The sequence below is a fragment of the Periplaneta americana genome, chromosome 5 (genome assembly GCF_040183065.1).
Source record: "Periplaneta americana isolate PAMFEO1 chromosome 5, P.americana_PAMFEO1_priV1, whole genome shotgun sequence".
Lineage (NCBI taxonomy): Eukaryota > Metazoa > Arthropoda > Insecta > Blattodea > Blattidae > Periplaneta > Periplaneta americana.
This window is the reverse complement of record NC_091121.1, coordinates 86,747,749-86,863,162: the sequence shown is the minus strand read 5'-3', so window position 1 is coordinate 86,863,162 and position 115,414 is coordinate 86,747,749. Positions and strand designations below refer to the sequence as shown.

General features: G+C 35.4%; 1 protein-coding gene across 3 annotated transcripts; it reads right to left on the bottom strand.

The window, feature by feature from the left end:
• Positions 1–28,333: 28,333 nt before the first annotated feature.
• On the bottom strand, positions 28,334–90,570 carry PolA2 (DNA polymerase alpha subunit B). 3 transcript variants are annotated; one of them, XM_069826191.1, is made up of 10 exons: positions 90,427–90,570; positions 45,501–45,735; positions 42,958–43,015; positions 38,832–38,935; positions 34,377–34,653; positions 31,543–31,801; positions 30,960–31,191; positions 30,572–30,775; positions 29,262–29,448; positions 28,334–28,560 (listed from the first exon to the last, which is right to left on the bottom strand). In XM_069826191.1, the coding sequence occupies exons 2-10, from the start codon at positions 45,677–45,679 to the stop codon at positions 28,429–28,431; spliced, it is 1,632 nt and encodes a 543-aa protein (XP_069682292.1). In that variant the 5' UTR covers positions 45,680–45,735; positions 90,427–90,570; the 3' UTR covers positions 28,334–28,428. The 3 variants fall into 3 exon arrangements, with proteins under 3 accessions (XP_069682292.1, XP_069682293.1, XP_069682291.1); XM_069826192.1 differs by having other exon boundaries at positions 90,423–90,556; XM_069826190.1 differs by lacking the exon at positions 90,427–90,570 and adding an exon at positions 90,200–90,398.
• Positions 90,571–115,414: the final 24,844 nt, after the last annotated feature.

The window sequence follows — 115,414 nt, the reverse complement described above, 5'->3', positions numbered from 1 at the left end:
TGTAATCGAGCATACGCTAAGATAATAATTGAGAATAGAATTAAGGCACAGGATCCAAACATCGCCTACCTTATTGCATAATCCAGTAACGCTTTGCTTCAAATAAATTCAAGTTAACAGCTTTTCCTTATTTCTCAGTTGTAATAATAATATTTTATATTTCAGATATAAATTATATTATAAAATAATATAATACATTATAAAATGAAGTATCGAATTCGTTTAATATTTGTATATAATATAATATAGGTATATGGTTTTACTTCTCGTAAGAGTTTTGTTTTTCCATTTTCAGCGCTATCAAATCATTACATATTTTAATTGTTGTTGGGGTCAACGTCTGAACTCTCATTAAAAAAGGAACTCTAGAGTCTAGACATTACAGTTAATGAATCATTTATTATTTTATGGATCCATTTATTTTATTTGAGTACATAATGTACCTAGATGTATTAATTGTATGTGTTATATTTCCACTGTGTCGACTGCTAGCTGGTGTGATGTCAGCGCCAACTCTAGGGAGAAAGCAGAATCTGACGCTCTAGCTGGCTTGAAGGTCATTGAAATCGGTCCGGCTACATCAAAGGTACCGACGCGGAGTGTCCTTTTTTTTTTTTTTTTTTTTTTTTTTCATAAGTACCAGGTCGAAATTGACCCTTTCCTTTTAAAAGAAGTGTAGGAGATCATATGACAAGTTAGAAATTAAAATATTTCAAGGCACCGTAACTCTACCAATAGCAGAGTGAGCATGTTGATAATATCATGTAAAAGGAACCGGTATAGTCCATTCTTTATAATCCCTATTCGCTGGTGGAACTAAACGCCGCCACACAGGGAAACAAAACACAGGAAAATTCGCTCAGTGTCCATTCTTTATAATCCCTATTCGCTGGTGCTACCCTGAGAGGTTTATCCTCTCATGTCCTACCTAATGAGTATCTCACACGTATAGACAAGTGGCATGGATAAATATATTTCCGTTAATATTTAAACAAGAGAACGAGGCAGATACATAGCTTATACAGTCTTTCGGTGGGACTGAATATATTATTTATCCATTCAAATGGTTTCCAAAGAGTGGGTCGCGAACCCCCACTCAGACAGTCGTGTAAAGAAGTGAGAGGGTTCGAGAGATGATTTACAAAATAAAACAAGAATGCCTTACCGAGGTTGTAGCTAAGACAATTATTGGTGAGGCGAATAAAGAGACAGTAAATACTGTTACTGCTAGTTTTTAAGTACTGGTAAATATTTGCATTCTATTGATAAAATATTATTACAATTTTATTTGTAAGCACCACAAATTCAAGGCAATTTTTGTTTTCTTTTTTGCAAAATGCCATTTGAAGGGTTACATGGGAATAACGATCAAGGTCCACTTTAGAAAGTTTCGAGAAAAACGAATTTTAAAATTTAAGCACTTAATAGTTAGTTATGTGTGTATTTAATAGAATTTGACGTAGTGGAATGTCAAGAACGATGATTTCTTATTACTAGCTAGATCACATGATAGTACTTCCTTTCCACTATAAGATAGCATTATTAACTCAATTTAGATTTTTGATGGACCTTGATCGTTTTTCCCGTGTACCCCTCATTTAGCTTTAACATGTCGTTATTCACTCCGATTTTACAAGTGTGGCTCATAGATATTGCTAATGTCGAGAGGCATAACTCCTCTTAGTGTAAAGTTACCAGGACAGTCCCCGAATTTTGCTTTCCATCCCCAGAATGTCCCCGAATTTAATAATTTGTCCCCACATATCCACAGATTTTTCAATGTCGATTATAATTTTATGGAAATACTATTGAATATCTCAGTGCCTGGGGTATTCATTCGCTAGATAAGATATATGTGGCATGTATATTGTTGAGATCTCCTCCAGAAAGAGGAAAGTTTGAAAAGACAATTCATTATTTTTCTTCAAATGTAGATGACTTGACATGGATGAAATTTCTTACTTGAAGAAACATGTGACTTCAGAAAAAAATAGCAAAATGGAATGAAGCAAATGCTGCTCAAAATGAAGTGAATTTTTTTAAATTTTCTCTGAGAAAATTATTTTTTGTGCGCAACTTCAGAAGCTGACTGAACTGTCTTTGTCTTCCTGGAAGTAATGCTTCAGTGGAGAGAGTTTTTTCTTCAGTGAACATGATGTGGATATCAGAAAATCCAGAATGAGTTTGAAACTGTTTGAGTCATGCTTACCATCTTAACCAACTTCAAAAACGACCTGTTAGGAATTTGCTGCAAAATTGAGGATCCAGAGTATACCTGCTCAAAAAAAAAAATTCACTCTTCTGAAAATACAGTAGTTTAAATAGTATCAGTAGTTAAGTAGAATGAATATTTTTAGAGTTTAAATGGAATGAGTATTTTAATTCTCTAAAATGCGTGTAAACAATATTAGTAGTTTTTTTTCGTATGTTGATATCTGTCCCCAGAAATTGTGAAAAAAAATCTGGCAATCATATTAGTTCGTCAGAGAAACCACTACAGGTGGTGGATCTTACACTTGTAATGAATGATTGAATAAAAGGTAATAATAGAAAATTGTTGGAATGTCAAAACTCGCGTTACCTGGACCACAGGCTTGCTCAACATGTTATAAATTCAGAGTGGTCAACCAGAATTTGAACTTGGGGCCCCCATCTTATAAGCCAAGCTTTCTAGCACTGAGCCATCACGGGGCATTTACCGGTACTCTAAGAAAGTAAATAACGGTACTGATATAACTGAGCTGCTTGGGCAAACATAATGGTAAGTGCCACCATCGTGTATTTTGGGATCTTCGACTACAATTGTTACTTTTGGCAGTTCCTATTATAGACATTGGGTAGAAATTTCGAATCTCCTCAATGGATGGTAGGAAGAGGCAATATGGTAAATACTGGTTGTCACATATAGCAGGAACACAATGGTAAGTGACAAGTGAAATGGCTGCTGCTGCACTTGTGCGTCTTCTGTGATTGTAACCAAATTACATGATTTTGAAGAAGGTGAGAGTATTTTGATTGAAATTCACAACAGCGATGAGGATCCCGAATACATTGCTCATAGTTCTGATGACTCAGAAGTACTAGGTAAATTTGCATTTCGCTAACATAATGATAAATGCATGTAGGCTTACTTATCATTGTGTTTCTGAAATATGTGCATTGGCATGTTATTGCCAAATTTCTTCTTAATTAGGCTTCGGAATTTATCAATTTTAAATATATGATGATTATGATAATAAATAATATTAGTAGCAGTAATAATAATAATGCTTGCCATATATAGATGACTAATGATGGGGAGAAAATAAATGAACACGCAGCTCAAATGATATCAGTGATGAAGAGACAGAAGAAGAGACAAAGAGATCTCGGAAAAGATTAAGGCATTCTTCGCAACGTAAAACGAAGCAAAAGAAGCGTAATATGGGTAACAAAAATATTGTACAGAAAAAATATGGACCAGACAGTATGACATGACAAGGAAGCACTTCTTCCATATAGTTCTACGTAATCTAAAAAGGGCGTTTGTCTTCAGAAAAAAAGACTGTTTACGGATTAGATGTTAACTTCAGATGTATGTCGGTTGAAGGTCACATCAGAAAATCCGTCATATTTATCAGTCACACAGTTTGTAATGATGTCTGCCATGAACTTAATCTCTGAAAACGTGGAAGGCAGAGTTCGGTTCCTGCACTTCAGCTGAATTATGACGGACCCAGACCAGTCGAAAAGAACAAAGTTGCTGACATCTTGTCTCTCCTCGAGTATGTTCCACATATAAATCATAGGTTTCCTGTCACTTATAGCGACAGGTTCGGAAAATGGGTATGTGAGTGATTTAAGTGATGAGTGATAACATTTGTTTCAAATAACGACTAATAACTATTTGGAACTTCACTTATATAATGATGGTATATTACTGTAACAACCTTTTGGCCATTCGGTTACCCAGTCATTCACAGAATATGAGTGGTAAGCACAATAAGCGGGCATCTAATGAATATAACGTGTGAAGAATACCTGTTCAGCTATTGAGGCTTTATGCAAGATGAGAAAAAAGCAACAATTTGGTCAGACGGTAAATTTTTCGGAAAAATATAGGAGAAAATTTTCCTTCTCACATTGGTACATCTACATTTTCAACTTTCATTTCCTAATATTATGTGGCTTTCCCTTGATCCTAACTATCCTTTGTGTAACTCTCTTTGCTCGAAAATTGCAGGCAGAATTTGCTGAATCCTCAATAGAAAAAACTTGCTTTCTTGTTCAACAATCACAGGAGTCTCTATAAAGAGGGCTAACCATCACCCTGTATTTCATGTCTGTTATTTTCCCATTTGTTCGAAATACAAGTCAAATCTACTTTAATTCCCTGTATTTTTTTCCACACTTCTGTTTCCACTGGAAAATAGATCTTGTGAAAATAAACAATCTCATATAACGCATTCATTATCTCATAATTATTACCTGCCCTCTTATCCGCTATCCAGTTCCTTCCTTTTCACCTTTACATCAGAAGAATGCACTGGAATAATAATAATAATAATAATAATAATAATAATAATAATAATAATAATAATAATCTTCTACTTTTTCGAGCAGGTAAATTCATTATTTTTTATGAACTCCTAGTTCCAGATAAATTTGCAAGTTCCTTTTAAAAGTTTATTACTTAATGTCACCTTACTTCTCATTGTAACGTGACATGTATCTGTCATTGTCTTGTTTTAGTAACTACGAGATATACCACAGTGGTGCACCCACTAAGGGGGCTCAAGCCCTCCCTCCCAAATCAAAAAAGGGAGGGAGGAAAGCTTTCTAATGTCTTGACGTGTCTGCATATACCTATTATTGTGGAAAGTGTGTGATCTTTGAAACATTCATTTTTAAATATGTGTAAGTGAATGGACTTATTACAACATACCTTTCTTTAAAAAAAAAAAAAAAAAGCTTGAACTTTCAATAATGTTCGAAGTTCTGTAACTTTTATTTGGAGTGTGTCTGGTAGCTCCAACCATTCCAACTAGCTAATCACATCTCAGCAGTGAGGGAAGTGAGACGGTATGCGATGGTATGGAATACCGCCACTGGTTTCTATGACCAGAAAACATACCGTTAGTGAAAAATGACATACTGTCACTGAAAAAAATGTGATCGTAAAAATTTGTTTATACATTTCTTCACAACAAAGAGTAGGCCTACTATCTGTTTGCTTCGTAAATCTAAACCACAGCCTTCTGGAACTGTATTCAGTGTGTATTTAGATATGCCTATTTGATAAGCTCAACCCCTGGAATGTTTACAATGGTAGTATTTCAAGTATAGAAGGCTGTGGTCTTTAGCTTGTGGTGGCCATTGTTGCCAATTTAGTGACTGTCATTTTTTTGTTGCACTTTTTATTAATAAATAATTAAGTAAGGCACTTTGAAGCTTTAACATTATTTTAAATGATAAGTCTCAAAGGACATTGTGAAATGATCTGTAAATAGCTGAAGTAAATTGAAATTATTTTATTAAGAAATTTAATGTATTGCGTAAGCTTGAAAGATTCGCGTTACTGACTGCACGAAACAATTTATTGTATACATCATTTATGTCTATTTTGTATGCCTTTTTTTAAATCGAGGTATGCCAGAGGAAAATCTTGGGATAGTATACCACCTCTGGTTTTTTACCACTTCCCTCACTGCATCTCAGTGACTGAGACTGTACTTCTCAAACCATCCTCATTTCACGTAAGGATACAGCTATACAGCCTTAAGGTTCTCCTATGATACATTATTATAAATAACCTCTCCAAACCATATTTCTGCGTGCACCACCGATTATCCCAAATACAATATATGTATCAGTAGTGTTTAGTCAACAGTTCGAAGACTGGTTGGAACCTCATAAGTGACACCAATAAGGCATCGTTCATGAGGCAACTAAGCCAGGAGAAAATGGGGTAGGGTGGCCAGTTCTTTTCCCCCTCCATTGCATATGTCGCTGACTAGTAACACAGTCTACTAAACAGACTTCAGATGTACGTAACCAGTGCTTTTTTCTGGCGAAAAGCACCGGAACAGTGTTCCAGCACCTTTTTGTTGTATTTTCCAAAATGGAATCAATAAATGTGTTTAGTATTTTTCTTTGAAATCCGCTTAAGTAATGAAATTGTTGAAGTTGTACGAAAAGAATGTTAAAAATTACAAAATTCCAGTGCACTGGACAGTAATCATCTCTCCATCCGCCATAATGTATTCTACACAGAGTTCCACCATTTTTTCTCCAGAAGAAAAGCACTATATGTAACAATTGTCCTTCCTTTGACACATACCAAGTGAGATGTACTGCCTATTAATAGATGTATCAGCCAGAACCTCAATCAGAGGTTATATCAGGTAAGTAAGGTAAATACAAGATATTTTAATATTTTTATTATAGAACCATAGTGATCTCTGTCAGTTCTGTTTCAAACCAGCCATTGTGACTGTGACTAAATACAAGAGAAGTGACCTTACCTTTTTGAGAATGCAAACTTTCACATTGATTTAGTTGGAGTATTTTATATCTTTGTAGAAGGTAAATATGTCTACTCTTCTTGTATACAATATACTTATTGAAAGTGTCGAGATCTATTACATTTTTGTCGTACTTATTGCAAATGTCGGGATGTATTACCATCGTAAAATCCAAAAACATGCTACTGAAGACATTTACTTCACACATTTTAAAATAGTAAGACAACATGCAGCCACTATTTTTGTGAGAAAAGATTTTGACAGAAAGTTTAAAATAAAAATCTGTATTCAACTTGAAAATGATACATAAAGTAAATATCATAAATTACAATATTTGTATACATTAATAAAAAAATCGAAACATAAAATATAGAGTATTTACAGAACGCATGCTTACACTAAATGTATCACTCCAAAACAAAGCTACCTTGTGGACAAGAATCATATTTTCACTAAGCATAAATAGATAGTAATAGTTAAAATTCTCCTGCCAGCAGCTTTTACTCCATAAAATCCCCAGTCCACTATCAGGAACAAAGTAAACGAAATAAAAATCAAAATGGAAATTGCAGTGGTTCGAAACTTGTCTTCATGAGCAATTTTTTTTTTTCGGAAGATGACCAAATTGTGAAACTTTGATTCAGAGAACACTACCAAAAACTGCACTCTTCACACAGTTCACACCCACCGAGTTGTAAATGTGTTAAATTCACAAATTATTGAAATTTAGGACTATTCAACTTGTGGTTTATGAAATATTGATTAAAAACAAACAAGAAAATCTTTCTGTGAATTATAAATCATAAATAATTTCATATGAAAAGAAAAATAGCAAGTTCTTGTATCAAGTCTACATACTGAAAATAATGTGTACCCTATGTCACAATGTTGTCAAATCTAACAATTTTATATAATTCACACTATAATTTTTTTCACCATAAATCATTTATAACATGTCCTCCATTGTGTGACTTATGAAGACCTATTACATACCATACAATTTTTACTCTCTTTTCTGCTTTGTCCATAAAGGCCTCTGTGTCTCGGTAGACATCTTTCAAAGACCTGTAGCATCAATCGAGATGTTGGGCTATAGAAACATCAGTCAGCAAAGCAGGGAACTTGATAGGGCGAGGCACAATTAGCCGAAAATTTTGCCTGGATTGTAAATCTTAAGTGCCATAAATTTATGACATGGAACTTAGCGTTTTAATTTCCTTTCAAAGAACAACATGCTAGGATTTGTATCGCCACCTACATTTTTAATAATTAATTTAAAGAAAAGACAATATTTCTAAGATGAAAGCCACTATACATTACATTACAATAGTTACAACACTCAATTAAAGCCACTTCCAGCTATAATATACTGTGTAAATGATTTGCTTAAATACTTATTTATAGGAATATGAAATTATACGTATCATCTTAAGTTCTTGTACCATTACACTAAAATATATACAGAGACATGAAAGCGTCTTTTGTAATTATGACGTGAAATGTCTGATTTTCTTGAACATAAATTCGAAAAGAGTTCATGAAGCAAGTTGAAGAACCACTGAAAAACTACTAAAAATGGCACCAACAGACAAAACATAGATATATGACTAGACAATAACAGATTTAGTTTAGTAGGCAACAAAAAACTAGCCATCAAATCTTGGTAAATCTTGTCAAAAAATTATTACTGAACATAAAATTAACATCTTGAAAGGAATGACATACTCATGTCCATCCCATGACAAACATTCTGTTGGCACTTGAATACATGTCACATATTGTTACTCTCATTTAATAATAATTTTAGGATTTTCCAACTAAAAGTATTCTAGAGCACTTACAAGAACATACTTCTTAAGGCACTCCAGTATAAGCTTTATCAGGAAGTCACACTTACATAATTATATGAAAATACAGAGTGTCCATCATATTATACAAAGTGGTACATAAGTAGGTATATAGTAATACAATATAGTTTTATTAAGTACAAATGAGGATTACAATCAATAACGGATCTATCAGGCAATTAAATTGATATCGACTGATGTCATGTAACTACAAGTGGTATGTAATCCTCATTTGTACTTAATAAAACTATACTGTATTACTGTATAACTACTTATGCACCCCCTCCATTAATAAAATAGAGGCTGATTCTACGTAATAAAGTAACTGTTCGCACAACAACATTTTGAAACAGAAGACATGCAGAATTGGTAAGATAATTATACTGAAGCAGTGATATAATAACAAAAATATAAAGCCAAAGTAGACCTTAGGAGAAAAATAATATTACGAAAGAAAGAAGAACTCTGCTAGAACATGTAGGATCAGAGAAACAAAAAGAGCAAAACTATTCTGTATAAGTAAAGGAAGGAAAGAAAGAAATCAGAGGAAAATTACACAACAAAAGAAATAAACATATAAAGAAACATAATTATACTTTATTAAATTCGCATGGCAAGGGAAAAAATTGAGTTGTGTAAATAAAAGGAAGAAGAGATCCTATGTTCTGTGAAAGACGATATGAAATGTGTCATATTTATGAGGCAATCTTTCCCAAAGTTGATTAGCCCACACAAATGTCGCAGTATCTGCCAGATCTCGAACCTCAGATAGGTCTACTAGCAGAACAGCTATGTTACCACTAATCATTGATGAAACAAGATGAAGAACAAACTTACATACATTTAATAAAAAAAAATTGCAACACAAATTATAAACGAAAAATAGTTCAAATTACCAGGTGTTCAATGAATTTCTGGTGTTTTTAAAATTCAATATCAACTCACTAGGAAGCACTTACAATGGAATCATTACATTTATCAATCATTCATTCATCCTATTTCTGAAAGAATGTTTCGTTGGTTTCCAATGACTCCATGTACACTTAACAAAAACTTTTCTGTAATTCTGGTAACTGAATTTCAATTCTGAGGTAGAGGCACCTGTAGGTGGAATTTGGTAAGCAATTATAATAATTAGCAGATAAATTTTCACATCATTCCTACTTTTAGATACCGTACCAAAAGCTAACAACAAGAGTGAGTTAGTGGAAGAAATTCTAGGTGAAAAAACACAAAGATCATTTTGAGAATCAGCTGAGTATCATAAGATTCTTACTCATGTCACAAAATAATGCGACATAGGATGTTCAATTTACTTTCCTCTTAGAGACATCCATTTTTTTTTTTATTCTTATATCTGAAAAATCTATCACTTTCAGCCAGTTTGCAGCCAAGATACTTGAACATAGAGGTAAGCCAAGGTAAGCATGGTAACTATTAGACAATGCAGGAAAATTATGAAAAGATAAAAAACATATACATATGATGTTGATGAACAAGTACTCGTATCTCGGAAGATGTTAATTTTAGGACCCATGTTTATTAGACTTTATTGTCTTGTTTTGATAAATACTACCACCTCTCAAAATACTGAATGCGTTTTTTTAAACATCCTGTATTTAGCTACTTTATTAAATGAATGCGTTGTTTTGCTATGTTTTCAACAGACACTCTGTATTTTATATTATATTATAACGCAATTTCAATATTGTTTTTAACTGTTTTACCCTACTACAAACAATAGCGCATGAGAACAAATTAAGCAATACAGCATTTAGTCCACACCTGTGGAGTAACGGTTAGCATGTCTAGCCGCGAAACCAGGTGGCCCAGGCTCGATTCCCGGTCGGGGCAAGTTACCTGGTTGAGGTTTTTTCCGGGGTTTTCCCTCAACCCAATATGAGCAAATGCTGGGTAACTTTCGGTGTTGGACCCCGGACTCATTTCACCGGCATTATCACCTTCATCTCATTCAGACGCTAAATAACCTAAGCTGTTGATAAAGCGTCGTAAAATAACCTACTAAAATAAAAAAAATACAGCATTTATCTGCTACAATATGTCTTCTTCTATGTGTTTAGTCCATTACTAAGTTAATAGTAATGTAAGAAAAATGACAGGAAGATTAGTTCTCCACTTTGTTATAAACACAATAAAAATTTGCCTGTTCCAGCAGGCATAGCTATTACTAATACACAATTTATTATATGCATTTTTTCATCTGTTCATGAGAATGAACCTAAGAAATTTATCACCCATGTTCACTTAAATACAAACACACTTTACTGCAACCAATTACATTGCCTGTCAGCAAATGAAACATACACATAAACTAAGAGAATGTATCGTAACTTATCACAAAGAAAAAATAAATAAGTAAAAAAATTACTGGACGTATTTTTTAATAGAAGGCTATATCCATTCTAAATGCTTATCAAGATAAGTGTATTGTTACATAATGCAAACATTAATTTCAAACCTCAGTTTGCTAGTAGCATCTATATATTTGATGTATTCCTTACTTTTATTTGTACAGTATAAATAAAAAAACATGAAACCAACACCAGATAATTTCGAAAAGGAACATATATATTTTTTTAATCCAATGGCAGGTACTTGACTTCATGCCATTCACTCAAGTGTCCACATCTGCGAGCAATGAATCAAAGCTGTACCCAGTTCCTTTTGCAGACCATGGGAGGCAAACTACATAGCACCACATGACCACGATGATTAATGGAGCAATTGCGGAATGCCAGTAGTGAAAATGGCAGTATCCCGCGAAAATCTACTACCAAGCAGCACAAATTCCATTTGGGTCCAATGGAATTCCAACTCAGGTTACCAGCATGGAAAGCTGATGTTCTAGTCATTTGGCTAACATTGCATCTCAAAAAGGAATATTTTAAATTCATAAAAATGCATTCCAACATAAAAACCATGTACGTATTCCTGGTACTCTATTTCACTTTAACATATTTCTTAAGTTAAAAAAATGCCTGAATTAGCCCATTACAATAAATGATAAGATAAGTTAATAACTTATGTAAGCCTTTGACATCATCTTTTAATATTGGTGCAACTAGCAATAATTGAAATGTCATGTTCGTTATAACTCATAATCTCATATATCACACTTAACTTATGCGTCAGTTATATCATTCAAATACAACTGGTACAGTTATTTACGTTTAAGTCAAATTTTGTGTTACATATCAAATTAACGAATTAAATTAAATATCTTTTCATGAAATAATGTATAGCATTGGTATCACAAAATACCAGATAAAAAATATCCTAATAAATCTGAATATAGCTACAACATTCTCCGACCATTTGCACATTTAGCTAGCACAATATCCCAACATAAAATAATAGGCCTACTAAGTTATTCTGGATCCTTAACTCAGCAAGTTCGGTCCATTATACAGACTGACCACAATAGGCTTATATTATTAAGTTACATAACTTTTGATTTTAAATATTTTAGTTTTTGAGGAAAACATGATCTTCATGATGAATACAGCTAATTAATAATAAGATCTCTGCTTAACATAAGCTAAGAAAGAACCAGAATGTAAAATGGTCTCTCAAAATGTTATTAGAACATCTGAAAAACTAACAGTACGTAGTTTTGAAAGAACTGCTTTCGATACGTGTAATGTATGCTATTGGCTACAACCTCCTATCTGTATTTATGTAGATATTTTAGCTTAGTATAGCCTATAACAACATACCGTACTAAAAATAAAATAGTAGGGACTGAAATAGAAATTAGGCTATGTTAATCCATTACAGTGTTCTTTCCGTTTTCTTTGGTCCTGATGCTTTATAAGTTCACTTGATCTATTAAGTAGTTTTTCTTCCTTATTGCCAATGTTACAAATGTAGAACCAACCAATAAAGGGAATGACACTTGCTCGAAAATGAGCTCTTGGCTGGGACTTTGTGCATAACAGGAGTATCCAGAAGAACTGCAGATATGGAATACAACCCAGAAGCACCCAAACACTAAATGGAATATCTGCTAAGTGTTGCCACACTAAAGCTGCTGCTATATCTTTCTTCTTATCAGACACTGGATGAAATATTTTGGTATGTTCCAACGTGTACGAACCGTAATGATCTGACAAGTCAAATATGTAATACATGACAATCAGAGTTCCACCAAGATATATAAATAAAAGAAGCCAGGCAAATCTTTGTCTGAAGTTCATTCTAATACGTGGAATCATTACAATATTACTGAGCACTTATTATGCCCCTGTCTCGAAAATAAAGAGACAGAAATAACCACCAACATTTTTTTTTAATTATGATGCTATGTTTTCAGTGGTACTAATAATCATTATAGGTTAACCTGCATATTCACTATACTTCAAATAGTAACGTAATATAATATGTATCGTTGCTGTTACACAAAACTGTGGTATCTAACCAAATTTTCATGAATTTATGCACTTTGAACTTTCAGGTCTCGCGCTGCATTTCTCAGCTGTCTCAAGTACGACTGTAGTGGACATAATAACTATATAAACTTTATTAGCATATTCAATTTTGTTTGCGTTTTTATATTAAATAAATCTTTAATTTAGCTATAATAATATTCACACAACGATACAAGTTGTAGTGTTAGCATTATAAATAATTTTTTTTTGTTATTGTTTTGTCGGATATTACACAAACACTACGGCGCTAAATACAATATGCTCAAGACAGCAGAGAGTCCTCTCGGTTCACGATGCCGAAAAAGTTTATGAGCAGAGCGAGATAGAATAATGCAGATATTGAAGTAAACTATGTTAATTATACAAATTGCGATTATGTAGAAATTACGGAGGTCATGTTCTGTGTAGTCACCATATTGTCGGAATAGAAATAATCATATTCATGACAACGTAGCTTTCTTGAGATATAAGTAACTTGAAAATTATAGTTGAAATGTCGGTACATAAAAAGATGACAAATAAAATACTTCACCTTAAGTTTACTGGCCACCAGAAGAATCCAAAGATGTTGTCAGGAAAGCTGTAGGTAACATTACGTTAATATATCCAGAGTTTTTTAAACAACTTTTCTTACCGGTACCGTAAAATGGGCTAATACCGATCACTTTTAATACATTTTCCTACGTAGTTCATTAGCATTTTCTTTAATATGTGTGTAATAAAGCAATTAATTATCTTCCAATCTTTAAGTACCTGTAGATACATTTTTAATAATTCAACTAATTTTAATTATCATTTTATTTTTAAAAAATCATTGATCGATGTTACCTCATACGATGGGGTAATACCGATCACCTATTTAATTTCCCTCATGATCGCTGTCAAACTGTTGAAGGGGTTTTACCGATCAATAATTTATGTTTTAAAAAAGATTTAAAGAAAAATCAGTGATCAGTGTTAACTGGTAGAATTGGGTAATATTTTAAACTTAGGGCTTACAAAGAACAATGTGCCATGCTATATTTCACCATTTTTTAAGAATACAAATTACAGAATTCATGGAAATCCTATTTTGGCATTACTCCCATATTTGTTTTCTTCCACTGCTCCAACCCATGTCTCTATGCTGCCTTCAGTGGATGAGAGAATGCCACATCAAGTGGCTGACATAAGTGAATTGTATTAGGTGGTAAGAACACATACGGTATCTTATATTGTTTTCTTCACATAGCTTTATTATATTTATGGACAGATAACTAGATAAATTAACGCTGATTGTTACTTTAGGCCCTTGTAATCTCTTTGCATAGGGGAGAAGCATCTTACAAAACCATTTCTCAGAAGTTTCTAGGTCAAACCAGCTGCTTTTATTGCGACCATATTCTGCACCATTAATTCCACCTTCTGTCCAGGTATCATAGGGACGTGTGCTTCTCTACACAGTGAGGTACAGGGCCACCTGCAGCTGCCGCCACCATAACACTAATACTTGTTTTAGAGCTGTCCAAAATTTTTACTGGATGTTTCGAACCTCGCTTAACTATGATCTTACTCTGCCCTAGGTCATCGCAAAAATTAGTTTGTTCGTAGTTTATCAAATTTGAAGGCTGAACTCCATTCAAGGCCTCTTCTAAATTAGGAAAGAATTGATTCATTGTGTCTCTCGTTATGAATGCTCTGGATCGCTTCTGTTTTCATTCATTCTGCTTGAGAGCTCCTTATTCCTAGTTAGGAATCCACGAAACCACTCATTTCCAGGACGATTATTCGTAAATCTTTTCTCCTCTTTTCATTTCCAGCTCAAGTAGTCCTGAACAACATCTCTTACATCCACTTCCTTCAAGGGAAATCTCCGAATGGATAATTTTCCAGTCCTTACTGCCCGAACAGTATTATCCAAGTGAACTGGATTGTATCTACCACATCTCCATGATGATCCCGATTTTTTTTTGTACAGGTCCACCCATGATCGGTGTTACCCTGGAACTTTTCCATTTCCCATATTAAGTGTTTTAATTTCAAGTAAGTATGGTCTAATAATTATTAAACTTACGAATAATATAAGTAACTAATTATACAACACATTTTAACTCTCACCTACGTCACAAACCCTTCCAGTGAAGGAATAGAACTGAAGTTACAGAAGGATATTATAGCAAGCAGAAAACGACTTGGCATCAACAATGGAAAATGAAACTTAATTAATACAGCAGCAAACCTTCACGCAGCTGGTTCATATCAGCCACATTATTAGCTTCGTAAATAACGTATTCTCCGACATACCTCACGATATAATACAACAAGAGCTACAATCTTTTAATGAAAAAGCAAAATGATCGGTATTATAATACTATATCGGAATTACCCCAACTTACGGTACTGCACAAATGGGGGCACCGAAATTACTGGAATGACATCACTTTAAATATTGGATTCATTAGATGAAACACCAGGCTCTGAAAATACAATAATAACGGCAACAATAGATTTTAACTGCATATAACCAGGGTGCGAAGTAAATATTTTGTCCAGGAGGGACATTGAAATGTTAACTGCCAATAAAAGTATTGTCCATAACAATTTGCAATGTTTGCCAGAAATTATAAATTATGTATCTGAAAGGGATAAATGTTGTCCTTGGCAGACATCAGATTCTCCGGGAGGGGACGATCCCCGTTAAAAGAAAATCTAGTACCTATCTTGTTCAACTTGACTTCCAACCCCACCTTTGAAGGTGGAGGGGCTCGAAGGTTTGCACCTCACCCTGAGGCTTATTGTGCTTACCACTCCTGTCCTGTGAATATGTCGGCAAACGACTGCGTTCTTGTATGCTGCACCATACTGCACGTTTACTGTCATTAGTGTGTTGGTTGGGAATTGAAGGCGATAGCCTACTTTCTGACCGCGCCTATTGTTTTACAAAAATCTTATTTCCTTTTCAATGTTCACTTTTGGATATCTCTAGAAGAAACTGGATAAAAGAAGTGATTGGCAATATGCTAACTCTGACTCTGTTTTTCAGTAACTTCCACATATGGATTCGAGAATAGTCATTCTGAGAGATTTTAATGAAACCAAAGGGCGTTTGATACTGTACATCCATACATCCAATTTCACTTACTCATCATCACAGTCACGTGAAATGAAGTTACCACATTTCTACTACAAAATAAATTGCCCATTACCTTCATAAACTTAACTGTCCCAGTCTGTAGTTTGATTCAGTTCATTAAGAACATCAAACTATTGGACTGATTGGATACTATGATGGGGATGCACAATAGATGTTATGTTTTATTTAATGACGCTCGCAACTGCAGAGGTTATATCAGCGTCGCCGGATGTGCCGGAATTTTGTCCCGCAGGAGTTCTTTTACATGCCAGTAAATCTACTGACATGAGCCTGTCGCATTTAAGCACACTTAAATGCCATCGACCTGGCCTGGGATCGAACCCGCAACCTTGGACATAGAAGGCCAGCGCCATACCAACTTGCCAACCAGGTCGACTGCACAATAGATCTTTTAGATTGCGGTGCTAGGGCTGTTATGGCCCTCCCCCTGTTAAATTCAATTCATAAACTTTATATCTACTAATAGCATACCGGTACAGTACGTTTTCGTATTCATGATATTTATATAATACATATTATTTGCTCACCACTGTAAAATAAAGTCCTTGTACCTATATGCCATCACTTTCCCTCACAATACCAACAAACAATCAACTGAATAAGACATTCAGGCAATTAAGCCTGCCGCTATCTTGTGTTCCTATTAGCACTTCAGCCAAACATTTTTCTGAAAGTAAATAAATTGAGAGCATCATAGCTGCTGCCAGTAACAAACTTCAATTCATTATGCGGTGTCAAATAGGAACTTGTATAAATTATGGGAGGCTTGAATTGTGTTAATTTCACTAGTTTATAGTGTTAAGAAAATCAGCTTTTCTTAAACTTTTCCCTTTCAAGACCTCCTTAATGTTTTTAAGGGAGGAATGCAGGGATGTTGCCAGCTTCCAAGCTGGGGGGGGGGGGGGTGGCAGCTGAAAATTTTATAGAGCTTACAAGGAAAGAAGCAGACATAATAAACTAGAAACATTTGTACCGGTATTTAATTAATCTTTATTTTATTAATAGAATAGCAAATACAATATGAAATTATGAAAAATTCACAATATGGAAGAGTTGGAAATAATTAATAATTATTGAAAAAATAATTTTCTTGGGTTCATGGTAAATTTTTCAACTACGGTTTGAATGAAGTAATCATACTTGTCAAACACAAATTTTCTACGTAAGCTACACTCATCATAGCCGGTCAGTTTAAACAGTCCTCTCCCATAGTTCTTCATAGCCATACCTTGATCCTTCGCAGACCGCTGAAAGAGCACTCTACTGTACGGTGGTGCATGGCTGGGCAAGTAGTATCAGCAGAGCCTTTTTCGTTGCCGGAAAGAAAGGTTGTCTCCTTTAAGACTTGTGAGACAACAAGGTATTTTAGTCCTTCACTACTAAATTCCTTGTTCTTCCATATTTTGTACCAAAGTTTCAATTTTGCTTTTAGGTTATAAAATGAACCTACCTTTTCTTTTAATTCATCGATTGTCATGAGTAATATGTGCAAAGGATGTAGATATGTCAATGCAAAGGCAGGTGTGTTCTCAGTAGAAAACTGTAATTCTAAAGAAGGAATAATAGAATCGAGGTACAGAATTATTAAAGATCTTCTCCAGAACGTCGACGGATTTGTTGTTCGATGGTTGCTGTGCTGCTGTTGCTGCCTACCGACAGTCCATGGTATTCAGATCCAGTCTCAATTCCTCGGTGATTTGACTATCTTCTTTTAACACTTCATCGGTGATTTTTACTTCATCCTCGTGATGGTGACTAACCATTTCCATAGTGCGTCGAATGTGCTGCGAGGTTTTGACGACATCCAAGATCTTGGATTGGAGAGCATTCACTACTGGTTCTAACACTGCAAATTACTTCACGATCAAAATGACAGCCATGATGAATGATTTACAAGCCACTGACTGCAGCTGAAAGGCGCTTTTTCTAGTGGAAGCATTTCTTTCAACGGAAAGGGTTTTTAACACCTGCATTATTTGTGCATATGAAGTGCTCCTTAAGCACTCTGTTGCACTTGTGTTTTTCAGACCCTCTGGTCTTGCATAGGCGTAGTAAGTTTGGTATCAATTTTCTTCTCAAGGCCAACTCGCGGAAAAACGTAATAATGTTCTTTATTGTTCCTATAGTATTGCGAATTTCAGGTATTATGTTCATATCATTTACGACCAGATATAGTTTGTGTGAAGAGCAATGAAAGAACAATGTGTTTTGATACTTTTCCCCAATGTTGCTTGGACCCCACCTTCTTTGCCAGACATCGTAGAACAGCCATCAAAACCCAAGCTCACACATTTCTCGGGATCTAGTTCTTCGCTTGTGACAAAATCGTTAATGGTTTTTGCGTCAATTACTTCTAGTTTCAACAAAGCCAACAAATTCCTCTTTGATTTCATCGGCCTCTTTATCGAAATATCGCAACTCTATGGATAACTGCTCCTTTCCGGAAATATCTGTGGTTTCAGTTTATCTTTCTCATGTTCGAACATTGTAGGACACTAGTTACCCAAAAACAACAAAATTCGGATACAAGAAAAGGCAAAACCTTGGAAATTTTGACTAAGTCTGAGATAAGTCCACCGCTGTGGAGTAATGGTTAGCACGTCTGACCGCGAAATGAGCGGGCTTGGGTTCAAATCCTGGTTTTTCCCTCAACCAATTGAGGCAGAATTGCTGGGTAACTTTTGGTATTGGGCCCTCCGACTCATTTTGCCATCATTAATTCACATACCATCATCATTCATACCATAGCCCAGGCTAAGTTCACAGTGCGGTGTGCTGTACTTGTGTAAGCACAATAAGCTTGAGACTTCAGGTCCCTACTCCGAAAAAAAGAAGCCTTAGATAATGCCTCAAGGTCCAAGTAAATTTGCTGTTGTGATGTTCAGACTGACAAGCCACCTGCACAGGATAGGAATTTCTCTTACATCTGCCTATTGCAAATGAAGAGATGAGCATGGAACACGTCAAAAGATGCACAGCATTACTACACAAATACTGGAGGGCAAGATGGCAAATAATTTCGTTGTCGAGTGCCTAGGCATTGTCCCAATGCTAATATTAGCCTATTTATCTTCACGTTTCTCTGTTCCTATAATTTCACCGTAGAGTAATGTAATTTCAAATAAACACATTCTATTTTTATAGTGTTGATCCAGAACTTCCAAGTCCAAAGTCCCTCATTGAACTTGCTGGAGAAATTGCAAACAAATTGCCAAAACCAGATTGTTGGACCTGGACAGTGGATGATGTCGTCAACTGGGTGGAAAAAGCTCTTCAGCTCCCACAGTACACGGTACCTGCTTTTGAAAGACAAGTAATGTAAAGTCAAATCGTCAGAATTCTCCCTCTCCCCCCCCCCCCCACCTCCATGTACCTAGCATGATAAAACAAAAGCTAAAATTCTGTAATAAAAAAGTGAGATATCTAAGTTTAAAATAACCAAGCAAGGTTGGAAGACAACATGAAGCTAAAGATATTCAGCTACTAACTAATTCTGATTGTAAGAGATAATTTTGTAGGCTGAAAGATAACAATTAGGTCCATAATTATTATGTTATAAACATATTTTGAATATTAATTATTACATTATTATCTATCATAAGTGCACTGGTTATGAATTCAATGCGAAATGTTGAATATACAGGGTGTTTCAAAAATACGGGGCATAATTTCAGGTATGTATTTCCCACATGTAGACAATCAAAATAGTTCATTACAACATGTGTCCGGAAATGCTTTATTTCCGAGTTATGGCCTTCACAACATTGAAATTCTTTCCACAGGTCGTTGCCGTCAAAGGAGACATTAAGAGGGCACTCTGACAGTTCATTCCGAGGCGAAGGTTACATTCAGTGTTGTGTAGGCGTTAGACTGTGCGACATGTATTCAAATCAAGAGCTGGCAGAGATACACTTCATGTACGGTAAGGCGGACGGCAATGCTGCGCTGGCTCGTCGTTTGTACCAGGAGAGGTACCCACAGCGACAATGTCCAGATCGGAAGACATTTGTACGTCTCCATTACCGTCTGTGCGAGTATGGAAAATTTAACTCTCCTGGTTTGCGAAGGGGACGACCAAGATCTACAACTCCAGAAGTACAGGAGGAGATTCTGGAGGCTGTGAACATGACTCCTTCTATCAGCACACGAAGGGTAGCGTTGCAAGTCAATGTTCCTCATACGACTGTCTGGAGACTGTTGAAAGAGTATCAATTGTATCCTTATCATTTGCAACGTGTACAGGCCCTGTCACCAGCAGATTACCCTGCACGAGTTAGGTTCTGTCAGTGGTTCTTGCAGCAGTGTGGTGTAAATCTGAACTTTCCTGCCTTAGTATTATTTACAGATGAAGCACAGTTCACACGAGATGGCATAACAAATTTCCACAATCAGCATGTATGGGCGTATGAAAACCCACGTGCAACTGTTCTATCTCATCACCAGGTGCGGTTCTCCTGGAGTTTGGGATCGTGTTCGCAGGTCAATGAGACATCGATGTGAGGTCTGTATTCAAGCAGGAGGTGGACATTTTGAACATCTTCTGTAATGACAACGACCTGCGGAAAGAAAAACGTTCCGGTGAATTTCAATGTTGTGAAGGCCTAACTCGGAAATGAAGCATTTCCGGACACATGTTGTAATGAACTATTTTGATTGTCTACATGTGGGAAATACATACCTGAAATTATGCCCCGTATTTTTTAAACACTCTGTATAGAACAAAGAAATGTTTTACTGCCTCTATATTTTTTTTAGCAAGAAGCATAACATTTTATATGCAATCTAAAAAAAATTGCAGAATTAGTACTGCAATTTAGTTTACACAAGATATTTTATTCTTATAATATGAAACTCGTTAATTTAGAATACCACAGTATAATGTTTGTAATTTTGACTGCAGTAAGTGGAAAAAAAATTGTATTTCTAATCTACGCTTCTTTATTGGTATTTTCATACATACCGGTACTCACAAAGTTTCATTTGAATACTTCACCAAAGAAATCATATTTAGAATGAAAAAAGGCTGGTCCATAGGCACCAACATTGTAGACTATTGTTAGAAGAGACTTTCTATTCAGAATGCTACATACACGTGTGTTTTTAACTCCTTGAATAAGATAGCCATAGTTTTTAAACACAGAATTAGGATGTCGATAAACTAGGACAGGTAGGAGACCATAAATCTTCTAAAAGCTTTTTTGACTTTTGAAATGTTATTGGATAGAAGTAAACTTTTCAGTTTTTTTTCTCTCACTTTGCAAAAAATACTTCCTCTGAACTTAACTTATAGATGCCTCTTGGGATCACGTTCACATATTTAGTAAGTTCTGGAAATGTATTGGCTATTTCCTGATAAGTTTTGCTCACTATTTCAACAATGTAACATCTTGTTCTGAAGAAAATAGGACACATCAACGAAGAACAGGATGTTCCCACATTTTACGCCATGCCTGGGAATTCTATTTCTTAATATTCTGATTGAAGAAGTTACTAACTTACCAACACACAGTAATAATTAATATTATACAATTTTTCAGGAATGCTTTAAAAAGAATCACATTACTGGCAGAAAGCTTCTGAACATTGATGGATCTGCTCTTCCTCAGATGAACATCACAGACTTCAATCATATAAAGGTATAACACTAAAGTTGACCCTGAAAAGAATTTCGATGGGTTTACTGAAATCACTGTATCACTAGAAAACAAGCACAGGATGAGTGTCCAAGATTTAAACTACAAGTGTAGTTTTATAGAGTAGAAATACATTTGGCAAGGATCGCACACAAAGAAATTTTATGCTTCTGAAACTGATCGGGTTCCAGACTTTTATATTATAAAGACTGCACTATGGATCTAAGATTAAAGTTTTCAAAGTTCATCTAATTTGTCCATACATACATTTAGAATTTGAAAAACACGCAGAAAATGTAAATTTATATTAAGAAATATCTGACAAAACACCTCTGCTAATTTAAATAAAGTTACTACTTCGCCAACTTTGTATGTTCCTCTGAGTTAAAATAAGGCGCAATGTAAATTTATTAAATTATTGATGAGTCTACTGCTGTGGGATAACAGTTAGCAGGTCTGACTGTGAAACAAGAGGGCCCAGGTTCAAATCCTGGTTGGAGTTTTCCCTCAACCAAATGAAGCAGAATTGCTGGGTAATTTTCGTCATTGAACCTCACTCAATTCACAATTAATTAATTCACATATCATCATCCATACCATAGCTCAGGTTAAGTTCATGGTACACAGCAGTTCAGCTACAAGCATCATTCATAGAACAGGAGTAGTAAACACAATAAGCCTCAGGCTGCAGTGTAAGTCTTCAGGACCCCCCATCCGCAAAAAGTTATTGATGAATAGTAACTCCAGTTTTCGAAATGCAACGCATTTTACTGTGATACTAGTTCAATATATGTGTTTACAGTCAAAATTTCGTCACAAAGCACATTTCAGCCCTTCAATACTACAAAACTACTACAGCTCCAGGGAAAGTATTTTACATATGAAGAGTACAGGGGGGGGGGGGGGGGAACACAAAGTCGCAATTCTCTTAAGGATATCATCTAATTCAGTATATTACTGCAAAATTTATTGCTGTTCCTAACGAAATCGTAGGAAAAGATGGCTGTATCTGTGGTGTTAATTCCCTTTACTTACTTACAAATGGCTTTTAAGGAACCCACAGGTTCATTGCTGCCCTCACATAAGCCCGCCATCGGTCCCTATCCTGTGCAAGATTAATCCAGTCTCTATCATCATATCCCACCTCCCTCAATTCCATTTTTATATTATCCTCCCATCTACCTCTCGGCCTCCCCAAAGGTCTTTTTCCCTCCGGCCTCACAACTAACACTCTATATGCATTTCTGATTTCACTTATATGTACTACATTCCCTGCCCATCTGAAACGTCTGGATTTAATGTTTCTAATTGTCAGGTGAAGAATACCATGCGTGCAGTTCTGCGTTGTGTAACTTTCTCCATTCTCCTGTAACTTCATTCCTCTCAGCCCCAAATATTTTCCTAAGCAAATCATTTTCGGAGACCTTTAATCTCGGTTGCTTTCTTAAAGTGAGAGTCCAAGTTTCACAACCATAAAGAACAATCGGTAATGTAACTGTTTTATAAATTCTAACTTTCAGATTTTTTCCGCAGCATACTAGATGACAAAAGCTTCTCAACCGAATAATTACAGGCATTTCCCATATTTATTCTGCATTTAATTTCCTCCCAAAGTGTCATTCATATTTGTTACTGTTGCTCCAAGATATTTGAATTTTTCCACCTCTTCAAAGAATAAATCTCCAATTTTTATATTTCCATTTCGTACAATATTCTGGTTATGAGACATAATCATACACTTTGTCTTTTCAGGGTTCACTTCCAAACCTATCGCTTTACTTGCTTCAAACAAACTTTCCGTATTTTCCCTAATCGTTCGTGGATTTTCTGATGTAATCCATTCAATTCCAAATCCTGTTATCCTGAACTTTCTTAATGGCATATTCTAGAGCGAAGTTAAAAAGTAAAGGTGATAGTGCATCTCCTTGCTTTAGCCCGCAGTGAATTGGAAAAGCATCGGATTATTCTTTTTTACCCGTTTTAATTTAAAAAAAACACACACACATAAATCTTGCATTAATATACTGAATTAGATGATGGCATCATTCTTAAGAAAACTATGACTTTGTTTTTCCTGAGTACTCCTATTTACTTACACCACATATAGCCAACTTTCCATAAAATATAAAACTTAGGTGCCACAGCCAGCCTATTTGCTACATTGGTATGGAATGACCCGCATGTGAACGTAAGTCCTCACTGGTGTGAGGATGTACGGCAGATCTACTTGAGATATATGAGAAACAGAACAAAAAGTGAAGGTCAAGCAGGATAAAGTTGTTTGCAGCTATATTAGTCCAAAAGTTACAAGTGTCCCCTTGGTGGTACAAAATGAGCAAGTTACTTTATACAGTGTTTAAGGGGAAGCTCTAGTGAAATAATGACAAAAAAAAATTAAGAAAATTCATTTTTTTTTACGTTCGTAATTAATTATACTTTAACTTACTAGTTTTCATAATATGGTTTCATTTTCCATTTGACAGCCCCTTAAAATAAGTCCCGTGACTTTTATATAAAGGTTGGAACTTTAAGTGGCAACTATTTATTTATTACCAATACAAAAGTGATGTGTGAAACTTCTAGTCCTTCAATGTAGTCACTAACATTGTCAACAACTCACTGCCAGCGATGTGGAAGTCGTAGTATCCCTGTAACAGCGCCTGTTCTATTGATGTTTCTGCTGGAGTGCTCTACTGCCTGCAGAATCTCGGGAACAAACCAGAATCGAATCCTATGAAGTGATTCCTTCAGCTTTCGAATCAAGTCATAAACACAGGGACTTAAGTCTGGAGAATGTGGTGGATTTTTTTTTTTATTTTAAGTTATTTTACGACGCTTTATCAACAGCTTAGGTTATTTTGCATCTGAATGAGATGAAGGTGATAATGCCGGTGAAATGAGTTCGGGGTCCAACACCGAAAGTTACCCAGCATTTGCTCATATTGGATTGAGGGAAAACACCGGAAAAAACCTCAACCAGGTAACTTGCCCCGACCAGGAATCGAACCCGGGCCACCTGGTTTCGCAGCTAGACGTGCTAACAGTTACTCCACAGGCGTGGATGAATGGAAAAGCACTTCCCAACCCTAGTGACAGTACAGTGTGTGCCATATGTGCCCGAGCATTATCCTGCAAAATGATGGGAGGGTTCTGCAAAAAGAGTTACTGCTTCCTTCGCAACGCTGGTCTCAGGTTATGCTAAAAAAAAAAATTTACGGAAATACTGTATATCAACAGTCTGTCTTTGCAGTACAGTATATGTTAGGATAACGCCATCAGTCATACACAAGAATTACCATAACTTTCACATTACTAAGGGTATGATGAACTTTTGTTTTGCATGGTGATCCATAATGACACCACTCATTGGATTGGTGCTTGAGTTAAGGTTCATACGATCTGGCCCATGTCTTGCTGTGTGACCATGGGCACATTGAATTTTCAACCAATTTCGCTATTCCTGTTTTGTGAACATGGCGAAAACACAACAGTTTAGATCGGTAACTCACATAAGACTATCTTCTTGGCACAGCGCACGCATTTTGAGTCAGAAAGATGTCCATTTATTGTGAGGTACACTGGACATAGATTAACATATGGTAGAAATGAGTATATTAATTCAGTCTCATTTCACTTCCACAGCAGTGTTGCCACTATTAAAGTTCCAACCCATGTATTTCACTTATAGTTTTCTGCTCAAGGGCAGGTCTTTCACTGCAAACCCAGCATTCTCCAGTCTTTCCTGATTGCAATGCAAACTGCACTTTCCTATCTTTCACATTTTTAATGAGTGAAACCCAACACATTTCTAGAACACTAAGTTAAATAATGGATGTGAAAGAGCTTACTTCTCTGACAATCTCGAAATCAATTAAGTTTCACAATTCATCTTCATACTAAAAATATTAACGATAAAGTAGAACTGAATGGTTGCTGGTAAAGTATAAGTGCAATTTTTCTTTTTATTCTCCAGAAGATCACAACTGCTATTCGTAACCTCTTCAGAATAGAAATGGTGTTATTCAAACGCAGCATTAGCTTACCAAAATATAAACCTGAAACTTATTACCTACGGTACACGAGCAAAACTGGTCAAGATTATAACTTCTTAACAAGACTCGAAGTGTTCCGAATCCTCAAGATAATAAATGAAGGCAATGAGTCTCAACATTGGAATACAATCTTTCTTCCTCTGCCAGAATGTCCCAAAGTAATAATTGGAATCTCTCGTAAGAAATTCAAAGCAGCAGGAGTTCTGCCAAAAAAAGTGATTAGTATAGAATGTTACACAAAACAGAGCTGGCAAAAATTAAACTGTATTGAATGAGGCAAATCAGTTCCAAAATATAATAGTAACCGTTACCATGCACCTCAATTTGTTTTATTCTGCATGAGCGAAATAGCATACCTAAGTAGGAACAAGAGATGAGAGATACCTTAAGGTAAGTACATGGCTCATCTTCAAAGTTGCATTATGAAACAGATTTGTGGGTAGTCAAAAGTAAAATTCACTGTTGCAGGCACTATTTCATGCATGATGCACATCAACCTGATCACTAGTCACTGTCAACATTTGGAACAGGTCTTTGTGAAAATAGTTGTTTTTAAGGATACATACTTATGGATTCCCATTGTGATGTAAAGGGAAATAAAACACCAGACTTTTTGGCTAAAAAACCAGCATTGAAATCTTAATAACGAACTTCCGTTTTATTCTGGAAAAGTACTAATCAAAAGTAAATTCAGATCTGTCCATAAAACAAAAAAATTCTATGGAGTGAAAGATAAAACCTTGAAAATTTTATTGACTAACTCCGAGATAATTCCTCAAGGGCAATGTATATCTGCTGTTGCTATGTTCAGGTTGATAATAGGTCACGATTGGCAAGCCACCTGCACAGGATAGAAATTTCCTAAACATCCACCTTTATGTTGTGTGATGCAAATGAAGAGACGAACATGGAACACACCAAAAGATACAAAGCATTACTGCAAGATGACAATGTACTGTACAAAAATACTGGAGTGCAAGACAGTATGACTTTATTGTCAAATGCCTAGGCACTGGACCAACAACATACAGTATATGTTCTCCACAAATCCTGCACATACTCCGTGCATTTGTAAGATAGCTGTATTTGTAGACAAATTTCCCCCCCCCCCCATATTTCATATGTATCATCCTGCAAAGAGTAGAAAGTAATACTTGAAATTGAAATATTCTGGAATATTATCAGTGTAAAATATAGAAATAAGATATTTATTGCTGAAAAGCAAAATAAAAATGTATTTCTATAGTAATATGTAAGATGAGCAGATTTATACTTTAAATATTGTAGTATTTGAATTTAACATTAAAAATGTCACTGATTTGATCACATTAAGTTAGTGATAATATTGTACTCATAACTTATTAGAGTAAAACCCCTGTAAAGGCTCTGTTCAAGGGACTGCATGTAAACTGTGTATTAGGCGGGTATACTAATTTTGACATATACAGTATCTATTAGCATTTTTCTTTATTGAAATACATTATTCATTAAAGGTAATACAGTATTACTCCATTATGTAATTACTGTACTATATGTCAAAGACATTTACAATATGTATTGTACTTAATTCTTTTGAAAAAGGTCATTTATAGTTGTTTGCCGTGTGCGTGTTCTCCAAGTCCTCATGTTTACCACATTTCACTTCCTACACTTACATCCTACCGACGCCGCAGCTGCAGTGATTGAGGCGCGATTTTTTTTAGTGTCCTTATTGTCGATGATGGGATTCGTCATGAATCAGAGTTCTTTCTGATTAAGAGTACTGTTTTCATCGTATTTTCATAAGATTTCCAATTTTCCCGACACAGAAAGCGCTTTACGTTTAACACTCATTGTAATCACACTTCAATACACTAAAGGACAAGAAACTGACCAAATATTTCCAGAATTTTACTATGGCAGAGTGAGGAATGTTGTTTGAGAAAGAGGGTTAGCAAAAGGGTAGGGTATTTTAACTGTATAGGCTTTAAGCACACAGGTAAAGAGTCGAATAAGAGAGCATAAGAGGGTGGCATATTGCACAGTATGAAGAATTAAGTGTGCAGGTATAGGGTCGAATACCAGTACTTTTCAGGTTACTGACACCATGAGCTCAATGGCCAAAATGTTCCATTGCTGAAAAATACATCGAAAATACTTCACAAAAATAGCATATTATGAGGGACTAGAGCGCAACATACGGGGTATTTTATAAAGATGTATATGAAATATACAGGGACCGGACAAGAAAAGCATATTACACGGGATAGCATAATAAGTGGGCGTCTTATCGAGGTTTTACTGTATATCACTCGAACTTAAAACACTCAGCACCATAAAATTCTACAGTGCACGCCATTGATGCAGTGAGAGCCAAAATGTGGTCTCACCCTGCCAGTGGAGCAAGAGCAGGCTTGTAAGGGCAAAGTGTGCCTGGGTCTACACAATACCTCTGATGGTAATGCAGTTTGCCATCTTGTACTACCCCTGGTCTAGATCATTACAGACCAAGTGATGTTTGTATGCCTCCCTACTTCCCTTTTCGAATATATTGATTTCAAGTTGGATTTATTTTAATTTTAAAATGCACAGAATACTATTCACATCAGAAAAGAAATTAAAGTAGTCATTGTAGAATATGTTTGCAATGCTTTCTGCCTTAATTTATACCCTTCCTTATACACATTATTCTTCGTACGATGTAAAGGATATGCATTCCAACAACGTTTGCACTTAAGTACAAATAAAAAAATAATAATTTTATTAACAGCAAGGTTCAAATACAATATAAAAAATGTCAGTCTCAGATATAATTAACTGATTTACAGAAATCTTAGATCTTCACAATCTGTCCATTCACACTGACTTCTTCTCCTATGCAAGACACTTGAAGGCGAGCAAAGTTTCCACCAATTAAGCCTTTGGCCAACCGCTCAGGATTCACAACTATGCAGCCGTTCAGGTTCTGAAATATAAAATTGGAAGTGGGATTAAAGATTCATTTTAAATAAATACTGTTCAGTTACATAAAGAATTTATAAAATCCTGTCTACATCGAGAATCCTCTCACTAACCTGTGTATAATTTGAGGGGGGGGGGGGAGAAAACCATCCCCTACAAATGCAGGTGGCCACAACCAGTGTATACTGGAACCTAATACTAATGACCGAAAGTAGTTGTTTTCTAATGCCAGGCATTTGACAAAGTCATTTGACCTCTTGCACTCCAATATTTTTCGAAGATATTATCATGGTCAGCCACTGAAGCACAGATTTTGAGGTCTTCCGAATCCATTTCTTGGTTTGAAAATGACCGAAAGTACTTGGACATATTTCAGTAAAATATTGAAGTGACATTAGAAAATCACGCTATTGGTTAGCATTTCCTTGCAATCCCTTAAGAGGAAATACCGTAACTTCAAAATGTTGTTTTTATGAATATTACACAATGAACTAATCAATCTACTGAACTATGTAGAGATCTGCAGGGCAAGATATTTTATAAGAACAGAACTTCCCAAACTTACTTTTCAATTTATGAAGTTCAGATTATGTTATTTATTAAGTAGCTGTTTTCTTATCTTGGTTAGCTTCATACTTCAAAATTAGGATTCACCACTTTTCTTGATTTTTACAATCCCCGTCAGGTGTAAAAAGTTACTTTTACCTTAATGAAACAACGAAGATCTGAAGGTAGAATCAAGATGTGAGGTGTAACATCCAAACGCCCATATTTTGCCCATAGTTCCATGTCAATATTGATTTCTTCTACTGGTGGGTACAGAGGGTAGAAGGCCTGCTGAGATAAAATATGACTGGCAAGGCGACCCAACCTATCAGAACCAGGTCGGACTCTGAAAATATTAACACCATGTGAGTTTTCTAGAGTCAAATATTTCATAGTGCAGTATTGTCTCAATATAGCAGAATTCATCAGTTTTGTGAACATATTTTAAACACCCACTATGTGTGTGTCTGTTTTTATTTTGAACATATTGGCTGTAGTGTTTACTGAATGTAAAGTGTAGCATCTTGCGTGCATGATTTTTGTCTTGCATTGATTCTATCAAGAATGATTGATTCTCAAGCCATGTAGTGAACTTTTATAGAAGACAAATTAGTTTTTGGAGGGGGGGGGGGACAAACAATAAAGTTAAGGACTTCTTCAAATTTTGCTATTTGTACCATGTGTATATTTGTTGGAGATTGTAACATTTCAGAATTTCTTTACATTAAATTAAAAAAATTGAGTGATGTGTATATTACCTGCAGTTTTGTACAGGCAATAGTGGATTTCTTAAAATTATTGATTCTTGCATGGACTGCACACAGCTGCAGCAAATGAAAGGCAAGATATGCTGTAGAATAAACTCTATAATCCAATGAAGAATCAAAACAACTCTGTTTGGATAAACTTCCTTTTTCATTGTAACGTAATCTTTAAAATAAAGTATAAATATTTTCTGGTATACTTTGCACTAAGATTTCACTGCAGTTAACAGTTTAACCTATCCGTTCTACTGAAGCTATTTTTATCGGTTTATTCAAGTAACTTCTGTTTCAACACTATTCCACATCATATGAAAGGTGGCAAATCTTTGAGCATTGGAAACTTTGAACAAAATAGAGAATAAATGAAATATTTAAAATTCTGCACAAATCACAATGAAACTTATGAGATGGGACAACTGTAAGGTAGATTACTATTTCTCATTGAGAAAGGGGGTAAATTCTTCCCAAGTCCTCTTAATTCACAGGCCAGGGCCATTTTATGTGCCACTCCCAATGATTATCATCCAAGTTCTTGGCCTGTTTAAACCAGCAGTAACCTTCAGGCCAAGCATCATTACTACCAAGACGATTTGTTTAATTTAAGAATCAGCAAGGTCTCAGACAAGTAAGTCTTTAAGAATTAATGAAAGACACGAATGAAATAAGTATCTAGTAGCTACATTTTAATGTTTTGGAATTACTTACTGAGATATTTCCTCTTTCCCCAAGTGAAAAAGAATATCTGTTGAAGTTGCACCAATCACAAGGCCGTCAACATTAAGAATGCATGGATCTGGAGCCAGAGTAAGATTTGTGTAATGCTTTCTGAGCATAAATGGAGGTACTGGGTATACTGAATGGTGGTGTACGTCACGGAATGATGGAATTAGCACTACATGTGTATTCAACCTGAAAAATGTCAAGTCCTAATTTGAAACAAAGTATATACAACTTCACTTAAATATCCAATTATTATGGAACTTGCACAATTTCATAGGTAGTTTTCCTTTACTTGTCGATATTTAAAACTTTGTTCAAAATAAATGCACTTCATTCACTGAATAAATTTCTACAAGTCACGAAGTATACCCACTTCTTTAAAGGCTCCATGATACCATCAACTATCTTCTCAAAGAAGGATGAGTATGTTTCTGCTAGCATTCCCTGCACCACGACTGGATGTGATGCATCAATAAATGGACCAGTCAGAATGACAAGATGTGGTTTATGATCCTCAATGTACTCTACCAAGTCCTCCAATGGCTGGAAAGTCATATTGTCCGACTGTGTAAACGGACCAGCTGCTATTACAATTTGTATTGGTCCTGCAAATTGTACAATAGATCTTATGATGCATCTGGTTACAAAATACCATTTTATGAACTCAATTTTAGCTCTTACCACATAATTGTCTTTCAAATACAATATTTTCCCAATTAAAAAAAACGTTAATTATTGCACTAGACAACACAATTTTAGTCTTACTTTTCTGAACACTGTAGATGGTAAAGGTGCAATTTAAAGAAGAGGAAGAGTTGAGGGAAATTTATAACTCATAGCAAACATAATATACGACTTGAACACATTCTACTTCTGTTAGAAGTATTGCAATGACGAAAAAGTACATCTAACGAATTAAATTAATGTCAATTGCAAACAAGTGAATTTGTAATTACCGGTTTCTTTTGTTGATAAAGATGGTTTTGGTGGCAATGGCAAAGAGGCATCACAGTGAATTTGCTTTGCAGATAATCTATTCCCCATTGGATTATCTCCTTCAACTACAACCACCTGTCCAGGGAACAAAGAGTAGCTCTCCACTTGAGACACATCTAACTGCACAGTTTTGCCTTCAGCACATTCCAGTGTTAGTGACTTCGCATTTAAGCGTCCATTACTGTCACAGCAAATACGGCCTGCACCCGCAAATTGACTCTGGAACGTAACAGGATCGCACAAAATATATAAAAATCCTACATCATTTCTCAGTGTAATTTTAAGTCATGCAACTTTCAAGGAGGTTGTGTACCCTCTACAAAATATACGCATCAATGTTCGGTACAGATGCAGATAAAATTTTATTTTTATCAACACAAGTTCAAGAAGAGAGAGAAGAAGCAGTAACACATCTGGTATTTAAAAATCAACAGAACCAGACAGTTCATACAATGAACACTTCAAAACCTCAAAAGAAATTGATGTCTGCACCAAGCTATTCAATATGTAAATAAAAAGGGGCAATGTCCGAACACAGAATCTACAACAAAATTACTCTACAAGGGCAAGTGATTCTATTAACCTAGATGCTTACAAGGACATCACGTAGATAGACAGAATCAGACACAGAATAGCAGTTTGACTTTAGATGAGAAATATCAACTCTACACAATGAACAATCTACTTAAACCGTGCGTTTTTTTAAAGCGCTTCATGCCTTAGCTGCAGCAAAATGAGGGTAAAAAAACGCAATTAGGTCACCTGACTGCAAAATGGTGGACAATTAATATTGGCTTCTATCACTGCAGTAATAAATTTAACCCTAAAAGAACCGAACATGTTAAATAGTTTCGACTTCCATGATAATGACATGGAATTATTACTAGACGATTTTAACAGTAATAAACGTTGCAAAAGACCAAAACACGCATTCTGCCATGATGGATCATGCAGCAAACTCGTAAAGCGAAGTTCTGATTTGCTGCATGGTTGCTACAGTACTGCTAGAGCGACAGTGAAGCAAATGTAATAAAAGAACTGTCTTGCTGCAGCGCTTTACATCTTGCTTAAAAAAAAACACTCATGGAAAGCCATCGATTGCACATTATGTTACCTGAAACAAATTCTAGTCTAGATACATACAGGGACATCACACTAGAGGAACGAGACAAGATACAGAACAGCAATTTGACTTCAGTTGAGGAATATAAAGTGTACATGCAGTGAACAATCTACTTTAAACCACCATTTACACATCTTATCTAAAATAAATTCTATGCAGAGTTTGTAAATTATAGTAAGACTATTTAAACAGACAAATTCGTATCGAAATTATAGGAAATCATTGGAGTAAATAAAAAATATGCATCACTGTAAATAATATCGTGACCATGAACTGTACGTGACGAAATAATCTTGTTTGGTAATATTATACAGACTAGCAATCACGGACAAGAGGAACTACTATAATCTACGATATGGTCCTAGGATCCAATCACAAAGATTGTGAAATTGAATGGAAGCTTGGACTCGAGAAAATAATTAGTTCATTATAAACAGAAATAAAACAGTTGTGAACTTCAGAAAGGAAGGCAGAATCGCCAAAATGGACGACATACAAGGGAAAGAAACTTGCAATAGTATAATGTACATTTAACTATCCAGGAAACTATGAGAACCTCCTTCACAATCCACATAAAGCAGTAGTGGTCATATCAGCTTTAACTTTGCCCTCAAATTACCCTTCTCTTGTTCCAAGTTAAAATATCGCCTGTCAACACACACAGAATTGATATATGCTGGCCACATCTCACAACAGACCTAGCAGCATTAGTGAAGGTTAAAGTGAGCATTTCGAAACTTGCTCTATCAAGACTTGCTTGCTTAGTCTCAAAAGAATCTTTCTTCTAAGGGGATCCATATTTCAACAGGCATTGTTGACACATTTTCAACACCATCTATGTCAGGCCACGAACTTTTCAAATGCACCTCGTATGTCAGAAAACTACTGTTGGTTCTTCGATACACAAGACACCACTGCTCAGTCCGCTAAGGTGCTTGCCTGCTGATCCAGAGTTGTGCTCAGGCACAAGTTTCATCTCCACTTGAACTGAATACCTGGTTCAATTTTTCAGAGGTTTTCCCCAAACATTAGGTAATCTATAGCCAATCCTCTGCCTAATCTTGCCAAATACCATCTCTTCATTAACAATCCCATCGATACTAAACCTAGTAGTTGATACAGTGTCGTCATATAACCAACTCGGAGAAAATTGTCTACAGCAAAACGATTCTGAGACAGTTTTCAGGCACTTTAGACGTGATTTTCATATTGAACTATGTGCATAAGTCTGTACAATTTTTGTTATCTATATTATTCGTATTATAAACAAAAGTTTCATTTTGTTCCTTTTATTGTTTTACATAAGCAACCCCCTTTGTATAATTTCTTCTATAAATACAGTTTTAAAATTTAGTGCAGAGTGTTGGCAAATAATATTTACATCTTCTTACGAGAAAAAAATATGTAACACAATGCACATGGAAATTGCACATTACAATAGTACAAAGAATTCACATTTTCACTACTTCAAAACTAAGTTCTATAAAATGAACTATGAAACACTCTCTCTCTCTCTCTTAAAAAAAAAAGTAGAGCAAGTGAGCGTTTGCTGAAGGAAAAGAAAAAAAAAAAAAGAGAATTTAGAAAGAGAGGTAGGGAGAGGAAAAGACAAAAAATGTGCGATAGGACTTAGAAAACTTACACCTATAAAAAGATGATTTATAAACTTACCTGACATGGAATATTGATAGGCTGCAGTTCTTCCAAAGAGAACTTTGAGATCATCTCTTCACTGAGGTGATGGATAACTTCAGACAGTGTTTGTACCACTTCTCTTAGCTGGGCGAACATGTAACAAGCATCACTTTTCAAATGTGATGGTGGCAACTGTACATGTACTTTGAAAGTATTATTCTGCGAGTACCAGCTAGTAGTCTGAGCTTCACCAAACACACACACCGCATCACCCTTGTTGGTGCGTGTTCTGTACTTGCTGGATGGTGTTGCACTGTCAAACAAATTAAATGGATACTTCAAACTTTTCCCGTTTAGCTATACAAAGGCAGATATCTCTTTTAGAAAAATAACAATATCAGTAGTCTAATTGAATCATAATATTGAGAAACCCTACATGTCCATTTTTTTGCGAAATTGAGTTATGTATGATTTCGTATTCCAAACATGTAGACTCATGATATTATGAAGAGAAACCCCACATATTCACATCAACATTCATTTTAGCTAAAGCATTAATGAAATAATATGAGCACAAATCTAGGACCCGAGATGTTTTTGTATCTCCTGAAAAATTTAGTTTTCTAGACATGTGGGGTTTCTCAATATTCCATTTCAATTAAGGAGAAAACTAGAAAATAAATTTTAAGAAAAGAGGAAAAAAATCCACGTCAAATTTTAAAAACTTTACTTGCATGCATCTTAATATTTTGAAACCAAAACAAGTAAAATAAAAAACCAGACTGAGAACCTACCAAGTTTCTTGGTTTGGAATCATAAGTGAACTGGAAAGCAGATATAGATATGCAACTCCTAACTGAGCTCTGCCTGTTATACTTTTATTTTGGAAAATATTATGGCATTAATTACATGAAAATTAATCTAACAATCATTGTTACCGTAACAGAAATTCTGTAGGACCAAAAAATTAATCTTTAACGCAAATTCTTCACCCAACAGTGCACATATATATATTTTATTGTAGAATCCTGGCCACCAAGTCACTCAATTGAGTGCGCTCCTAATATAATATGTCAACATATATGTCGCACATGGAATACGGTCACATAAGGAAAACACCAGAGGAAGGAGATTCGATGATCCAGTGCTGTGGATTGAACTTCGGCATAGCTCAGTGGTTAGAGTGCTTGGTACATAGAACCAAGGACCCGGGTTCGATCCCTGGCGCCAGAGCGAATTTTTCTCCTCTAACAATCAGAGAATGACATTGTTAAAATCTTGGGATCTACCATGACATAAGAACTTTTGTAAAAAAAAAAAAAAAACTAGAAAGCAAACCTAGACACGGAAAATATGTAGTAATGAGTTTTCCTTTACAGTATTCAGCATATCCCGAATCTCACCGGACTGGCAGAAAACAATGACGTCACGCTGCAGCGAAATAGGAACAAAACTGCTGGAAAGTTCAATGGCTAACATGGCGGCTGTGTAAGTTGTTATCTGTGCTACGCTATAAAGATTTTGCGAAATTTCCGTACTGTCATCTCGTTCAAAGAAAAGAGCATAAACAATTTATTTCTTGAACCAGCAGTAATAACGGGTCTGTTGACATGTTCGCTCATAAGCCATTAACATTGTTTTTAAGTTGTACTCATTACAAACAATACAGCAGAACCAAAGCAGAACACACCACCATGACACAACAGTGCACAATGTCATTCGTCTGCTAATTTCCGCCCTATACAAGAACTAATCAGATTCACTGATGGTGGTCGATGGAGACTGCCACCACCTCTGCAAGCTGATGGAATCGGTGCGATACCGGTGGAACATCAGTGACATCATTGAAATTCGGAACACACTGATGCATCAGATTGCTCAGTGCTGAGATTCGGAATATGCTCATTAGCAACTCAAGCTCTTCGTGCAAGAGCACTTTTTATTGCATGCGAGCATCATCAAATGAAATATTTCAAGATTTCCTAAATACAAGTGCTTAAAAATTATCTGGAGTTCATACTCTCAAATCTAAACTTTCGTGTGACAAAAGAACTACAAACCTCTTAAAAAAAAATCTGCTTTGTGTAAGTCAGAGAGGTGCAGTCCATTGGAAGAAAAATATCTGTACCAGGTTCAAAATTAAAAATAAACAAAAACAGTGGATATAAAACAGTGTGTAAAATTTCTGAAATTTCGGAGGGTAAAACTAAGCAAACTCGACATTTGTGACTTCCCACTCTTTAAATACAAAAGGTCAGCATCCTGCGACATGGAACAAATATTTTCAATGTAAGACATTGTTCATTGACATGCATTTAAATTCGATAATTTGGAAATGGCATACTTCATCACATACTGCAACTCTAATGACACTACCAGCAACTAACAGTTGGCTGCTACTGGTGATTACTATCAGTTACTTTTATTTCTAAATAGTAATAGGTGCGAGTCTAATTCTGGCTGAATATTTTTAAATTTTTGCCATATAAAATAATTTACATTTTTAGCACATAATTCACTCCCTTCTTATTAACAAAAATCTAGTTTCATATTTTATAAGTAAGAAAATGTACTTCAGCCTTCCGCCCTGGTAACAGGGTTCAATCCTCATTTGGGTCATGGAAGAATTTGTGGAGGACAAGAAGCACAAGAAGTTTTTCTCAGAAATCTTGCCATTTCCCACCACCAATATAGTCATTTTGACAATAGTACTTCATAATCACCCTCACTCTGCGAGGTCTAGAGCCAGGTCTCAAGAAGAAATAAAAACTGCTGAAAGTTGTACATGTGTCTAATAAAGACACAACATATTTCACAAACTATGCATATAATAAGCTTCAAAAGGAAAATTAATCTAGAAGCCAATGGCTGAAGTGTTTATGAAGTCAATTATTGCATTGTGATAGAAAAAGCTAGGTCTTATGAGACTAAGTGGAGTGGGCACAAATTTTAATACAAGTAGGCTACCATGTATACAAAGAAATTGGGCTGGCACTATCTATGTTATAGATATTCAATGTGAACTTCACTACATCCATGTCATATCGAATCTCGTTAAATTAAATGTGCAATAGAGAATGTCTCCCACACAATTTTAGAAGATCAGACAAGATACGCCTATATATTATTTTACCCACAAATCTAAATATCGGTCTTTCAGATATCTTCACATATTGATTTTTTCTTCTTCTAAGCTTCACTGTTTAATAATATTGAAAGACACAGTAGCTTCCAGCATGATCTTCGGTGAGTCAAGCTGATATCTTGCAATACATGTGGGCGATGGTTTTCCCACAGCATTTCTAAAGAATTGAAAGGCAGCAGAAAGTTAAAGGTAAGTGACGGACGGAAAAATTACAACATTTAGAAATATTTAATTCATTTGCAACTGGAAAGTAACATGGGTATTAGTTTTATACCAGTTCCAAAAACTGGAGTTCTCCAGCATTTTTTTTATCTGCAGAAAATGTTATTCATGAAAGTACATACCTTCAGCAAATTCTCTTGGATGGGATATGCTTCACCCTTTTTGCCCAATTTACTTAGCATGTCTAAATAATGGAATAGTGCTACAATGACCCAAACAACCTGGCAGATAAACCACTTAAATACAACTGTCAGTATCAGTAATCGCTTATGCACAGGGCCTTGGGTTCAAGTTCTTAATTTCACATGAAAATTCAACATCATTACTTTTCCTGGGAAGTGCACAACTATTTCCAAGAAATTAGAGTTTTATTTAACCGTAAAACAAAGTGAGAAATTCGGAGAGCACACAAGAGGATCAAATTTGTTTGATCTATAGTTTAGTACTTTGTGGACATCAATTTTCAAACCCATTTTTACAAAAATGAAAAGCATTACGCATGTGTGCGATCACACGTGAAAACTCCTTAGAACCAAACATTCTACTTTTTTAAAAGAAATTCCTAATTTAATAGGCGATCAGGAAATTGCAAAACCTGTACAGTACACAACTCTCTACAAAACTTATCAGTTGAAAATTGAGGTTACATTTTTAACTCTTAAATCGACACTGTATCCCATCAGATACAACAGATTAATAGGCTATATGCTATAATGTTAATAGAATGGAAAAAAAAATTGGTAGGAAAATTAAATTTAACCAAAATTTCACAATACTGTAACACTGTACAACATATAAAATACAGACATTGCGATAGTTGTTTTCTTTACAGTCCGACACAGTATAATAAACTAGTGTGAGAAAATATGAAGTTTTGCCAGTTTAAATCTTTACGAAATTAAAGTTTTGCAATACACAATCCTAAACATTGTAAGAAATCCTGCATGTCCAAAGTTACGCTTTCACGTATCGGGAAGCACAACAGGGAAGAAGAAAAACTTAACCAAACTATTAAGTTCAAATTGTGAAAACAAAGCTGTGTATAAAATGAAACAATGCTAAATATTTTACATCGTATTAATGAAAGAATTGTGACGAAACATGCGCATTAAAAGAGTGCATACACTGTTGGCGAGAAGCTTGCTGGAGAGAATATAGCTCTCGGACTGCGGCCACTGCCTGGTCTGTTATCAGGTGTGTGTTCATTCTTCTTCCTTCCAATTTTACTCTGGAACGAATAAACAGATCGAAATAAAAGGAAACATTAGTAATGAAATTTTAAAGCGTATCTCTTAAGGAGTCACTACAACCAATTTACACTGCAGGGCAGTCACTTCAATTGTAACAACCTCAGTTATTACATGAAATATTTAATGAGGTGAAAATATATATATAAAAAAAAAAATACTGCGTACGCATTCAAATGTCTTTACTGCCAACAGGACTTCTGAACAGAAAACTATCGAAGGCTGTATTTAGAGGTAAGATAGTCTAAATTTATGAAATCAAACAAGTTATTTATTACAATACTGGTGTACCTCAGAGCTATTGTATTGTTGTCTAGTCAACTGTCCGAACACGGGTCTGAACCTCTCAAGTGATATTCTGGGCTCGGAAGTTGAAGACCTAAAAGTTAGTTCAAGCTAAGAAAACATTCCCTCTATCTCAGGTAGAATCCTCGTTATCACTAGGTACTTTGTTACGCCTGGTGAACATTGACTCCGAAATCTATTCACAATTTTTCGACAATAAACGTAAACAAAAGGAAGATTACAGTACCCTCCCCACAGGTAACAAAATCTGTGGCTCGGTTTACACAAGAAACAATTCTTTTCATTTGCAATACCATGTGTTGAGCAAAGACTCTTTGAAATTCCAAAGACGTGTGAACCAGACGCTTACCTTACATATTCTAACACACAACTAATTATTACGTTGCAACACTAAACTTTTAGGTCAACTTCCGAGCCCTAGATATTAATAAGGCACCACTTATGAGGCAACAAGGCCAGAAGATAATGGGGTAGAGGTACTGTACTATAAGTCATCATTCATCATCCAAACAAGTATAAGGCCCAAGGCCTGTTACAGTCTCGGCGAGTCATTCCCGGTCCACTTTTTTTTTTTTGGATGGCCTAAAGATCTTTCCTTAGGGATGGTATTGAAAAATAGCTTTTAGAAGTCTATTCCGATTCATTCATAGAACATGGTTTTTCCACTACAGCTGGTACTTTTATTATGTCAATTTTATAAACTTTAGGATCTGGAAAAAAAAAAAACTTTTTCTTTCATCCCTGGTAAAGTTACAAACCTATTCCTTTTATTTTTGAAATAGTGGGACCATAGAATAAGACACACTTAAGTAAGCAGAATTATGGGACTTCCCGTATGTGCCTAATATATTTTCATTATTTTGAAAAAAAATCATTAAATCCTATATCAGTTGTCCTAGGACTTCAAATATACCTTCAGATAAATCTCACCCTACGGAATTCAATAGTGCTATCTCAAAATCACAAAATTTGCGCTTACATGCATTACTCTGAAATACCGATACGTAAAGTCAGGCTAACTACCTCAGTCATTTTACATTCACTATTTCACAAATCATGATATGGAATTTTATTTCACTACAAAATAGCGGATTGAGGAAAGCTTTAAAATTGGACCTCGTCCATTGAGGAATTATAGAAATATTAATGATCTCAAACTGAAGACACGAGAACTTAAACTCTTCTTAAATCAGCACAGATTCTACCCACCTAAATCGATAACACACTACATTCCACTTAAGCTCACAAATTAACTTACCCTCTTTCTATGGCCACTAGTGAATCTATATTTTGTTATACATAAACACTTAATTGCAAAAAATCAGTTTCATCTGTCCTTTGTACAAAACTATGCTAACACTTGCTTGTCTGAAGCTATACTGCTCCATCTCGTTCTGGGGTACTGCTTACACTGGACACAATAGACGAGTATGGATCTAGTCACGTTTTGCAATACGTCATCCAGACCCAGACCCGCCGGCAGTAACCAGCTGAATTTCAGACGACACTGTTGTTGCTGCTGCTGCGTATATGATAGATCATTAATTTAATCATAGATGAAGACGTTCTAAATTTTGTAGCATCGCGGGATCGCGAGCTCTTTCAGCGTGTAGTTAGTCACGATACTAACCTTTAAAAAATAGTTACTATGTAGTCAAGTCTTCATCTGTGATTAAATGGAACGTTCTCGCTATTTACATGTAACAGAACAATCCACAAACCTTTGGTAAATAAGCAACTTCAAAACTTTTAAATAATTTGGAAACTAATTAAATACATTACTTATTCTGCATATGCATAAATTCCTGTGCTTTTGAATTCTTGTCAGTAAGCTGCGACGAAGTAACAGTAGTACTCACTCCTCGCAACTTCCCCTTCACCTTTATTCTCTTTCTGATACATACATGAATCAAATAAATCTTGTAACAAATGTAAGAGCCATGTTCGTTGATGCAGTCATTAGGAAAAGAAAAATACAACCCAGTTGCAGTTACACAAACTATTCAAGTATATTCGAAAAAAAAAATGAACATGAAAAATCATATGCGTTCTGTTCATATTTACGCCTTCCGCACACTTTGTTGCCACTTGATAAACTGTATTTTTATAACAAAAACTTTGCAACATCTATTACTGAATGAATACATGTTACAGTTTCAGAACTATATAGCGAGAGCCGAGAAAATGACGAACTTGTACTGACGAAAAAACTCCAGTAACACTAAAAATATACCAACGGTAAAAAGTTACACATTTACTGCAATCACTCCTGTTTTAGTGGACACCACAATATATGTTTTTAAGCACGAGTCAACATCTCCTTACTTCCTTTGATGAGTGTGGATCTAGTCACGATTTTAAAACAACGTGCACCAGATCATCACCCACCGAAGGCTGCAAGGGCGCTCGCCCTAAGAGAAAAAAACTGATCAATATTAATCCGAAACAATACACTCAAATAATATTTGATTCCCTAAATTCTGACATTTATCTTCAAGTAGTTTGAAATTCATAGCAACAAAAATATCAAAATCATAACTCCAATTCAATTTTAATCTTATTAAAGATTTATTACAAGTATATTTCAGAAAATCAATACATTAATTTCAAACCTGTCTTAAAACCTGTAATAGGGTAGGTACGCAAAATATCTAGTGATGCAACTTACTGTAAACTTCTGACTTTGCAGTTTTCTTAATGAAGCTATGAAATACTTGCACATGATTCGATAGACAAACGTACAAATAACTTTCCTTATTATGTTGTAAAATGGAAACAATTTCTTTCCTTACATGAACGAAAACAATGAATATTTATCCTTACATTTGATAAACCCACATTTCACTAACTAGAAAACTGGTACACAAACACTCAACATGTCGATGTCTTTATAAACTATTTCATAAAACTAAAATACATATAAAAAGTTTTAATTCAAACACAGAGTCGTCGAATAATGTTTTAGCTTACACATGATTGGAGGGGAAAAATGAACACTTACAAGTTTCAATCGATCACAACAAACTTTCCTGAATGAAGTTTCGAATTCCAACGAACGAACGAACAAGACAAGAAAAAACTCGGAATATCGATACTCCGAACAGTTTCAATTGAACGAGTGTATAGGTAAAAAATTTAAATCAAAGCGTTTGTTTGTGCCGTTAAATTACATGGGAGGGGGAGACTTACATACCTGCGTACGTTACACACATGTTGGGTTCCAGACTGAACTATCCTGAGAGCGTCTTCACGATTAATGTTCACGGCGGGTCACTCACTCATCGGACGCGGCAACGCAGCAGAGTTGACCTGCCAGTGACACCGTCTGACCCCATCTACAAACCCCAAAACTCCAAAACGCTCTCATCAGCAATGCCAAGCGTCCTTCCCATGTCAACGCCGCAACTGACCTTGGCTTCCTGAGGTCTGAACCTCTCACCACAAGACAACCCACGCCACTGGTCTCTCAACAGTTCGCAATACTTTAAGAATCGATAGAGAACTTGGCAACATCGCCGCCAGAACTGGTTTTTCCCTCCTCTTTCTCCTCCTGCACCACGTCTTCAGGAGGCTGGTTTGGTTCGAGCATCTACCTTTTCATTTTCTTCTAACCCCCCCTCTGGGCACAAACAATATGGCGGAGGTACATCATTAAAACATTCCACTTCAATATTGTGGTCACAATACGAAATCTTACCTTTGCTTTGGGAGTAGAATTGTATGCTTCCAGAATGTCGTCTCCGAGGTCGGGGCAGCTAAAGGGGAGTTAAGGATTAAAACTAAAGTTTAAAATGCGTTGCAAATCACAACCGGCAGAACAAATTCATATCAGAACTAAGATACAACACGCGTGATATCTATTCACGGTCGGTCTCTTTCTTTCGGCAATATTTCACCAAATTTCATTCAGATACAAAAGTATTCGGTTCAGAACTATATACAGTTATACTGGTATTGGCCTGATTCCGAAATAGTTTTGCCAAGACACAGACATTCAGCTCATTGAACTAGCGGTTACATATTCTAAGAATTAACACGTAAACAACTTCGTTATCCAAGAACGCTCGCGTGTACAGTTTTCTTCGCTCGCAGGAAAGGCGAAGCGAGAGCTTGTAAAATGCATACCGTGTGGAATTTTAACGTACAACATAATCTGCGGAACAGTATTCAAGTGATGCAGTACGTCCATTCCACGTATTATCTTAACAAAGAAACTAGTAATTTTACCACAAGTGAATTTCTTTCATTAGTAGTTACTGGAATCTAACTTAAGCCAAGTTTCCATTGCCACACGAGTTTTTTTGTAACATCTCAGAAAATTATCTGTCATACGTATTTCCAAGTAGTATAAAAATCGGATAATGCAACAAGATCTATTTAGCGTCTTTTATACGCTACTGTCATCAACCGCTTCGGTTCCTGTATCATAGTTCCCGCAAATTGAGAAAGGCGGATATGAATATGGCCTCTTGACATTTTGAAGCCTTGGTACAAACAGTACAAATTTGTTATGTTTATATGGACCAATATTACATCCCAGTTACACTACTGTCGTTAGTGCACCAACTACAATATATACCACACAACATTCAAAAGTAATTTTTCGGCTCAAGAGCTCCATCTCGAATGCACTGGCTAAAGTTATAGTCTTGTTTACGAATACGATTCTTTCGCGGTAAACAGAATGGCTTGTATGAAGAACAATGAATTTCAAATACAGTACTAGCCTATATGCTAACAGTACTATCCCTTAACGGCACTCAGGTGAAATTCATTTCAGTCCTGTGTACCTGACGACAGAGAGAGAGGGGAGGAATAAGCCTTGGCGTCATTCGACCACAAATCCCTTTCGAAGTCGCTAGAATTCCAAAACCTCAAACTAAGCAGACAATGAGAAGTTTCCCCAACGCTTCCTGGAATTGGATACCTAAATTACCGTTAAACTACACTGGTAGGTACAAACTATGGAGGCCAGAAGAGTAACATACACGGCAGAAGCATCTCCATTATTTCTTGAAACAAATTATTCACGAATTTCATTCACTTCCCTAGTATCAACCAACAAAGATACAAACGCAAAAGCTATGTTTGACCTTTTTAAATTTAATCTATAAATAATTTTAAACTAGCAAGACCGAAATATCGTTACATTTTTATTTCGTAGTATTGATATCGTTAAGGAACAATTTAAAAAGGTAAGTATACGACATTTTTTAAATTCAAATGTTCTTGATCATGTTATAGCCTATTATTCTTATCAATGCTAATGTCTGTAAAGACAAATATGTAATATATACTGGATACAGTCCAATTAGATTTACAATACACCCTCGTATGCTCGCGCTAGCGGGATTATTTTATCAACATTACATTTTGCACACTGTTATTCTGTCGCCCGAAAAATTCCACTCAATTATATTAGTTTTGGAAAGAACATAACTCTCCATTTAAGAGAAACGTTAGGATAGGTTCAGGCAGGTTAAGTGTAGTAGAAACAATAGAACGCTTTGAAGTTAAGTTTTTACCGCACGCGAGACTATTCAGTAATCGTCCATCCTTTCATACAAGCAGAAATCCACTGTGTGCCATGTTTTCCTGCACTAACTATAATGGTTAGATGCAGTGGCCTGTACTAGCTATGTTGCCATATTCCGCGGCAACAACTACAGAACCAGAGCTTTTGAGATGCTGAGTTCTGCTAAAATGTTTTCAGAATAAAAAGAGCTTAAACACACAAAAAGCATTTAGACGAAACGAAATGGCGTGTTGTTTATTTGTGGTAGGAATATATTTCTAACACAAATAATGCATTATTCATATATGCACACGTATAAATACACACATACAGTGAACCTGTAATTATTCTAATCCAACAGGGTTATCATTTTTGGTTCAATTTTAAGCGAACTTGCTTCATAAAACGTTACCATATAAAATTGTACGATTTCTTACTCGCTATACTATACGGACGCAATGACTTTTCTAAAAGTTTAATAATTACATAAAATGGCTGTAAAATACAAGCTAATGGAACATTTACATGTATACACACCAAGCACAAAGGATTTCAAAACTTCGTACTAGTGAATGACGAAATTTAGCAACAATGTACAAATTATTAAACGAGAATCGGGATTTTCCCGGCGATGAGTCAGTTGGCAGCACTGCACTCAACAGAATCTCTAGCTTCCCTACAAAACTTCTATGGCGGTTGCTTGAAGGGCAGCATACAAAGGATACGCCGAGGTAGCAGAGTCCTTGCCCAAGTAAATGACCAGCGTGTTCTCTTGTGACCTTGACGGTTGCTGCTGGGGTTGGGACTGCTGCTCCTGCTTCTTGCCGAACTCTTTGCGTTCCATTTGAACGAGCGTATCCAGCGTGGGGTCGGCACCCCTCAGGTGCGACACGCTGAAGGCCATCCATATCTCCACCAATTCTTCCTCGTCTATACTGTTCGAGATGCATATCTCAACACCTGGAATGAAACTACTACTACTGACATTGCTACACATAAAATATATTTCTACGCGCATTTAAAACGTGCAAACACAATATTATAAGAATCAAACATGCATGAGACATTGTAAAATGTATTCGTGAGGCGATATAAAAGGGAAGTTCTTCGCATAAAATCTCTAAATCTTGGTAAAAAAAAAACACTATGCAAACTGGGAGATAAAATGAGTGGAGAGACCTATCTGCTAGACGAATCTGCAGACTAGTTTTTCTAGACAATATCGATTAGTATTTTGAGAAAACTTAAATATTCGAAAAAAATAGTAGGATTCAGACAAAATTATGAACTATAAAATAGTAATTAGACCAGTATACGGAATACAATTGGGGGTTCTACCAGCAATTCCAACATTGATATTTTAAGATGATTCTAATCTAAATCTTCTCATTGTATAGCAAATGCACCTTGGTTCGTGTCCAATATTAACTGAGACCTGGAGATCCTCTCCATTAGGGAAGGAATCACTTTCTACGGTTGATATCAGCAACGACTCAACTTACTTCCAAATCACTGGACAATAGTGAAACAATATATCGCCTGAAACGCCATCACATTGACTCGACACTTGGTTTTGTGAACAGTAACTTTCTTGCCCTATCTTGCAACACATTTACTAAATGTTACCTCGAGAACAGATTTTAAAACGGCAGTGATTAATTTTAAGATGTAGATTATAATTATGGCATTTAGTCTGAAATCTAAAATTATATTAGCCAATTTGTTTATTAGCCACAAACTAGACATAGCATTAATGAACTCCAAACATTCTAAATTCATATCTCCGCTTCCCAAGATAATTTTATTGTTATTTTATATTAGTAGCAGTAAATATTAATGACCGTCTAATATAGTGTTCCTCAACCGGGCTCTGGCATCATATACCGGCCCGAGAGATATTCTCCCGGAATCTGTCATTTTACTCTTCTAAGCATTTTTCATGAATAAATATTTTATAGTGGAAATATTCTTAGGAGAGTAATTTTGTGATGTCAAAAAACGCAGATCCAGTTTGTCTCTAAATTTTGAAAACTAACTAACATCTGTGTGAGAAATATCAGTGACTAAGTCACTTATTTTTTTAAAGATTGGCAATTTTTTAGACTTAGAAACCTTTCAACATATTTTTCCACCACATATCTCTGTAAAACTGCATTTATGCCATGACCGCGCTTAAAATGAAACAGAGGAACCACCTGCTGCAACTTGGTCTCCGTTTGGCCATCACTTCAATGCATCTCAGAATTAACAAGCTAACGGACAGAAGACAGCAACAAGTCTCACTAGCCTCGCTAAAACCTTAAAAATATTCAGGTTAAATTATTGCTGTGCCAATGTGCTATGTTTTTAAATTCATAATATTAATTAGTGTTCAAATTGGGAGATTTATACAAATAAATAGTAAACTGTTTCATTTAACGACGCTCGCAACTGCTGAGAATCATAGTCAGGTCGCCAGTGTGCCAGAATTTTGCCCCGCAGTTCTTCATAACTCCTTAAATCTACTAACATGAGCCTGTCGCATTTAAAGTTTTATATATTCCTATACATAAAAATTGCATACACTGCATATAAAAACATTTAGCTGTGTATGTGCGATAAGTGTTTTACTGAAATGTTGACACACTTGTGCTGCTTCCCCTGCTCAGCTAACTTCTGTGTTGAGTTGCAGTGCATAATCATTCTTCCCATTACCGTTTCTTCATCATATCAATAATAATAATTCAAATCAATTTAATAAAACAATGACCAATGTTATAAATTTTATAAGTTTTTGGTGGTCAGAAAGGAAAGGTGGTCTATGAAAATTAGCTTAATTAATTAATGATGTTGGCTTCAGGAAAGAACATTCTACAAAATTTCATTAATCAAGTAATTCATAAATAATGAACTGAATTATTTGTAAACACAATACACCGTTTTCATAGAGTACCAGTGCGCTTAATTCTTAAGATTACGCCATATTTTTTTATTAATACCTACATTAGTTAAATGCATGATGAACTTTAAAAAAATTGGAAAGATATTTACGAGCGAATGTGTTGGATTCGGGTCCTCGTCTTATGGGAAAAGAATTTACCGAACCGCGGATTCTCAAAGGTTTACAACCACTGTCTAGTATATCCTTTTGCACAATAAATATCATATTCATTTCATAGTTCATTTCACAAAAGGGGGGAGAGAATTTTGTTGATCTATATTCAAAGTATCTTTCAATAAAACTATCAAGATTGTAATTGACGAATAAAAGAAATGTTCACCATAAATTTCCATGTACTCTCTCATACCCATTATAGATTATACACAGCACATGTGGCAAATATTTATCACTCCAATGCAAGCCTATGGTACTACCCGCATTTCTCTCCAGAAGCGATAAGGAAAGTATTCCGAACATGATCAATCTCTATGATTACATTTTAGAAACACGTGGCCTTGCGTTAAAAATATACAGCGTCTTATAGCAGATTCTTCCACTGAACAGGTAAGACTTAGGTTTCAGGTGTGATTTGGTATTTTGCGTCATGTTCACTATGGTAAAGAAAACTGCAACATCTAAATCGTGCCAAAATAAGTCAAACTGCATACAACTGAGGAAAGAATGACTAGTGCACCATCACTCATCTCTATAATCCAGACAGGTCTGTACGGGAACGGAAATGAGAACGAAAACGGAAATGTTAAAATAAATGTATTTAAATGTGAGCATTCACGATAGTTAATTGTGAATGCTCACATTTAAATACATTTTAACAATATTTCCGTTCTCGTTCTCTTGTCGTTTATTGTGAACCAGCCTTATAACGAACAATCCGATCAACCAAGGAATTAAATAAAACGTCTGCGTAAATTTTACAACTATGACTGCCAGGTTCGAAGGGCCAAATCCGGTCGCGGGCGAGTTAAGGGCAATAAAATCCTTGGCAAAACATCGCTTCCTTCGAAAGCGAAATAAGGATGGAAGACGCCTTGCACAAATAATCCGCCACACTTTTCTTGTATATGTCAAAACTACCATTGTCGTCTATCAGCCTAACAGGAATAGCAAAGATGCCCTTCCTTCAGAAATGGAAATCTTCATTTACAAGATAAACTTCAGGGAAGTCTGTTGATCATATACAAAAGTACAGTATATGGAAATATAGCAAAGAGCAGACTTTCGAATGAAAAAGTTTACATTTCCAAACTTGTTCATGTAATTGAAACTAGTCGGACATAAGAATCTTATTAAAATATGCGGCCTATATTTCTTTTTAACGCCTTCTATTCTGTAAAGGTAAGATTCAAAGTTGTCAATGAAATTCGGCCCTATGCTCAAGATTTCTCACAGTATCGTACACCAATAGATTTCGTTGTTACCATATACTATAATGTGTGAATTTCCACATACAAGCGCACACCAAAATCAAAAACGTATATAGTGAAAAATGAGCATACGTACCGGTAATATTTCTATAATACCCAGACACGTGTAAAAAATTTGAAATTTGAAAGAAAATTTGCCGTATGAAAAAATATATGTACACAATTACACAATTTTCAAAATGACCACATTTTATGGGAATAAAGCTCATCCCGATTTTGAGCAGCTAATAAGTGTAAAATTCTCTTACCAGTACATTCGAAACTATACGTGTATTCTCACCTTGAGCTCTCCCTGGGCAATTGCGTGTGCTACGCTATTTCACTATGTAACATGGTCTAATCCTCACCAATGGGAAATTTATTTGCTAGTTAAAATAATTATTTATTGCGTGTTTCGTAAGTATATGCAATCCTGCACCCTAAAAGACGTCAATTCAGAACATTCACCACCAACTGACAGTATTTGATAATGAGCCATTTTTCTGGAATAATTATTACCGTTACTATGTAAAAGAACTAGCTACTATCGAATTAGTCACGTGCACATACATTTTCATCCCCGCTACCATTCTAAGTTCCAAGATTATAGTGTGCAAATATTTTTGTACCGTTTTACTTTCTTGTTACACAAAGCATAGAATTGTTTTTTTTTTCCTTCTTCTATACAGAGGGGAAGTTCCCGCCAAATTTCCGTTCAGTCAACTAATGACACTAATTCCTGGTATTTTCTAAGACACGCTTAATAGGGAGGTTTTAAAAGTAGAATTTCCACATACACTGTCTTGCTCATTACCTGCCCTCCTCTGTCACGTCTAAAAATCACATAAGCTGTTAGTATTAGATTTAATATTTTAATCAGACACTAGATTTCGTGTGTTTGATCTAATTAGAGTATTCAGTAGGAAGAAAAGGAAATCATATTCATTCAGAAACGAAACTGTGTGCAGAGTTTATGCTTATTTTCAAAGAACATGACAACGCACAATGTGGCACGTTAGTCAAGATGTGGCAAACATGGCGTAAAATGTGAAACATTCTTGGTTCCAGTGCATACAGTTTTAGAGAGAGGCATATTGAAACCTATTTCAACAAAAAATAAAACTAGAGTCAACTGAAATATTATTCGAAGAAACGTTAACGTGACTGTTCTGTAACTAATGTGGAAGAATTCTATCTATAAAAACTAAGATGGATCCAAATTAAAGGATTCGCTCATAGAAATAACACAAAATTTAAAAAGAAACACATTTAAAACCTGTTTTCAATACAACTGCCTCCTCTCTGAAAACTTGAAAGACTTATTGGGAATGGGACAATTTAATCGCCATCACCCAAATTACATCTGTGATATCCGTCGGAAGCGATAATATGACGATGATGTCCGTAATAACTATCACGGAAGGCAATCCTGAAACTCCTCAAATATCGCTCAACTTTTCGTTACTTTAAATCGTAATAATATTTTTGTCCTTTATTATAAATATTTTCCTATAGGCTATAAGATATGTTTTCTTTGACGTATTTTCAATACTTTTCTACCTTAAAATTTGAAATCCTAGTATTTAAAAATAATCTGTAGTTTTATTTCAAACAACTTATACCACTGCTCACTTTGAAAAAATATAACACATTTTGGCGGGAACTTTCCCTATGTTAAAAAAAACCGTATCGTAATGCTGCAAGTAATTGATTTTGCCATTTTTACAGAAATACACAAAAAAAAACTACAATGTGTAGGTCTAGTCACCGATTTCTCGACAATTTTATTAATTTTTAGAATCTACGACTTAACTCACAATGGAGTTATGCACATAATAAATACATAACAGCGATTTACTCAAAATTGGCACAGATTTTATTCTTGAATGTTTTATGCAACATGAAGTGGCCAAAACATATGCCAATCTTAAATTTGATACAAATGTTAAACTGCTTGTACACGATCAAATTTTCCCAAATTTAACAGTTCACAAAACTTTTCAAGACTTGTCAATTCTTTGTAAGTTATATTGTCAAATCACCTGTACTTCAAAAGTATTTGATTGTCTTGAAAGCAAATAAAGCTCTAATCCAGTGGTCGCCAGGACTCGCTGAAATGGGTAAAGGGTAAGCGGAGCCGTTCCGTATGCCCCGTTGTGTAGCAGGAAGAGCTAGATAGCATACCCGCTAGCAGTTACGAGTGCACCATAGTGCAGTGTGTTCTCCGCGGGTAAGATACGCTAGTCCCAGGGTGCTCTGTGCTGATGACCGCTGCTCTATTCGATCAAAGACTTGATAACTCTTTGAAGGAACTGAGAAATATGATTTTTTAACACTATGGCGCCAAGAACCACAAAAAACATGGCGTCCTGGCCGAGCGAAGTTTTTTGAGACTTAATTTAATTACATGATTAAACCTATACCTGCACACCGTGGGTTTGTGGAATACCGAAATAAAATTAGGAAATTAATACGTAACCTATATGGAAAATGAAATGCAGATCTCAAGTACGAGTACATGTATTTTGAACATTAATCACAAATATTTGTTTTAAGGAAGATCCTAACCTATAATGTAGGCGAACATCAATCATAAATATTTGTTTTAAAACAATATTCAATCGTAATATCCTCAGTTTTAAGGTAACGTGCAATTAATACAAATATTGTTTTTTGAAGCCTAGTTATTCGCCAAAAGGATTTACATATTTATATTGTAATATTTGGTAGGTAGGCCTACATAGGTTACGATGAACTTAGAAGTAAAAGTGTTGAAGTATTATAAAATCTTTAGCAGTATGGAACAGTATTTGACAAACCTTTTTAAATATTGATCAGTCTCTGACAAGTCATTTTCTAAAGCATTGAATTGGAAGAAAAATTTAATTATGTATAACCAACCAGCTTTAGGGTTTAAAATCTCTACATGAAATAGAAGTATAGCCGTTACAAAACCTGAGCGAAAAAAGATACTTATAATTTTACTGAAAAATAAACTTTTCTGTAGAAAAATATTCTCACATTACTTCTCACTGCACATATTGCAAGAAGCTCGGCAATATTCGAAATGAATATGTATATTTAGAAGACCACTAAAAATGAAAAATTGTTAAGGTAGTACTATACCCAGATTGCTCTGCGTTATAGGCTTTGACGGTAACAACTTTTGTCAGGTTTACTATGCTGCCATCTAGTTGTTACATAAAGTGTCACGTCATAACTCCCATTTGAATTGCATTAGCGACTGTACTGCCGTCTCGTGTTCGTTTACGGCTGACGAGTGGCGATCCTGGCGGTTGTTCTCTTCAAAGTGCAACCGATTTTAACATAGGAATGATCAATCTATATGTGATCTGGGGTAGTACTTCTCAGGACGAGAAGGCAAAAATGTTTTTCATGTAAGAAACAGTCTGAAATTATCACAGCTAACATCACAAGAAGCTTTCATTTTGTCGATAAACGATCGATTTCTCGAACATATAAACCATAAAAATAAAAAAAAATAAAAATAATAATAATCATCATCATCCGTGGCGCCACAGCCCTTGAAGGGCTCAGACCGACCAGCCGGCTCCTGGCCTCACGTTCACTTGCCGAAGTAGAGGTGGACGATCATCCAACCAGAATGAAGGCATCGTGGTGTTAGCACGATGATCCCCAGCCGTTATAACTGGCTTTCAAACCGGATTTTGATACCTATCGTAGCTCCCCAAGTACATCACGATGTTGGGTGGGCATCGATCCCATATACTGGCCGAAATTTCATGAGAAAATTTCTTCCCCCATGAGGACTCGAACCAGCGCACATTCCGTAACGCGAGTCCTTGGCAGGATGCATAAGAGCATGTACACGTTGGAGCAATGATAAAAGAAACGACCTAGCGACGCTTTGGTATTATCAAAGAATAAAGTGTTCATATCGGAGCAACGAGGACGCGGGAAGCGAATACTTTGATTAATCAGTAGAAGATATTCTATAGGCTACATATACTTAATGAAAGATATATAGAAAATATCAGCTGCTAGGTTCAAGGTTAATATAACTTAAATACGTACAAAATTGAACCCGTTTGTCATCCCAAAGCTGGTATAAATCCATTGTGATGAGATTGGTTCTTGTGATCACATAACGAATTACGAAAAAATACGTAACTGATCAATGATAATTTAATATGACGAAATAATAATAAATCGATTAATACTCATATATTGATAACCACCGGTCATTATACAGATTCATATTATCTTACTCAGAGATCACATGAACGACAAGAGCGAAAATGGAATTTTTCTTTTTCATCGCTTTTATCGTTACTCTAATATGCACACCTCAATTACAATGCATTCGTCAATTATCTCTGATACAGCATCGCTGCTTCTTTTATAGTTTGTCCACAGTATAAAGAAGATACAGTAAGGTCAACTAGCCCATTTCGTGGGAACAAATTCTGAGTGCGCATGTCACGAAACCGGGTGTATTGTCTGGAACTTCCACCAGATGGTTCTCCATCTATGACAGGCTGGCATAATTTAATATTAACTGAAAAGATTTATTACTCATCATTTAACAATTTGAAAGACATTAGGCAAAGGAATGACAACATAATCATAATAATAATTACTTCCGTATGTAAACATCATGAAAATATTCACTAATTGACGCTAATTTTAAAGTCACTGATAGATCTTCTTTATACTGTGGTTTGTCGTCGCTCCAACGTGTACGTACCCTTAAACCACGACGCCACGGCGATGGAACAAAAATAAAGATAAGGGATATTGTTTACTTAGGTTTTATCACATTTTATTCGCATTCGTAAAAAGAAAAGAAAATATTTGCAAATAGTACTACAGCCGCCTAGTCATAACTCTTATGAACAAAGGAATGAAATTATGCAAATATTCGTTTTATCGTCAACACAAATTTAAAATTAAAATTGTATTAACATGTATAATAAAATTATGAAAGTAGCATTCCGTAAAACGGACGTAATTCTACTTGATAATAAAATTGTTAGAGTTTATAAATAATTAAGTTATAGTGTTCCTTACACATTCCAAGAAACAAATGCGAATTACTCACAGGACAGTGACAATACGAAAACTACAATATTGTAATAGTAGTTGAGCCTGTTTGTCGAAATTTAATCTACAGGTATTTTTACATTCCACTGCTACATTGGAGATTCTGACCTAATTTTCTGATCGTGTAAGCGAATTTTCTAATCAGGCAAGTCAGAACCAAAGATAACAAATGGATAAACTTCGAAATAATCTCACATAATCCGCTAATTCTCAATAGGTGACATCATACACTCATCTACCATTTGAAATCTATATTTATCTCTCAAGAAAATCAAAGAATTAGAACGAATCTTTAAAATAACATATTTCTGCAACTCTTAAAATATTTAAATACATAAAACAAGAGAGTGGAAACAATATACACTTTCATTGTTTATTTATTCATAACGTACTCCACATTTTGTCCGCATGTATAGTACAGCAAAGGCATACACATATTTCTCATTACTGGCGCAAAAATTCCGGGCATGCAGCTTCATATTGTGAACATATGGAAGAGGAACAATACGTATCTCATCAACTTAATATAGGCTATCAACCGATTGGCAGCCGTAACTTTCCTCCTAGCTTCCAGTTTAAGTGTCGATCACATCATGATAAATATATTAAATTAAATAAATGGACCATGAGATTGACACTGAAATATCTTAATCTATTCTCGTACTGGTCCTTGAAAATATTATCGATTCTTTATTTCAGATATCTTTAGAATAATGTATTACATAAATTATATGCGATGTTTTCATGGCACTTTGCGAGGATTAATCGAAACTTGTCTATGAGTAAGGCGTAATTGTGAACATTTTTATTTTCTCCTGCATTCTTTTATGATTACAAAGTGTCTTACGTCATAATTATATGGTTCCAAGGAAAAATGTGAGGTCAATTTTTGGAGAAAATGAGATTTTGCGATATCTCTAACCCGTTGTTATGAAACATGATTACTATGATTTTATACAGCAGTTCCAACTTTAAATGTTGGGCCTGGGGGTGGGGGGATAACGTCACATTCAGCCAGTTCAAAGTTTTCATTTTCTTTTCAATGTTCTTATTATTTCAAAATTCAAAATGAAGATTTAGATAAGTATAAATTATTCTCATATTTGATAATATCAGAGGTTTCCCACTAAACCTCGAATCCTTTACAATCAGCAGACTAGAATGAAATTTTGAATTCTATAATGCAGGTATATTTATTTACATACTGTTGGCGACAATGACTTATCTGAGCCATCTATTCGTAGAAGTAATAACTAATGAAGCAACACTTACATGAACAAATTATCAATCAATATCGATTGGTAGGGATCAGGTATCTTTGAACACTAGTGTACAATAGGCTTTCTGTTAAATATTTGAGAAGTAATATTTAGAATCTTATAAATTACTATTTTGTGTGAATATGTGTAATATTAATTCAATCTACTTACAGTAAATCGTAAAATTTTGTAATGCATTTGCAAATACAGTTTCTAATTATTTGGGTTCACAGTAGACAATAAATGTCATTGTGGTGTTCTGACTAGAGGAAAAATTACGAACAGGAATAACACGACGAAATAAACGTTCGAGAAACTATGTAGGCTATATCATCTTCTTAACATTTAATAGCCGGTATTCTCACGTAAATACTTTAAATGCGTACTTACTTACCTAAAAACCGATTGGTAAATAACAATAACATTTCTTGAAGAGAGTAGGTGGGAAGACTTCACACGTTTACTGCATACACAATTTGAATTTAACTTCAATACTATGGCTAATTCCCAGTAGGCCTACATTTGGAAGAGCAATTGCCCTACCATACATAGTTAAGGTATGAAAATGTGGAACTACATTAATAATCGTTAAAAAGGTCAAAAGTGAAGAACAAAATAGGTTTCCACATTCCAAATTTAAATCCTGGACATCACAACATGTTACCGTAACTGAAAATCACAACATGTTACCGTAACTGAAAATCAAAGAGGATAATGTTGAACAAATAACTGAGTAAACTACGTATACGGCATGTAACATTATAAAAACGAGAAAGAGAAGTTTTAAGAGAGTTCTCATCGACGCTTTACCGCTTAAAAATGGCTGATAATGGAAGAGCTGCATTTCCCACGTTATAATGAAAACTGCATTACAAGGAAGGTCGCTGAACTTGCACAATCTACATCTTGCGTCATAAACGCACAATAATTACAAGACGAGCTGTCTCACATTTAATGACACTGGAATTGTATACTTCACGATATGGTCACACTAAATTTACGCTTGAAATTAAATTGGGCAAAGTCCATTGCAAATAGCAAAGAAAAGCCGTGACTTGGTATCCGAGTCGAACCACGCGATGGAGGGGGACGTGGAAATAAGAACTGTACGCATTCCTGACCCCGCCGCCAGATAGAGGTGAGTGATCATCTTCGGCTCCAGCCATCGTAGTGCCGTGGGACCAGATCCGTCTTCATTACGTACTAGTGCGGCTCTAGGTCAAATCTCAATTTCGCTACGATGGAACTCAATTTTCCAGAACTTATGGTCTTCAAACTAAATGTACTGTATGTTTATGAAGAAAATAAACATATATTTACTTACATTTCATGTGCATACATTCCGAGTGAATTAATGAATATATTCAATACAACAAAATTCGTCCTATAGTTCAGGATACGTCTGAAAGTGTGTTTCTCTTGACATTTCTTTTACAGAATATGAGACCAACACCACCACCACATATTTCAATACACTTTCCTAAATCAGTCTTGCTTAAATCACAAATTATGCGAATTATGCTTTGATCTACATCTAGAATTGAAAGCTAGAGTAAAGGTGTATAATAATTTATAAACATTAATATCCACATTTAAATTATAACGTCTATTAAAGTGTATCAAAATATTTTGAAAATAAACAATCTCCAAATTCAAACTAACCTCATTAGTTTCTCCTGCATTTTTAAGTGCATTTTCTTTATTTTTTAGTTTGTCTGTCCTTCTAAGGCTAATCTCACAATATTTTCATTCATAGGCACTGATTACAACATTGTTGCAAAATATGTAACTATTGCAAACACATACCATGAATTAAGTGTCACTTGATACAAATCTAGTTGTAAACTTGCAACTATTGTCTTTCTGATCTTTATTGACTGCAACTTGAAACTGTGACCTTATTACAGTGAAAGCAGAAGAGTGCAACGAAGCCACAATAGAAAATACGGCAGTTACACTAGTAAATGTCGAAGAAATGTTCAGTGACATAAGGAAATATGCATCTTGTGGAAATTCGTGAAAATAAAAATATGGCCTTCTTGCATATGTTAGAATAGAAAAAGAGGGATATATCTCGATTTTCCATTTTTTCCGAGTTGTAGCCCTCTTGCATTAGGTATGAGATTTCTTCCATCGTGACACCAATTTGAGCATTAATCTCGTTCATATCACTGTTTCCTGGGAATATAGCCACCTGCGCACAACAGATTTCACTTCTTCATCTGAACCGAAGCGTTGCTCTTACGAATTTCATTTGTCCGAAGAAGTAATAGTCGGACGGTGCGAGATCTGGAATGTAGGGTGATTGGTTATGCACCTCCCAGGTAAATTTCCCAATTTTTCCACGAACAGAAGCCGCAATAAAGGTACGAGCATTGTCGTGAAGTCGACATTTGCGGCATCTGTTGGGCGTTTGTCTCAAAGGGCACGACGCAACTTTGTCAATGTTTGAGCTGCTCAGTAGTTACCGCTCGTTCCGCCAGAGCGACACCTGACCGAGTCATTTCTATCTGTAGAACAAGATTCAATCGACGCTAAATAACCTAGTAGTTGATACAGCGTCGTTAAATAACCAACTAAAATAAAAAACAAGATTCAAACTATGCCAACTTTGAAAGTTCGGACCAAAATAATATTCTGTAAAATTATTGTGCGTTACTTTCCGATCCTACTTCGTGCATTATCAATAAGCGCTGCATGACATCTCTCACCTTATTCATTCATTTAGTGTTCTGCCCAAAGGCAGGTCTTTCACTGCAAACCCAGCATTCTCCAATCTTTCCCATTTTCTGCCTTCCCCTTTGTCTCCTCATATGATCCATATATCTTAATGTCTTCTATCATCTGATATCCTCTTCTGTCCCGAACTCTTCTTCCGTTCACCATTCCTTCTAGTGGATCCTTCAGTTGGCAGTTTCTTCTCAGCCAGTGACCTAATAAATTCCTTTCCTCTTCCTTTTCAGTTTCAGCATCATTCTTTCTTCATCCACTCTTTCCAACAAAGCTTCATTTCTTATTCTGTCTGTCCACTTTACACGTTCCATTCTTCTCCATATCCACATTTCAAATGGTTCTATTCTCTTCTCTTCACTTCGTCGTAATGTCCATGTTTCTGCCCCATACGTACAATGTCACACTCCATACAAAGCTCTTCACTAGTCTCTTCCGTACTTCTTTATCCAGAGGTCCGCAGATGATGTTCCTTTTTCTATTAAAAGCTTCCTTTGCAATTGCTATTCTCCTTTTGACTTCCTGGCAGCAGCTCATGTTACTGCTTATAGTACACCAAGTATTTGAAGCTGTCCACTTGCTCTACTACCTCATTTAGAATTCGCAAGTTTATCTTCTTCTGTATTTGTCTTTCTATGACCATGCTCTTCGTCTTGTTGGCATTTATCTTCATCCCATACTGCTCACAGCTGTCATTTAGCTCTAGTAGTATATTCTTTAGTATCATCTCTTCTACTAACAACGCCATATCATCTGCAAATCTTACGCATTTTATTCGTCTTCCTCTTACTATCACTCCTCCCATATTCTGAAAACAGTTCTTTACTAAACTCTCCTGGGGTAGATGATAACAGACATCCTTGATGTACTCCTCTCCCAATTTCACTTCCTTCTGACTTTTTTCTCCTTCCTGACTGACTCGTTTCATATAAAGATTGCTGAACAGTCTTCTCTCTTTCCAATCCACACCAATTTTCTTTAGAATCACCATCAGTTTATTCCAATCCACTCTGTCAAACACCTTTTCTATGTCCACAAATACTACATACACTTCTTTATTCTTATCTAGGTATCGTTCGCCGATTGTAGCAGTCCAATTGGATCTCTCGTACCCTCATCTTATTGTTGGCTAAAAAAAATACGTTAAATGTCCAGTACAAATAATTTCTAGAAGAGAGAAACTAGTGTGTTTATCGCAGATATAGTGTTAGTCTTCATTTTCACCCCCCCATGTGCAATGAGAACAACCGAGTTCAATTAATATTATCCACTGAACGCCGTAAAAGTGTTTCGTCACAAAGGCATACACTGATAGAATCTTCTGTGCAGACGAATTATGGGCCATCTCAAATGCTCCAATAGCTGTCAAGTTCTATAACACGCATTATTAATTCCAATTAAAAAGAAATAAGTCCAGTATGCGGGTTCGCTAACTACATCACCAATGAGCATTGCATCCCACATCCCCCACCCTACCGTGATATAGACGCATTTTGGGGGCAATGATCACGCAAACCCCAGACATTAGAGGAAGGTCCAGAATGAATCCTCTGAGCTCAAATTAATACAAAGCATATAAGTCATACACATTGTTCGAAGGCTATTTTCCTGCTCTACGAAAGTGCCCGCACTTCCTAATCCGTATGGGAACCATGTTTCAACTCTATGGCGCCAAAATGATTCTGATTCGTTGAATATTACCACCCACGTTATTTATCCTGCTATTTTAATTTATATTTTCTCTACGGAATAAGACAAAGTATTACCCTAAAAAAGAAAGACTTCATGACGATATAGCATTCTTAATCCGAAAAAGTGATCTTTGGCATGTTGCCTGTATAGATATCTTGCAAACCATCGGCCAGGAATAATGAGCATGAAATGTACTGAACAACTGCTATTAAACAAGAAACAGAATGGTGATTTATTCGAAATCTGATATAGCAATTTCATTATTTTTACCAAAATGGTATAGACAATTCATTCATTTAGTGTTCTGCCCAAGGGCATGTCTTTCACTGCAAACTCAGCTTTCTCCAATCTTTCCTGTTTTCTGCCTTCCTCTTTGTCTCCTCATATAATCCATATATCTTAATGTTGTCTATCATCTGATTTCTTCTGTACCGAACTCGTCTCCCGTTCACCATTCCTCCCAGTGCATCCTTCAGTAGGCAGTTTCTTCTCAGCCAGTGGCCCAACCAATTCCTTTTCCTCTTCCTGATCAGTTTCAGGTATAGACAATACGTCTTCAAAATCTTTATTTAGAGAAATTAATAGTAAAATTACTTTGTAAAAATTAATAAATTAAACGTTTTGTATAAAACATGTTCATTTTAGAAGCTTCAAATGAGTACTCTTAAGAATTCCTTTTTCATACGCAAATCACACAACCATCGAGTCGAACTCTAACAAGTACCGTAATAAGATTAGCCCCTCCTCATACGCCAATCGACAGTCACTTACGAAAGGCTTCTCTATCGTACACAGGTTACAGGACAAGAAACAGAAACTAGTTATGAACAATTTATTAAGAATTCTTACAATTTTGTGCCCATTTTCGTAATATTTTAGTTTTTCCCATATGAGTACAAACTATTTAGTTTAGTTTTACAGTTAAGAGAATTTATCTTTAATGAAATACATAAAACTTGTAGGCTGTTTGGTTAGACCAGCGGTTTTCAAACTTTCGTATTTCGCGCCCCCTCTTTTTTTTTTTCCTTGGGAAATTCTGTCCCCCCAACTCCATAACACAAGTTAAATAGATGAGAATAACCATAACCCTAGATGATATATAGCTCATCCCTATGTTTAAAATCGGCAGCACTTTGAAAAGAACAACCGCCAGGATCGCCACCCGTCCGTCGTAAACGAACACGAGATGGCAGTACAGTCGCTAATGCAATTCAAATGGGAATTATAACGCGACTCCTTATGAATCAACTAGATGGCAGCATAGTAAACCTGACAAAAGTTGTTACCGTCAAAGCCTATAAGGCCGAGCTATTTGGGTATATATGACCTAGGTCATAACATAAGATAGATAAGAAAAACCCAATACGCGGGAATTTAAACTCGACTGGCAACACTGGCTATCGTTGCCGATGTAGTGCAGCATTATGAGGTGATTTCCTGTTACCCGAATGTTCGCCGCAGATACCGATGAGTCTCGAACTTTCTGGATTGAAAATATGCGACTATAAAAGCAAAGCGTCTCCGGGTGACGTGTTAGTTGTTCGATTGTGACTGTTGTGAGTTTGTCATATGAATTCCAACGCTAGTGTACGTGTGTAGTAAATATGAATAGAGTTTTAATTGAAAGCAAACCTAAGCGTGAGTGAGGACGAAGAAGCTTCTACTTCATAAAAAAACGCCCAGTACTAGTGCTAATCCTATTATAAACTCAAAAAAACACAAAAATATGATCACGCGTACTTAAACTTCGGTTTTACAAGCACTGTAATAAGTGATGAAGAAAAACCTCAAGATTTTGGCTGCAGATAGCATGAAGCCCAATAAATTGAAGAGGCATTTAGAAACCCTGCACAGAGAATATACCGATAAGCCCAGCCCAATGATTTTTTTTGGCAGAGGAACTCAGATCTTTAGAGAAACACAAGTCAAATATCCACAAGGTTCTCATAATAAACGAGAGAATTTTATTGATATGTTACAAATTAGCTTATAAAATAGCCAAATGTAAAAAGCCACATACTACTGCAGAGCAACTCATTCTATTAGCTGCCACAGACAGCTGAAACAATGTTTGATCAAAGCTATGCTACACAACTTAAGAATATTTCTCTGTCAAACGATACAATCTGCCGAGAATTAAGGATATATCTGTGGATATTCAACAGCAGCTTAAATCTGAGTTAGTTGGAAAATTATTTGTTTGCACCGATGGAGCTCATGTCATGCCTAGTATATACAACAGTTTACAAGCACTTTTGAAGCAATCTCAGAATCTCCAGGAGTAATCTGGGCACTGCATGATTCATGGGGAAGCTTTAGCACCGAAATCACTAAGCCCTGGGCTAAATATTGTCACGCGGTAAGGTGTTCAACTGCATCTACGATCTGATAAATGAGGTATTAGTTCATGACGCTATGTCCTCAGAACACAGTTACAGACACTGATAAAAATCACCAGCACCATCAATAAATAGCTAAGTATCGAACTAATACTTGGTGATCAGGAATCGGGATTGAAACATTTATCCACTAAAATACTGGTAAAGAATATTAAGCACTTCTTATGAGGCCGAGAAAGTCATACCTTTTTCTGAAAGGACCTGTATATCGCCTACTCAGTAAATCTGTTCCAATCGACATTCATTTAACAAAGGACTGAAGTTTCATACAAAGCAGTCAATGGAACTAATGAACCATACTAAACAATAACAAGTTTTTAGCCACACAGCAGCGCTACTTAGAAGCGCTAAGTGACTGCTTCCACCTAAAATGCATTTAGGTTCTGTACACAGTTTCAACCGAAGTTTTCTGCTTGGGACAGAAGACAACGTACGCTTCTTTTGATCCGCGCACAATAAAACCATTTTCCTATACCAGTAATGCAATTATACTGAACTATATTTAAGATCAGAAACCACCTTATTAATAATTTAAAGAATATCCTGACAATGGCAAACTCGAGATGTTCAGATATAGACTAATATGCCAACGAAAGATAACAGAAAATACTAGTAAATAAAATTATTTTCCCAAGAACTCCGCATATGTACACAGTGTTGCCAAATGTATACTTCACGCATCTAGTTATAAAAATTAGTAGCCTAAACGACAATTTTTAAAAAGTCTAGGTGCTTTGCATATAGCAGGCATGGGCATTATGTTCTCGCGTGGGCAATGTTTACACCAACCCTTCATTTCCCCCTCCACAAATATTCTACTTGTCTGCGTCTAGTACAGTAAGCAGAAGCCATAGAATTCTAGTCAGGGGAGTGTAAAGTGATGGAATATGGCGAATAAATCGTAAGTTTCGTTTTAATTTCGAAGAAGCATGCGAAAAAGACCATTTTCTTATGAATAAAGATAAAGTTCAATGCCTCAACTGTTCAGCTGAGATTTATATAAAGCACTAGCCCTACCCATGCGCTCCACTACACCTGTTAGAAATAAATATAAAGTAATTACATAATTCAAATAGAACGTTTGATCCAGGGAACATTCGTGTTTGATAGAAGGATAAATCGTTTAATGTTATTTAATTTAAATTGTAATTAAATAATTAAAATGTGGTCATTTTGGTCCAGAGGGCAATCATTTGGTGCAATGACAATTTCTTTAATATGTTTCTTAATTGTTATTACATGCAACCATAGTTTAATGAAGATTGACATATCATTTAGTTTTAATGTGTATACTTTATATTACTTGCTATAAGTTTCAGAAGTTACTGTAATAACATTATAGCATTATGTCCATCTAGAGAAACTACATTTTCAAATAGTGAAATAATAATGAAACAATTAATTAGCTTCCGATATTACTTCATACAAACACAGAAACATTCTCTTAGGCTATGTTTAATAGCTTTCGATTGTTGATGTCCAAGGCCCCTTACAGATGAAGTCATTTGTTTTTATTTCAGTACAGCACCTTATATGGCGTTGTTATTGTAATTTTAAAACTCATTTATCTCATTAAATATCAGTACTATCAAAATTTTTTATAGGATAAAACTTATCGGGAATTATTTTTAAAGAAACTTTTGTTATGTAATACTTTTCATGAAAATCAATAATAAGCGAGATATTTCGATTTATTCAATTCAGGCCCCCTTATAACCCCCCATTTAAATAAAGTATTTTGAATGCCATATAGCCTAAAATCTAAGTTACAACGAACTTAATTTATATGCCAATTTTCATATAAATCGATTCAGCCATTATCGCGTGAAAAGGTAACAAACATCCAGGCAGGCAGACAGACAGACAGACAGACATACAAACAAAAATTTCAAAAAAGCGATTTTCGGTTTCAGGATGGTTAATTATACACGTTAACACCAATTATTTTTTGGAAAATCGAAAATTACCAGAAACATTTTGGCTACAGATTTATTATTAGTACAGCACTTCGATCTTGAACATAAGGATTTTGGAAAACAAACTTGCATATAAGAGTTTAAAATGGTTTATATTAATAAAATAGCTGTTACATGTGATAAAGCAATGTGTTATTTTAATTTAATTTGTTGTGAAGGTTGAGATAGAAAGTTTTCAAGAATCTACAAGAATAATTTAATGGAAACGTCAGCCCACAAATTACTAATCGAAAATGCGCTGTCCACTTCACAAGCTCCATCCTTCTCCATATCCGTATTTCAAATGCTTCTATTCACTTAGCCATAATGTTCATGTTTCTACCAGAGAATAAGGCATCATATAATTCCGAAAGCTGAAATGTGATTTGATTTCACTTATTGTAGGTTAAGTACAAATTTTTCATAAATTCACATAAATTATCTATTTCTATATTGTAAACGTTTAGCCTGAAGACAGGTTACGATTGTCTAGAAGCACATCTCTGCAAAATAAAGATCTTCACTTACTTACAAATGGCTTTTTAAGCAACCCGAAGGTTCATTGCCGCCCTCACATAAGCCCGCCATCGGTCCCTATCCTGTGCAAGATTAATCCAGTCTCTATCATCATATCCCACCTCAAACAAATCCATTTTAATATTATCCTCCCATCTACGTCTCGGCCTCCCCAAAGGTCTTTTGCCCTCCGGTCTCCCAACTAACACTCTATATGCATTTCTGGATTCGCCCATACGTGCTACATGCCCTGCCCATCTCAAACGTCTGGATTTAATGTTACTAATTATGTCAGGTGAAGAATACAATGCGTGCAGTTCTGCGTTGTGTAACTTTCTCCATTCTCCTGTAACTTCATCCCTCTTAGCCCCAAATATTTTCCTAAGCACCTTATTCTCAAACACCCTTAACCTATGTTCCTCTCTCAGAGTGAGAGTCCAAGTTTCACAACCATAAAGAACAACCGGTAATATAACTGTTTTATAAATTCTAACTTTCAGATTTTTTGACAGCAGACTAGATGATAAAAGCTTCTCAACCGAATAATAACACGCATTTCCCATATTTATTCTGTGTTTAATTTCCTCCCGAGTGTCATTTATATTTGTTACTGTTGCTCCAAGATATTTGAATTTTTCCACCCCTTCGAAGGATAAATCTCCAATTTCTATATTTCCATTTCGTACATTATTCTGGTCACGAGACATAATCATATACTTAGTCTTTTAGGGGTTTACTTCCAAACCGATCGCTTTACTTGCTTCCAGTAAAATTTCCGTGTTTTCCCTAATCGTTTGTGGATTTTCTCCTAATATATTCACGTCATCCGCATAGACAAGAAGCTGATGTAACCCGTTCAATTCCAAACCCTGCCTGTTATCCTGAACTTTCCTAATGGCATATTCTAAAGCGAAGTTAAAAAGTAAAGGTGATAGTGCATCTCCCTGCTTTAGCCCGCAGTGAATTGGAAAAGCATCAGATAGAAACTGCCCGACCTATACGGACTCTGCTGTATGTTTCACTGAGACACATTTTAATTAATCGAACTAGTTTCTTGGGAATACCAAATTCAATAAGAATATCATATAATACTTCCCTCTTAACCGAGTCATATGCCTTTTTGAAATCTATGAATAACTGATGTACTGTACCCTTATACTCCCATTTTTTCTCCATTATTTGTCGAATACAAAAAATCTGATCAATAGTCGATCTATTACGCCGAAAACCGCACTGATGATCCCCAATAATTTCATCTACGTACGGAGCTAATCTTCTCGAAAGAATATTGGACAAAATTTTGTACGACGTCAACAAAAGTGATATTCCTCGAAAGTTACCACAGTTGGTTTTGTCCCCCTTCTTAAAAATAGGTACAATTATGGACTCCTTCCATTGTTCTGGTACAATTTCCTTTTCCCAAATAGCAAGTACAAGTTTATAAATTTCGCTATATAATGCACTTCCACCGTCTTGTATTAATTCTGCTGGAATTTGATCGATACCTGGAGACTTGTACTTTTTCAGATTTTCTATCGCAATTTCGACTTCTGAAAGCATGGGTTCGGGTATAAATGGCTGAGCAGTTTGTATTTCAATTTCGTCCCGATCATTTCTATTTGGCCTATGTACAGTTTCCCTGGAAAAGGATGAAACGATTGAATATTCCTAAGTCTCAGATGTAAGACACTGCGCATGATCGGAGACCAGAGCACCGATACACAAGATAACGAATATTGAGTTACTTAAATTCAGGCTATTTGGTTTGTTACTAGCATCGTTCCGAAATTCAATTAAAAAACTGCAAAAAATATGATAATATTACGTAAATAAAAGATAAATATATACATAAATCGTGTAGTTAATTCGACAATGGACCTTCATGACTAGATCGACACTCCGCACAGAAAGGAAAGCTTTCATGTCGTTTCCATAGCTCAGACGGTAAGACTTCTGCGTGTTGTGTAGAAGAGTGCGAGTTCGATTCTTAGTCTACACAACAATTTTTTTTGTCTAAATAACGTTGAAATAGCTAAGTCACGTTGAAATATAGTTTTACAAAGTCCTGAGATTAAGTGTTAATGATCGCAAACAATACAAACTTACAAGTTATAATATTATAAACGTTAATCTAATGAATGCATTTATACACACACATATATACAATGTAAATGCATATATATTAAAAACTAACAATTAAAATGAAATTAAAAAAATATATAATAATAGACAAACTTTTACAAAGGTTTAGAGTCCTTAGGCTATGTCATTTGTTGAGTAATTATTACAATAATTTATTAATAGCTTTCCCATATGTGTAAGAAATGCACTCGCAAAAAACAATTTTTGTTAAAAGTATGGCTTTGGATTATTTCATTCTCACCCCTGCAGTTAATTTTAACTATTTTATCTACGTGTTTGCATTCAATTTTATTCATGTTATGATTGAATGTATAAGCACTGTTGCAGTTATTGACTAATTACATATATTAATAATAATTATTAAATACATCTGTTAAGTAACCAATTGCAGTATCTTTTGCAAAATCTTGAATGTTTAAGTTGTCAATATTTCTGTACTATATACTATAATACGATAAAAGAATTTGCAATAGATTTGGGATCCTCTACTTTATAATCATTGGTTTTAATGAAAAAATATTTTCTTTCTTAGGATATCTACAAGTTTAAATTTAATAATATTACGAATAGGTTTAATTGCATTATCTGAATTTTGTACTTTTCTACTCAAATATATTCTATTTCCCTCTTTCATAATTTTTGATAAATTACACTGTACTTCTTGCAGTATTTAAGAACATGAAGATCATTACATTGCAACTCATTACATATAGATTCTTCTTTTTAATACATGAGATTTTGAAGTCCCTGCGTTATCTACATGTTTTAACTTTTGAATTTTTTCACAACATTGAGTGGAGAACATCCACTGAAGTGATTATGAAATTAAGTGAAAAATTCAATATATTTACTCTTAATATCAGTAGTACCAGTATCATATATGTTTTTCCAAGATTCATTTTGTAGACATAAATGTAAATAATCACTAGATACAGCAATTACGATCCTTTCTTAGTTTTTAAATTAATATTTTGAAATTGTTCAGTGACATTGGAAACACATAGGATTTGTTTATCATGGTCAGACAAGCCATTGATTATAGGTTCTGTCGAATAGCTAATTCTGTGTACAAAACGTTTATCAATGGCTGTGTTACTTCAGCTTGTATGCTATGGGAAAATGACCCTACGAATAAGGTTTCCAGTTTCAAGGAGTGAATTTAATTTACTTTTACGGAAAAGTTCCGAGAGATAATCTATGTTTATGTCACTACAGAGCACAAATTCCATATGAGATTTCTAAAGTCTTTTCTTTACAAATTCAATGTTGGCTATAAATATTAATAAATAATGTAAGAAATATGAATGATTGTAGTTATAAGTCTGATTTACATCATAAAAAGCAAGAAGTTACATTCCTCGGCAAGATTCGAACTTTCGATGTTTGGTTTTGTCGTCCAACGCACAACCACGGACCTATTCAATGCTTATGTTAATAACATACAATTTAGCTGTAGCAATGTGGTGTCATAACTTGGGGTTTGTTTATTTAATGTAATTAGATTTAATTTGATTAGTTTCGCAACAATTGGACTTCCTGTTATATCCTGTTATTTAGATATTTAATTTAGGGTTGATTTATTAACTCTTACTATGCAAGATGCCTCTTATTTCAATAATTCTATATCATGTTAAATAGTCATTGTCTACACTAAAGTATTATCGTCATCTCTCATTTCTCATCGTAATGGCGAACCGACGTGACATGAGACAGCGAGTTATAGCTCTAGTTGAGGCTGGATATGGCGCTAGATCTGCTGGCCGTTTGGTCGGTGTTCCTGGAAGTACAGCCGCGAGATGGGTTCGTTACCAAAATTTTGGGGAGGTCGAAAATCGCCCTATTCCTGGGCGTCCGCGGATTTCTTCATTGGAAGAGGATGCTCTTTTATTCGAGACAGTTCGACAGGACCCCTTTCTGACTGCTAACGAAATAAGAGCAGCATCTAACTTTCCCGGCTCTTCACAGACTGTGATCAGCAGGTTGAGGAACCGCGGTATTAGGAGCCGGAGGGCTGCGCAAATGTTAATATTGGGGGAAGCACAAGCTGTCGACCGTCTTGCCTTCGCTACCAATCGAGTGGATTTCGATTGGAGAAATGTAATTTTCTCCGACGAAACAACCATCTCGAGTGATTACGAAGGTCCTGTCCGTGTCTATCGTGAGGATGGTCTCCGACATGATCAGCGCTATGTGCACCGACGTGAAAGATCGGGGCGCTTTAGCATATCGTGTTGGGGGTGGATGTCTTACGATGGACCTGGAGTTATAGAACGCATCGATGGCCGGTTTAATGCGGAAACTTACGAGCACATTCTGGAAAATATATTCCTTCCCTCCGCCCGAGAACGTTTTCCCGAAGGAACATTGCTGTTCCAGCAGGATAACCATCCCGTGCACTATGCTGCAAGCATTCAAAGATGGTTTCAAAGGAGACCCGAGATCGAAATCATTAATTGGCCTCCGAAGTCACCTGATTTGAATGTCATCGAAAATTTATGGGCGGAATTGAAAAAGAGAAGGATAGCCACCTATGCCCACCGACGCCCTCGAAATCGAGACGAATTGTGGGATCAAGTTGTTGACACCTGGGAAGATCTCGCCGGGGATCAGAACTTATTCCACAATCTCGTGACATCCATGCCGGATCGACTTAGAGCTGTAATAGAAGCTGATGGCATGTGGACAAGATTTTAAGTTAACAGGTCTCTTTTTGTTTCTTATGATTTTTGTTTGAAAAAGAATACTTTTAACTTCCAAGTAAGATTTATTTTTTTTTGACGAGGTTCAGCCCACTTGTAAGACCCAGAAATTGGGCATAAATTATTCCATATTTTTCGACAAATTAGACAGTCGAGGAACTCTGAACAAATTAATTACACCTCAATAAAAAAAAAGTTTTACCTGGGATCGAACACGAGACGTTTCGGTTATACAATGGAACCGGCACGCTACTATATGAGCTACCGAGACAAGACAGTGATAGCAGCAGTCCAGAATGTAGATCCCTTAGCAGGCATTTGCCATTCGGTACAGTGAGGCAATGATATTTTGGGACTCGAGCTATGTTGTGAAATCCTGGCCTTAAATGGCAGTCTTCTTCGTGATCCTTATTCTGGTCCTTGTCCTTGTTGTGGTCCTTGTAACAATTCTTGTACTATCTGTCATGTTATGTATCCCTACGTCGATATCGAGTGAACCGCGCTGTAGAACTTTAACTTCCGACGACCAAGAATCGTCTCATTCTTTTTCAGGGTAACTGTACATTTAGTAGTTGCGCAAAATAGTTTTTCCATCTGTTTAGGACTGATGGAGAGTCTGCAAGCAAGTCACCATTTTCATCCTTGATCACGTTTACCCTTGGCTGATATCCGTTCTTAAATTCCTTTATACCCTTATATAAACCTGTAATGTTTTTATTCTTACTATTTGTTTCTACCTCATTCAGTTTTTCCTTCAAGTAACCTCTCTTTTTATTCCTAAGTGTACGACTTGCTTCCCGTCTTTCATTGAAATAATTATCTCTCTTCTCCTCGACTGGATCCTGTAAGAATTTCAATTTTGCCCGTTTCCTTCTTTCTACTGCAATGCAACAATCTTCATCAAACCACGGTTTCTTTTTCTTAGTTTCATAATAACGTATGCTCTGCTCAGCTGCAATTTTGATACTATCTCTGATATTTTCCCACACGCTGTTAACATCCAATTCTTTCTCAACTTCGTCGGAACTTTCTAAAGTGGCAAATCTATTCGAAATTTCGACCTGATAATTTTGCTTAGTTTCCTCGTCCTTCAATTTCAAAATATTGAATTAGTAATATTAACTTGTTGCTCTACTCGCTTGGCTACTGATAGTCTTTCTCTTAATTCTCCAATTACCAAATAATGGTCAGAATTACAGTCTGCCCCCCTGAAAGTTCGAATGTCTACTATACTAGTATGTCTCCGTTTATCTATCAAGATGTGATCTATTTGGTTGTGTGTCAATCCATCTGGAGAAGTCCAAGTATATTTATGTATATCCTTATGGGGGAATGTTGTACTTTTGACAATTAAATTTTTCGATGTGGCAAAGTTGACTAATCTAACTCCATTGTCACTACTAGTTACGTGTAGGCTCTCTTTTCCAATAGTTGGTCTAAAAATATCCTCCTGTCCTACTTTAGCGTTGAAATCCCCCAATAAAATTTTCATGTGATATCTAGGTAACTGATCAAAAGTATGTTCCAATTCCTCATAGAAGCTATCCTTTATATGGTCGTCTTTCTCTTCTGTAGGGGCGTGAGCATTTATAACTATGATGTCGCACCATCTACCCTTAAGTACTAAATATGATAACCTACCCTTAAGTACTAAATATGATAACCTATCACTGATAAATTCAACCTTTTTTACTGCTGATTTTATTCTTTTATGAACAAAGAATCCTGTTCCTAATTGGTAATTATTGTTTCCTTCCCCATAATACAACAAGTAATCTCCTATTTGTGATATGCCATTCCCATCTAACCTAACCTCTTCTACTCCCACGAAGTCTATTCTATATCTAGCTAGTACTTTAGCTACTAATGTTACCCCTCCTGTTCTATAAAGACTACTTACGTTCCAAGTGCCAAATCTCAAAACCTTATTCCTTTGCTGTGGTCGTGCCAGAGAATGTCCTATTCCGAGGCTTATTGTAGGGATTCGTAACAAGCTGTTTTTTTACGGTGATGGTTGTTAGCCCTTCGCCCAACCCCCAAGCTGGAGGACCACCCCTTATCGGCTGTCCACGACTGCTTATTCAATATATTCGCAGCTACCCTCCATATCTGGAGGCCGTCCTCTATCCGCAACCTGAGGACGCGCCATGCCGTGGTGATAGGGACCCACAATACATGGAAAGATCTTCACTACAGTTATTAATATTCTAAACACATGAGGTTCTGGCTGATATGTACCTCTATTTATCAGGCAGTACATCTCACTCGACGATGTGTGTCAGAGGAAGAACAATTGTTTGTATGCATCTGAAATGTGATTAGTGTAACATGTACCTAATATTGGCGATGTATGCAATGGAGGGGGAAAGAAACTGGCCACTCTACCCCATTATCTCCTGGCCTAGTTGCCTAATAACTGGTGCTTTTTGGTATCACTTGAGGTTCAGACCTGTCTTCGGACAGTTGACTAAACAACATACAACAATATTTGGGAAAAAAAAGCATATAATAATATATTTCCCAAATTTTCATATAGATATACCACGACAATGCTCTCCAGTGAATTCAGATAAACAATGTTTACAAGGAATGCCATATTTGTTACAACAGTTGGGTACATGCTCAATACAGCGTAAGTGCAGGCAACCAATCTACAGTTAAACTGACATATTACATTACATTTAGAATGTAATAACATTCTCGGTTCGACATGTGACGTAATCCATGACGTTACGAGTTACATGAAGGTCATCCTTTCCAGTAGATATTAAATCGCGTAATTATAAAACTGAACGTAAAGGCCGTGCATGGAAATTATGGCACTTCACTACGTAAGTACTTGTTCCAGTAGCTGAAGGAAAAGAGCCTTTACTGTTCCCCAGTTAATCTCTGAACTTTGTTATCATTTATCGGCAATAATTAGTCATACAGAATGTGTAAATCATATACAGGGTGAACCGTAAGTAATGTCATTAATTTCAGGGGGTTATTGAGATATTTCAAATAAAGCTGAAACAATTTTGCTCGTCTTTGCTTCGTTTTCCAGAAAAAAAAAACACTGTTTTATATGAAACTTTCATAGCGTGGTTTGGAAAAGTCATTGAATTCCCAATATGCTCACACAATTTAAGATAACAGTGTATTGCGATAATAAATGATTGAAAGCATTTTAGTTTTGTCCTTTAAATGTGCAGAAGTATGATTCGAACACATGTAACATTCCGTTCTGCAAAGAAACATTATATTAAACTCTTCTGTTTTAAATATCTCAAATAACACAATGCAACTAATGACATTACTTACGGTTCACCCTGTATTGTGGAAATTAAGTAGCATAATCCACATCAGTCACATTAAACATTGCAGTCCATCCTGGCTCTGAATTAACTTGGACATTTCCAATCCGAGCAGTCCGTGGTTCGATTTCCTGACCGGATTATGGAAAAGTTTTATCTTCCGTTTACAGGACTTCTTGTCCCTTATGTTCTGACATGTAGCCTCAGTGGTGGTCCTGTGCCGACCTGACCACAAGACCAGGAAAGACTAATGTGAGGTCTTATGTGTCTGTCCAAAAATGTACACTAAACCGAATGGGAGTGTACGCGATATAAGAAAAATATATAATGCAGTACAACTTAATACAGAGTAAACAATCTTACAAAACTTAGTTACAACAAGTTTGTGCAGTTGAGACCCATTACATGGATGAATATAATAGAATACGAATGTTATTGACTTTCCCGTTTGAAACGCAAGAAGTGCTAATGTAGAAATTGATCTTGCAGCCACCTCTTTTTGCCCAGGTAACTACGAGTAATTACTCCATGCATATAGCAGTACACTAGGTGGTGGAAGGAATAACTAATCACTTCACGAATCTAGCAGCGCACCAAGTGGCGGAAAGTATAATTACGTGCATAAAACATTCGCCCCTTTCTGAAACCGCCAAATTTACAATAAACAATTTATTTTTTTTTTATTTCATTCATCTTCCACTGAAAATTCATATGACCCAACAGCAACATGAGACACTATTTTAAAATACCTTCTAATACAACCAAAACGGGACAGAAAAGAAAACTGAAGGTTAGATAACTGAAATTTTATTCTTTCAGCATTTAGTATACACCCTGATCTCATACATAACCGATTGGCTCTCTCTTTGTTAAAAACGGTAACATGTGAAAGAAATCCACCGGGATCGCCGGTGTCGATTGGTAACGACCGCTGGCTGAAGTACAGTGCTGTTCCATGCAATTCAAATGTGTTACAACGTAATTTCTGCTGTCGCTAGATGGCAGCTTAGTAACAATGATACAAGTTGTTGCCTTCAAAGCCCATAAGGATGATCAATCTTAATGTGATCTTGGGTACATAGTGCATTGGAAAAGTTTGCAAAAACTAGTTAGATAATTGAAATTATTATACAGGGATTCCATTTCAAAACTTCCCAGCCTAAATAACTATTTAAATTGATATATATTATTTTAATGTACTTCGGTACATTAAAATAATATATATGATATGCGTAAATCACTTCGTGATTTAAGACGGCGCTTATTCCGTCGGATCCCGGCCAACTAGTCACTCACAACAAGTGCACCTCAGCACATGTGTGGACTTCAGTCCTACGTTCATAGACATCTATGACGTAGTGCAGAGGGCGGCCACTAGAGGGAACCCAAGAGCTGGAACTTAAACTGAGACGATTCTGTCCGACACCGGGGTGGGTATCCGGTGTGGCACGTAGAGCTGAAAACCCGGGTTCAAATCCCGGTGCCGGAGAGAATTTTTACTCTTTCATCGTATTTAAATTGAATCCAATTAAAAAAAAAGTCAATTTAGATATTGAGGGGGAAGTCTGAACCCAGGCTTAATTGCATTTTAGATTTCAACCCCACCCTCCAGCCACCCCTACTTTGAAATTTCAAATGGTACCCCTATATATACTTAAATATAAAAGAGCATTCAATCGTTTATACTCCCCATTCATTTATTTTACATCTTTGTTTCATATCGTTGCCTGGCAACCTCGATTGTTGTTACTGTTGATTAGAGCTGAAGCTATAAATACCATTAAACATTTCTTGTAATAGTTATGTTCGTGTTTTAAAGCCCTGTATTTTATTACTATTTTACAAAATATATTCAACACTATTCAGTCAAAAATCGTATTTTCGTTTTCTTGTGAACAGTAAATCAGCAAGCTCTTATTAAATGCTGAGCAAGTTTCAATGCTCTGAGACGCTCGAACACATAAAAATTACACAATATGTAACTGACTACACTCTTGAATTTTAATTCCTTCCAAATTTTACAAGCTGTTTTCTTACACTTCTTTTCAGCACATTGTCAGGTTCGAAGTGTAAAGGCTCTCACAATTTTGATGCTAGGAACATGAAATTTTCGCTGTATGTTCTATATAACTTATATAGTGCATGAGTTTTTACTACGAAATGAATACTTTTTAAAATAAAAAATGAAATGTTTATAGTAACAATGGAAATTTATTTTTAGGTATGCTGTGGTTATAAAAATCCCCCCTCCCCCATCATTTGTAGTAAAGATATAGGAAAACTAATACGTAATGCTTTTCTAAATATGCCACTGGTCTTTCAGAAGTACTTCAGACATTTTAGTGATAAATTAAGAGACATGTTTCATTTTGAGATACGCAAATTTTCAAAATAACTCAAACTAATTGACTCATAAAAATGAAACTAGCCTACACATCATGTATCACACCGCGATTTCATGTACAAAAAAATCAAGTAGCTTGAAAATGTAGGAAATAGAACACACACACGCGCGCGCAAAACATTTTTCTTAATTTTTTTTTTTTTTTTTTGCAAGTTCCTGGCTCCCATCTTGTCTTCTCGTCTACTGACTAGCCCTAACAGGTAAGTGGAGAATTCTGGAGGATTTACCCATCAAGTTGTTCTTAAGTTCACGACCTACAACAGCGGGTGCTGGTCTTGTTACTTCAGCCAGGTGAAGGTAGATGGTATTGACTGCACTTTCACATTCTATTTCCATGTCTATTTAGCTGTGATAAATACAAGGATTGTGCCCCCCCCCCCGCCCCAAGTGGTCCTGTACTTTAGCTGTTCAAAAAAGCACGCGGAGAAAAATGTTGGTTATTTAAATACTAATAATAATTGTCCCAAATGCATTACAATGTTAATAAACTCATATATTTGAAAGTCAGTCCCCTACTGCCACGAATGCTCGCCCATCAATTTTTTTCGAAAATGAGCCAAGTATGACTTGTTCGTAATGAACACTATACATACATACATACACACACACACACACTAATCATTTTTAAGTTAGTACAGTTAATTCACGTTTGATACACTGCTTAATGACGTCTCACATGTCAGTAATATTGAAGGTGTTTTCGCGATTGAAATTTTATATTTATACATTATATCTGAACGCGGTCATAGTTAAGATGAAGAGTTTCGCGTCACTCATGGTCCCCTGCCACCCCTGCAGCTATGTATTTTGTACCTGGAGCTTTTTAAGCATTTCCATTGACTTACAAAAACCTTGCCAGTTTTTTTATTTTAGGCGCGTTCGCACTTCATCAGTGCAAAATGCGTCCACGAACGACGCTCTTTCAGATTGACCGATTGATTATTGACGGATTGTAATATTGCGATTTTCATCACTCTTTGATACGATTTTGCTACTAGACTTTGTGTGTTTGTGTAATGCTGCGAAAGATGGATTCTCAAGTTTTTTATATGAAACAGAAATAGAGAATATTCATTATAATTGTTGAAATGTTATGTTTTATTTAACGACGCTCGCAACTGCAGAGATTATATCAGCGTCGCCGGATGTGCCGGAATTTTGTCCCGCAGGAGTTTTTACAGGCCAGCAAATCTACTGACATGAGCCTGTCGCATTTAAGCACACTTAAATGCCATCGACCTGGCCCGGGATCGAACCCGCAACCTTGGGCATAGAAGGCCAGCGCTATACCAACTTGCCAACCAGGTCGACTTCATTATAACTGTACAACACAGTATAATTAATAAAACAAAAACAAACCGAAATACACACTCTATAAACGGGCACTCTAGCTACGATTATTAAAACAAATTTAAGATATTCATATGAAATCCCTACTTATAAATACCTATAGGATTATTGCCTTCGAATGTTTGAAGTATACAAATTAAATTAATCCAATAAACTCTCACCACTTGCATGGCTGAAAAATTTTAAACCTTCTCATTCGCTTATTAATATTTGTAGTGAGGCATTTGTTTTTAGTCCATCAGAAAAGGTAACCACAAATCTTACAACTTCCTCGTCTTTACTGTGAATCTCGTTTTGTTATAGCCTAGATTCCTCATGTCTTTGCACAAGGCAACAGCAAGAATGATTAACTCTTAGATCACACAAAGCAAATCTAATTTTATCTATTATGAGAGGTCCAGTCTCGTCGACGAGAATTCCAGACTTTCCCATTCTATCACTAGATAGAGGATTTGCATCAAAATGCATGTTTTTATTAATTCATTTAAGTACTCTTATCTTTGCGTTTCGAACGAAGAATAATACAATAACTCGTTTTCTGTCTGGACAAGTATATCACTAAAAACCCAACATTCTTCATGCTTTTTCATATCGCAAAATAATGTTTCCTAAAGTTATGTCAAGCACTATACTCGTACATCTGATCTCTGTTACCTCGCTCAACAGACATACAACCAGATACTTCCGAATGCGCGCAAATTCGCATGAAAGAGCTATGCTGAAGGAGCAAAAAAAAAAAATAGTTTGAGGAAAAATAGGAATATGAAAAATGAATGAAAGAGAGAGAATAAGTTACAACGGCGAAAAATAAATTAGGTCTAAATGTGCGAATTGGAAACGAGGCAGAGGAACGAGTGGACAATTTCAAATATGTGGGGTGTACTGTAGTAAAATGAACTGCTGCCAGGTAGTCAAAACGAGGATAGCAATGACAAAGGAAGCTTTTACTAGAAAAAGAACATCTGCATACCTCTGGAAAAAGAACTAAGGAAGAGACTAGTGAAGTGCTTTGTGTGAAGCGTGGCATTGTATGGAACAGAAACATGGACACTACGACCAAGTGAGGAGAAACAACTAGACGCATTTGAAATTTTGATATGGAGAGGAATAGAGCGTGTTAAATGGACAGACAGAATAAGAAATAAAGCTGTGCTAGAAATGCCAGTATTTCGCATTATCTTCACAATTCGTAAGTCCACTGATGAGTTGATTAAACAATCATTATCAGAAGTGAATACAAGTGGAAAGGAATCGCTATAGTAAAAGGAGGATGAAGAAATTCACTTTATAACGTACTGTGATCTAGAGAACTGAGAAATGCACGACTTCTAAGGGATCACTGTGGTCTAAGGAAATATCCTCAGACTTTGTAGAAAAAACCTATGAAGCAGCCTCTCTCACATAATTTTCATAGTAAAGTATTAGTCAGGAGGAGGTATGTACTCCTGGGAATCGTTAACCCTACCTGAGGAGGATCTTTCTGAAAAGAATCTCGTGAACACTCTCGAGCCTAATACGGGATAAAGATCTGTTCAACTAGAACCAATTAAGATAGGAAATAGACCATCAAGGTTTCAGTGTCAGGGAATTATCACCCGAGCCTACTCGTATCTTGAAACATATCTCTGTGCTAGAAAGAGTGGATGAAGAAAGAATAATTCTGAAACTGATCAGAAAGAGAAAAAAAACTTGGCTGGGTCACCGACAATGAAGAAACTGCCTTCTGGAGGATGTACTGGAAGGAATGATGAACGGGGGAAAAAAAAAGTTCGGGGCAGAATAAGATTTCAGATGATAAACATTAAGATAATGGATCGTATGCGAACTGTGACGAAAGCGAAAAATTGGAAAGATTGGAGAATGATTGGTTTGTACTGAAAGACCTGCCCTTTGGCGGACGACTATGAATGAATAGAAAAAAAAACCTACCTAATATATAAAAAAAAAAAAAATCTCCTAAACTTAATTGATAAATTGTACTGTTTAAGTATATATGACTTATTCACAAATTTGCATGAAATGATCTGTATATCGTAACTATTTCCTGTGTGTGTTTTTGTTTACAAAATTAGCATTTAAAAGAAATCCAAGTGTTAAACTATGAATGCTTTCGTTCACTCACAAATTACTTCAAAATTTTGAATATTACTTCTACTGAGGTAGAAACAACAGTAGTGGCAACGTCTAATTCGCATTGCCTAGACTCTAAAGACTATTTGAACTTAGAATATTCGCAACGAAATTCTAATTATTTTTATACAAGTTATAATAATTTCTGAATCATTTAATAAAGGTATTCCAAATTCTTTTTTAGTGGTTCGGTTATTTAGTGTCGATGGGATTGGTGATAGGGAGATGGTATTTGGCGAGATGAGGCCGAAGATTCGCAATAGATTACTTGACATTCGCCTTACGGTTGGGGAAAACCCCAGGAAATCGCTATACACGAACGGCAAGCCTCGAAACAACTTATTAGGTAATCAGTAGCCTAATGTGATATTTTATTTCAGCTAAAATCTCGAAATCTGTGTGTTGCAATACCACTATTAATTTTATACTCATTAAAGAGAAAAAGTAATCTCACTTTTCTTCGCGTTTGTATCGCTTCTCTACATTTAAAAAAAATCACCCATTACTTTATAACAGAACCTATATCAAATTTGAAATTACAACTTTTTAGTGGGTTATTTTACAATGCTGTATCAACATCTCAGGTTATTTAGCGTCTGAATGAAATGAAGGTGATAATGCCAGTGAAATGAGTCCAGGGTCCAGCACTGATAGTTACCTAGCATTTGCTCAAATTGGGTTGAACGAAAATTCCGGAAAAAACCTTAACTAGATAACTTGCCCCAAACGGGATTCGAACACCGGCCACTTGGTTTCGAGGTCAGACGCGCTAACCTTTACTCCACAGGTGTAGACGAAATTACATTATATCTGTAATTTCATTTATGAAAGCAACGAAATCAATCACAAAAATGTGTTCGGACCAACTTCAAATGCAAGAATTTCAGTTAAATTCAAATTCCAGTTAAGTAGAGTACTCAAAGGCCATTCATCTTATGTTATCAATAGAGAGCATACAATGACTCCACTGCCTAGTAAACAATTTTATCAGTCTTGGGTTTGGGTGAACTGTCCAGCATGCGGTAAGGGAAATGCCTTACATTGGACATAGGCCTATATAACTTATTGATGTGCTCATAGGTACACAGATTCCATGACAAGCTAAATCTCCCCTTCTTTGGCGGAAAATGAATTTAGGCGGGATGAATTTGCTGCTAGAAACACAAATAGTTTGTACCCTGAATTTGCTGCTAGAAAAACAAATCGTTTGTAGCCTAAGGTATTGAAACAAAACACTAATTAAGGACTTTGAAGTTAACCAAAATTCCAACAATTTTGGTTAAGTAACAGTTTTTAAAGTTTTCAGTAATACTTTAAGATTACACAGCTCAATATGACCGATATATCTACGGAATAAATATTGTGGGTTTCGTTGCCATTCAACTGTACAAAGTAACAAACCTAACCTCCAACTACCGCAATTAACAAATTACCAGTCTTCATATAAACGCATCTAAGCTTCAGGTTACTTCTTCGAAGGACTATGGGATGAATTCGCATGCTAGTAATGTTGCAACGGATAATAAAGTTAGAGGGAATGCATTTCAAGAATCATTCAGTTGCAAACAACATGTACTCGCCACATGAAGTTGTGAGACTGGGCAGTAAGACAGAAGACAAAACTATAGTTCGGATCAACTTAACATCCTATAGGCTAATTCACACGGGCATAGTTTACAGGAGTCAAGTGCTTGGAGCAAGTCGACTTTCCTTCAACTTTCCCCGTGTGATATGGTCGAGACAGTCAAGTTGTGACTTGGCGATCAAGTAGAATTGAGTTGAGTAGAGCTGACGACCAGTCAACTTGTGTGTCCACTTTCCCGTCACGTGACCAACTTGACTCCTCCACTTTCCGTGTGTGATTGCGAACTTGTAGCAACTTGGCAAGTAGAAAGTTTGTAGTTTTAGACCTACTGTCGAAGTAAATTAATAATTATTAATAATGAGCGCCCCTAAGTGGAATTCAAACGATATCATAAAGTTTTAGGAAGTATATGAGAAGTATGAACTTGTATGGAATATACGTGACAAAGAATACCTCAATAAAAACAAGCGGGAATTATTATTCCAGAAACTAGTTAATGAACTCATGGAACAAGGTTTCGAAAACATAGACGTAGAAGTGGTTCGAAAAAAGTTCAAAACCCTTAAAACAGGACTCATTCTGAGATGTTTCCTGTATTCCGCAGGACCTTCTTCAGCTAATTCTTTCAACAAGATATTAGCACAGTCTAGTACATACAGTCGCGAAGCTTGGGGTGATTTTTTGCATTTCTCGCGGTAGTTGCTAGCCGCTTGGAGCGCTGTGTACTAGGAACAATAGACTGTGTCACTGGCATCTATAATACAGGCCGTAAGGCAGACCATGTGACTCGCTTAACCCGATCACGAAGGGCGGCGTTTCAACCATATAAATTAATTGGAATGCACAAAAATTAACATATATTTCTCTAAATTGTAGTGTAATTGCATTAATAAAATTTAAAACAATGATTAGGAGACACTTCAGACATAATTCCTTGCGAGTTAAGGTGTAATATTATTTTTGATGTGAAAATTACGTTGTTCGTATGTGTAATAGACCTACCTGCCTGTATTTCGATTAAATATTGCGATTTTCTTGTACATTCATTTATGCACGATTCAATAATTTTCAGTTGCACCGCACGAATATTTAGATATGTTGAAATTATAGGTTATGTTTACTGTCCCAGTTGCCCCTTTCTGTCTAATTTTAGTGGTCTCCAATGCCCTGCCATCCATATGGAAATATTATAGATTATGTTTACTATATTTAACTTACATTCCTAAATTCGCAATTATACATTATAATTAAGCATAATGTCATGTATGATACTCTGCACATTCAATTTGTCTGTATTTTAATATTACAATTGAATATTGAATTATTGTATTTATATACTACCTAAGAGACGAAGTAACAAACGTACGTACACTTAATTTCATAAGAGTGGTATGATAAATGTTCTGTCTTTATCAAGGAAGGTAGATGTGCTATATTAAAATCACAATATAAATTCTTTTTATTAAACCTCAAAATAGCTTCCATTCTAAACTTAAAATGTTGATGCGAAAAGATTATGTTAACATGTAAAATTCTCTTCACATTACAATAACACAGTTTTTTAATTATTTCTGCAACATATTATGCAACAAGGAGTAAAGGGAACTTATGGACACATTACACTAAATAAAACTTAGCTATGATACGCAATAAAGTTATAATATAATAATTCACTGAGCTCCATACACTGAAATAGAAAACCCGAACATATATTACGGCCTGGTCTAGATCGAAAAGGCATTGACTGTGCCGTATTTCGCATTGTTGTGAAAAGTTGTGTAAACTGTGAAATGTTCGTTATTGGTTGTAATAACTGTAAATGGCTAAAATACAATAATGTGAGTAATAATATGGGACAAGGAGACGTTTGTTGCACTATAAATTCTAAGAAAAAGAGATCAGAGGTATCCTTCCGAAAGATCCAGGAAGGTGAGTTTATAAAATATAATATATACTTTATGAAAATAATATATAAACCTTATGTATTTCGTATTTAAATAGTGGAAGGAAGGTGTTAATTTTTCAAAAGAACACGATATCAAAAGTACAATACATTTTATCGTCTGCTAGGGAAAGTCTCTGTGATGAGGCGATAGTAGCGATCCTGGTGGCTAGCAACTATCTATGGATGCACATTTCAACTGTCTATGTTTGCATATTTAGTAAGTATTGAGCTTCGCAACTATATATACTAAACTGTGGTAGAACCACAGTCTACTATATACAGTCGCGAAGCTTGAGGTGATTTTTTGCAAATCTCGTGATAAAGCGCTCCAAGCGGTTAGCAACTAGAAACAATAGACTGTCCACGGTCGATTTGGACTGTGTCGTATTTCCATCGAGTGCTAGCTCGTTGCGTATTTCACATTGATGCTTGTGAAACGTTCGTTATTGGTTGTAATGAAAATGTTAATGGCTAAAATACAATAATTGGAATAATTGTATTTTACTAGAGACGTAGAAAAATTAAGTTTGTTTTAATGATATTTATTGATCACGTTTTATTTTCAATTCTGGTGGGATTATTATTGCTTAGGCCTACTTTTTTTTTTCAAAGGATGTTTTTAATTATAGCTGTTAATTTTGTTGTTATTTTTATTTGTTACTTTACTGGAGACGTAGAACAAGTCTGTTACAATAAAATTTATTGATCACGTTTTATTTCCAATTCTGGTGTGATTATTATTGCTTAACCTCATCCCACTTTGTTAACTACGTAAGCATAAACTACAAGTACCGGTACACGTAATAACTCCATTAATTCATATTTCCATTATTATTGTTGTAAAGGGAAATGCAAATTAATATTTATTGGTTTCATAGTTAATTATCGCTATAATATTGAATGAGTGAAGCGATTATAATAAATTTCAGTTCGTTTTGCACAAACAAAAATTATATTAACCTATTTCTTGTAGGTATCTTCGAGTTTATGGTGGAATTTAATATACTTCATTAAAATGATAAATTAACTTTATGCATTTAATATTTCAATAATGGAAGGAAGGTGTTAATATTTCCAAAAGAATACAACGAAAGTGTAGCATATTTTGTCGTCTACTAGGAGAGAGATCTGCGATGAGGCGATAGTAGCGATCCTAGTGGTGGGCAACTACCCATGTTTGCATTTTTTACTACATATTGAGCTTCGCGACTGTATATAGTAGACTGTGGTAGAACTCCAGAACACGGACTGCACCCTTTCCCTCTTACTTCAAAATTCTAACCTTGTGCACACAAAATAAATTATTGGCAATGAAAAGTGGCTTTTCGTAAATATAATGATGCGCATTCGACAAACGCAGACAAATCTGCTCTTTTTAGCATTTTAAGACATAATTTGGTAGGTGCAGTCCGTGTTCTAAAATTTTCCCCTTTTGTCCCAAATTGACGTCGCGCCTCAATTTTTTTTTGTCGTCGGTTCGTATTAGTCCAGAAACCAGGTAGGTAAATCATACCTTGGTAGCGCTCTTGTACGGAAATAGGTACCTTGATCTTAAGAGATTTGTCGGGTTTTTTTCGTTAAGTGCGACATGCATTCAACAGACACTTTTCAATGTCAGTTTATTTTGTGTACACAAGGCAGGGTTGATGGGAGTAGGGAAAAGTTAGGGAAACCGTAAACTGAAGCTTATCAAACAATAAACTGTTTACAATCTATCATGTTACGCCAACTTTCGAGCATATAAAATGTTAATGTTTATAATATACCGGTATCCTCCTTTCATAGGCTGACATAAAAAAGGAAACTTAATTATTAACTACAAAATTGGCATAAAATGACACTAAAAGAACGTAAAAAAAAAACCAGACTGGCTACAAAATGGGCAAGTATACTTACTTCCCTCCCCCCACTCGTTGTATCTGCCATACGTTTGTCTACAATCTCTGCAATTTATGTTTCAATCAAGCAACTGTAGAGGTCAGGGCAACAGTTAGTATCATTGCACAGCTGATTACTGCTGCGGAACGATCCTAACATGCTCCACAAGTTGTCGTACGGCTTTTAGAGAATTGGAGGTTCATTGCCGCCTTCACACAAGCCCTCCATCCTTATCCTGAGCAAGATTAAGCCAGTCTATACCATCATATATCCCACCTCCCTCAAATCCAATTTAATATTATCCTGCCATCTACGCCTCGGCCTCCACAAAGGTCTTTTTCTCTCCGGCCTCCCAACTAACACACTATGTGCATTTCTGGATTCGCTCATATGTGCTACATGCCCTGCCCAACTCGAACATCTGAATTAATGTTCCTAATTATGTAGGTGAAAAATACAATGCGTGCATTATTAAGCTTTGTTATAAAATCAGTATGGAGAAGATACATTCCCAGCTTATTGAGAGAGAGAGAGAGAGAGAGAGAGAGAGAGAGAGAGAGGATGTCATTTCTGATGTATAATAAATTACATTACCCGCATTAATATTTATCTTCATTGTGTCTTCAATTCAGTTCGGTTATTACCCTCCCATCTACGCCTCGGCCTCCACAAAGATCTTTTTCTCTCCGGCCTCCCAACTAACATACTATATGCATTTCTGGATTAGCTCATACGTGCTACATGTCCTGCCCATATAGAACGTCTGAATTAATGTTCCTAATTATGTAGGTGAAAAATACAATGCGTGCATTATTAAGCTATGTTATAAAATCAGTATGGAGAAGATACATTCCCAGCTTATTGAGAAAGAGCGAAAAGAAGTCATTTCTGATATATAATAAATTACATTACCCGCATAAATATTTGTCTTCATTGTGTCTTTAATTCAGTTCAGTGCCAGTTGGGCGGGAAAAGGACATGTAACACAATTTTTAAAATTCTTGTCTTTTGTCCTGGTACTAAAATAAGCGTAAGTTACATAAAATTTTAAAAAGTTAAACTTAAAGTACCGTAATGACTTGAAGCTTAGAAGTACAGAATGTGAGCATTAAAATCGTAAAGAAAAAAACGTTTCTCCAATTGAAAGAAAATTTCAGAACTGTTTATCTTAAAACATGGTTTCCGTGTATGTGCCCCTTTTCTAGAAACCGCTTCAATTTCACCTTCAGTAATTTTTACAGTAATAGGTCGGTGTATAAATGCGATATAAAATGATGTCCATAAAGCAACAGTAACGTTAAGGTCTAAGACTCCAACAAGTATCAGAAATTGAATTTAAATCTTTTAAAGGTTTTGGCCTTAAGAAAAAATTTTCGGGCCCAAAGTCTCAAAATATACAAAATCTAAGATGCGTAATGCTCATCTAGATGAAACAATATTTCAGCGAGTATAAATTTAATTGAAGGTAAACATTTTGGAACAATTTAATTTGGTATGAATACATACCCCAGTAAACACGGTACACTTGTAATAAATCTTAATAATCCCAGAGGTGCATTCACTGAATCACATATTTCAGATCATAGCCTCGGTTATATTGTAAGGTGGTGACATCTACTCACCAACGAATTTGAAACTAAGTTATCGTACCCTCGGCCGTGTCGTACCGTTTGCATATAATATACAAACTCATCAGAAAACTACGTAAACGTAACTACTCAAATTTAGGGCATGGAACTCGAAAAATTCGAAAACAGTAACTGTTAAATGTATTGTAGTAACTATTAAATATGTTGGCACCAATATATACACGTTTGTTAATGGAGTTCTAGGTGAAACGAGGATTGAGCGGATTCCGACGATTTTGCAATACAAAATGTTCGAATTATAAAGCGAATTTGATGGAATTTTTTGTGGAGATGCGTTTTAAAACTTAAGCATTCTATTGGTAATTGTTACAAGTAAAATAACTGTAGAGATATGTGGCAAATTACCTGTGAAATGAAACGTACAACGTAATATGAGTGCAAACGTTCTGTTTTCTAGTCAGTGAAACGATTTTAGTCACATGAAACACACGATACGATGTAATGTGAAGAACGCTGAACTGTTATTAATTCAATACGCACTGAAAAACACTCCGCTGGAGCATATAATACTACAATGAACACATAAATTTCACAACTGAACTTTCTTTCGAAGCCCGCCATTATGATAGACAATGACATCCTTCAACTGCCAACGTAAAAAACAAAAAATCACTACTTCACGACAGCCACACTCAATCGCTTGCGTTTTCGATCAAATTCGTGCATGCACCGCTTTCCGGATCAATAAAGTTGAGGCTCTGATTCACAGTCAAATGACGGAAATTGTTAACATCCAGGCCTTCATATCCCTTCCAGCAGTCCGTCATTATTGTGGTTTGAGCGGGGACATGTTTCCGAATAACACCAAGAAAAGTATCTTTGTCCCTCTTATTATTCGGACAAATCTCCAATCGCACTTCCTTCGTCTCACGATCTATCATGCCCAAAACCCGAGAACCCTCCACAATACGACCACCAGCCTAAAATTTCCTACGTCTAATCTTGCATTCATCAATTTCTACTATATGATTCGGCCCTCCAATTCTAGGTTCGTTCTTCTAACGGCGATCCACATTGTCTGAAAGAAAATAACACTTATAGCAAATCAAAGCCTACAAAAACCTAAACTAACCTAACCCATCATAAAAGTCTAAACTAACCTAACCTATTTCACTAAACTCCAAAACTAACCTAACCTGTCAATAAAACCTAAACTATCCTAACCCAACATTGCACAGTTTCGTATATGCAAAGCATAAAAAGCCTAAACTAACCTAACCCAACTTCTCAACAAAATCCTAAACTAACCCAACCTAACCTGCCACAGATTTGCCTACACAAAGCATAAAAAAGCTAAAACTATATAACGCATAATAAAAACCTAAACTAACCTAACTTAACCTAAACCCTAAACAAACCTAACCTAACCAAAACCCTAAACTAACTTAACCTAACCAAATTTCTAACCTAACCTAACATAAACAAACCTAACTAAAACCCTAAACTAACCTAACCAAAATCCTAAACTAACCTAACCTAACCAAAACCCTAAACTAACCTAACCTAACCAAAATCGTAGCCTAACCTAACCTCACCTAACCTATCCTAAACCCTAAACTAACCTAACCCAACCAAAATCCTAAACTAACCTAACCTAACCAAATTTCTAACCTAACATAAACAAACCTAACTAAAACCCTAAACTAACCTAACCAAAATCCTAAACTAACCTAACCTAACCAAAACCCTAAGCTAACCTAACCTAACCTAACCAAAATCGTAACCTAATCTAAACTAACCTAACCTAAAGAAAACCCTAACATAACCTCACCTAACCTATCCTAACCAAAACCCTAAACTAACCTAACCTAACCAAAATCCTAAACTAACCTAACCTAACCTAATCAAAACCCTAAACTAACCTAACCAAAATCCTAACCTAACCTAAAACCCTAAACTAACCTAACCAAAATTCTAACCCAACCTAACCTAACCTAACCTAACCTAACCAAAATCCAAAACTAACCTAACCTAACCTAACCTAAACCCTAAACTAACCTAACCTGTCACAGATAATTATGCTTCGCATCATAAAAGTCTAAACTAACCTAACCTGTCACTAAAATCCTAAACTAACCTAACCTGTCACTAAAATCCTAAACCTAACCTGTCACTAAAATCCTAAACTAACCTACCTGTCACTAAATCCTAAACTAACCTAATACGTAACGCATCATAAAAACCTAAGATAACGTAACCTGTCACTAAAATCCTACACTAACCTTATCTAACCTAACCTAACCAAAACCCTAAACTAACCTAACCTGTCACAGATAATTATGCAACGCATTATAAAAGTCTAAACTAACCTAATATGTCACTTAAATCCTAAACTAACCTAACCTGTCACTAAAATCCTAAACTAACCTAACCTATCACTAAAATCCTAAACTAACCTAACCTGTCACAGATAATTATGCAACGCATTATAAAAGTCTAAACTAACCTAATATGTCACTTAAATCCTAAACTAACCTAACCTGTCACTAAAATCCTAAACTAACCTAACCTATCACTAAAATCCTAAACTAACCTAACCTATCACTAAAATCCTAAACTAACCTAACCTGTCACAAATAATTACGTAACGCACCATAAAAACCTAAGCTAACCTGTCAATAAAATCCTACACTAACCTTATCTATCCTAATATTATTTCAATGTACAGAAGTACATATGATATTTCCATGCAGATATTCTGCGTCATCATACGATACGTTCCATTACTCTTTCATCGTTATCTATCCTAAGCTAACCTGTCAGTAAAATCCTAAACTAACCTAACCTGTCAGTAAAATCCTAAATTAACCCAATCTGCCATAACAGTTCATTTTCTTACCTCTACACACTTCCCTCAAGTATAAAACCAATGCGTGATCGTTGACTCCGCTACATCTGGTACATTCGTCTCATCGCACTCCCTTATTGTTTGGGAGTACGAAAACTCCCCACAAAGTGGACACTCCATATTTGCGGGAAGCAGACCTTTCTCCCGGCACCACTGTTGCGCTTCATTTTCACTATTAATAATGCTCAGCTTTCTAATATTAATACGATCACCTACTGCAGCCATTTCCACAACTACGAATTCCCGCTCGAACATTAGAAACTAGCGCGAAACATTCGTTATGTTATATCGATAGCTATGAATTTATACATTTTAAATACCCGCGTAACCATCCCGCTGCAATATTGCAAACTAGCGCGAAACGTTCGTAATGCCTCGTAAGTTATGTTGGTATGACATGTAAGATGGCTGAAAGTGCAGGAAGAGAATACGCTCAATCCTTGTTCAACCGAGTTCTATTTCACGATATAGTAAACTATGTTCTAACATAACCTCAAAATTATCTACCACGTAGCGAATAAATTTACGATTTATCAAAGTTTCAGACTCAAAACGAACCTCAAAAAGTAAATTATCGGTATTTAATAGATTACTTCTGATATAACCGAAATGGATACATATACCGGTAAGCTACTAGCATTATACTGGATGAAGTCATCGGATTTCAGAAAATGTTTTGCCAAACTAAGAAATATTCTGAACCATCATCAAAAGGCGATAAAAGGCGCTATTATACTTCAGAAGCTAAAAATTGACAAGTGAATATGATCTACGTATCAGTATAGAATGGAGCCGTATAAAACATTAAATGATTACATTTTTTGTAAATACTATGTAATTCCTTGTACAAAGAAAATGACAACTTCGTCGAAGCGATAAATAATAAATTATAGCCACTTTGGCGTTTTGTTGGTCCGGGGAAAATACCTCTTACGAAAACACTGGCAGTAGTCATAATTATTTACTGCTTGGGAGAAGTTCAATATTTGCTGCAAGATTTTTAATGGCACCTATAAATCTACGGTAATTATTTTATAAAAGGATTAGCCTCTCCAGAGAACACAAACTAATTTTAAAGTTACTCTTCCGCAAACAAAACGAAAGAAAAATAAATGATTTTAAATTCAGCTAATAAACTAAAACAAAAAAATGTAAGACATAAATATTTGTAAAGCGTGCTGGAATATGCCTATACCTGCTCATGAATTCAATAATTTTTAATTCAGAATCGATGTACAGATTACCATACTTCGATCGTAAATTATTTAATATTTTCCATTGGTATGCCATCGCATTTGGTAATTAATCCTCCAAGATTTCGTTTTGCTCTCGTACTATTCCTTTCAATTAATATATTCCTGTGCAAGACTTCTTTGCATACTTCTAAGTTCATACAATGCATTCTTCCTTTCTCACACCAACAAAGCACAATGATCACAGGTCAGCTCCCAACCTACGTCGGTTTCTTTACTAAATGCTCTCATTACCGTATAAAATACAGAAAAATGAACAACTTACATTTATCTAGCACCTCCTCGGTTACATTACAAACTCCAAGATATGAGAATTGCTCCTTCAAAGCTTCTTTCTTCACCATCTTGGCGCTTTATGAAAACCCGCGAAAATGAACGCACAAAGCCGCGCATGACTTTGACCTTGACTTTCCATTGGTTAATGAATTTTAAGTTGCCGCATGCACTATTCGAAACAATGTTAATATTGTGTAACACAGGAGACTTACCTACCAAATGCAAATAATTTCAACGGATCGTCGATGCTTGTTGAAAAAAATTCAGACTAGCGTTGAGAAGAGCATAACGAAAACGCAACCTCATTCCAAACGCCAACTTCACAAAGTGGTCAGAGAATTCTTTCCAGTGCGCAGACGCAACGTGTCAGCGCACTTCAGAATTGCCAACACTGTTTTACCAAAATGACTGTTCGGCGTTAAAATAAAAATGACCATCTCTAAGCGAAATAACTAGAAAAACATATTAATTTGCAACATACTTAAGTATTAGTTAAATGCATCATTTATTAACATTTCGCGCTACTCTTTTTGTGATATTAATACAACTGGAAATCTTAATAAAATCACACTTTATTTGAACTGAATTACGATATGCCATACACAGGCAGATTTTCAAATTCCATTCAGTGATTTCAGTGCCTCAGCCCATGGTGCGAGACGGCGCAAGCGTGTTATTTAAATATGTTATAGGCGTACGTATTTAAAAAGAATTAATACGCATAATTCCTTTCTAAGAACCAAATTATCTTTGATTTCTATTTATCCTAATAATTCTAAAATCTAAACAATATTCAAATGCAGTAGCATTTAAATAGACGAAAAGAAATATATTTGAATTGGTAACACTGGCGTACATAGCAAGAAAGATGATTTATTCTAAGTATTGCGAAACAAGATTATGAAACAAAATTCATGGAATAAAGTATTGCCTGTGGATAAATAACAACGATACAAACCATAATGAATACGAAAAAATCATTATAAGTCGAAAGAATAAATATTTTATTAGCAAATACACAACATTGCAATATGATGGAACGAATGACAGCATCTTCCTATTTTACACATACTGTTCATGGAGATGGAAATTGAACGATATTTTATATCTAAGAACGTCTCTATTATGGACATTTTTAAGCACGAGGAATTCGCTAAAAAAAATGTCAAATTAATGCAGGTTTCATTGCAACTATAATAACCAACAAGTCTTATTATTAAATTTGTCGCAGTTCGTAGGACCGGTTATTAAAATGTTCTACATTTTCAAAATTAGCTTTTTACAGAAAAGAACAACCTTAATTTAACACGAAATTCTGGAGCTTTTAATATTGCAGAAAACAAAACATAATGTAAAAATAAATAACTATTGGGCACATTAATAAGATACATCGTTTTCCTCTTTTATTTTAACACATTTAATTAAAATGGAATAAAAAATTGTATATGTTTTTTTATTAAGGTCTTGACAATGAAGATTGCATTATTGGTCATTGTACTAGTTATACCGTATCATTTAAAGCTGTTCTTATGTTTGAATCCAATTCGCAGAGAGCAATCAGTATAGTGCAATGAAGTTTTACAGCGTTCGATCAAGTTTTTTTTTTATAATGGTGGTAACAGTACGTCTGAAAATTAAAATAAATTGTGTACACTAGTCGCCCGAATCTGAAAGCATAGTGGCCGGCTGTAGCGTCTGTAAAATAGATAGTGCGCATGCGCGAGCATATACTACAATACTGCTTCTAACCACCGCGTGACGTCACTCATGCTTGCAGATCCCAGACGGGAAATGTACAGTGGTTATTGCAGAAAGTGAAAAGTTAAATTGGTAAATTTTCAGTACATTACCGCCACTTCGTAGCTACGCCACATTGTATTTTTGGTCCAGGGAAAATATTAGTCTTTTATAAAAACGCTCGTAAAAGTACGAATGAGGTCCAGGAAAAATACTAGTCTTTCACAAAAACGCTCGTTAAAATACGATTGTTTTCATAAAAGACGAGTAATATTTTCCCTGGAGCAAAAATACAATTTCCCTTTGCTACTAAGTGGCAGTGATGTGCTAAACGTTTAGTGTTAAATTAACTTGATGTAACAGTGGATGATATAAGTAGCCTACATGCACAGATGCATCTTCGGATGTTCAATATATTTTGTCGATATGATAAGATTGGTCAGATATTCAAAGTTAGTTATGAATATTCTGTAATTTCCTTCGCGTGAGTCAGCATTTGCGAGTTTTCAAAGTATTCTACACATAACTATACAATAGCATGTTACATTGCAGTTTTCCTTTATTTGTATCTGCTTATTATTATTATTATTATTATTATTATTATTATTATTATTATTATTATTATTATTATCTTATTTAATATTTTTATATTAAAATTATGAAATTTGTAGATATTAATGGAGAGAGCTGGTTGTTAAGAAATTAGAATGACATCACTGATCTACCTGCAAGAGAGGTCTAACTTTCCTGTTAAATAGTGTAAAGAGACTGACAATATGTGGAGGTAACATGCATAACCCAACAACGCCACCTAATCAGAATTTCCAGTAGAAAAAACGTTTAACTGATAAAGTTTGTGATATAATCTAACTGGTTCTAGTGTATTTAGCTCGTTTTAAGTTCAGAAATATAGTGAAATACTTGATTTAAATAATAAAACAATTATTTTCTAAAGAAATGAAATATAAACATGTACATATGGTGTACTGCTTGAACATTGTGGACCTGTGGGATTTTTTATGCCAAGAAGTTCCTTCTGATTTAACTTTTTTAGATGAAGACTGCTCTGGCTTTGAACTGAGTTTCATTTTTATTATAATATGATCCTAATATTATTATTATTTCTCAGAAATGAAATCCTTTCAAGAATACACAAAAAAAAGCACATACCTACTGTTATTATTTATCGCAAATAAAATAATTTCAAGAATACACAAAAAGCCACATACTATTATTATTTATCAGAAATAAAGCTCTTTCAAGACCTTATATTTTCGAGAGTGTCTAAAGGACATTGCTAAGTATGAATTGCATTGTTATCCTCAAGGCAGTCACACATCACATTCTCAGATTCTTAATTCTGTGGTAGGGGATGATCTATTATTCCCCGTTAGCCTACCAGGCTAGATCATCAACTATCCAAATAATATAGTAAGAAGCTTCTTCTTTACTTCACTTATGGGATGGAGCAGAGGAACCTCATCAAGACGTGTTCTTCTGAGTATACCAAACCAATTTGAGCCTCGTTTGAGAAGATTTTGTTTTATTGTGTCATCCTCAAATCCGTAAACTCATTTGGTCTTATAGTAAAAGACTTCCACTTCCCGTTCTGCAGTGCTTCCTTCTCAATTAGTACCGGTACTATTTTCTTCTGATCACTAATGTTTTCTATATTCTTCAAACTATGCGAAAGACTTTTTACATCTGTCAACATCCAGTCATCACCAAGCTTATTAACATTCCCATCTTTTTCATACAGCATATAGTACTCCTCTTTGCCAATGATCGTTGGTTGTTTCCTCAACATTTTCTCCACTTTTCCAAACACTCAACTGGTTGTGTCCCCTAACAGAAAATGTTGTTATTATCATCTGACATAGACTCCTACCAATTCTGGCCACAAAAAACATCAGGACATGGAGGACATGATTATTTTTATTTTGCGCTCCACATCCATCACAAAAAAGTCTAAAGTGCGTTTTTTCAATAAAGTCAAATCTGTTTAGGTGGCTCAGCAAGGCTAATCTACACTCTGCCTGATCCTCAGTCCAAAGATAGAAATTGGGGGTCTTTGTTTGAATATCAGTAATACGGGGTTGTTTCCGATCTCTGATAACGAATTTGAATGACGTCATGTTCGTCAGGACTCACACTGACAGCTGAATTGCGGCAAGAGATGACAGACCAGTAGTGAGTGATTTCATATTCAGAGTGCACAGTGTATCACAGTAGCAATGCCCAAGAAAATCGAGCCTTTTTGGGAGGGGTACATAACAACTCTTTCCGATGTCAAGTACAGTCACATGAAAATCATAGGAGCCTGCAAAACACGTGGTTTCGTTATTTCCAAGAAAGGCATCTTGTGTGTACCTAATAAGACTGGCAAAGCTCGGATGGGATTAATTTCAGAATGGAAAAAGCAAGTAAGTCACAAGTCGCCGCACCCCACGAGATGATACAAATTAATTCCATTCGAGCTTTACCAATATTATTAAGTACACAGAAGATGCTTTTCTTGGAAATAACACAACCTCGTTTATTACAGGCTTCTTTTATTTTCACTTAACTGTACTTGGCATTGGAAAGGGTCGTAATGTACCCCTCCCAAAAAGGCTCGATTTTCTTGGGAATTATTGTTGTGAGTCGCCATGCAGTGTGCACTCTGACTATAGATCACTCACTACTGGTCTGTCACCTCACACCACAGTTCAGCTGTCGTGTGACTCCTGACGCACATGATGTCATTCAAATTCGTTTTCAGAGATCGGAAACAACTCTGTACAAACATTATAAATTCGCAACTGTCTTGCATAAAAAGCTTACTGTATTGGGGTCCATGGTAGTGGCTGCACTTGCTGTATATCAAAACACATATAACTTCTTGTTCTTATCCGGTTTGTGCAGAAGTTCATAAAATGCCTTTGCTCTTCTTTTGTGAAAAGTTTTTTTGTGTGAAAAGAGAAGTTTTCTCTACTACCTATGCTCTCTTTATCTGATTGTCCAGCATGACGCAGAACACACAAATGTCTGAAGCAGGGCTTTTAAATCCAACACTGAACCCAATGCAGAAGATTCTGCAGAACATGGCCAGGAAAACTTTCAACTTAATATCTGTCATAGAACTGTTATACATCTCATGTAGCTTTCTGATTAGTTAAGGTGCTCTGTAAATTGATTCTTTTATATTTCTGTGTATTATAGTGACTCTCAGTTCCCTTTAAATTTAGACTGAATCTTTTTCGTCAACCAATTTATGACTAACCGTATCTCTTCTTCTTCTCTCCACAATAGCTTCTCTGCTTTTGAGTACTTTCAGTAGATGTCTAACTCTTTCTGAAGAGAATTTGGTTAGGTGTAAGAAAAATTTCTTACAAACTGACTGCTAACCTAATTTTGTAGGGGATATATTCCTGGCAGTAAAACTGAGATTTCGCATATGGGCCCACACAGGCAATAGGCAAGTGAGGTCAGTGACACTTTATTGCTTCTTGTTTTTTTTTTAGTTGGTTATTATACATTCTGATATTATTTCTGTATAATTGACCAATGACATTCTAGTAGGCTGTGACTGGAAACGAGAATGGCAAAGTTAAAAGTTCGCCAACATTCACATTCCCGTTTCTGGGCTCCGGTAAGCTTCCTGTTAATAACTGTGAATGCTCATATTTAAATATATCTATTTTAACAATTTTCCCATTCTCATTCTCGTTGTCGTTTCCGTTTCCAATATTATGGACCAGCCATAACTGTTGCTTCACAGCGGTGGACTGCTTCATGTTGGATAAATGATTATACAATCTTGTAAAGTTTATCACATGTTTTGTAGGTTTTCCACCAAAAATCCAGTGCATCGTTGAGTCGGTATTTTGAAGAACTTGAATACTTTGTTGTACTTACAAGGAGTGAACACATTGGACCAAGATGGAGTTGAATATTGCATCTCCCTTTTCCTTGATCTCTGATTTAACACATGTATTAAAACACTTTCGGCACCCGGGTAGCTCAGTTGGTAGAGCAGCTGGCTGGAAGGTCCGTGGTTCGATCCCAGGTAGTGATAGGATTTTTTCTCGTTGCCAAACTTCCAGAACGGCCCCGAGGTTCACTCAGCCTCCTATAAAATTGAGTACCAGGTCTTTCCCGGGGGTAAAAGGCAGTCAGAGCGTGGTGCCGACCACACCACCTCATTCTAGTGCTGAGGTCATGGAAAGCATGGGGCTCTACCTCCATGCCCCCCCAAGTGCCTTCATGGCATGTTACAGGGATACCTTTACCTTTTTATTAAAACACTTTCACTTTGATCCATTATTTTAATCGTTAAATGATGATAATATTCAGTGCTTTTTTCCTGGCAGAACATGCCAGAACAGCGTTCCAGCACCTTTTTATTGTATTTTCTTCATGGACCGGAGAAGTGGTGTTAATTACGTTTTTAACATGATTTTTCTTTGAACTCCGTTTAGGTCTTCTAAGTCTTAAAGTTGGACAAAAAGGACGTTAAAAACAACAAAATTCCTGCTATTAGACAGTAATCATCTCCCCATCCACTATAAGACATATATCCTACACATAGTTCCACCATCTTTTTCTCCAAAGTTAATCAAATTTCTATATACTCATATGTTCTACACAACTGATGAATTGTTTATGCTGGTAAATTGAATTGTTCTATTTGATATGAAATGTACAATTTTGTATAGCTCAACTAAAATATGCTTGTAAATTGAATTAATCTGTATATTTTTGTATAGCTTAACTTGTGAATTGTATATGCTGTAAATTGAATAGTAGTCTGTATAGCTCAACAGATGATGCTTATAAATTGAATTAATCTACTTCATTTGAATTGTACAATTTTGTGTAGCTTGGCTGATCAGTTGTATATGCTTTAAATTGAATAGTAATCTGATTAGCTCAACTAATGAATTGTTTATGCTTGTAATTTGAAGTAATTTGTATGATATGTATCATCAATTTTTGTATATCTCAACTGATTGGATTGTTTATGCTTTTAAATTGAATTAACTTACTCACTATGTATTGTATTTTATAGCTCAACTGATGAATAATTGTTTAGGTTTGTAAATTGAATCATCTGATTGCTATGTACTGTATAATTTTTGTAGAGCCATCAAAGTAACTTAGTAGGCAGACATGCTAGCCTGCTGATCCGGAGCTGCGTTCGGGCTTAGGTTAAATCCCTGTTTGGTCTGATTAGCTGGTTGGGTTTTTTCCGAGATTTTCCCCGACCATAACGCAAATGCCAGGTAATCTATGGCGAATCCTCGGTCTCCCTCATTTCACCTTGCCAAAAAATTGTAATCTTGTAAAATTTTTACTTGTTCCACATCTTAAAGTTTCAATGCTAATGTACTCGTAAGATCTATGGAATACAATAAATTAAATGAAAAAACACTGATAATACTACTATTCAACAAAATTCTCAAACTGAGAAGGAACAGCTGACTCTCACAAACATAATGGCTATCCGAAAAGCTATATAGCGGCAGCTACATCACATGACTCTGTTCCTTGTCACTGATGGGCTGTTAGACATGTAGTAGCCTATATTGAATGAATCACATGGCTGGATCTGTGGGTGTTTGCTCTAACACCCTAGTTTTCTAAAGCTTTTAAAACAGACACTATAGGATTTTTCTTGATTCAGGGCATATAACTAAGAAGAGATTGAATTTAGTGGTATCTAACTTCTTTTAAATTTTGGACATGTGGGGTTATGCATTTTACCTGCTCATATGTCAATAAGAAGAAAACGTCGAAAATATAAATATACTATGTATATATTTGATAATGAATGCTCCCTAGATTTCTTATTGCTGGAAGATGGCCTAGCCAATGGTAATTACCCCGTTTAATAATGGTGGTTTGTATCTCAATAAACGACGTGATTAACAAGTTTATGAATAATTTTGGAAATGCTTCATAATCCTAGATTAAGCCCGATGCCCTATTTTGACATTTACAGCTTTGGACATTCTACTGTATTCTAATATACCGTAATAATAGTTCTACCTGGAATTTTTTCATTGTCACCAACATGGAATATTTATTAATATCAAATTTGTCTTTATTTGTCTTATTCTTTGTAACTGTTTGTTGCAGTTGGACTATAGATGTCTTTGATCATTGGTGAATTCTCTGAGATATTATTTCTGAATTAATGTAAGAAATGTTTTAACATCTTGGTTTCCCTGGCCTTGCCATCTGAAGAAGTCTGAAGTACCTACTATGTCATTTGAAAGAGTCATTGGTAAATATTTACAAAAGTTACAGTTCACTGCAACAAGAGGTCCAGGAGAGATGGGCAACGGACCATTGTGTTATTATTTACAATACATAATTATGATGCTGAAATTCTTCTTTTTCTTCTTCTTCTTCTTCTTCTTCTTCTTCTTCTTCTTCTTCTTCTTCTGTCAGAGACGACGCTAATATAACCTCTGCAGTTGTGAGCGTCGTTAAATAAACCATAATTATTATTTCTTCTGCCAGACAAGGTTTAGACCTTTTAGATCTGTCCATCTCCTACGTGGTCGGCCCCTGTCACTTCATCCCCTTTGTCTATAAAGTAGTGCTTGCCAAGGATATCTTGAAGGTAGCATCCTCAGTACTTGTTCCTTCCATTTCTTCTGATGTTAAAACAAACGTACATTACCAAAAGCAATAATAACTTACTTTAGAGTAAAAACTGACATAAGTAAACCACCACCTTTGTAAATAATTACTGAATAATAATTAATAAATAAATCTTCTACTAAACTTTTTCCATAAGCAGATTACTTGTATTGGAACATGTGAGGCTATATTAAGGTTACACAGCATTCCTAACACAATAGCATGAATTTAACTATTCATTAAAGCAATTTGAAACAGAAGAATGAAGAATTCATGTAATTAATTTATTAATATCACTTCCACTATTATGTTATCGTAGCCTGACTGGGACGGTTCCGTTTCAAGGTTCTGTCCTGGTGTCACGGCCGATTTGTGAATTATCCTGAGAAAACATAATAAAGAAATTATTCATGGACATCAGGTCAGATTATTATTATTATTATTATCATCATCATCATCATCATCATCATCATCATCATCATCATCATCATCATCATCATCAGTAAAATAAAAAAAATGTTTGTAAAAATGACAATGCTGTACTCATCTGTAGAATACATGTAATCAAACTACATTATGGCCATTAGACCACTACTAACTACGAAACTATGCACACTCAGACTTAACATTTTTTGTGTTTACAATGCTGTTCGACCATTCCAGTAGTGATTTCAGAGATGTTCTTGTGTGCCGGCAGTTTTGCTTTAGTTTATGTTATAATTCTGCTTTGTTTCTATCCCTGTGATGCCTAAGTTCATCAATCAAATAAAAAAGAACTTTTGTTTTCTTAAAAGATATTGTGATGAAGTTGATCAGGTGCAATCTGATCATCGCGTCTCATTTTACTCTGTAGTACATGGCAGGCAGTCAGATATTAAAGACCACTTGAAAAGCGCTAAGAATAAAGCTGGTTCATCAGCTGCGGAGGATTGTTCTTCATTATCTATGTATTTAAAAAATAGTGATCCTGCAGAAAGGAACCTAGGAATAGCACCTAAAGAAACATTTGCATTCCAGTCCACTTCACATGTTATTAGTTCCAGAACCACTGATTTTGAAACTTTTGAGCCAAATTTACACTTTCCAGAACAAAATGTGAGCTATCATCTTGAACGCAATTGGATCAATGGTAATTGATGAACTCCACGAGAACTTAGAAGTATGTAATTTTGTTACAATTACAGCAGACACAACAAATAGGAAATAAATTACATTTCTGCCTGTCACTGTGAGGTATTTAATGCCTGAAGATGGTGAGACATTGGAAAAAGTTACGGAGTCACTTAACACCATCATTGAGAAACATAAACTGTCTACTAAAATTGTCGGATTGTATGGCGATAATTGCAACAACTTTGAAGGTATAAAACATCAAAGTGGAAATAATTTTTTCGCGCGTTTGAAGAAAAACTTGGGAAGAAACACTGTTGTCTAAAATTGTCTACAAACTCCAGTAGAGTTCTTCCAATAGTCATCGAAGCTTCGATCGTTAATGTGTACAAGTATTTCTACATTTATACCATTCGTATATATAAGCAGAAAGATTTTTGTGACTTTGTGGAAGTGAAATGCAAGAAGTTATTGAAATATGGAAATGCAAGATTGTTATCCATTCTCCCAGCTATTGAAAGGTTTCTTCCTATGTATGAAGCTCTGGAATCTTACTTTTGCTCACAAGGGCATTGTCCAGTGTTTATAAGTAATTTTTCAACAGTGAGTGTGGAGGAATGTACTTGTGGTTTGTGTATGGACAGCTCCGTCTCTTCAACAAAACCATTTTGGCTATGGAAACAAGGAAGGCAGCAGCAACTCAAGTGATCATTGAGCTTGAAAAACTGACAACTAATATTTATGAAAGGCTAGGAATTATATTTTTGCTATAGGAGCCAAAAAAGTATTAAAATCATTTGAAGACGAACAGATTAATGGTACAGTTGCCATATGTGAAGTTGAGTTTGAAGCTACAGTTCTTGATTTTCTTTTTGATTGCTAATAACTTTTAAAAGAAAATAGCAGTCAAGCAGAAGAAAACTTGATTAGTGAAGAAAAATGTATTGTATTATTCTCCCATTTTCATAGCCAAAAGATAAATTTGGTTTATCTCTCTCATGTCCTAGAATACGTATTCTGTCGTTCTGGTACAGTCTAAAAATATTTTCAATGATGAACAATGTTGACCAGAAGAAAAAAAGTAGAATTTTGGCATCAACTGTTAAAAGTTTGTTGTATTGTAAAATTAATATTGAACTCACTTGCCCAAAGGTCTATGACAAAATAAAAACAACACACATTTGTAAAGAATGTTCACTCAAGTGATTGGTGATACACTATAGCTAACAAGGATTGGAGACAGGGAGTAAATTATTATGAACTTTGTTAAAAATAATTCTTAATATCAACATCTGTAGAATGAAAGCTACTTTTAAAGTTTAACAGTTTTATTCTAAAAAAATTAACAATTAAAACATACATAACACAACGTTAGTAGATGTAGATACACCTAAGAAAGAAGAATATTTTTTAAGATTATATTGGAGAGCACTTGTGCTTCTACTATAACCGAACTGTTTTCCACATTTTTTACAAAACACTGACTTTCTGTCAGTCACTTTTCCACAAATCGTTTAATCGAAAGCTGAACTCTGACAATTTCATAAACAACTAATGAGCAAAGTCAGTGCATGTGGATGAAATATCATTACTCAAGTTATTAACCTTCTTCCAATTGCAAAAACTCCCAGCTACCTTCGTGTGGTTATTTTGATAAAGGACAACATGTCCGCAAATAAAATATAAAATGAGGTACGTCCTTTCCATAGTTCGTAAAGTAAATGGTCGCCTAAGCTGCGTTTTCAAATAAAAAATTATTAAGGGGAAAGGATGGATTTAAAATGGTGGAAAACCAGTAAATTTTCATTTTTTTTTCTTTAAAATAGATTTTTACATGTGAAAAATATGTTACATAAAATTTAATGCGGTCCACACCTGTGGAGTAACGGTCAGCGCATCTGGCTGCGAAACCAGGTGGCCCGGGTTCGAATCCGGTTGGGGCAAGTTACCTGGTTGAGGTTTTTTCCGGGGTTTTCCCTCAATCCAATACGAGCAAATGCTGGGTAACTTTCGGTGCTGGACCCCGGACTCATTTCACCGGCTTTATCACCTTCATATCATTCAGACGCTAAATAACCTAGATGTTGATACAGCGTCGTAAAATAACCCAATAAAAAAAAATTTAATGCTCATTTACCCTATGCCCATGTCAATTGTTACGACACTATTTTAAAAGCTCTGGTGGACAGAGATTTCAAAGGAGGAATTTGTGCGTGGTTGTATGACGTGTGTCAATTTTAGGTTAAGAGTTCAGCTACCACACCAAATTCAATACAGATTTTGTGCAACACAGACTTCATAAGGCTATTATATCTCCTTCAACACACGATAATTTTAATCCTTTCGATTAATCGATTAAAACATATTATTTGATCGGTTAATCGGATTTCAAAATTAATCCATTCAATTAATCGATTAAATCGACAGCTCTAATTTTATTACTATTATCATCATCATCATCATATCATCATCATTTGACTACTAATATTTCTAAAATTATTCAAACCATAGTATTTTAAAATTTTGCGTCTTTTCACGTATGGGGACTTACGTACTGTAAATTAATATGTTATGACGGAATTCTTTCATTTTCCATTCTGTGAATATAAAAATACGAGTTATACCTTTAGGCTGTTACCTTTTTTGGAAGAGTTAACATTTTTATTCATAACTGATTCGTAATTTTATAGCTATTATCATTCCTTTCTGTCTCTTTTTTGTATTTACCTTCCTAATTTTTCATTACACTCTATTAAGTATAAAGAGAAAGTATACTTATTATTTATTATAAGGCTCCAAAAAACCAATTTCGAGATTTCCACGGAAATTAACGCTTTCAGCATCCTGAAAACGGAAAGGTGGCTTCGAGCATGTCGTTTGTAGGTACTGTATATACCTATGTATGTTTAGCTGTTTAAAGAGACTTCTCCTGAACTAGTGGTCGAATTAATTTGGTTCATGTCCAATAGGCTACCTCCTAATCAATTTTTAAAGAATGAATCATATGAAATATAATCATTTTAGTAAAAAGGTACTCATTTGAAACAAAACAATGACAATTTAGTCAAAATAAACGGAGGATTCCGTCTGCGTGCAAGAGAAATTTCTACCCGTTTTAAAGCGCCCGACTGCGTGCGACGGTCAATTTTGAGTATAGGTCAACTCCTGCATTTTCCTTCCCCTCTTTTTTTCAGACTTAGGACTCTCTATGAATGCTAGCCTATTTGCCGCCATTCATAGCTATGGTCAAAATGCAGTATAATATGCATGCCGAAATCAGTAAAGGGCATTTGACAAGAAGTTAAAATATGCACTTAAATTATGTGACTTTCTTCTAATAATAACAAACACTCTTTAGGAAATGCAATCTTGAGATAATTCCTTGCCTGTATTTTAAAATTAATTCCTGTATGTACTACCTACGTATTTCGCAGGCAGATTTCGATTTGTAAGTACCTGTATAATTCATTTTGAGGTAAGTTCTTGTCTGCATTTGAATGATAGCCTCAAAAAGGTTGTATATATGTGGATGTGCACTGTTAAAGTTAATTCCGAAACCCCTGTAGAATGCTTCACAAGCATTGGTTGTTATTTTTGGAGAAATCACAGAATAAGACTCTATGAAAGTTGTTGTTAAATAATCTTTGAAACTTGTAACATTCGGATTGTTGGGTTTTATGCTAATTAAATCTTCTACAAAGTCATCTCCTACTTTCTCGGGAGAGACCAAACAAATAACTAACATTATTTACTACTAGTGCTGGCAAACTTCTGTTACTTACATGAGAAAGATTTGCAAGCATTTGACGTATTTGTGGTACACCCGCTCCTGCGCAGTTGACCTGTTTACACTTCAGTAGCTCGCGCGCAGTTGATCTGTTTACAATTCAGTCGCTCGCACGCAGTTGGACAAAAATTGACCCTTTCGCGTGCAGTCAGTACCCACCCAAAATAAAATTATAACTTTTTTGTATTACGTGTAATAAAGTGACAAATAAAAATATATAGCCCTACAGCAATTTGTTAGGAAAGGAGAACGATTCTTGAGAAAAATTAATTATAACCAGTGCTGTTTTTTATTAGCGATAAACAGGAATTGTGACTGAGAAATGTACCAAGAAGTATATACAGATTTTATCATAAATACGATTGATTTACGGGAGTAAATTTGTCGCGAATTTCGCGAGAATTGGCTGTGAAAAATCTTCATTTCTCCGATAAGAACGAAATAAAGGACACTTCTTAAATTATTTTAAAGAAACACGGTATTATATTAGTTCTGAAGATATCAGATACAAAAGAATAGAGACAAATCATTAGGGTATTCTGTTATTCTCTTTAATGGTCTACAGCAGGAGTGGGCAAAATGTTGTGAGCTTAACGCAACCAACAAGACAGCAGTGTGCAACAGCAGCTCTGAACATTGCGGTGGGAGGGAGCAGCTCTCATGTATAGTGACGAATTTACAGATAATACCTATGCTGCGTTATTATTGCTACCTACCAATATAGCTAGAAATATTTATTCTCATGACATTTACATGATTCGTTCAGACCATATTTTTAAAAATAACAATTCGTCGAAATTAGGACTGATACCTGTGCAAACTGAAAGGAAAATTTTAAGAAAAATTTATGGCCCTATTTATGATAAGGGAGAGTGGAGAATTAGGACCAATTCTGAACTACAAAAACTATATAAAGATCCAAGTATTGTCACTGATATAAAACTTAGACGGCTGGAGTGGCTGGGCCACATTATCAGAATGGGCAATAATAATATTCCTAAAAGATTACTAGATGCCACGCTAAGTGGTAAAAGAAGAGCAGGAAGACCTAAACTACGATGGTTGATGTTCAGGATGATCTAGTTAAAGCAGGAATTAAGAGATGGAGACGGAGAGCCCTAGAGAGGGAAGATTGGGCGGCAATTCTTAAGAAGGTCAAGGCTAAACTAAAAGGGCTGTATGACCACAGATGATGATGATGATGACCTGTGCAAACTATTTTTAGTTCTGCCAGAAGATATTCATCGGTTAAGCTTCGCTTTCTTCCAATATCAGACTGAACTAGAACTTACTGATGTGTTGAGTTAAGGTATTACATGTTCAGTTTTCTGTTATGCTTTCCTAGAACACTTAAAATTAAACTGAACTGAAACATTCATATTGGAGCTGATGGCTGAACCGTAGTTGACAAGGATGTATGAAAGTGAAGAAATTGAGCTGGAATTGGATACTTTGACGTTCTGGTGAACGAATTAACAGATAATACAGATCATTCTGCAAACAAAAGTGAAGTACATCCTATGTCTGCTAATTGTGGTTCAGAAGGAACTTATGTAGTTATTGTTATTTTACATTATAACAAGCATGAGATAGTGTTTGTTTGGTGTTGCAGCAACAACATTATACTAAAAAGATAATAAGAAATAATAAAAATACTCTTCACTGATGGGGTTATGATGTTGGCTATAACTGTAGGCCTGCTGATTAAAACCTACCAGCCATTTGGTCGTGCTACGGTAGCCTATTGCATTTGTTCAAAAATCAACTCTTTCTGTCAAAGAGAGTCAACAGAATTATTAAAATCAAGTTAATTTGAAAATGTGAATCTTATTTAGCTGATCGTTCTAATTCCTTGCCGAACTCCTTTCTATAACGTTGTTTCTTCTCTGTATTTCTATATTCTTTGTCTTGAACGTCATATAAAAATTCGTTTTGGCGTATAAAATCGATTATTATTTCTTATTCAATACATGAAAATTTTCGTTTTCCACTCATATTGTTGAAAAAATACAAAACTATTATAAAAACTTAGGGTACTATTCATAGACATTTCGCTAGCCCGCGCTACGAGCGTGCTAAACTAACAGACTATCGACTGGTTACTTATACGGGACTCATATCATATCATATCATATCATATCATATCATATCATATCATATCATATCATATCATATCATATCATATCATATCATATCGCTAACACTTGTTTATGAATACGAAAAACGTTAGTTCGCTGATCATCCACTGGAAGACCGCGCTAAGAATGTCTATGAATACGGCCCTAGTCTATGTCTAATAACTTTACTAGGCGGGAACAATCACACCGAAATTGAAAACTAAACTGAATAAAACGACTGCCCCGTAATTTTTCTCGCCAAGACTTCTGGTGGAAAACTTAAAATTCTACTGACAAACTGAAAAAGTATTGATTCAGGTGTCAGTTACGTTCAGATTATCTTAGTTCAGTCTAGACCTAGAGGAAAGCACTCTCGTAAGAAGTAATGGGCTCGTTCATGGTCACGTGACCCTCTCTAAAAATGTTCAGTTCAGTTAAGTTCTACTGTGTAAAGTGCTGGACGCTCTCGTCTACCGAAGAGGAATCACTGGAGCAAAATGAAATAATTGCCGAGCTTGCAGTCTTATTGAAAATGCATATTTTCGTTTCTTATCGTATTTATCGGTCATAAATCGCAGCATGCACAGTTAAATTAGCGCAACTACGCCGGTCAGGGAAATCTGTAGCTGTCGTACGTAACCTTGACGTGACTTGGCTAGTCAGAAAAGAAAAGAACAGAAATTTAGCGTTGTAAACTGTGTAATGCTAGTACATTCAACATTTGTGTAAATGAGTACATATAAACCTTCACGTAAAAACTTAACTTATTTATTTTATTTAGATGCGTTAGAAATATTGGAAGTATATTAATGATTAGTCAGTGTGTCCATATGACATTTTTTATTCTATTTCTTAGGGGATAAGTGTAAATTCCTCTAAATTACCATAAAAACAGGAAATTCCCCTAAAATTAATCTAAGCACTCTACCTGGCAGTGATACATTCCCCTAATCGGAGAAAGAATATGACATCAACTTTATCGAATGCATACAGTTCAACAACAGAAACATGTCACAATATTTTACTCTGTAGAGATTACTTCAAATTCTTTTCCGGACCATAAACTTAAAAATGAAGGACATTTTTTCGTGGTGCACAGCCACTTCATGGGTCATCAGAGTCTATTCGAATTAAAACTTGTAATTTCTAATTTTTTTTTTTCTTCTTAGCATTTTATTTTTATTTCAATATCCATACCTTTCAATCGATTAGCAGCATTAGGCCTACAATATTTTTCGACTGTTTCATTTTTGAAGTGAAATGAGCGCAGGAACCATCCATTTTTACTTCAATGGAAACTAGACATATAACTCATTTCTTTTTATTGAAGTGGTCACTAAATATCAGAATGCGATTTATGTAAAATTACAGAGTTAATATTACACACAAATTTAAAAATAATATAAGACCCATAAGGCAACAACAACTAGCTATAGAATGTATTAGTAGAAAAACATAAAAAAGAGGTCAAATGTCACGGCCAGATTTTGTGAGGGCAGTCTCCTTTTATATACTGTATTTTTAAATAAGTAAATGAGAAATTACTGAAGAAAGGAAAACTGAAATAATAGTCTATCTGGAGGACACTCAGAACCGCCTCTTTGTGGTATGGCCTGGGTAATGCCAAATGGCTATGGATTTAGAGGAATTCACATGTGTTCAATATTTTGCCTGTTCCATCTCTAGAGGAATTTACATTGACGAAATTGTGAACCCTCTTGAATCAGTATGAATAAATTACACAAAGCATCTATTTATAAAAAAGCGGTAATGGGCTGAAAAACCATGTGCACCTGCAGCCGATCCATGTGCCTCTGTATTTTGAATTCAATTTTACTAATTATTTTATAGGCTTATTGCGTAAATATGGTATATACAATGCAGTACACATTTTAAACTACGCTACGCTACAAGTTAGCAGTGACAGTTTTGTCTTTTATCAGGCAGAGCATACTAGCACAAATGTTAAGCACTTTAAAAATCACACTGCAATAAAAATATTCCACTAACCTATTGCTCATCATCGGAAAGAATCCTACAGCTGGTATTCAATCGTCATTCATAAGAATACATAAATAAGGACGTTATACATAAATTTGTTGTAATTCGTTGTTTAACTTTATCGTTCATTTTTCACTATATTAGTTCGTCTCGATCTCAATGTTCATTTTTCTCACTTCAGCTACAGCGAAAACGTTGATTAAATTACGTATACAAAAACAATGTTAACTAGCTGATTATAATCTTTCATCTAGGTGTCAAAAGAATTAAGGGCATATAAAATGTCTCACAAACAAAAATAATGCTATTATTTTCAAGCAACAGTCGGCAGCTAAGGATCTGAATAAATTAAAGAATTATGATGTAAATGCCAGAAATATTGCCAGAGTAATGTGTGATTTATTCTTAGCTTGTAATACACCATATCGTCCTGACGTGTTAAGCACTATTAGATTATATCATTGTTCATTATAATATTATAGAGTTGTTAATATTCTTTTTTCATGATTTCAACGTATAATTTAAAAGAAAATGAACTGAATTTTATTGTTATTAATTGTTTTGTCTTTGTCACCAATAATTGCATTATTCTTATTCTTTGTATTTGCATTTGTATTGTTAATAATAATAATAATAATAATAATAATAATAATAATAATAATAATAATAATAATAATAATAATAATAATAATAATAATAATAATAACTGTATACATACTTTTGCCCATCCCATTATGCAAGCATACATGCATTTTTCTTTTTTAGTAAGTTATTTTACGACGCTTTATCAACATCTGAGGTTATTTAGCGTCTGAATGAGATGAAGGTGATAATGCCGGTGAAATGAGTCCGGGGTCCAACACCGAAAGTTACCCAGCATTTATTCATATTCGGTAAGGGGAAAACCCCGGAATAAAGCCTCAACCAGGTAACTTGCCCCAACCGGGAATCGAACCCGGGCCCCCTTATTTCGCGGCCAGACGCGCTAACCGTTACTCCACAGGTGTGGACCATACATACATACATACATACATACATACATACATACATACATACATACATAGTGTTAAAAAAGTTTTGTCGCACAGATAGGACTACTTTGTAAGTCACATACATACATACATACATACATACATACATACATACATACATACATACATACATACATACATACATACATACCAGGGACGTATTTTGCGGGCTACCGGCGGTAGCCCAAGGAAATTACAAAAGAAAAAGTTTATAATATAACATAATGTAATAATTTTGTATTATTAGTTTTACCATAGTAATTAAAATTAAAGTAATTGTTAGATATATTTTGTGTAATAATAGGGTCAGCGGTAGCCCAAACCCTTTAACCAGTATACGCCACTGATACATACATACATACATACATGCATACATACATACATACATACATACATACATACATACATACATACATACATACATACATACATACATACATACATACATACATACATACATACATACATACATACATACATACAGGTACTCATTATTGTGAAAGTGTTTTCAACGCTATTATTTCCACGTGACCAGCGGCGTATCTTGTCTGAGATATAGACTTAAAAATCTTCCTACAAATTTACCATTTCACGAAACACACGTAAGACAAATTTTAACTGATGACAAGTAAACTAATAATATCTGTGTAGACCTAACCTGGTCCCGTAGCTGCGTACTACCTTGGACTAGCGTTACGGAATGAGCTCTGGTTCGAGTTTTCACGGAGCAAGAAATTAGTTTTTCTCGTGATATTTCGACTAGGTTATGGAACCAGCGCCCACCAAACATCGCGATGAATTTGGGGAGCTGTGGTTTTTAGTGAAATATGGTTTCACAAGCAGCTATTACCGCTGGTGGATCATCATGCTAACCACAGGTTATCCCATGCCGGTTGAATGATCGTTCACCTCTGCTGAGGCAGAAGTTGGCTGGTAGGCCTTGACCTCCATGAGCTGCCGCGCAACGGATTTATTTAAATCTAAACCGATGAAGCAATAGTTGGTAGCTTTCAATTTATTGAATACAGCACTCAAAGAAATGGCAAACTTATGAAATATGCAATATAATATATTTTTTTGTTCAAAAGTTTGTTGTATATCAGTTTATTGCAAGCATATGAAGAAAGCGCATCTTTATAAGTCTGTAATCGATAAATATCCAACAATTTTTTGTACACTGTAGGCTTATATGTTTTTCAAATATTAACTGGATGGTAATAGTAGTGTTTTATTTAACGACGCTTTCAACTGCAAAGGTTACTCAGCGTTGGAATTTTTATCTTGATCAGAAATGGCCGACAAGTTTTTCCTGGAGCCCTCTATCAGCGACAGCATTATTTTGCCTGTCGATAATCTACATCGGCTACGTTTACTTCAGTATCGGAGGAAGATTTCTAACTGTTTTATCGGCCTTTAAAATCCGTCGCTCACGACCGAATTTAAACCAAATACATAAGAAAATAGACCTTTGCCGAGATCCTACACCTATGTCATTCTTCAGTGTTTCTTAAGGAAACTGAGACCTTCAGATACTAATTCCAAAACACTAAGGGTGCTATGCATAGACATTTCATTAGCCCGCGCTACGAGCGTGTTAAACTAGCCCAGACTAGCGAGTGATTACTTGTACAGGATTCATATCATATCATATCGCTAACACTGGTTTATGAATACGAAAAACGCTAGTTCGCTGATCATCCACCGGAAGCCTGCGCTAAGAATGTCTATGAATATGGCCCTTCAACGTTAACAATAATTTTCATTTGATAGAATGTTTTCATTAATATCTCTACAAGCTTTCGTAAGTACATAACTTCACTACCGTACTTTGTTATAGGCCTAAGTAGAGAAGATAATTTCCTATGAAGGGTTTTGAAGTTTCCATAAGTCGGCTATTGACGTGCTCCCTAATTCTTAGAATGTTGATGTATCCGGTGAGGAAGGTAATACAAAAGTATTTTCTACCTGCCCGCTATTGTGTTTCAGTATCCTCTTGTTAAATTCTTCGTGACTAACGCTGTGTCCTTCTCGTTTCTCGTTTCTGTGTTACCTGTTTGCGGACGCTTTCAGTGCGATTAATAAATCACGAGTTAAAATACAACGCCGAGTTGCAACGATGGCTTTAATAATTTATGTTCATATCTGTATACTTAATTCTCTGAGTACATTTAATCAGTGGAAAAAATGTAGACCTACGTTTGTTTCAAAAAAAAAAAAAAAAATTACAAATAAAACAATCGTGAATGTTTAATTCAAGTTTTTATTTGCTTTCATGTTATAGAAAATGAAAATAGTAAAGGTTGTAGCAAAAATTGGAAAAATATTCACTAAACATAGTGTACTGTCATTAAATTTTACATTTCCGCCATAAACTTCAAATAAAGATAGAAAATAGTGTGTTAGTTCTATTTATGAATAATTTTGTATTTTCTTTTGGTGCTTATCAATTTTTTTCCCCCATGCGCTCATTTATCACACAGTCATTCCCACCTATGTTGACTCAAATATATATGCAAATAAAATTTGAAATATTTTATTGTATATAATAATGCATATACATTTATCTCATTTATTTGTAGTCCACATCTATGGAGTAACGGTCAGCGCGTCTGGCCGCGAAACCAGGTGGCCCGTGTTCGAATCCCGGTCGGGGCAAGTTACCTGGTTGAGGTTTTTTCCCTCAACCCAATACGAGCAAATGCTGGGTAACTTTCTGTGCTGGACCCCGGACTCATTTCACCGTCATTATCATCTTCATCTCATTCTGACTCTAAATAACCTGAGATGTTGATACAGCGTCGTAAAACAACCTAATAAAATAAAATAAAAATATTTGTATTTTATAGTACTCATTCTCTCTTAAAACTTACAAAATTTCCCTCTGGTTGGGAACCAGTGGTTGAGACTATATGAGTGTCTCTCGAGATTTTAATTAGATGTGATTCAACTTCTAGTGATGTGTGTCAGTCCGACAAAGATCAACCTGTGTAAAGTGAAGAAAGTACGATGATAATTATATTAGATTTAGATTTTCCTATACAGGCGACAAGGACTGTTCAAGACCGCAGTGTGTTGTTTGTGGTGACATTCTTGGTAACAGTAGTCTGAAGCTTTCTCTACTTAAATGTAATTTTTTTTTCACTGATTTTAAATTACAGAAAAGTTATAAATCTTTGCCATTAATTAGTTTTAAGGCGCTCCCAGTATTAGCGAATAAAACCGTAACAGTCTTATCAACTTTCTCATCCCCACATTTGTGCGAGAAGACTCTTTCTTCATATTCCTATCTAAAAAATAGACTTTGTGCTGAAAGTGATGTGATATTTCCTGTAACTTCTTTAAGTTACTGACTTCAAAGCTCTATACTATCGAAACTAAGTGCGTCCTTCTCATTGAATTTCAAATGAAGAGGTGAGTAATCCTATAATAAAAACGTTTATGTTCAAAGAGAAGTTTAAAATATTGAAACTATCCTTCAACTTAAGTCCGCATGAAATTCAGTCACACACAAAATATTTCCATAATATCAATAAAGTGATTCTCAGTGTATGCTGAAATTAAAATGTGTAAGCAGCAATAATGTGACTTTAAAGATAGCAAAATGCGCTACTGTATCATTAACTTACCTATTTAATTTGAGTTTTAATGTTTTATATGTAAAATAAATGTCTAATCGTTTGAACTTATGCAGTTTCAATATTTCATTCGTTTTTGCATCATTTTTGGAGGATAATCCTAGGATAGATCTATTTTTAACGTAACTACAGCAACTTTAAGTTAATTTAAGGTTGTTATATATTATTTATATTAATAAGGGCTTCGCCAAAATCTGATCATTGTGAAAGGGGTTCGCGAATTGAAAAAGTTTGGGAACCACTGCCCTATGTATATCTTTTGAACTGCTCCTCGGTGCGGCATGTAGACCTACTCGTCAAGGTACCGTAACGGCACGATTTGGATGCCCTACCCTTAGGTAGCGCGACTCTATTCAGAAAACATTAGTCCTTTCACTGCAGCGCTCTTTACCATAAAAGAAACTTGGTTCAACCATTGACAATATGAAAGTAGGTATTTTCTCACTCCGGTTTTAAAGCGGCTACACACGACCCAATCTGCAGGGTCCGATTTGCAGGGACCCTGCCGATCGGGTGGTGTGTAGGCTTGCAGGGACAACAAACCTCTTGTCGGGTGGTTGGTTCGGGCAGCCACCCAATCTGCCGACTCCCCCACTCCAACACCCTGCAAGTTGGGTCGTGTGTAGCACGATCGGGCCGATTTCTTGTCAGTTGCAGCTTGCAGAAGTGGCGTTTATGAAGAACTGAGGGCAGTGACAGTGAATGCCACGTGAAATGAAGGAAAAGGAGAAAAGTCTGGAAGGATATTTTTGAACTGTATAAAGATATGCCTTTTTATGGGACATTTCAAACGCAAATTATCTGAACAGAGATATGCGTAATCAGGCTTTATAAATTCTTCTCGAAAAATACAAATTATGTAGTGCACAGCATGCCAACACAATAGGATCAACGTTATCAATATGCACACCTATGCTTTGTCGAAAATATGAGAAGAGTTTAAATGTTTTCTTATTTTTAAGAGGTTAGGCACAGCTTACAGCAGTAAAATTTTGGAAATATTAAACATTTTTTTTCCTCCATTACTGTATCTTGTACAATAATGAAAATTAATATGTATAAAATACTGTCCTTCTGCTTACTTACTTACTGGCTTTTAAGGAACCCGGAGGTTCATTGCCGCCCTCACTTAAACCCGCCATTGGTCCCTATCCTGAGCAAGATAAATCGTCTCTATCATCAAATCCCACCTCCCTCAAATCCATTTTAATATTATCTTCCCATCTACGTCTCGGCCTCCCCAAAGGCCTTTTTCTCTCCGGCCTCCCAACTAACACTTTATATGCATTTCTGGATTCAGATAATGCAATATAATATTTGTTTTATTCAATCTTATGACAAATCAATTATTAAAACAATGACTTATATTTCATAACATGTAGTCACTGAGTTTTATACAAATAAGTTACGAACGTTTTAGCCCATTCAGGCATCTTCAGGTTCAGTGTACAATATCTCATTATTAAACTTTAATAATGAGATATTGTACACTGAACAAGTTACGAACGTTTTAGCCCATTCAGGCATCTTCAGGTTCAGTGTACAATATCTCATTATTAAACTTTAATAATGAGATATTGTACACTGAACTTGAAGATGCCTGAATGGGCGAAAACGTTCGTAACTTATTTGTATAAAACTCAATGACTAGGCCTACATGTTATGAAATATAAGTCATTGTTTTAATAATTGATTTGTCATAAGACTGAAAAAACAAATATTATATTGTATTATCTGTATTAACATTGACAATCTGAATATTTACAGCATGCTTTCTAAGTTAATTTCTGGATTCGCCCATACGTGCTACATGCCCTGCCCATCTCAAACGTCTGGATTTAATGTTCCTAATTATGTCAGGTGAAGAATACAATGCATGCAGTTGTGTAACTTTCTCCATTCTCCTGTAACTTCATCCCTCTTAGTCCCAAATATTTTGCTAAACACTTTATTCTCAAACACCCTTAACCTATGTTCCTCTCTCAAAGTAAGAGTCCACGTTTCGCAACCATAAAGAACAACTGGTAATATAACTGTTTTCTAAATTCTAACTTTCAGATTTTTGACAGCAGACTGGATGATAAATGCTTCTCAACCGAATAATAACAGGCATTTCGCATATTTATTCTGTGTTTAATTTCCTCCCGAGTATCATTTATATTTGTTACTTTTGCTCCCAGGTATTTGAATTTTTCCTCCTCTTCAAAAGATAAATTTCCAATATTTATATTTGCATTTCGTACAATATTCTGGTCACGAGTCATAATCATATACTTTGTCTTTTCGGGATTTACTTCCAAACCTATCTCTTTACTTGCTTCAAGTAAAATTTCCGTGTTTTCCCTAATCGTTTGTGGATTTTCTCCTAACAAATTCACGTCATCCGCATAGACAACTGTCCTTCTCTGTGAAAAAAAAAATATATATATATATAAATTTTTACGGTTAAAAATGATTTACTTTTTTTTTTTTAATTCAGTTCATTGTGCAGTGATGATGCGTTTCCCTCATAACTAAAAAACTATCTAACATTCTGTGAAGGAATTTTTGTTGTGTGTATTTATGCACGTCATATCTACAATATGATGCAAGATCACTTCTCTACCGTTAATAGATTGTCTGATAAAAAATAAATTCATTTTAAAAGTGGTCAAACATCAGTATTTTCTATTACACAAAATAAAAAAAAACTATTGTTTATTAAGGACTGTAGTTGAAAGAGCATGATATTGTAAACATGAGTTTCAGCAATAAAATAAAAAAAGAGAGAACATGAAAAGTTAACAAGTTTTTAAGTTATGAGGGAAACGCTTCATCACTGCACAGTGAACTCTCAACATTTTTAATCTTGAAAAATATATATATATATATATATATATATATATATATATATATATATATATATATATATATATGCCTAAATATGTTTTAATCGGAAAAAAATTTCTTCATATAGTACCTGTTCATCGTTCTGTAACAACAAACTCAATGCAATTCCAACTTTTTGAAACTTGGAAAGTGAACGAGCCATGATATATCTTTTCACAACGGAGCGGATCAGCCTACTGCAAGTTGGGTCGTGTGGAGAGCAGAACCAATTCGTCCGACCCAACCGCCCTGCAAATCGGACCCTGCAGATTGGGTCGTGTGTAGCCG

Coding starts and splice junctions, on each gene's coding strand:
- PolA2 (XM_069826190.1), bottom strand. CDS start 90,278: ATGGTGAAGAAAGAAGCTTTGAAGGAGCAATTCTCATATCTTGGAGTT. Junction 43,016..45,500: donor AAGGACTCTGCTACCTCGGC/GTATCCTTTGTA, acceptor ACTCCCCTTTAG/CTGCCCCGACCTCGGAGACG. Junction 30,776..30,959: donor ATCATGGAGCCTTTAAAGAA/GTGGGTATACTT, acceptor GACATTTTTCAG/GTTGAATACACATGTAGTGC.